General features: G+C 40.5%; 6 protein-coding genes across 7 annotated transcripts in view; 5 read left to right on the plus strand and 1 right to left on the minus strand.

The window, feature by feature from the left end:
* The window catches only part of LOC139638489 (breakpoint cluster region protein-like), a gene marked incomplete at its 5' end in the record, with an annotated part of 20,393 nt that extends 14,223 nt beyond the window's left edge, over positions 1–6,170 (plus strand). The window contains 3 exon segments of the mRNA XM_071512633.1: position 1; positions 660–822; positions 1,418–6,170. The exon segment at position 1 is cut by the window's left edge and continues 105 nt beyond it. Coding sequence (XP_071368734.1) covers position 1; positions 660–822; positions 1,418–1,507 — 254 coding nt within the window.
* Positions 6,171–34,484: 28,314 nt separating this feature from the next.
* adora2ab (adenosine A2a receptor b) lies at positions 34,485–46,654 on the plus strand. Its single transcript, XM_071512635.1, has 5 exons — positions 34,485–34,698; positions 39,586–40,154; positions 40,526–40,657; positions 44,383–44,486; positions 44,757–46,654. Exons 2-5 carry the CDS (start codon positions 39,955–39,957, stop codon positions 45,725–45,727), a joined length of 1,407 nt encoding a protein of 468 aa, XP_071368736.1. The 5' UTR covers positions 34,485–34,698; positions 39,586–39,954; the 3' UTR covers positions 45,728–46,654.
* A 1,572-nt stretch (positions 46,655–48,226) lies between these two features.
* LOC139638490 (calcium/calmodulin-dependent protein kinase kinase 2-like) lies at positions 48,227–83,844 on the plus strand. Its single transcript, XM_071512634.1, has 17 exons — positions 48,227–48,290; positions 61,878–62,177; positions 62,907–63,248; positions 67,313–67,360; positions 68,368–68,421; positions 69,677–69,728; positions 69,908–70,041; positions 71,429–71,465; positions 71,653–71,674; positions 71,794–71,882; positions 73,072–73,271; positions 73,552–73,605; positions 73,725–73,798; positions 74,004–74,091; positions 74,982–75,113; positions 76,727–76,830; positions 77,934–83,844. The coding sequence occupies exons 2-17, from the start codon at positions 61,944–61,946 to the stop codon at positions 78,004–78,006; spliced, it is 1,737 nt and encodes a 578-aa protein (XP_071368735.1). The 5' UTR covers positions 48,227–48,290; positions 61,878–61,943; the 3' UTR covers positions 78,007–83,844.
* On the plus strand, positions 49,019–53,186 carry LOC139638494 (small nuclear ribonucleoprotein Sm D3). 2 transcript variants are annotated; one of them, XM_071512638.1, is made up of 4 exons: positions 49,019–49,153; positions 50,178–50,320; positions 51,246–51,438; positions 52,968–53,186. In XM_071512638.1, the coding sequence occupies exons 2-4, from the start codon at positions 50,195–50,197 to the stop codon at positions 53,030–53,032; spliced, it is 384 nt and encodes a 127-aa protein (XP_071368739.1). In that variant the 5' UTR covers positions 49,019–49,153; positions 50,178–50,194; the 3' UTR covers positions 53,033–53,186. The 2 variants fall into 2 exon arrangements, with proteins under 2 accessions (XP_071368739.1, XP_071368740.1); XM_071512639.1 differs by having other exon boundaries at positions 49,034–49,153; positions 50,181–50,320.
* Positions 83,845–94,367: 10,523 nt separating the features above from the next.
* On the plus strand, positions 94,368–111,345 carry LOC139638492 (dual specificity testis-specific protein kinase 2-like). Its single transcript, XM_071512636.1, has 11 exons — positions 94,368–94,381; positions 94,544–94,551; positions 95,765–95,835; positions 95,971–96,069; positions 97,081–97,202; positions 97,449–97,497; positions 97,865–98,014; positions 105,549–105,725; positions 106,499–106,582; positions 109,626–109,712; positions 111,208–111,345. The coding sequence occupies exons 1-11, from the start codon at positions 94,368–94,370 to the stop codon at positions 111,304–111,306; spliced, it is 960 nt and encodes a 319-aa protein (XP_071368737.1). The 3' UTR covers positions 111,307–111,345.
* Positions 111,346–130,540: 19,195 nt separating this feature from the next.
* LOC139638493 (NMDA receptor synaptonuclear signaling and neuronal migration factor-like) overlaps positions 130,541–144,179 on the minus strand; it is a gene marked incomplete at its 5' end in the record, with an annotated part of 14,346 nt that continues 707 nt past the window's right edge. The window contains 9 exons of the mRNA XM_071512637.1: positions 130,541–130,638; positions 132,981–133,056; positions 136,250–136,352; positions 136,891–136,970; positions 137,534–137,604; positions 139,531–139,564; positions 139,775–139,858; positions 140,484–140,614; positions 143,325–143,414. Of these exons, the coding sequence (XP_071368738.1) occupies positions 130,541–130,638; positions 132,981–133,056; positions 136,250–136,352; positions 136,891–136,970; positions 137,534–137,604; positions 139,531–139,564; positions 139,775–139,858; positions 140,484–140,614; positions 143,325–143,414 (767 nt within the window). The remainder of the gene's footprint in view (positions 130,639–132,980; positions 133,057–136,249; positions 136,353–136,890; positions 136,971–137,533; positions 137,605–139,530; positions 139,565–139,774; positions 139,859–140,483; positions 140,615–143,324; positions 143,415–144,179) is intronic.

Here is a 144,179-nt window from a genome sequence, read left to right on the forward strand (position 1 = left end):
GGTAGGACAAGTAAACACACAAACGCTTGCACATGTACACATGAATGTGCACACATAAACACAGATAAAACACAAGCAAACAGTAGTGCATAGATACACAAACACACATGGAAACGTGTACACAAACACACAATGACACACACAAAAAGCCGAGGGATGTCAGTCAACTGCCATGGCAAACTGTCCTCTGGTTGCCATGGTGATTCTGAATTGCAAGAGGCTCAACCATTAATAAAGTACAAAGCCATCTGTTCAATAGCATTGTGTGACTCTCAGTCCTCGGTCAAATAATTATTTGAAAATAGTCAACCTGAAGTGCCAGGTGGGTGGAGTTTGCCTTTTAGGACAATTCAGGAGCAGGTGGACAAATGTTTGTGCATGCATCCATTTTGCGAGACTTTTCCACATTTGGTTTGTGTTCACCGCCAGCGGAAAGCAAAAGTTGGGAACATTTTTCAGTTTCCCCCCTCTCTCTTCCAAAAATTCCCCAAAATAATCTTAAAAAACACACACACACACACACACACACACACACACACAGATGTTGTACCATCACACTATAACATTGCCTGCATGCCAGATTGCATGCAGGCAATGTTATAGTGCGTCTTGCCCTTTAATTATGTCCCTGATTTGTGTATCCGTGTTCCTCTCACCAGGGTGGCAGAGAAGGAGAGTGTCAACAAGATGTCTCTCCACAACCTGGCGACGGTGTTTGGTCCGACCCTGCTGAGGCCCGCGGAGAAGGACAGCAAGATCCCCACTAACCCCACACAGCCCATCAGCATGGGGGACAGCTGGTCCCTGGAAGTTATGTCACAGGTGAGGCGAACAACACCAGAGGGCCCCGTCCTTCACCCCATACTCTGTGGCATTGTTTTCTCCACTGGTCTTTGAATTGTGTTAATACATTCTGATCAAGATGCGCTGCCAGAAATTGTTGTCATGTCTTGAACTCAGTAGTTTAAAGTTAAAGATCCACTAGGGCAAAAATGATCAACCTTTTTGGCTCATGACCCCTTAAAACGAAGTGGTGTCTACTCGCGTCCCATCACAAGCATGCAGAGTTCAACCAAAGAATGATTTTTTTCAGTTTCTTTCATTTGATTCATTATCGGAGGAGGCTTAGAGGCTGAAAACTATTCAGTATTTCACAAGAAAAATCTGAAAAAACAGACATGATAATTAATTTGTATAGTAGAAATATGCTTTTTTCTATCCCATAAATTATCTCATGACCCCCTGGTTGAGAATCGCTGCACTAGGGATCCTCTTCAGATGTATTTACATATGTTAAGATGTCATCTAGAAATTGATCATGGCGACTAGTAAAGGCAATATCAAAATCACAAATTGAATTTTTTCTGATAAAAAAAACCAAAAACATCCCCTCTCCTCCCTCTGTGTGTCCATGCAGGTCCAGGTGTTGCTGTACTTCCTCCAGCTGGAGACGATCCCCACCCCAGACAGTAAACGACAGAGCATCCTCTTCTCCACTGAAGTATAGAGTAAAAGCGGCTCCCCGTCCCGAGATTTTGACTATGAAGGAGTGAAAAAGAGAGAGACTTTGGCTCAAACTGAGCCTATAATAGTATGTTTTTGAATTGAATGACATGGTTCAGTTTGCCTCATGCAGCCGCAAGGGATTGTCTCTGGCAATGCCCAATGGGCACAACCACCAGAGGGCGCCATTGGGCCTCTGAAGACTAGAGGTGAGCTCCAACTCTCTGCAGCGTTCATGTCTCTCTGGTGAATACTCATTACTGTGCATCACACCCAATATTTAGTGTGATACTCTGTACCTCCAGTGATGCAGTATATCCCATCTACCTTTCTCCACCTCGCTCTGTCTCTTCGTTGCTCTTAACATCCAAACATTACAGCTTGTATAAAGTTGTATTTAATAAATCGAGAAATTGGAATTGCAAACAAAACTGTCAGAATCAGTCCATAAGAGAAAGAAATGTGTCTGTTGATTTTCTTTCTTACTGTTGACATGGAAGGCCATCCACATTTTATTGTTTTCTGTTGACTTCAGATGTTCTCAGTGTGCTTCTTAAAAAAACACAAATGGACATTATATTCCATCTATGTTTATTTTGGACAATCATCAAGTCAAGACTCTCGCAAAGCTTTCTTGTTTATCCATCTCAAACGCCGAGTTGTGTCCTGTTGAGGAGATTCTGCCCGTGTCTTATATCATCTCAGAACATTGTTTCTGAGAAGACAAGAGGAGACGTTTGTTTTGCCTGCAGGATTTAAAGATGAGCATCCGGAGCTGCCGTGACATTGGCTTTTTTTCTGTGTGTCAAGAAAGCCACAGGAATCCATAACACTTACATGTTAAATAAAGTGTTTACAACGTAAACAAACCATGGACATAGACATAGGCTATGACTTAAAGACGGACTGTAAGAAAAAAGAACTGAAAGCGATGATTAGTAGTACACTGCAATCCGACTGCCTGCGGTTTTTCGACCACGAAAGCAAATTTCCTCTTTGTGTTGTTTGTGTCTCAAGGTAGTCTTCAGCTTAAATATCCAGGAAGCAATATATTTTCTAACATAGGAATTGTCTGTGTTCATATCTTTGTTGAGGAAATGTCCTTCTTATTGTAACATAGGACATCTTGCCAAAATAATGTTGTTTGTTTGTTTCTAGGAGAAAACGAAACAATTGTATTTACAGATACAGTATGTACATAATCTTAAAGTTGTATTTTTTTCTTTTTGTTTAACAGTGTAATCATTGTTGTTATTATTGTAATTTATTTTGGGGGCTGGGGGAGAAATCAAAACTAGTATTTGTTTTTGTATGTCTACTTTTTGGTTTGATTAAGAAAGTGGTAGGTCTTAGCCTTGACTTCAAGTCTTGCAGTAAATAAGCAGGATTTAGCCTTGTTCTTATAGAAACAACTCCGCTGTTCTGTCCAGCATATCAATATTCATTTAAATATTATGAAGGTAACACACACATTGTAGTTAAATATGCTGCTGTGGGGAAAAAAAGGCACAAGCTCTTTAACTGCTGGGTCAACTGTGTTTCTCAGCAGTCCGTCTCACATCCAGAGACCGTCGTCTATCTAGTCTTGACATTATGCAACGTCATGATACAGCGCACACACACACACATATGATATTGTTCTTTTTTTACCATTTAATCTGTGGCTACAAAAGTGCACTCATGAAACGTTAGAACTACTGTATTACAAATCAAGTGACCTGAGCACTCATCGAAGACCATATCTATTGATTTTAATGAAGGAATATTTGTTAATTCTGTTCAGTGTCATTCTATCCATTGTTCTCTCTCTCTCATGCATATGGAAAAATGTCCTGATTACTCTGTGTCCGCATGTGCCCTTTAATTGTTCTCCATCCTTTTTATGCCTGAAAGTCACTAACTCAAGGGCCAAGTTAGAGAAAAGCTCTTAGAATATTTTGTTGATACGAAAGTGAGAGATTTCTAGTTTTAATTTCTGTACCTTGATTTAACATGCAGGCATGTTTTATTGAAGATTTCTTTGTTCTCTTTTGACAAATGTGTTGTCATAGACTTGTTATACTTGGCTTTAGGATGTCAGGTTTACACTCTACAGTATGTCCTTTCCTGGCCTATTAAAAGGAGGTGGTGAATATCATGTTCGGCAACGGTGGCTTGTAAGAAACTGGTTGACTAACTCTGCAATTAAATGTAATTCTGTGCTTTTCTTGCCCGGCCTCCCATATATCATGGGCACATAAATATAAACAATGGACCAGTTTAATGGATCTGGTTAAGTGTTTGTGTGTGTGATTGCATCTGCGTTTCAGGTCACAAGGGAGGGCATGCATGAATGAATGATATAAATTAAAAACGAAACGAAATGCTGTATTGCTGTGAGGGGTTTTCAGAGTATCTTAAGCTAGAGGAGTCTTTCCTTTTGAACACATATCAGCCATCTCTATATGTGGGGAAATTTACAGTCAGTCACTTCCCACAGTACTTGTTACAAATAACTCATCTAGGAGGTTACAATTACAAAAGAAGTTGCCTCTCCTTTCTACATCACTTAACATTCAAAATCAAGGTAATGACAGTTTGCTTGATTTTGGACAATTATTCAAAACACACAAAAAGTTTGAACATTCTACCTGATGTCAACTTGGCCTTTTTGATAAAAAGCCACATTGTACCAACCCCAGGTGCAATATTGTCCCGATATTTTTTCTGAAAATTTCCATGCCCATGTAAAATTTCTTTCCCACCCACCTTTTTTTTTTTTTTTCCTTTCTCATTCTGTGTCCCGAACTGTTCACGGGCATTGCATTGTGTAATTCTACTGTATGTAGCACGAACTCATTTATTCACAGACTATATTAGGATGTGAGACAGATAACGCGTTCACCGTTCACTTATCTATCTGTCATCTTTATAACGAGTCCCCATCGGTTACACTGCTCTACCCTATTGTGCCTCAACACTTTTGCTTTTGTTTAGCGCCTGTTCTGTGGGATTCAAAGCATACATTTTCGAATGTCAGTGGAAATGCTGATGCAGTCAGTGGGAGACTTCAGTCCTCTTCTCTCCTACAGCGGTGTTTCAGTCTCCTGTTGCCTTTGGTGAGGACAGTCACACATCTTTCATCCTTTTTAAGACTAATACAGGACCTTAGACTTTGGTATGGTCTTAGCTCATATACTGTATGCCTGTGCTGCTCGCCACCTTCATCTGACTGTGATGCTGTAGATCGAACTGAGTTTAGGTCAATCTTAGGGGGGCAAAGTATCACTTTTTTTGTTTTGTTTTTTTTAACCTAAAAGACAGAAGTTCTTGCCTATGCCCTTGTTTTAGCTCTTAAGATTTTAGCTCATTTTTTTGCTTTTCTTTGTTTTCTTTTGTTTTTTTTGTCCCAGTTCGGTATATCAAGGTCTACTGCATCTATTTATATATGATATGAATAATATCATCTAAAGTGAAATTAATATTAGAAGAGTGGTCTTATATGGTATACTTGCTACAAGAAAATATAACTTCTGCCATTCGTCTTTGATGTGAGTCCTTTGTCGCCGTCTGCTTATGAACTTTTGTTTATTTGCAGTCAGTTGCTGAAAGTCCTGTTACTGTTACAACTGCCAAACGGTCTGTAACTATTTTGTCCCCGAATTACTACCACTGTGTACAGCTGTAACTGCAAACAAAGTGGAACACCGCCTCCCTGTGAGAGGTCTGCATTGTCAGTTAGACTACGTATTTATTTATGTCGTACACCAGACTGGCCACTGTGATTGTTTAGCTGTCCGATTTAGACGACTGAATAGCAGGTGAAGGTTCTCGTCTGTTTGAAAGAAAGATTCTTTGAGTTCGCACAACTCAAATTTCTCTTACTTTTCCGTAGAGTTGTATGATATGTATTATACTAGAGAGTACAGAATTTGGTTTCCATTTTACTTATTGTGGCGTCCATTTGAAGTTTGATCAGTAAGGATTGATCATGCTGGTGCAGCTCTAGTCTCTTTGAATAGCCAAACTGTCAGTATCTGGTAGAGGAGAAAACAGTCTTATTACTCTCAAATCCACGTTGTTTTGGTCTGTTGATTGTCAGTGTAATTGCATGTATCCTCCATACTACAATTCCCACCATAAGCTCAGTCCCTTACTGCTGTACATGAAAAAGTAAACACAGTATGCCAACATATTATGTTTAATTCTGATGTGGAATAGGCTGAAAAGCCTGAAGATATGGAATATATTGATTGCTCTATATGAATCTACCATTTCAGTGTATGAAACTGTATGTGAAAAAATCATTCATTTAATGTAAAAAAAAAAAAATTACATTACCCTGGCAATTGTCACTACTTTTCCATATTATATGTGATATTTTCCAATGACCCACTGCCGCAACTTCTCTGAAATCATGCTGACGTTACTTTAGGCTACTTTACCCTCCTGGAAATATGCCAGTTTTGTTTTATTCGATATACCATGTAAAGCTGAGGATGGGACTTGCTGACCAACCACAAAAACAATAATTTAACACTTTCTCTTTTTCTTGCTCAATTTTTTGATTCCTGTTCGACATTCAATGTTCTGCTTGTAGAACTGTACAAAGGAATACTGTATTCTGAGGGCAAACATGTTTGGAAGGCATTTGCAGCCTATGTTTGTACACAAAAATGTTAAATAAAATCTCCTGTATCTACGTACAAGGATATTTTGCATTTTTTTAAATGAAACAAGCACACACTTACACACACACACACACACACACACACAGTACATCCCACAATTGCAAGCAACAGGAATTCACTGCACTGTCAGAGTCCTTATAGTTTTTTGTGGATCCCTCTGGTTTCTGCACCTTAACCATTAGCAAACATCAGGTGCATAGAGTGTTATGTAGTTTCACCTTTACCCTCCGTAAACAAATGTTAGCCTACAACTGTAAACATATTCCGACTCATTAATGTAATATACCATAAATGTAGCCTAATCAAAATTTGCAGCTAATAGAGTAATAATCCTGTTAATATAATAATTTTCCCATTAATGTGATAAATGTTCCTCTTAATAACTGTTAAGGTAGTAATTGTTGAACAGTAAAAAATGTTCCTGATTTTGCTCCACCTGAGGGAGACTTCTAAAGTGAAAGTCTCTCATGCTTTTTTGTAGATGTGGGTTCAAGTTGGGGTCAATTCACTTTCAAATCACTCAATTATATTCTTTACAGAATAAACTAAATACTCATCGAACAATAATATCTCTGTAATTGTTGAGAGTGGAGACTTTCAGCTTGAATTTGAGGGGCTTGTCCACCCTATATTGAATGAACGATTAACAAAGTATAGACATCTTTGTCATCATCGTCTTGCTCCAGACGACAGTACAGAGCTTTAAAAGTATGGAGGCAAAATGACAAACAAGGTCTCACTGTACAAATATTTAGAAAGATTTAGTTATATATATAGAATTGTTTATGAATGTAGGGCAAATCTGTTTATGGGGGTCAGTGTACCTAACTGATAACTGATAATGTTTCTCTTCTCAAAAGGTAGTTATCTAAGTTACCACCTCTCCTCTTCCGAGTACCAATGCAGCATAGAGAATGAGAATTATGACCCATTTTAACAAAGTGATTAGAGAAGCAGGATCCCCACGTCTAATTACACTCTTATGTTCACTGAGTCTGACTTTTAATGATATGACCATTTTCCCAACATATCCCACGTGATCTAAGGAAATGTCCTAATAAATTTACAGTAAAACCACTTTTGATGTGCTGCAAGATGAAGCGGCTTGTTGAATGAGTAAAAACCATTGCAAAGGCCCAAGGGACGACAGTAGGGGTAGACTGCATGAATGAAGAAGTAGGCCTACAATTCCAACATCTTGTGGTTGTTTCTGGATCTTGCAGGAGCAACATGTCACCAAGCGGACCTGCTCTACTGGAAATGAATAAGAGACCGACTTTGGTATAGCTGCATTTTCTGGTTTAACCATACTACAGTACCCTTATAGGCCTATAGGATTAGCCTCCATAGGCTGTGCACAGCGAACCAATTTGAAAGAGTAACCATAAAAGCAACTGACTCACAACTGTTTGCACTGTATTTCAGGCAGTGTGATGGGCGAGATCAAATAAAGAGAGTGCAGTGACATCTTAGCCTATAATTTAATGAAGTAGCCTATTTTACAATTTAGAAAAAAGTAGATAATTAGGCTTGTTCTTTGCAAAAAATAAGCCTCTCCCGGGTTTGTTAGATGAGGCATAGGACAGCAGTGGGAACAGAAAAGAGGAGAGAGTGACATCTTGTGGTTATTTGTTGATCCTGCAGGCGCAACCTGTCACTAAGACTGCTGTAGCACTGACACTGAACCAGAAACCATCTTTGTGGACACTTATTACAACCCTTAGATAGTGGTACGACAGACCTAATTTAATGTGGAATTGTAACATTTGAAATAAAAAAATCTTTTAGCCTACAGACAAGATGAAACATCATTATTAACTTATTATCAAATCATATAAAAATCCAGGCGAAAGACAACAATAGCATTGCATGAATGAACGATAAGGCAGCCTTACATACAGTACGGTTGCATGAAAGAAGAGAAAGGACTTTACTGGCATCTTGTGGTTGCTTGTGGATCTTGCAGCAGCAGCTTGTCACCAAGCGGATCTGCTGAACGGACAGTGAAGAGGAGAATGACTGACAGTGACAGGATGCTGGCTGGTTTCTGGAGTGTACTGGCATATTGTCTGGTTGGCACTATGAAAAAAGGCTCATTTGGGCATAAAAACTCAGACCAACTCATATAATAGCACCACACCGAACCGATCTGAAGGATCAAACTACTGACTCGCTCCTGTTTGCACTAATAGGCCTAAATGTAGATGGTTTATTAGTTCTTGGCAAATTAAATTTCCTCCTGAGTTTAAAAGCCAATCCATCAGTGGTTAAATATTGGTATTGGAGCCACACTATAGAGCATTAGTCCAAAAATAGAGAACGAAACGTTAACATCGAATAGCATTTTTATTTTTAATAAAACATCATGTATCACTGAACATCATCATCAGTATCCATATGCAAGATGAAGGGCAGCAACAGGATTGCATGAAAGAAGAGGAAGACTTGCGACATCCTGTGGTTGCTTGTGGATCTTGCAGGAGCGACTGCTCACTGAGCAGAGCTGCTGCACGGACAGTGGATCTGAGATGGAGTTTGTGGACAGTGATACCCTGGGTGATTTTCTGGGGGTAGCTATGAACAAATTGTGTAGTTCAAATGTGTTGGCACTAGGGTCTAGTATGAAATAAAGCTCATTTGGGTAAGGGAATCCAAACAAATCTTCTATTTGTAGAGCTGCAGCATGAAGCATAGGATTTTGAGAAAAGTTAAAAGTTAAAAGAAAACAGCATTCTTGTGAGAATGCATGCCATGCAAGATGTATCAGCTTGTCGGAGCGTGTAAAAACTAGATAGATATGAGAGAAGAGGTTTTGCAGGGCCAACATGTCCCTGTGAGGAGGAGCTCCACAATGTATAGGAGACAGACTGTGTGGTGATGACAGCGCCCTGGATGATCTTTCTGGGGCAATTTGAAAAAAAAAAACACACAAAAAACCCCCAGTAATGCTCATTTTTTTCAGACTAACTTTCTCCTTGTTGGCTTTCACCCACTACCACTCACTAGGCCTACATTTTTCTTAAAATGTTTTATAGGGTGTAGGGCTATTAAACATCCTTGTGTAGCTGCTAGAAAAGGAAACCAGAGTGGCACTGAGTCAGTAATCTGTGCATTACAGTAGCTTTGATCTATAGGAAAAGCTGGCAACTGTCACCCAGCCCCACACTTCTCCTCTTGTCTATTACCTCTAACAATCTTTTGTGTCATTATTTTGTTAATATTTCAAATACATGAGTTCCTAAGGAAATCCTTCTCTATAAGGAGGGGAAAAGCTGTTCCTGTCAGAACCAGTGGCCAATCTGTCTGGTTCAGTTTATTTTCAGGCTCCTTATGAATTCATGGGCGTAAACAACATTCGACCATGTAGACCCTAGACTTAATTAATCTGACATGAAGAAGCTTAGAAATTGGCAATATTGTACAGGTTTCACTAGCGTTTGTTTCCTGTTGCCACATAAAATCATGTAAAAATCAAACTAGAAAAAATAAGGCAAAGTCAAACATAGATTAGAAGAGGTAGGCTACGTTTCTGACATCTTGTGGTTGCTTGTGGATCCTGCAGGAGCAGCTTGTCACTAAGGGTCTGTTGCACTGGCAGTGAGTAGACCGACTCAGTAGACTGGGTGATTTTCTAGGTTCTTGTGTATATTTTGGTGTTCAGAAGTGTTGGGACATATGAAATAAGACTCATTGGGTGTAAAATTTCAAACAAATATGATATGGCACCACCATAGCCCTTTCTTTTCGTTATTTTCTCATAATCTGGACTAAATGGGCTTCATCACTTATTCTTTCTACAGCTGCATGAGTAAATGTGTCATTTTGAACACATGTGCGTGTCTTCTTTGAGACAGCACACGTGTTAAAGCCTACTTCTCAACACAAAGTATGTTAATGACAATATAACACAACATGCCACAACAAAGACACACGTGTTCAAAATGCACCTCCTTTTTAAGACTGGATTCCAAACATCCACAGGCCTTTAACTCACAAATAGGCAACTGTTAGTTGTAGCCTAATTTTAAAAATAAGTAGGCCAATCTAAATGCTACATATCACAAAAAGTAATTTCCTTGTTCGTTGTTCATTCCTTGTTCAAAATGATGACACTTTGATATTCATGTTAGCTGAAATAGACTTTTATCCAAACATCATAACACAAACTGTTTTGTCTGTGTTAGCCTATTATTATTGGCCTAATGTATAGCAAATGGCACAATATGATTGATTAGCCTTTAAAAAATTATAATAAAAAAAATGGCTATTGATGCCAGCTGAGATCTTAGCACTACAATGAGATAAGGTTCTTATGGATGTAAAAATTAGACTAAAACAAACACTGCGGCACCTCAAAACGCACACTGAACCGGTCTGTAGGTTATTTCATACAGGCTATTAATATTCATTAGCTCTGGCCATTTTTCTCATTCCCTTTAAAATTAAATCATTTCAGAGTAACCCAGTAAACGTTTGTACTGGAGATGCAGCACTAATAAGCTGCAGCATTAATAAGCTTAATGTAGTAGATAGATAGATAGATAGATAGATAGATAGATAGATAGATAGATAGATAGATAGATAGATAGATAGATAAAGATTAAATATCTATAGAAACTTGTAAAATCATACAGATTACAGCAGCACATGAAAGAAGAGAAAGGACTTTGCCGGCATCTTGTAGTTGCTTGTGGATCTTGCAGCAGCAGCTTGTCACCAAGCGAAGGTGCTGCATGGACAGTGAAGAGGAGAATGGCTGGTTTTCTGGGGGCTACTGGCATATTTTCTGGTTGGTACTATGAAAACCCTAACCATAACCCTAACCCTAACCCTAACTAACCATAAGGCTCATTTGGCTTCAAAAACTCAGACCATCTCATATAACAGCACCACACCGAACTGATCTGAAGGATTAAACCACTGACTCACTCCTGTTTGCACTAATAGGCCTATATGTAGATGGTTGTTGTTTTAGTTCTCAGCAAATTAAATTTCCTCTTCCTCCATCAGTGTAAACCAAGTAGGCTAGACACAAATGAGAGTGAGAGTGCTGAACAGGTGAACACAATCAGGTATAGAATTGGTGGCAGAGACCAAGGTGCTTCTAATTAAAGTACTAAGGAAATATCAAGGGAGAAGAGTGACGTGAGGAGTGAAAGACGTGAGAGAGTCAAATAAAAGAGACTGGTGGTTTCTTCAATACTAGCATTTTTTTCATGGCTGTGATTTTTCTTTTTTGTGAGTTTAAAACACAACACCCTTTGTTTCAGTGCTTCCTTGTGCTGCACTACACATACACATCATCACATCTATTATACAGGATTTGTGTATCACTTTGTTCATTCATTTATCCTGTTTTTAATTTTTTTCTGCCTATTTTCTCAGCAGAATAGAGTATATCTGTTTGTATGGGCATAAGAGCAGCACACCACCCCCTCTCTACTACACCACCTCCTCAACAGTACACCCGTCTCCATCGGTTGAGCGGTATACCAAACACACCATCAATGCAGAATCAGTTTGTTTTTCTTCAGAGATAGTTGGCATGTGGACCCAAACACAGGAGCACACCCTCAGAATATCCCAAATAAAAATATGCTGTGGAGAAAAGCCCATAAAGCCCATAAACCCACAGTTAATAAAACTTTTAATTTAGGCATATGGAACCAGATTATATGTTCAGGTTAACTGTAAGGCTCAGACAACCTGAAACATTTTCCAAGTTGAATCCACTAACCATAGATTTATAAATGAGAGATACTGTATATATGAATGGGTTTGGTTAATCAATATATGGAAAGATAGCAGACTACCAGCAAAATGTATTTTAAACTGATATAACAAAGAAATTAGTTGCATACACTAGTTGCATCAAAATAGCTTAACACATGCCCATTGTGTTTGCACAATTAATTAACAAAATAAGCTACATACATATGTATATGTATATATACTGTACATACATACATACATACAGTATAATATAAAAAGGAAACTGCTTTATTGCATTTTGGCATATATTACTATAACTGCAGTCAAAAATTAGTTCACTGCGCTGCATGTGAACATGATGAAAATCTCCATACGACAATTGTATTTTATTTTTATGGCCTTAATTACATTATATCAAGGTGTTGTTGGAGTAAAAACGGTATCACACTATAAAATGAATAATGAAAATAATGAAATGTAGTTTTTAGTTGTATTTCTGTGTTACTATAATATCCACTGCTTTCATTTCTGTTTATTGTGAGGCTTTGTGATGCAATAAAGAGCCAATCTAGAATCTGACCAAGAGATGCTTGAAGGTTCATGATTCTCACATGCAGACAAACTGGTGAAACCTGTCTGGGAGAAGGACAAAATCTTCCAGGACCTAAAGAATAGAGTAAATGATATTGTATTGATCGATAAAACAAATTGACAGAACAAGACGAAGCATCAAACAGCTCAGTGAAAATGAGCTCAGTGTTTAATAATGAGGAAATTATTGAAATTGGGGAAATTGTGTGAGGCGGTGATCAGAGTCGATGACGCTGAATTCAACGCCCACAAGATCATCCTCTGCAGTTCATACTTCCGGTGAGTTGGTTATCACAGCGAGGAGATGGTGATAAAGTTCTACTCTTTTAATAAGAAGGAAAACAAAAGCATGCCTCCAAAATGATGATAGTGAATCAACTGAATCTGAAAAACAAAACCACATAATGGCCTCACTGCATCATTTCTTACTGCATTACTTCTCTTTAAGTCAGGTCACATTGTTTCCTACAGCAGTTTTAACAAAACAGGTTTGTCACATAGTGCTTTACAAACAACAAAGGACCTAAAGACAGATGACAGAGAGCAAACACTTCATAAATAGTACTCACATTTTTTAAGGACACTTTTTAAGTATAACTGCACACAGTCAGCAAAGTTGTTTTCCTCCCTTCAGAAGAATTCAGTCTTGTCCAGTATGAAAAACAACTTCCACAGAGCGAGAGTCCATCACTGGAAACATGAAGCCTTCATTTGGTTCGGTCAGACTTTCTGTTTTCTCCTTATTTCATTGTGCTGAGTTGAGTGTTTTCATCTCAGTGCTGCATTACATTCCACTCTGCATCCTGTCAATCACCTGACACCCACAGGAAGAAATGGAAGTCTCCTGCAGGAAATAATCCCTCCAAAACATGTCGCCTCTAAAACGTTACTGTCACATCCATGTCTTTTTATTCGAGGTCTTTGTTAGAATAAAATGACCACAAAAAAACAAAACAAAAAACATAACAACAAAATAGTAAAAATAAATGTTAAAAAAAATCTAATTACATACAGCATGAATTGCAAAATGATTGGGGGAAATATAAACTGGACGTAGACAGGTTATGGGTTATGGGAGTAAATGGGCTTTCACTAGCAGGGACCATGCCACAACAATATGTCATTTGAGGGTTTAATGGAAATTCAGAGGTATTGGATGTTGAGGACAGGTGAATGGATGTAAAGGGGAGGGGTGAAGGTGGAAGGAGGATGTCGTCTGTTCGGCTGGTCTGGGAGGACATACTGAAGACTGGGCGGAGGGAGAGTCAGTGTGGGGGTTCCGTCTCAGGCGAGTTTCCGGCCGAGCTGATTACAGGCCCCCAAAGAGTCAGATTTAGATTGAGCTGAGTTGAGTGTGAGCTTGACGGAGATCGTTAAGATTGTTGCGGATATAGGAGCGATATGCCTGAGATGACCAGCGGCCAAGGACCTGGATGGTATGATCCGAGATGCCCAGTCTGGCTGCTGAGGATGCTGCGCCGATTCGGAAGGAATGGCTCGAATAGTGTTCTGAGGATATGCCTGAAATGCGGAGGACTCTGCATAAATGCTTCTGGAACCAGAATCGAGTGGCCATTTTTCCTGTTTCGGTGAGAAAGAGTGGGTGTTGAGGTGATGCCTCGGCGGCATACCTGGAGCTGATATATTTGATCAGTGGCTCGTATGGACTGAGATAGTTGAGTCGAGGTGGAAAATGTAGATAGGGAAATAAATTCCCAGCTGATCTGTTTTACTCCTTCGGAGCGTGAATATGAGGGAGTCGGAAGTGTGAATGGTTATGTCAGACAGACTGGGAGGACGAGAGGGACTATAGGCGGATGAGGTCGGGGCAAATTCAGAGCACCTCAGGAAGCCGAAAAAGGCCAGCAGGAACATGGATTCTAGGGTTAAGTCAACCATAGGGGATATGTAGCCTGAACGTAGAGAATGGATGCAGAGGCTGAGAAGGTCTGAAGTGAGTGGCAAGTGTCTAGCCGGGAGAGCGGGTTCCTGTTTACGCAAGCCTTTAATTAGTAACGTGGGAATGGGAGGTAGAAGGACAATGGAGGCCGGTGACTAGTTTGAAAAAGAAGTTGATTCCTCCTAAGTAGGTCTGGATGGTGGAGGACCAGATTTTTTGGACGGAATGAGCATGGGTGATAAAATTGCAGATGGACATGACGTTCAGAGAGGGAAATGACAACTGGTAGGTGGTGTGGTATGCCTTGAAACAATTCCAAACAGATAGGCTGAGAGAGCGCTTGGGGCGAGGCTGTTAAGGATAGCTTCTTGTGAAGTGTTAGAGAGGATTCCCAGCTGTGGAGCTAGTTGAATGTTATGGCTGAAAACGGTGGGATTGGTATGGGATGAAAATCCGATTCTGGGGTGTCTGAATTTCTGGAGAGAGAAACGAGACAATGAATCAGCGATGCTGTTGCTGTTCTGAAAGAGAGTCGAAGATCTTAGGACTGCTTCTGCAGCCGAAGTCGAAGTCTGGATGAATTGGCAAGAATGCGCTGGTGATGTCTTCTTTAGAAAGCCAAGCTCCGCGTCCTGTTAAGCGGATGAGGGTGATGGCGTGGTTGATGGTTGTGTATTGCATGGAGAAATCTGGACTAGGAATGAAGCTGTTGATGCTTGGAATGTGTGAGCCATGTGGGTAAGACAGGTCTATTATCAGCCTCTTTTTACCAGAATATTTTCGAGTGGCAACACCTATTGGGCTGATGCGGAATACTGGAAAGGGAGGATTGTCGAATGGGCCTATCATGAATCCTTCCTTGACTTCCTTAGCCAATAGGGTGTCAACAGTGTGAGGTTCCGCGAGAGCGGACTGAAGGTTGCCGAGGTGCTGTGCTAGTCAGTCTGCGGGTGTGGTTGGATTGTGGGGGCAGGTACTCTGGCATGAGCACCTCCGCAGAAGGAGCAGACGTGCAGGAGGCGGCAGTTGGAAAGAGTGCAGCCCTGGTGGTTGAAGTTGTTGCACACCATCCTGCCTCCCTGGTAGAGGATTGGCCTTCCCCGTTTGTCGACTCCCTTCGGCATTGTGACGTTAACTGAAGGATGTATGTCCGCGGGCCTAGGGATGATGGGAGGTGGGGGTGCGTCTGGTGAAAATTGGGGCGTTGCGTGAGGAAGAGGGACGTGAGCGAGGTGGTGGAGCACTGACTGTGCATGCTGTGGCGGGGAGGGAAGGGGCTCCGCATAACTCTCAGGAGAGGGACGTGCGGGCTGCGAAGATGCAGCAGTAAAGTTCGTAGTCGAGGGCGCCCCAGTATGTTCCCTGGTTAAATTGCTGTATCCAGCCGGCTGCCTGGTTAGCAAAGTGGACGTGGTAGCTGTAAAAACCGGTCCCTCCGAAACGTAAGGCCATGGCAAGCAAATTGTTGTGTTCCATCATTTATATTTCTACTTTATACAACTAGGCGGCACTGTCGTAAAGCAGGTACTAGTTGAGACACTGTGTATAGACAGATTCAAGTTGGCTACTACTGAATGTACGATTCTATGCCACTACTGAGAATATGTTTTGCTTTGTGGTTAGCCCGTTGAAGTAAACGGCACTTGTTAAGACTCCGGCGTTTTATTCATGAGCCTACATTACAGAAATGAAGGAGGAGGCTGACAATCACCAACTTGATTAGCCTGTGGTGGGGCTCCTTGAATTGCTGTACGGGGCTCACGTGCTGCTGTGTTGGCTATGAGAGAAAAGGGAGGAGCGGAAGCCGTTTTGCTGTTAATACGCCTATACCCGACCACCTACACTAGACTGTTTAATTTCTAACTTGTGTCTTCTCGTCTCTGTCCAGATCCTACACTAGACCTACACTGTCATTCCTCTTTCACACCTCTCAATATCCTCTTTTGAATTCCATGCTGTTTCCATGCAGTTCTCTCACCTGTCCCTGAGGAGGCCTCCACTACTCTTCTATCCTCTCTTTACTCCTCTCTTGACTCTCTCTGCTGTTACAACCCGGCTCAAGGAAGTAACAATGAGGGGAGACATACGTCAAAGTAAAAGCTAAAACAATGATTTATTAACTAAACTAAGGGGTAAACAAACAACACAAACTACATCAAACGAAAAGAACAGAACAAAAGGCATAAGTGCATAAGTGAGGAGGGAGAGAGCAACTGATGGTCAGATGGCTTTTTAAAGCCCAAGGAGTTCACCGGGCCCAGGTGCACTCCAATCAGCCTAAACGACGAACCCACCCACCAGGCTCCTGCAAGACACAGAGCCAGGAGAGTGGGAGGGTCGTCACACTGCCCACTAAATACTAAACCAGCTCGATCCTCTCTGTTTTCCACCTCCTTTCTATGCAACATCCTTGAGCAAGCAGTTTCTAACCAACTCTCTCTCTATCCCTCCCAGAATGACCTCCTGGACCCTCTTCAATCCGGTTTCAAGGCTTCTCACTCTACTGAGACTGCACTCGTTGCTGTCACAGAGGCCCTGCACACTGCCAGGGCTTCATCCCTCTCCTCTGTCCTTGTCCTGCTTGACTTGTCTGCTGCTTTTGATACAGTTGACTACCAAATCCTTCTTTCCATCATATCTGAACTGAGAATCACTGGATCTGCACACTCCTGGTTCACATCCTATCTGTCTAAACGCTCATACCAGGTCTCATGGAGGGGGTCTCTGTCCAGACCGTGCACACTTGCATCGGTGTCCCTCAGGGCTCAGTCCTGGGGCCCATGCTTTTCTCTCTGTATACTAAATCCCTCGGCCATGTGATGTCCTCTCATGGCTTCTCCTATCACTGCTATGCTGACGACAGTCAACTCTACCTCTCCTTCCCCCCTTCAGACACACAAATTGATGGGCGCATCTCCACATGTCTCAAAGACATCAGTGCTTGGATGTCTGTGCACCACTTGAAGCTCAAACTTGAAGCTCAATTTCAAGACGGAGCTACTCTTTCTCCCAGGGAAAGATTGCCCTCTCACAGACCTCTCCATCTCCATTGACAACATCACTGTGTTGCCCTTTCCGACTGCCAAGAACCTAGGGGGGATCCTGGACAACCAGCTGTCCTGCTCTGCCTACATTGCAGCGACAACCCGCTCCTGTAGTTTCTCCCTCTATAATGTCCGCAAAATTGGCCCGTTCCTTACGAGGGAAGCGGCTGGTGTTCTACCTATCAAAATTCTCTCACGTCACTCCCCTCTTCCGGTCGCTTCACTGGCTTCCCATCTCTGCACGCATTAAATTCAAGACACTGGTACTCGCGTACAGAGCAGTACATCAGACTGCCCCTCCCTATCTGCAATGTCTGGTCAGGTTCCAAACCTCGCCTCGCTCCCTCCACTCCTCCACCCTTGCAGGTCGCCTCGCCCCTCCATCGCTACGTGGGCTCAGAAGTCGCTCATCCCGGCCGCGACTCTTCTCATCCCTGGTGCCACAATGATGGAATGAGCTCCCCCCTTCCATCAGAATGGCCGAGTCATTGCCCATCTTTCGGCAGAGACTAAAAACACATTTCAGGTTACACCTGGACCCCTCTTGAACTAACCTATCTTCTTCCCCTTCCTTAAAAAAAACCAAAAACGAATGCTACTTATTCCTATTAAAAGGCTTAGCTGATGAAGACTGATGCACAGTTGGTTTCACTACTGTTGACAAAATGCACTTATTGTAAGTCAGTTTGGACAAAAGCGTCTGCTAAATGACGTAATGTAATGTACAGAAGCATGACAGGAATACTGCCAGTTTGACCAAACTCCCAAACTGGCTGGGAAAGTGAATACAAAACGCCCTCTTCTCTCTTAATAACTATTGTTGAGCTGCACTTACACTCACATAAACATTATGTTGAAACAAGTTAGCTTGTGTCTTTGTTAAGTTGCACCATGAAGACTAAAGGTGCACCTTAACTAGTGGAGTGTAAAGGCGTCACCAACCAAAGCACTGTCATGGTTTTCACCTTCTGTGTTCAATAATGTGTGAGCCAAAGTCAATTTCTCCTAAAGTTAATGTTCTCCAAAGTTAATGTTAACCTAAGTGATAATGAGCGAAAAAGATGATAGCTGATTTAGCATAACCGAACATCAGCAAATTTGTGCATTATCTATCAAGTAGAAACCCCTCACACATTTTTGGTTTTTGGCATTTTGACCTTAATTTGACAGTTAATGTAGAGATAGAAAGAAAGATAGAAAGATTGGGAGAGAAAGGGGGGGGGATAAAATGCCAGCATCGAAACACATTTTATCTATGAAGGTTAAAAAGCCTCATTCTCAAACCAAACAAGCACAGATCCTGTACAGTCCTGTACAAGATGTAGAATTGTACAGGTCCTGTACAGTTCTATGCACTGAAGCACTGCGACATGGTTAAATTACCTAATTCCACTAACGTTACTTAAATACTACTAGATGATGTCACCTACTGTTACAGTTTGTAGGGCAGGGTAAGACGAGTTACTGTCTGCAAATCCCTGTTACTAACTGTGTAATGTTAAGTTTCACTTTTGTTTTCACACCGGGAGACTCTGTGGATCGAGTTCTGCTGGTCTGCTCTCTGTACATCTCCAAATTACAGACATGACATGATGCGCACATCAGGAGAATTCGATTTAGATCCATTTCTAGACACTGACCAGCTTTTGATTTTGTGCCTCTGTATGGGAAACAGTGCATCTCACAGTCAAAGACGGCCTCTAGAGGCCCTATCTGATGAAATGCATCATCTCACTAAGCGTTACCTGACTGACTGACTGACCTGAATTTGCCTCGTGATGCCCTTGGCATGGGGATATATTAGTATTTAGCATGGGGATATATAACGTGGAGTGCTACGACGAGAACGCAGATGAGTGGCATGAGGCCCACAACATGGAGAACGACGCACGGACTGCCCAACGTGACCAGATACACCGCGCCTCGTGAAACCCTGCCGCTCCCCGGTACCGAGGAGCCCAGCCTGCGGGACAGGGGGATCTGTCTAACATCTGGACAGGCCTATTTTTAGCCGAGTCCCACCCCATCCACCTTGGCATAGACTGGCGTTTGTAACATAAATAAATGAAATTCATTTATTTTTGCATCTAACTGGAGTGGTACTATTGTTCTAAGAATTTTTCAGTTTGTGTGACTCTTTGTGTTATAAGACAAGAGTTCAAGCCCCCATAACAGTGAGCATCCACCCTGCTGAAGTGTCCTTGAGCAAGACACTGAATCCGTACCAACTTCAGGGTGTTTTTGATGCAATTCTGTCTGGAATCCTAATACTTCTGAGGGGTTAGGGTTAGGGATAGGTTTGGGGGTTTAGGGTTAGGGTTGATCATTCTTCTCATTTATCTGATACCGCCGTGGGTGGTTTATGCTTTTCAGCAGATCGTCATAACTTCATATCAGTGAATGTCTAGATACCATACAATACTCAAAGGACTCTTAAGAAACAACATTTTATACATTATTTAATGATAGGCAATCGGCATCATCTGCATCACAGCCATCACAGCCATCCTAATTAGCCTGGGACTGCAAAATCACAGACTTGGTGACATAATACACACTATGCATAGCTGAAAAACCACAGAACTGAAAATCTGAGGCCTTCTTCCATTTCACGATTTCAGTTTCATTTACGTTAATAGTCGATAAGATTAGGGACGTGAATAATTGCCAAGTTACTCTTCAGTTTAATCTCAGTGAGAGGCTAGTGAGAGGGTTCCTGACTACAGGAGCTTGCTTCAGCAGATTTAACCTCAAGTTCACACGGAGCTTCACACCATAAGCTTGCTCCTTCAAACACATGCTCCTGTTTTTCCACTTGGCTTAGCACAAAATTGTGAGCTTCTAAGGCGCATATTTGTACAAAGTAAGGCAAATCTCTGTGTTGTAGTGGAAGTTTGTGTTGTATGTATTATTGGTATTAGCCTTGGTCATACACTACCAGGTAACATACTACACCAGATTTTCAAGCAAGTGAAAACTAGCTTGGTGCTGGTTTCAAACTCGCCACCTGTTTTGTCTGTGAAGCTGACCAATATAACAGCTTGATGAAACCATCCATTCTACATTCACAGTTTCCAATAATTCCCAACATCTAGGCTAAGATGATGACATCACACAAATGACAAAAATCAAGATGACCCAAGTCAACCTGCTTAGGCCTCTCCATGATTGTAGTCCCAGTGGAGGGTGAATCTTGGAAGTGCGTGACATCCACACTGCATGCTCTTTTACACACACACAAAAGCCAAGTGCCATATCACAGAGGAAATATGTGCTCTGACAGTTAGATGGCACTAGTGTCAAAAAGACTGACTCCCTTCAGAAGGAAAAAGAGAGAGGGACCCAGGGAATCATCATCTTTCATTCAGACCTATTTCCATATTGAACTTACACTACTCTTAAAGATCTCAGTCAGCTCTGCTCCACTTTTCTATTTTTGAAAAGTGTAAAAGTAAGTAGCTCAGCCAACAAGACTGATACAGTATGTAAGTCAAAGTAATATTTATAGTTGACTGAGGAAATCATCCATTAATGTATATCATGTCTAAAATGTCATGAGACATTTTTTGTATTAAGTTACATCTTAAACTGGAAAAAGCTACATGTCTCAAGATTCCCGTTTAGCTAAGGCTATTAAAAACTACCCATGTATTCAGAAAAGCTTGTGATGTAGCCTATTTTTCACCTAAGGAACTCTTTCCTGGTCAACCAAGACAGATAAATGAAACAAAAACAAAAAACAAATAAAACATGCCTATATCAGAAGCAACAGACTCTACAATAAAATGGAAATTAATCACCCATATAAAAAGTTGTTCTTGCTTACCAGGCAGGTAAGATCCAATGTGGCCAAGGATCAGTGTTTAGTGCTCTGTAGCTTATCTTAGACATTCTTACGCTGCAGAGGAGAAGTTTTTTCTGAGAAGCCACTGATCTCTCGTAATAGCTGCTATTACTGCTAGATTTGGAAAGCGACCTGAAATATGCTAAATGGAATGGAGATGGCATTTTCTACTGGCCAGTAGAGATAACTGGCACAGATTTAAGTGAATGAATAAATGAGCATCCAAAATGAATAGAAGTCTATTCATTACCTCCACTGACAGAGTTGGACAGGGGTTATGTTTTCACACCATTCTGTCTGTCTGTTAGCAGACTTATCTCAAAAAGTTATCAATGGATTTGCCCAAAACTTTGTGGAAAGATTGGTCCTGGGGCAAGGAAGAACTGATTAACTTGTCATACCAATTGGCCAAAGGGGGGCGCGATGGTGGGCGTGGCTTCTCACAAAAAGGCATAGAACGTATGAACAGATTCACATAAAAACCATCAAACTCTGTGTGTCTATCAGCAGACAGACAAATAGACAAACCCTCCATTATTGACCCAATCAAACAACATGGGGGCACTGGATAGCTAATTTCCTGTTTAGACATAACCGCCCTGCTAATTTTTCCAAAACTTGGTACAGTGGAAGATGGGCAGCTCTAATGGAAACTGAACAGATATAGACCTGATTGGCCATGTGGTGTTTTGATAATTGGCTAAAATGCTTAAAAGTGACGAGAATTTGAATAGGCAGATCTCATGTCCCATTTCAGGTCCAGTCATGAAAATGTGTGCATCTCCTAATGTGAAACACGTTGGTAATGTGGTATGGAAGGAATTACTAACTTTTGGTGAAAATCCAACACAGCTGGCATATCTTGACAATCGCATAGTGTTGGCAGAGATATTTCTACTGAGTGCCATTTAGTTTGTCTATTTCTGTCATTCTCCACATGACTCCACTTAAGCTCATGATCACATGTATTTTCTCTTTGATAACACATGCTGGGCCTCATCCGGTACCTCTTTGTGTCACAGGGGCTCAAGTGACATTTCCATAGAATCGTTCAATTTGATTGTGCCATGGAATTTTTGTGTCTCGCTGACACCACAGTACCAAAACAGATGAGAACCACTAGTTTTTTACTTTTTTTGTCTGTCTGTCTGTGTCTATTGGCACCTGTGCATCTGCATTGATCACTCTATATCCCCCCTCTGTCCCCTGAATCTCTACACGATTGCTGTAGTCTCATAGAAGGCCTTGTAATCAGATCAGAGCACTGATGGCTTGATTGTTCAACGGAGGGGGGTGGGGTCAGATTTTTAACTGGCCTAACTTATTACAGTCAGGGGGACTGACAGGAAATGCACTGAAATGAAACATGATAAGGAAGGGCACTGAAGGGTCACATAGGAGGTTATCTGACGGACAATGCAGTCGACAACGCGCACTGGCCCCAATGGCCGAGAAGCTGGGCTGAAAGGACTCCTTTCCTTCTTTTTTATTTCACTCCCTTCATCTCTCTCCTCTCACTCACTCACTCACAGGCTGACTGTCTGTCTCTCTTTCTCCATGTCTCTCTTTAAACCCGGCTTTATCTTTTTGTATTATTCAGTCTCATGGAAGGCTCTTTTGTCGGCCAGTCGATAGGCTTGTCAGTCACTTGAAGCTCAAATTGCAGGTGCGATGTATGGGAGTACAGTTGCACTCACAATGAAGGGCTCTATTTGGCACACAGGGCCAAGATGACGTGTTCGACTAAGGTTTCCAATGTTTTCCATGATGCGAAGTTCAACTCCCCGAAAACCAGTTATGGTTGAAATAGAAAGTCTGAGTGAGGTTACATGCACTGGTCTGAATAAATTCTGCCTTAATGTATCTATACAGAAGGATGTTTGTAAACTTATATGAAGATGCACATGGTATAAATGGCTAATCCTGAATATGACTGTGATCATGGTATGAAATGCAAGCCAGATAATGTAAAGTGTGTGTCCGTGGAAATTTTTGTAGTCTGTACATATTGTAATCACTTCCATTTTTATTGATTGTTATTTTGTGTTTGAAAACGGAAATCAAGCATCTTAACATGAAAGGTTAACCCAGGCGCAACATGGGAAAACATGATGCAACATATTATTTCCAGCATGGTTCTTGATAAGTCTATTGGTCCATCTGTGTAGCTCCTCAGTACCATACTCACTTTCCCTGCATCAGGGCTATTTTTAGTTTCCATTTTTATTTATCGTACTTGTTATTTGTGCATTTTATTGTCGAGTTTAGATGTCATTATTGTGCCTAATTCAATTGTCTTTTGTCATCTGGATTGTTTTTTCCCTCACTTTTTGCACGAGACGGTTTTATATACCTGAGCCACACATTTTATATTTCTTTGTTTTGTCTTTATCATTGTATGTGCAAATAAACTAAACCCAAAATCTGAGTAGGAATGCCCACCTGAGTAGGAATGCCCTACTCAGGTGGTGCTAGATGATACAGATTTTGGCCAGATCATTGTATTGTCGCCATGTTGCTGCTGCTTCTCTAAACTCAAAAAATGTTGACAATATATGCATGTTACAATGATAAGATACTGAGGACTCCGGTACACACATGTACAGTATTTGCATATGCAGGCACATACACATGTATACAAACAGTCAAACATGCAAACTTGAACACATATACTGTGGTCATGAGCTTCAACTCGCTGTCACACCATTCCATCGGCGTCCTTTCAATCCTGTCAGGCTTCTGGACCATTGCCTGTCTAATGTTTTGATGAGACGGGGCTCCACCCTATAGAGCTAGCAGTAACTCAATGCCAAGCATAATTGCCCCAAATATTTGTCCCACCCTGTTTGTTTCCGATCACAGCACTTTCCTTCCTTCTCCTTTTGTGCTTTTAAGATGTTTACCTACTAGGCAGGTCCACCATGTTGCCATGGCGCCAGCTAGGCTTTACCCTATCCGGGAAGTGTGGCAGATTTCACTAAGGCCTAATTCCACCTCTATGCCAACTTGCCACTCTAACACAAGTCTGTGCCATTCTGGTCCCAGAGCAAGTCCCAAGCAATACCCTAATGGATGACACTGTGAAGGTTATGGTAGACAAACAAAATGCCATATGCAAAAAAAAACCTTCCTTTTGGGTGTAAAATAAAAAAATCCTGAAAGATCCCGTGAAACATCCTATAGGGACTATAGGGACTAGGGACTGCAGTTGGGCATTTTAGCTGTGATATCTTGTTTGGAGAAGGCTGCATCATTGACACATTTATTTACAATCCCATACTCTCACTCGGGTCAGCCACAAATAAGGAAATTGAAAATGTGGTGTGCTCACAGGTTTTTGTCAATGCTAGGCAAGCATGTTACCCTATAAGGGATAATACTGATTAAAGTGTACATAAAATCATTTGAATGCATGGTGCAGTGGCCAACTGGCCTCCGCAGTTGAAACATAATGCAGAGAAAATTCTTGCTTTGTTTAATATGTGACAGACAAATTACAGTACATGATCAGGTTCGTGGAAGCTGTAACTCACAACTGGATGGATGACTCAGTTGATGGACACATGCCCACAATCTTAAAGGGGTTGATTTTGCATCCAAACAGGAATGGGCCCAGGATGGTGTGTGCCAGAAAGATTTTGTGTGAACTAATGCATCTGTCATCTTTAAGCTCCTGAGTTTCATTGAGTTGTGAAAATGCATCTGCTCGGTCTTTTAATATGGTCTAAACTGTTTTCAAGCTGCAGTAGGCTACTCTGCACCTGCTCTCTTTAATGCTCTGCCTCTCTGCCTTTATTACAAGGCCTGTCCCTCTTCGCTTGGCCTTGTTTTGCTGCAGCCTTGGGCTAATGCATCCATTATCTCATCTCTGCTTGGCTGCTGCTGGGAGGGTTTAGCGGTAGTTGACTCAGAAACCAACAGACTGTAAACACACTGCTACCTGGCTGGCAGGCAGGCAGGCTTAAGCTCTCTCCGTGTCTTGAGCATGTTTTTCCATCGATTAGCTAAATGCCCTCTGCAGGACTTCTCCTGCACCTGCATCCCACCTCTGATTCATTGACGTTTCTTGGGGGGGGGGGGGTGGAACTGTAGAAGCTGCTGAGAATCCTCGGTGACATGCCAAATTTCCTCAGTCGCTGTACAGCCGCTGTTGTGTGCTTTCTTGACCAGCTGGGTGATGTTACATGTCCAGGTGTGGTCATCACTTATGTGGATGCCCAGGAATTTAAAGCTGCTGGCCCTCTCCACCTCAGACCCACGGATTGTCAGCGGTTGATGAGGTGTCCTCCCCTTCCTCATGTCCAATATCAGATGATGGTGGTGGTTTTAAAGCAGGTTGAGACTGTGGCTTGTACAAGGGACAGGTTAAAGATGGAGGTGAAAACATCAGCCAGTTCTGTAGCACATGTCTTGAGGGCCCGCCCGGGGATGTTATCTGGGCCTGCTGCCTTGCGGGGGTTAATTCTCCTCAGGACTTTGTGTATATCAATTGATGAGACAGTCAGTGGGGGTTCTTGCATATTCTGAGTTTGTGAGAACCTCCTCTGTGTTTCGCTGTTGGAGGTCTTGAAGCGGGAATAGAATTTATTAAACTGTTCAGGTAGGGAGATGGTGGTGTTGGTTATTTCTGTGGTGGTGCCCTTATAGTCCGTGATCTGTTGTAGGCCTTGCCACATGCGCCTGGCATCAGCAGTAGAGTAGTGGCCTTCCAGCTTCTGTTTGTATTGCCGTTTTGCCTCTCTGACTGTTTTCCGCAGTCTGTACTTTGCTGTTTTGTACTCCACCTCATTGTCTGATCCAAACGCAAGAGAGCGAGCACGCAGCATGTGTCGTACTTGACTGTTCATCCAGGGCTTTTGGTTTGGATATTTTCTGACCTGTATGGTGGGTACTATAGTGTCAGTGCAGGTGCTGATGTAACCAGTCACATATTCGCCGTACTCCTCTATGTTTATAGATGAATCCTCTTGTGTGGCTGCAGCTTTAAACACATCCCAGTCTGTGTGTGCAAAACAGTCCTGCATAATGCTCTCACTATCTGGGGACCAAAGTTTGACTTGTTTTCTCACGGGGGTAGTCTGCTTGAGTCTTTGTCTGTAGGCTGGGTACAGGAACAGAGAGATGTGTGTCTGAGAGTCCAAAGTGGGGGTGGGGGGCAGCTTTGTAGGCATCCCGGATGTTACTGTACACATGATCCAGAGTATTCCAGTCTCTTGTGCGGATATTCACATGCTGGTAATATTTTGGTAGCACAGCCCGTAGATTGCAGTGGTTGAAGTCTCCCATGACGATGAAAGCAGCATCAGGGTGTTTCCTGAGCGACGACATCATGGAGTAAACCGAGTGCTGCTGATGAGTTAGCGCGCCGTGGGATGTAAACGGCGACTAAAAACACAGCACTAAATTCTCTTGGTAAGTAGAAGGGTCGATTGTTTTCTATTGGTAGTTGTCACATATTTTTGTCATAGATGTAGTAAAATATTTCTGTGACCCTAGAATGATTATGCAAATGAGAAGTACAGAGGAGAGAGTTTGGAGGTTTATATATTTATATATATATTTTTAACTCCATGATAAAAGCATACCAGAGCAAGCAGAGAAATAAGATATGGGAGAGAGGATATGAATCATGATGTGGGAAACATTCTCTTTTTCTTTACTTTCTTTTCTTTCTTTTTTTTTGTTTCGCATGACTTACTTTGACATTAAGGACACTTTTCCTTTCTGTTTCTGTGTTAGTGGTGGTTCGAGTCACTCTTATCATGGTTAGGCCACCACTGAGAACAGTGAGACATATTAGGATGTGTGGCTACAGTATATCCTGTTTCATAAGCTTTTTACCCCTTCAGCTTTTAGATGTAATGCTCTCTTCACTCTTATTCTATAGCACTACAGTTGCATAAAGTCTAGACTTATATCTGACCTTAAATCTGAACTGAAATCAAACTTGCTGTGGTCACTTATACTTACCTGTTCCTACTACTTCTTGATTGTTGTAGATCTCTAATGTGTTGTTTCTGTCTCTAAAGAGTCTCTCTTCAGGCTTTTTAAAAAAAAAAACAAAGATTTGCCATATTTTATGAAATAGCTACAATATTTAAACTTCCCACTCTGACAGTTAGGGCAACTTGTTGCTATAGAAACAAAGTTCTTAATCCAAACTTAGCCAGGGGGAAGGTGGCTAACTTTCCTACCTCAAAATAAGTCAGTCTTAATATATAAGCAACATACAGTCTAAATTAGACTAATCTAACCTGAGAATCTAAGACTAGTCTAAGGCTTAGACTAGTCTTAAACTAGTTTTATGCAACTGGCCTTGGTGAAAGCTATAACAAGCTGATCTGCTTGGTCCCCTTATTTTACCCAAAACATTATCATTATTATGTGACAGAATCACCCATTGATTTCAGGGAATTTCCATTGTGTAGGACTGCTACCAATCAGTCAAATGGCATTTATAATTATAGTGTAAGTAGGACATTAACCTGAAACTGAGAAGATAAGAGGATGGGACATGAAGAAGGGCACATGGAGGCAGCCATTCAGTTGAACAAATTAAACTAAGAGGACACGAGCTCAGATGAAAAAATTGTCTTCAAACCCAGGCTCATGAAACCTTTTGCTGTTCATGCCATACGAGAACTCACCAAAACATGTTCAGCGGCCTCGGTAAATCCACCCAATAGATGCATCCAACTGTGTCACTTACAGGGTTCCTCTGCATGTCTCGCTTCATGCTGTGAACAGAATCGGGCCTTGTTAAGACCAAGTGGAGCTCTGAAGAGTAAGGTCATCCTCCCTATCCAGATGTCTGCTTGCACTCCACCTCGCTGCTGATCGGCTCACTGCTGTCACCTGTGTGACCCTCAACCCCCCGCCTTCCATGGTTTCCTGTGAAACTGAAAGAAATTGCCTCTTATGTTGGTATAGCTGAATAGCTAGCATAGTTCTGCATGCTGCTCTTTATGGAGTGAGGCTAAGTTTTCATTACATGCTTCCACAGCTGCTTCAAAATATGTATTCGGTTGAATGTTTTGCTCAAGAAACTGACATATGATTAGATATCCGATGCTGATGGCAATACCAACATGCAGTTCCTCCTGAATTGATTTGTTCTGCTTTGCAAAGCGGTACTGTTTCACACGTGAGGAAGTTCATCGAACCATGTCAAAGAAGCGATAAGTCAAGCAGCTATATATACGTGCGCAATATGGTATTGACCTGACCATAACAAGGCAGTAAATGCACAGGTGCAGGCCAGCCAGCCCAGATGATTTCCTGAGTGGATGTGGGTTAGCAAAGGGAGCTGAGTTGTGCTGTATGTTGATGGAGACTTTGATAAACTGGACCACTAAGCAAACACTCTGATAAAGGAGGGTATGATGGGGAGTACAATAGACCCTTTGAGCCACGGTCACTGGATTGCACAATGGTGTATATACAGTAGAAATAATACTTTGTTGGCTTAATAGGCAATTGGAACATTTTGTAATGTGGATCTTATATATTTCTGTTGTTTGACCTATTTAGGCTTCCAGTGTAGGTCAAATAAAAATCACATCACTCTCTATTTCGCTCTCTGTTTCTGTCTGTAGAACATAGATATCAAGAACTTAAGCAGCTGGGACGATGGTCTGGTCCTCCACACCGACCTGCCCGCTCACAACCCCTACATGGAGCTCTCAAACCAAGACAAGCTTTGTATATTTAGGCCAACACCCACAAAATCAGAAGATCTATCAGCGTCTGTGACTATTATTATGATCTTAAAGTCATACTTCTTGTTCTTTCATCAAGCATTCTTTGTATTCTCTCACTTTCTTTTCAGAAAATAAATTTCACAATGGCTTTTCAGGATGTCGAGAGTTTGGGGATCAAGTCTACACTAGGTATTAAAGCAAGACTATTCATAGTTCAGGAATGAGCAACCATGATGTGCCATGGAGGGCAGAGTGTCTGTTTTCATTTCAACCAAACACTACGGATTATTTCACTGATTAGTTACTCATCTCTGGTTGAAGTTGTGCTAATCAGTGAAATCAGCTGGTGTAGTCTTTCGATTGGAATGAAAACCTGCAGCTTGTCGGCCCTCCACGGCACATGGTTACCCACCCTGCTCTAGTTATTAAGTGTTCATTTTTGTCATTCAACCCCTTGGACCAGAAGTGATAATCTGTGAGAAATGAAAATATCTTTACATTTACAACTGCATTTGAGGATATAGTTAGAGAGGTCAGAATGCATCTATCAGTAGGCTATGAGTGCTTATCTAGGATCAATAACCTGATTCCCTTGTTTTAGTAAATTATGATCTGAAACACAATAAATCCTATTCTGGCTCAGCCCACCCTTTCTTCCTCTTCCTCTATTTTTTGTTAACTGTTAGTAGAATGATCTGGTATGACCCAGATCATGTCTGTGTCTTGCAGAAGCCGTGTATGTCATGTTGCCATTTTCATAGTAATGTACAGCTGATAGTCGCCCCCCAAATTTATACCATTGGAGGTTTAACGTTAAAAGTTAAAGATTTACTACAAATTTTTACAAGACCATATACAGCTCCATCCATCTTAATATTTAGCAGTTTAGAGGCTATGAGGTCTTGTCTTAAAAGATGTTGCAGTATCAATGGCAATAGCACCACACGGCTACAAATACAGGCCTGCACACTCAAGATCATTGTTAAAACATTGAGAGAAACCCTCTCTGTTCTTATGTCTTTGTGTTCTTTCATAGCCATGGTTGTTCTTCTGAAGCAAAGCGTTCTATTGTATGTTCTTACTCAAACTACTTCTAATACTCTGGCTCTGAACTTTTATTTTATGCCTGTTCCCACTCGCACACTTGGGCTGACCTTCCTGCACATGAGATTAGTGGTTAGTGCAGAATGATGATGTTGTAGGGTTCAAATTCTGATAATTTGTAATGCAATTGGATCTACCTTCTCTTCCTGCCCATCTCTTTTCCAGGACATTGGAGAGGTGATGAGGCCAGACTGGAACAGTGTGATGAGCTATGTTGCTGCCATCTACATGTACTTTGAGCCTTTGACCCTCCATCTTCCCTCCCTCAACATATAGAAAGTCAAAAAAAGGGTCATCATACCCACATGACATATATCAACACTGTAACCAAAGCACTAAACTGAATGCCCTAATGGCAAGAACAGCTAACAAGAGCTCAGGTTTTCAAGAAGCTTTTATGATTTATCAGAAACTCCAAGTAATTTCCATCAACCCATAAAGATTTGCACAAGTGTTTTAGTTTTAGAGATAGTGGGGCTAAACAATCCTGTCAAAAAAAAAATCTAAGTGGGACTAAAAAATCTGGTCTAAAAAACATTATTGAAATATAAATATTCCTTCTATGTAATTATGTTGTGAAACAGGAAGCGTTTTTTTATTGTTCTTTTCTTTGTTTGCTAACGAAATAAAATACAAAAGAATTTGACAGTCAAACTTTGTAACTGTTTTTTTTCTTTCAAATCATGCTTTTGCTTTGCATTTGAACTCATCTGCATTTTTACTTTCAGCTACAACGCTTGCATGTATGCACTGTTTGCATGCATCGGCCGTGCAACACTGGGCCCTCGGTTTGCTTTTTGTTTGACACCCAACACGTAGGCTATAAGCACTAACAATTTAAAACAACGGCGTTATATTTTGTTCCCATCAGAAAGCGAAACCTTTTGAAAGAACCCAGCTTGCCTGCTGATAACGGACTCAACAAAAACCATTCTTATAGAGCAAGATGCAAGGTGTGACAAATTAGGCTGAGCTCTGACTGCCATACCCACATCCTTTTTATACAGCGCCTCTGTGTGAACAGAGCACCTCTGTTTATCAACACAGTGGTGCTAATATTGTTTTACACTCTGGAGTATTGGGAGACTGACCATGCAAAGTCGTGTGTGTGTATAGAAATGTGAATATGGGTAGTTGGGTTGGGGGGAATTGTTCTCAATTTTGTATTTTTGCATTATGGGTTAAGATGACTGGGTTTTGAATTTTACCTCTAAATATTTGCTATAAAATACCACCCACTTCTAATCACTATATAAATCTGTCAGTTTTCACATTAAATAAATTCTACGACTCACAATGACCACAGACATGATGCTTTAACTATCAAACATGGTTAAATTACTGACAATCTCAGATCTCAGATTATTTCATTACAGCAGAACAATACTAGCAGCATAAAAAAACAATTACAAAATGTACAGGAATAAAAATGAGCATGGTAAATCCTTCAGTAATTCATGAACATCAAGCTATTAGAAACAATAATGCTTTCCCCACCGAGGATGAAAGGTGAGATGGTTCTTCCCACGTCTATGAGAGGAGGGCATGTGAGTCATCACTGTATATCTTCGGTGCTTCTTTCTCTACTATGGTTTTATAGAATTTGAGCACATGGCAAAACTGAAACCTGAGTATTCTTTTCTTTATACCAGCTGTGATTATAGCCTACACTCAGAGCTAATTCCCAACCACACAGTGTCCAGCCGCCTCAGACTCAGTTTAATACTCCTGGTCATTGACTGCATTCTAGGAAATTGAATTTCTTTTACACCAACAGTGTGCTATATGAAGTAATGGCTGGAGAGTATGTCCCATCATGAAACAGAGTACTGCAGCACTCAAACATCATGCTGAACTTTGTACTTGGAAAGCAAGGGCACTGATTACTACAGTAAGGTAAAGTATTTAGGCCTATTGTATTGTATAGTAATGTATGAATTCATCCATTACTATGTAACCACACAATTTCTTTAATTTATTGCTTTAACATTTACATGTAACCACACAATTTCTTTAATTTATTGCTTTAAAATTTACAAACACCTACAAATCTAACATGCCATTTTGCAAAATGAGTCAGTTTTGATGGCTGTGAGAGTATGAACCTTAACCTGAAGAAATGTGTCAAATCAATTGAAAAAAAGGGCACTAGACAGACCAGAGCTTGTACCTGGCTCCGCAGAATAAGTGGTCTGATAGGGCTGATGATTGTCTACAGGCCCTCATTAACACTTTGAGTTAAACAAAGATCCAAGAACAGTTTTCCTACTTGATAAATTCCAGCTGTGCTCTCTCCCCTCTAAACTGTTTTAGATTAAGCATGAAGAGCAAGTCTTATTTAATTGTAATCTCTGTTTCTTTGTGGTAGGGTTTTTTAGGGTTAGGGTTAGGCTTGTCTTGAGAACCAGATGGGCGGGCTTATGCACTTTTGCAACAATCCAATTTGTTTAATTGCATTAGACAAGATCAATCGATCCCAGAAAGATTGAATCCATTTCAAAAAGTAATTTGACCTCTGTGGGAAATTGGATAAAATGTGAGGACAGGATGTGAATCAGACAGAATTGTCATCAAGCCGATCAAGGAACTAAAATGCCTGTAGTCCGTCCACTTTGCCAATTATAAACTCAAAAAAGCGAAGGTTGCCCTGCGGCCACTTGAGTTTTGCAACTGCTTCCTCAATGGCTAACCTAAGTTTCCTTTTAATGAGAGAGAGAGAGAGAGAGAGAGAGAGAGAGAGAGAGAGAGAGAGAGAGAGAACACAATCTCGAGACTAAATAGACTGAAAGATAAATGGTACTGGAAGTTTTGTAAAGCGGGGACCTTTTCTTCCTTTAACTCTCATAATGCATGTCTTTGTCTCTGTTTATCTCATGCTGCTGAAAATCTGGTGTGCTAACAGTTAATCACAGATACCATCAAATGATATCGTACGTCACAAACCCAAAGTTTATCTTGGTGCAAAAACAAAACCTGCCACAGTCTGCAGCCAACTATGACCCAGACAAACAAATATAATAAACACATAATTGAGCGACAGTAAGCCAATGCATTTCCATAAATAAACGATGAATAAACAATGAATACATTAGCTGAATACATAACATTATCAATTTTAGCCTGAACTGGGATTCTGATGGCGCCAAAAGGATTTACATCCAGACGTGCAGCATAAACCTCAGCATATACAGTGTAAATTTATAATCTTCTCATTTGACTGTATATGTGGACTTTTGCACGTAGCGAGGGTTAGGCCTACATGCAGGGAGTGGTGCAGTGTGACCAACTGTTAAGGCTGAAATTATTTTTATTTTTTATGATGAAACTATCTATATGAAAATATACATCAGAGTAAACAAACTTCTGTAAGTTGTATGAGGATATAAGGATTTTCTCCTCAGGGAAAACAACACAAAATATGGCTGCTAGCAGCAATGAATAGGTTATACACTGAATTCCCTGATTGCCCCGCAAGGCATTGTGGGTATAGAGTCTTTGTTATTATCATCATAACAGATGTTCACATCTCAACATGAACATGTGGCTTTGCAGATATCTTTAAAATGATGTTTCTGACCAACCTGTAGAATTGATTGTCATGATTTCACAGTGAGTTGAACTTTTTGTAAAAAAATCTTTTAAATTGAACTTGGCCATTTCTGGACCGATCCCTTAGCTTTTCGCAAACTAAGTGAAGGCACATCTAATTAATATACCTGCCAAATTCTGTGTCGTTCTGACCTGCGATTCATGAGAAGAAGGTTTTTAAAGGTTTCTCAAAATATCCAAAATGACGGCCAAAAATGTATAGTCGACATTATGGGTCCTAGAGGCAAAAATGTTCAGCATGTCCAGATACATGTCTGCACCAACTTTCACATTTCTACATTTCTACAAGGGCCAATCTCCATTCTTTGTGTCCAAGTCACCAGGACCTGCCAAATTAGAAAAAATAAAAAAGTTACCAATCAATGCCTGCATTATTGGACTGAATACAGAATAATACTAATACTAATATCACTACTACTAATAATATGTCTAATAGAAATAATAAATAGTTTTCTGAAAACTTGAAAAAAAACCCAAAATGTACAGTATATTGGTGTTTAGCCAATTTACCGACTGGAGGTCGTACTTTATCCATTACTCATTTACCACTACCCTACATCACTGATGATTACAGGAAGTCAAACCCCCCAAACACCGCCCCCCTCAGACACACACACACACACACACACACACACACACACACACACACACACACACACACACACACACACACCACACACACATACACTCAGGCGCTCTGATAGAAGAGGCGCACATCCTGCAACCGCGCTTTCCTGTAGAAGCGTCAGGGCGCGCGGAGCGAGAGCTGAACCTCTCCTCTCCTCTCATCTCCTCTCCTCTCCGGCCAAACAGAAAAGGCAACTGCACCAACTCAGAGGACGACACCCTTTTGCACAAGTGAACAATCAGTTTTTGGAGCTCGGTGCTTTTCTGAGTGGAAGGTATCAGTCGATTATTTTCTTTTAGCCTACTTTTTATTTTACACTGCCATCAGAGTGATGTGCTGAACACGTTGATGGGGAAACTGCCTCTTTCTTCACTTCTACACCTTCACAATAAGGTAAGCAGTAGTGAAGGTTCTCCATATTTATAGTACAATTTATGTTATTCAATTAGAAAATATTATTAATTGATACTGACTTTGCAAACTCCCGTCACCTGTCAAACAGGTGTTGTTCCACACTGGCTGAACTACTGTGCTGTTATTTTGTGTTGTAAGCTGAACAAACACTAAGCCCACTCAAACTATGTTTAGACTGATCACTCTTTAACTAATGATGGATTGTACCTTTTTTTTTTTTAGCTACAATTTAGTCTTAAGTTTGTCAGCGATTTACAGGATTTGATCGCAAATTGTTGATGAATGAGATGGATGAGAACGATACATTTTGATGATTTTATCATTTTAACAGTGGTAGAAAGTTTGGAATAGTTGTTAGACAAAGGCCTACTGCACAAGTAGCTGGAAATATAGTATGTGCTTCTGTCTTAAGTGGAAATACATTGTATCCATTTGTGGAAAAAAAAAGAAAAAAGAAAAAGCCGTTTAAGAGCTGTTTGAGGGGGTGATGAGAGAGAGGGTGCCATCCTCCCTCTTAGCACAAATTATTACTCATCTCTCTTGTTAACTGTCGATTCTAGAGGAAATAAAGTTATGAGGGGGGAAAGAACCGTTTCCCTTGCCTGTACCAAACCATCCTAAAATCAAACTCATCCACTTGCCATGACACCATTCACATAAGACCTCATGGCCACTTGTTGGGGATCAGAGCTAAAGCCTTTTTCCATCACTGGCCATCTATTGCATCAAACACATAACTTGCCCAGGCATAGTTGGCTTGAATACTTGGTAGCTTGGCTTCGACACTGTTTAGGTCTCCTATTCCTATCTGTGCCTGCTGTTCAGAGTTTAGTTTGTGATGTCAATCCATAATACCTCCTCCAGCAGTTATACACACAGTGCAATGGCCAACAGTAATATAACTGTTGTTGTTTTTCACTGTACTCGGTGGTACTGAGCTGGTCCTTTGATTGACAGGGCTGCGATAGATTCCCTCCAAGGGATATGCATTAGCTTATCACTTCCTCCAAGACTTCTGTTCACACACACACACACACACACACACACACACACACACTATTGTTAGTGTAACCTTGTAACTATCTCCAAAATGTCAACTTTTCAGGAACGTTTCAGAAAAACAGCCTTGCTTTTAGCTTGACCACCATGCATTTTTGAGTTTATCCAACAGTTTTGGAACGGCTTTGATAAACCCAAGGGTCGTGCAATTTTCTCATACTACAGAGGACTATGTAATCCTTCAGTCCAAGTTAAAACATGAAATTGGAATTGGAAGCTACAAGGTTTTCACCCGACAGTGACGTTGTGCTGTGGATCCCTCACACACATGCTAGCATAAAGCCTACAGTAAATTACAGACATCCAAATACATACAGTTAACTGGAATTACCTATTTAAGTGAGCAAGTTCCTGCACCATCATGACACATTAAGGATCCACATGAAAAGCAGCCTAACATGTTTCTCCCAGGCTCTGAAATCCCCTTGGGTTGGGTGGAAAATAGGACCTTGGTCCAATGTATCGCCTATCAGCATCACTGCTAGCAGATCTACAAGGTTATATGAGGCCAACAGAGGCAGTTTAGAGGAGGAAAAGTGTCCCGATGCTTCTAGGGAAATGTGGACAGTCTGGGGTCAGTCTGCATAGGAGGAAGAGAATGTCTTATCACAGCGGTTCTGTTAGATGTTCTTTTATGGTTTTTTAATTGTGTGGCTTTGACTCTTCATAATTTGAACTGTGTGATTGAAGCTGTTGTTTTGGACACTGTATGCAACACACATATTCAAGCAAATGGACACTAACATGCGGTTATATTCAGGCTTTTTTCCTATACGTCGGCTATCAGAAGCACTGCTAGGAGTTCTGTAAGGTTACATGAGGCCAGCCAGAGTTTATTTGTAAAGAGCTTGTATCTGTGTAGCAAAATAGCGACGCCTAATAACTTCTATAAGTCTGCACTCCCATGGACTGTAAGGATTTTCTGGGTGCCACTTGTAGGGGAAATAAAGAGGCGTGGCATCTCCTTGTTTAAAAGGGAATTCCCCTTTTTAAATAAAGATTTTCACAGAATGGTGAAGGGAAATTACAGTTATTACAGTTTGCCCCCCCCCCCTTCTAAATAAAGATTAAATAAAGATTTTCACAGAATGGTGAAGGGAAATTACAGTTTAAAAATAGTGAATGTAGCCGCACACTCCGGCTCCGATGCAATCATTTATTGAGACATTAACAAGCATTAATAAGACATTAAGCTTGTTTTCGCTGGCCGGCACCTCATCACTACAGGTGTGCGTTTCACCCACTTTGACTCAGGAAATTACAGTTTGCCACCCTCTCTCTCTTCATAGCTGGATTGGAGGGTGAGAACCTGATGTGAGAACCTGATGGCTGAAATTATCATTCACATCCACTGGAAACTTCTTATTTGCATATTTCAGTGAGATACATGTACTTTTGGAGCTACAGAGGACTTCTGGCTCCAAAGATAACACATATAGTTCCTGGTTGGTACATATGAAGATGGAAACTGGTCAATGTGCGCTGTCAATCAGCATCAAAAAGTTTATGCCTCAACAGCCTCTATAGATATATAAGTGTCAAATTGATGTAAAGAAATATTTTTAATATTAATATTATATTAATTTTTTTTTATTATTATTTTTTTTTTTTATATAAAATAGTGTGGTTGATTGAACATTGGTCTGGGAATGCCTGTATGTTAAAGCAAACCATTGATTTTTGATATGAAAGCTGTTCAACTGGTCCCAGAAATACAAAAAAAATCTGGCCCCAGCATTGTTCCCACAACAGCCAAATTTCCCCATCGTTGTGCAGGAAACAGTTACTCACTGTGGTGACCTTGGCAGGAACTAGGTCATATTTACAGATCCCTTTCATTCGAATTGATAACTTATCACCTTCAGCGTATGTCTGCGTTGTGGGCTCATGCGCCCCTGATGCGCTCTGTCCCTCCCTGGATTCCAATGCCAGGGTCCACTTTGGGGTAGCTGTATGTGTGTGTGTGTGTGTGTGTGTGTGTGTGTGTGTGTGTGTGTGTGTGCATGTAGGTGTTCATGTGTGTGGAGGATAAAGACAGAAGTTTCCCTGTCTCAGAGATTGAAGATTTCATTCTGCAGATAAAGATATACGGCCCATTCACATGCGATAACTATAAAGATAACTAGAACTATAAAATTAACTATAAAATGATATAAATAGTTCTAAGCAAATAGAGTGTCTGTGTTCCCACTAAAAGAGTAACTATAAAAACATCCAATAACTTTGACTCTATTTTTGATTCAATCTCAGAGCGATTTTTGGATGTAGAGACAACGTTAAAACATTTTCAACCGATCAAATTAAAGTTGTACGAAAGAAGAAGGGGGCAGAGAATTTGTTAGCTCACTGCTGTCATGCTTTGTTTGCAGAGGAACTGATCACAGATATTGTTGTAGTGCAAACACTTGATCAACAATGCATTGTTATAGTTTATAGTTGTAGCTCTAGATGTGAATTGGCATGTAGTCATCGGCCTGCCAAGATGGATTCCTGGGCATCCTTGTAGGAATATACACACATACTGTAGCATACTGTAGCCAATGTACATAGATGGCTTTTGGCACTGTCTGCTTGGAATACATTTATAATCAATGTAATGAATCATTATTATCCCTCTCTAGACCAAATATTTGGTCAGAATTATGAACCACACAGTCTGGTATTTACCAACACTCAGGATGAGATTTGTATTATAACTCTGTCTCTTGTGCCTTAATCCAGGGTGAGCATTCATACAGAAGCCCAGTTCAGAATGATGCACTAACACACAGAAGACAATAGGCTTGATCTACAGGACCATCTGACAGGCAGCACCATTCACAAACCACCTAATCTAAATGTTAAGTTGAGTGTGTTCATTTAGAATTGTTCTTTATTATTAAGGTTTAGTGTTAAAAGCAAACTTGAAAATATAAAAAAACAAGCACAGATCACTCTAAATCTTATTTTTCTGCTGATCTTGTCTGCGCATTAATGGTGGAAATAATGCTGATGCCCAATGTGAGTCAACGATACCTGCTCACCAATATATCAGTAAGGCCCTGGTTATTATTATCTGACATGATCTGGAAACCTGCCTCCTTTTCCCACTCCCTGGGCTGGAGTAACCCAGTAAACTGAATAACTTGGCCTACATTTCAGACTCTCCTTCTTTGTGAAGGTTATCTGAGGTGGCTGCGGCGATTGCAACAATATACTGCTAATCTGCTTACAATATGGAGGAATTTAGCCATTAGAAATGCCGTGGAAAAACATAAATAAGACTGCGCTTAGCAAAAAAAACCACAAACACGCCAAAGTTAACGTAATAATGTGTTCCAGTAAATGCACAATGGCTTTGAAATTTATTGTTGCTTTATTTTGTGTGATTATCAGTGATTTGGGAGGAAAGCAGTGGCAGGGATGATTAGTGTGGAGGAGTTTTGGGAAACTTCTCCTGAAATAAAAGGTGTATTGTTGAACTGTCTGCTTTGGCCCTGTATGGAAAACAAACTGTCCTCCTGTCTTCCAGAGATAGATTGCCTTTCTGACCTGTGTGTGTGTGTGTGTGTGTGGGTGTGTGTGTGTGTGTGTGTGTTGTGAGTGTGTGTGTGTGTGTGTGTGTGTGAGTGAGGGTGTGTGTGTGTGTGTGTGTGTGCGCGCACATATCTGTGTGGTAACCTGCAGCCTGTTTGTACAGGCTATACCAATGAGATTGTGTTCTCTCTCTCTCCCTCTCTCTCTCTCTCTTCTCTCTCTTCCCCGCCCCCTCTCTCCCCTCCCCCTCTCTCGCCCCCCCCACCCCTCTCTCTCTCTCTCTCTCTCCAGGCCACTGCTCTTCATCTGACAGCTGGTGGGCAACACTCCCAGACCCTCCCAATGTTCAGCTCCTGGCTGTGACAGGGTTTACTTGGGTGAACAACAGAGAGAGAGAGGGACAAAGAAAGAGACAAAGATAGATGCAGAGAAAGAGAGGAAGAAGACATACTTCTGAGTAAAGTGCCACTTCCCCTTGCAGTGGCAGTGATGTGTGTGGTGAGAACTTCCTGCTCCCGCTGTCCTCCTGTGACACATTCACTCTGCCTTGCGGTTGTACCGTGCTGTTTGGCAAGCAGGTATTTATCTGAAAACATGTAGAGCGACTTACAGAGTATGGGATGAAAGCACAAGGAAAGGAGGAAAGAGAGAAAAATAACCATGCTGACGGCTGCTCAGCTGGTCTACGTTGGCCTGGAGCTGGTGATCGCCTGCCTGGCCGTGGCTGGGAACGTCCTGGTCTGCTGGGCCGTCTGCCTCAACTCCAACCTGCAGACCATCACCAACTTCTTTGTGGTGTCGCTGGCGGTGGCCGACATCGCTGTGGGGCTGCTGGCCATCCCCTTCGCCATCATCATTAGGTATCGTTTCCATTGTTGATATCGTTATTTTACTTGAGGAGTTGTTAATCCTTTGTTTTTTTTAAATCTCAGCCTCAATTTTGACAAATTTAGCATCATCATGGCACCAAGTACCAACTTGTGTGGACCCACCAGACCAACTGGACCCAAAGTTGGTCAAAATTTTGGGCCCAGTTGGTCTGGTGGGTCCACACAAAAGTGAAATCTAGCAAAGCAGTGTTTCTTAAATTATGGGTCCTGATCCATAGTTTAAGAGACACTGCTTTGCTAGATTTCAGTATAACAATGTAGCATTTTTTGAAATGTCTGAAATGACAACAGCCTTGTGTGAACCTGTGATATCTCCTGCACATCAACAATCTTTACATCAGCACTGGGTTCTGCGCCAACTTCCACGGCTGCCTGTTCATCGCCTGCTTTGTGCTGGTGCTCACCCAGAGCTCCATCTTCAGCCTGCTGGCTATCGCTGTGGACCGCCACATCGCCATCAAGAGCCCGCTCAGGTGAGAGGAACGAAATCGCATCAGCTTTAATGATAATTCAGACAGAGACAGCAGAGGTGGGGACTCGAGTCACATCACTTGGACTCAAGTCACAATTTTACAATAATTGCTTTCAGACTTGACTTGATGCATGAAGAGAATACTTGAGACTTGATTTGACTTGGGTTCTGGAGACTTGTACTTTGATGACTTGAAAAGGTTTCTAAAGTCTTGACAAAAGTCTTGTGTTTGTGTAAATGACTTAGATTGAAAGTTATGAGATTTGTTCCAACTGAATTTAAATTCTGTTTTCTGAATTTGTATGGAATGATTGAACTTATTGAAGATAAAAGTGATTATAGAAATCAAACTCATGACGCATTTACCAAGTTTTTATACTATCACAACAATATTGCATTGAAAAATATATAATAGAATACTAGATATTACGTTGATACTGGACTCTTGATTTATTCTGACTTGACTTGGTGTTCTACGTTTAGGCTTGGGACTTGACTTGAGACCTATGCCTCAAGATGTGAGACTGACTTGGGACTCGAGCAAAGTTGACTTGGTCACACCTCTGAGAGAAAGCTTATCATGATCTCTATTCACCCAGATTCAATTCATCACAACTTAACAGTTAGCGTCTTTATAAAAGAAAGCCGTTTGCCAGTTTGCCCAAATCTTTTGGGGACCGGTTGAATGAGAAATTATTTACAAAACATAACTGACATGGCTCAAAGAATCCTTCCTGTTTTGGTGTAGCTGGTTTTATATAGAAGGCCCACCTGGGTACCGTTCCAGCGTGACGCTTGGTTCACACACACCACCCAAGGCAGAGGAGTGTGAGTAGACCGTTAGATCTAAGAGGCGTCCACAGCCCAATGCACCGGTGTAGCAAAACACATTGAATTATAGCGGGGTCTTATTCAATCAAGGCTAATCTGGCTGACTGCGGGGCAGACAGAGATAGATGTCTCCACAGGTTTTATTGGGTTAGTGTTCGTGTGCTGTTGGCAGGATTAAACCTGCTGAAGGCTTTGATCATTATCATCCCCGTAAATCAACACCAGCGGAGAGACGAGAGGAGCACACACAGTCATGGAGGCAGCAGGCACACGCACACACACATGCATGTGCACATGTAAGCACACATGCATGTACGTATGCACACACACACACACACACACACACAATCAGCAAATGGCTCTCTGTCTCTGTGTTTCCACCCTCCACCACCAAACACACACACACACACACACACACACACACACACACACACACACACACACATATAGTATATTTATAACCATTCATTTCCCTAGGGGACATAACTACAAACCAATTAATTTCCCTCTCATTGAATGGGCAGCAGAATATGATGGGAAAGTAAAGATCGCTGCGATAACACCTGTGTGTCTGTAACAAAAGAATTTGTCAAGCAGATTTAAAATGTATTGTCAGTTGTAAGAAAGAATTATTCATCATTTCCTGCCTTTTATCATAGCGTATTCAATTAAGGTTATTCTGGCTGACTGGGGGGTGGTCATACAAAACTAATTTTTCATTATTTTACATTATCCCTTGGCCCTGTATTGTTAGAGTCGGTGCCTACCTGCCTGATAGAACTGACACTTGAATCAGACAAAATATAGTTCTGTATTTCTACCATTCAACTCTGTTACAGTTTTTAATGCATGAGATTCTCCAGGAGTACTGGTTAGTAATACTAGTACAACTACTCAAGATGCTTGATAAATATTGAGTATCGGGACAATGTGACTGTTTGAAAACTTTATTTATTTACTTTATTTATCCCACATGGCAGTCAAGTACATGTACATAACTGAAATACACATAAATTATACATATTAATCTGGGGGGCGATGGCAAAACACAGTAAATTCACTCCATCACAACCATCTGACATGTCCAATTACAATAAACAGTCTGTTTACGTGAAAGTCACATTACATCATGTACTTTAGATTGCACACTGTACTAAAACAAATTGATTTGCCAATCATATGGAGACGGTCTATTTCCTGGAAATGGTTCACCCTTCTCATCACAACTTTTTAAAGTTCCTTGTTTCTACAACAGGCATTTGGACACATGTACTGTTGGCTCATACAGTCTGTGTGTGGGTAACCAAAGCCACTGTTTAATCACGTAGTCACAACTGCACTCCGTCATGAGAGGATATTTCTTCTAGTAAGCCACAGCAGGTGATGCATTTGCATAAGCAGTTGCATAAGGGGTTGGTTTGACTGTGTGTGTGCGTGTGTGTGCGTGTGCGTGAGCGTGTGCGTGAGCGTGTGCGTGTGCGTGTGCGTGTGTGTGTGCGTGTGTGAATCTCATTGGTGCCACAACCCTGGCACCAAAGACCAAAGGACTAATCATTCATTCAGAGTTCCAAGAGGCTTAATATACTTGCTGCCACCCTGAAAGACCTCAGTCACATGGGATGAAGGCCATGCAACACATGCAACATGTTCAGTTGATATAGATGAGGTAATTTTACCAACAATTACAGTACATTTTCATGATAGTTTTTTTCCCTATATCCAAATTTGCACATTTCCCATCCCTGCCCAGGGCAATGTCGCACATTTATGCTGCCTACAAAAGTTTTCTAGGTGTAATTTCACGATCTTGGAAAACACTTGAATAATTTGAAGATATGTTGATAACGTAGGGAATGAGGGAGACTGTTGATTTTTCGTTGGTAGTGTAAATGTGAATGAACCCGCAGTTATCTGCAAATTTGAAAATTTTAACATAAAGCTATTGCATTTTAACAGTGTGTTAACAGTTTTAACATCATCCTATCAGCGGATGTGTTGTAAGATAAATTTTCATAGCCTGTGTGTACATATTGGCCTATATTGTGAAATAACTAGATGATCGGGTACAAATTTAGAGTAACACTGAAAAGATGTCCTCACTGAGCAAGTCCCAGTCCAAGTCTGAGTCATCAAAATTGGTCTTGAGTCCGAGTTCAGGACTCATATACTACAACACTGCTGGTGTCCTTGTCCTGATCTTCACTTAGTTAATTCACTCCACATCATGTCCTTTAGAGTTTACCTCGTCCTTTACTAAAACTGTGTGTGATGATTTCAGCCCTCATCATTTCACCAATGCTAATACATAATTTGCCACAACACACATGAACATTACACGGCTATTTTAATAACATTGCATTGCTGCATTGCTCAGGTCTTAAACGACTCTCAGTATCCCAGTAGATAAGATATTGTTCAGACTTTAGAGGCAATATCAGAATTTATTAATACTTATACTTATAAATATTAATATAGGTAGGGAGTATCTTTTATAGCAGATTTATGCGCACTCACACACCACTCAAAGTCACACAAAGACACACACATCATGATCTTATACTGTATCTGCTCTTCCACCTGCTAACATGTTTTATTCAGTCTGATATGTCAGATAATGGGGTCATTTCCTTAGAGGAGAGGAGGAGGAACATAGAGATGCTGTACATATTCTGGATCAAGCCGTCTGATGCCTGTGCATTCCACTTTTCTTGTGAATTGGCAGCATGAATTTATTTGTCAAGACCTTTTGTTCGTTTGTTAACAGAACTATTTTTTCTTTAAATATTCCAAGCACATTATGTGTGTTTTGCACCACCTCAGACAGTGTAACGTCACAGTGGGATTAGACAAATCAAGCGCCCCTAATGTCTTTTTGTGTTCTGCTCAACCCTCCAGGTACAACAGCCTGGTGACAGGGCAGAGGGCAAAGGGCATCATTGCTTTGTGCTGGGTCCTCTCAGTGGGCATCGGCCTGACACCGATGCTGGGCTGGAACACAGGTGGGAGGTTTATTTTAGACTGTTTAAAAGAAGATGGGAGAAATGTCTGTCTATCTATCAATCTATCGATATATAGGCCCGTTTAAGATAAACATTGCAGCACTAACAATTTCTTTCTTCCCTCGCATCCAATATGCTCTTACTGCTAAGATGTTTTTTTGAGGGGGAAACTGCGCCTAACTTTAGATTTGCAATATATAATAATACCTGCCTTTTTGACATTTTGAATAGATGGACTGAAAATTAATTACCCCTGGCTCTGTTCTACAGGTGTGAAAACCAAGGTCAACAGCAGCTGTCCTGAAGGCATGACAGAATGCCTGTTTGAAGGGGTGGTTACCCTCGACTACATGGTCTATTTCAATTTCTTTGGCTTTGTGCTGGTGCCCCTGCTGGTCATGCTGGCCATCTACGCCCACATCTTCATGGCCGCACGGCGCCAGCTCCGACTGATGGAGCTCAAACTTGCACATGTGCATGCCCACATGCCTGCTCACGGAGCGGGCACGTCGTCCTCCAGCTCATCTCGTTCGACGCTGCAGAAGGAGGTGCATGCTGCCAAATCATTGGCTATCATTGTGGGTCTGTTTGCCATCTGCTGGCTCCCCCTGCATGTCATCAACTGTTTCAACCTGCTGTGTCCCGACTGCGGGCGGCCGCATATCTGGGTAATGAATATTGCCATCATCCTCTCCCATGCCAACTCTGTTGTTAATCCCTTCATCTATGCCTACCGCATTCGGGAGTTCAGACTCACCTTCCGCAGGATCCTGCATCAGTACATCCTGTGGCAGAGGGACGGACACGGGATTGGAGTCGGGAGTGGGAGCAGCAGGCGTGTTCGGAGTAGCAGCATTATGCGGACCTCCTCCCGAAGCAGTATGGTGGAGGCTTCATCATGCGGCACAATGGTGAACAGCTATGCTCTGGACGCCGACCGCAGTCCACCCAAAGTTACTCATGAAGCCTCCAGCCATTGGACAGCAAGGATAGACGCTGCGCCAATTAGCTATATAACCAATGGACACCACAGAGGGGACAGTGCCATGCAGCAGCAGCCGTGCATCATGGGATTTGCTGCACAGGATGGATTGGAGTCAGTCACATATCTGGGGGGTACAACTGGAGTTTTGGAGGTAAAAGACTGTGGAAGCAGCAGTATTTCTTTTGTGAACGTTAGGCCTCTCTCCCCAAGACACACCAGTCCTAACCGCTCCATAGAGCTTACAGAAGTCTCATGACAAAGGATTGCATTTACATAATTGTATTTTTTGTGATTGTTGGATGGACTGATATTAAACCACTCCTATATCAGGACTAATGTTGATACTCCCATGTGCATCATGGGTTAATTTCGGACCAAAAAAACATGTTTATCAACATATTCCTTCACAGCTTTGTCTTTAGACAGTCACCTACAATTTTGTAGGTGTTTTATAACTGAATAATAAATGTTTATAGGCAGTTTTTAATGAACTGGAGAATTCTCTGTGCACTTGAGCTGTGTCCCTTTTTTGGGTATTTAACATGTATTTGGTGTTACTGTATAAAAACATTGTGCAAGCATTTCACAGACTTGTTATAATGACCTATGGTCAGGCAAGAATATGGAAGATTTTGGTTGGCACAATATGTATGGACTCCAAATCACCACTTTTCAGAGCTGCGTGTCAAACCATGACCAAACATAAAATAATAACCATGTAATATTTGTTGTCCACTTAATTTTTTTTATTTTTTTTTTTAACTTTTTGTTCTCAACAGACATCTCTGAGTTGGATCAGAACTACAAGCACACACCAAAATCTGTCAAAAGCATCTGGATGTTTACAATCTATCACAGAGAGACTATGAGGGCCAATTGTAGCATTTGTTGACATACGGTAACATCTGTGGAGATGTTTATACTCTATTTCACTACAACGCAAAGATCATGTCGTATATGTTGCATGTCTATAAAAAAACTGCATTTTCTTATCAGTACAACACACTTTGACAGTACGTACTGTAAAACCCCTCACAGACAGAATATGTATCTATTAAACTGTATCAACAATTTTTCACCATGGCATCAGTTTTAACAGGTTGCCAACGTTTTAACTTTTGAACTTCACTATTTGTTACATTGCTTTGCCATGTCACCATTTCTAATCGTCATCTGTCGTGTCTCAGAGAATTAAAAGTCTTAAATACTTATTAGGTTAAAGTTTTTTCATGGACTGAAGTCAATGTGTTTGCATTCTCTGCAACAAAATGAAATGTTTTTATGGGCCTCAATAATGATTCTGTGCTCTTGTTTCGATGTAAACACACCTACACATACTGCTAAGGTTGAAGCACCTCTAGATGGAAATCTATCCTGCTGAAAGCTGTAACCAGGGGACTGACTGAACCATAAAACAGTCCTGTGTCTGTGTGACTGCTTGAGGGAAACCAATTACATCATTTTGAAGGGAGGCATGTACCATACTCTGCAACATCTCTTGTTTAAAGTACTGTTAGAAAGTAATTTCTCTGATTACTGGATAGCTACAGAACAAGCGAGGTTGCTAGTTTGATCAGAGATTTGATAACTGCCAGGCAACACTTAACCCGTTGCTGTTTCAATAACAAGGGGACGAGACCCTCATTTATATCGACTGGTTGCCAGCCAGCCATAACAAAGAGCCATATCATTTTATCTATTCAAATATCACTTTGTACGCCTGTAACGTGGCTTCCATACGAGTCACAGTTACACACAGACATCATGTAAAACACACACACACACACACACATCATCACACACTACTCTCCAAGAGGTGTTTACAGAGTAGCCTGACTGCTGACGCCAGTCAATGAGCCTAATGCAATGGAAATCAAATGAAGGTTCATTTGATGATGTCTTTTATTATGCCATTATGCTTTCCCTCTCCTCATTAAAAAGCCCCTCCACTGTGGGAAAGACCTGCATTAAGCAACATTTACTTGAGTGATCGCAGAGAGATGCTCCATACTCTTAAGTGCTCACAACCTATATTGTGTGGGTATGTATCAGGCCTGTGTTTATTAAAAAAGGATGCAAAACAGCCATCGATTCCCTCTGTGATCTTGTGGGATAAAAATAGAGGAAGTATGGAGGCAATTTTGTTTTACTGCTTTGTTTTTTATGTTATCGTGATAAGCATGAGATCAGGGTTATAAAAACAGGTGATTCAAAAACAAAACAAAAAACAAAACCCCTGAATAAATAAGGGACTGTGGGAGATATATGACACCTGAATAATCATAACTCTCATGTGTTGTGTAATGAAAGAAAAAAGCCTCCAGCGGGGCTCATGGTGGCACGATGTCACCGAGGAAAACAATGGCAGGGAACAGCCCTAAGGTAAACTTGGCAGTAGCATGCAAATTTTGTGGATGCCCTTTTAGACAGAACAAGCAAATTCACAATGACACAACTGCCTGGCAGCAGCAGCAACTGTGCTATTTTGTAAACAGAAGAGCCCTCAAGTAAATCTTCACTACATTATATTTCTTCTATCCCAAGTTGACATTACAAACATCGACAGGCGATATAGAAGACACAGCAGAGGTGAATTTTGAATTTTGTGTGAGAGAATCATCATTTGTTTTCTAAATATGGAATACTCTTTGGCACATTATGACCCTCTGTTATTGGCATGAGAGAGAGCACATTAAAAGTAACAGGCATGTGCTCAAAATAATGTGTGTGTGTGTGTGTGTGTGTGTGTGAGAGAGAGAGAGAGAGAGAGAGAGAGAGAGAGAGAGACTGTTTACTACCCAGACGCCACACAATCTCAGGTAAGACTCAATTACTTACAAGTTGAACTTTCTTACTCTTATGCTAAATATGCCAAAGCATAGCACAGGATAAAATAAGGTAAAGTACAGATGAATATGATACAATAAAGAATAGGCAAATTCAGTAATTGTAGGAATTATAGGAACTTTTTTCCATATGATATGATTCCATACAAATGATCATATGCAATATATGGACAATACATAGATTCTTATGCAATACGTCATAGACAATTTAGTATCTAATTATCATCCCATAGATTATAACACAATGAAATGTATCTGACAAGAAGTAACATTGCTTTCTCCTCAAGAAACACAGGGAATTTTAATGGATTTGGGAGGGAATAGCAGTTTTTTTTTTTTCTTTAGTACGTTTTGAATGTTCAGATAATATGCCAATTCATTTTTTCAATGAAGTATCGTTGCAAAAACAAATGAAAAACACAAGACCAACTATGTAGCCTACATATCTTATAAATAAATAAAGTATAAGCTATAGGCTACACTAAATCCAGAAAAAAAGGATTGTTATTTCTAATCATTAGCCTATAGAATTTTTCCGTTTCTATTTTCCACTGACATCCAAATTACGTCTATGACCGTGAAGGTTTAACACTTTTCTGACTGAATACAGCTGTAAGAAAACATGGGCTAGCTGACGCCTCAAGGAGGTTTTAAACAATCCTACAAGTCCCACAGTGCACCACGCTAATCCACCGGAAGCACTTCGTTGAGCCAGTGGCATTGTGGGTAGGCGGAAAAAGGCTCAAAAAGAGACGCGAAAGCGACGGGCGCACGTTGCAGTTGTTCAGGAGTCCACAGAAAACAACAAAGAAATTACCTTTGAAGACAGAATTAAGGTAAGAGTTACAACAGATTTGTTGGGGAAATCATTATCATTTAGCTTATCTAACAGTGGCGACTGTCTATGTTGTTCTTCAAGCCTCATTCATTCAGTCGCCACCTGGCTCCGTCTATTTGCTGAACGCAGATTCCTGACTTGAATACTGAACACAACGTTAAATATTCATATAACATACATTAACGCTGTGAATTTGGTTTTTGTACCGCACCATTTTAATTATGAAAATGTGCCGAAAGTGTGCGTTGAGCTCTCCACTCAAATTTCAAATCCATAGAAGGTCAGTTAGCTAATTTAGCTAACATTAGCAAGCGAGTTGCCCTTACCTTTCAATGAAATTGTCTTATTTGTAAATTTGAAATTCCTTATTTGCAACCCTGCATCCTACTAAGTAGTCGGAGTTGGATTACTGTGTTTGATATTGTAGACTTATTGTAGATGGCCTATTATTTAGTAATTTACACCAGAAAATGTGTTTGTATGTGAGCTGTGGGCGGTGTGCAGTGGTGGAAGTAGTACTGCAACTATGTCCTACTCAACTAGAAGTATTGTTGCTTTACTGATATTTTGCTCAAGCAGAAGTAAAAGAACTGGTGTTAAAATCTATTTAAGTAAAAAGTAACATTTAACATTTAATTTTTACCTTTTAGGAAAGAGAGCGTTGTTGCATTTGATCTTTTCCATGCACTTCTAAAATGACGAGAGGACAAAGTTCAAACCACATTCTTTTGATTGGGGAAAAATTGGAAATTACAAACTGAAGTGCACAAACAAGGAAAAGCCACATTACTCTGTCCTCTTTGCTGACTAACCTTCACTGTGAATGGCATCTCTGCTCTGTAATGGATGTGATTTAAAATGTAGTTGCGTACAATACTCCAGCAAAACTGCACAAGTTACAAAAGCTACCCAATTACAGTAACGTGAGTAAACGTGATTAGTGGTGGGTCAGATCAGACTCATGCGGCAGACTGTGTTAACAAAAGCAATGCGGTAATGGTCAACGTGTCTTGTGTTTTCAGCAGGACTAACTGGAAAAATGTCCATCGGCGTCCCCATCAAGGTCCTGCATGAGGCAGAAGGACACATCGTGACCTGTGAGACCAACACTGGAGAGGTGTACAGGGGCAAACTCATTGAGGCCGAGGACAACATGAACTGCCAAGTGCGTTGTTTGCATTGAGTTCAGTGTTAAATGTAGTGTTTCCTTTGTGTTCAGTTAGCAGTGATGCACCACCACTGCTAGGGAAAATGTGGAATTAAAATTAGTGTAGTCATTTAGTCTTACTGTTGTCTAAAACTAAGATAAGTCTAGTGCAAATGTGTTAGAAGTTATGATTTTATGATTAATTTTCTTTTTTTTAACACTACAACCTCAACCTGAAACATAACTTGGACCCAAACAGCGTCAGATATGGAACAAAACTAGAATTATCCCCCCCAAGCATCACAGTGCATGCAATTACAGAAGAAACACTGAAATTGGTTTGTTTGCGGTAGATTGCCACCAGGCTCGACTACCTGTGTAGATTTTAATGAGCCCAGGTCCCGGGATGAAATATTTTTTACGCAGTTTGTGTCTTGGGCTGTTGAGTTTTGAAGAACCTGGTGCGTTCATGTGGTGGTGAAGAAAAGACAGGAAAATTAGGATTTTGTGTGGCAACCCAAACTGAAAAAACACCAATATGGACAAAAGGTTTCAGGAATAGTATCAATATCTTTTCCCTGAATATATATTATCATGTAACTGTTCTGAGGCTGATACTGTTGTATTTACAGTGGTGTTTCCTCCATATCTATATTAGAATGGTTTGCAATGTCTTAAAGAGTTTGGCAGACTCAAATACACAAATAGGTGTAAACTCGTTTTTGGGTGGTTTTACCCTCAGCTATATTCAAGATTATATGTTAGAAATTTTAGGCTGCTAAGAATAGTCTGCAGTTATCCCAGTGATTAGTTTACATGCAAATACACTCGGGTCCAACTGAAATTGAGTGCCATCCATCTACTATGACACTAAAAAGATTGCTTTCCAACTTGTGGTAAAATGTTTCCCAGCCATAATGAGGAGTTTTTTTCCTCCCCACAGATGTCCAACATCACAGTGACTTATCGCGATGGCCGGGTGGCACAGCTGGAGCAGGTCTACATCCGCGGCAGCAAGATCCGCTTCCTGATCCTACCGGACATGTTAAAGAATGCTCCTATGTTAAAGAGCATGAAGAACAAGAACCAGGGATCCGGAGCGGGAAGGGGCAAGGCCGCCATTCTCAAAGCGCAGGGTGAGTGTAGAGCTCAAGAGAGATATCTGTATGAGTCCTTTTTCACACATGCAGCTTCAGATAGAAAACTCTTTGAAAGTTTCTCAGTCGGGGTTTGTGTGTGAACGGGTGCCGAGTCGATATTCCGGGGACGTTGATCTGGTAATTTCACCCCTCAAGATCGAGTGAAATTCATGTGAATCTTCCTTTGTGACGCTAGTGTGAACAAAAGCCGACTTGCTCACAGCAGCATTTGTTGGAGTGGGAGAGGTGAAATCTGGTGACATGGGTAAAGGTTTGCTTTTGAAGAGTCTGGAAATTGGACAGACTCCGAGACAAGGAAGCTACTAGCCATCTGAGCGGAGGGTGAGATGGATATGCACAGTAATAATAGTAGGAGAAACACAGGAGCTCATCATCCGCCATTTTTCTAATATTATAACAAGTGATGTCTTCAGTCATGTACCTTAAACACCATCTGGCCTCAGCTCGCCAATCAAGGACTGTCATGTCATGTGTGAACATGTTCTACATACAAATTTCACAGTTAGTAGCCAATAGTGTGAACAGGGGAAACCACTGATGCTGCAGGAAAAGTTAACACGGAAAGTGTGAAAGTGACTTATCAGTGTTCAAGCTTTTGGAGAGGCGACTCCCCAGTCGTTTCAAAGGACATTTAGTTTTGTTTTAACCTCATCACACCCCTGGCAGTTAGACTTAAATTTTACAAATTTACACATTTCCTGACTTGCATAGTCAGGTTTTTTTATTGCCATACTAAGGCTGCAAAAAGTGCTTATCAATGATGTCACTTTAACCCCAGAGGCACCCTGATTATTAAAATGACAAATGCCCATCGCAGGTTACCAGAGCCCAAAGTGATTCTTGAAATTGTTTAGTCTGACCAGCAGCCAAAAAACACCAAAATGTTCATTTTATAATTATATAAAACGGAGAAAATCAGCAAATCTTGGCATCTGTGAACCTGTAACCAGCAAATGTTTGCTATTTTCACTTGATAAATGACTAAAAGGATTAGTCTATTATCAAAATTATAATTGATTAATTTTCTGTTGATCAACTAATCGATTAATTAACTAATCGTTTCAGCACTACTTTGGATTTGCACCCAGTAACTCTGAGCATGGGTGGGCTTTGAAATCTCTATACAGAAGGTTTCACATTTCAAGGGTGAATTTTGTCCCTGTGAATTTTAGTTATGTTGTGATGTGGGGTTGCAGAATAGAAATGGATATCTAGGCCTGTGGATGGCAGATGGATTTTAAATGGACGTTTCCACTTAAGGACCCCCAAAACGGTATTCATAAGCTCAACATGAAAAACATGGTGACAAAAGTGACAAATACCTAATTTGGGTTATGCATATTTTCACTTAAAATTTAGCTGATGCTCTTTTCCTGAGTGAGCAGGGACAGAGACCTGTGACCTCTCCGTTATGGGGTGGCCACCCTGCCCACTACCTGTTAGAAAACGTGTCAAACTGATCTTTCTAAAATGTATTGTTTTTTCTGTCTTGTTTTTCTGTACAGTGGCTGCAAGGGGCCGGGGCCGTGGAGGAATGGGAAGAGGCAACATTTTCCAGAAGAGACGATAATTGCTGCAATTGTCTTAAGATTGTTGCATTGTACAGTCTTTTTTATTTTTATTTTTTCTTCCTTGGATTGGATATGGTTGGTTTTTGTTTGTCGTTGCAGGTTACTGCTTTGATTTAATTTTTTTATGAAAATAAACATGTTTATTTCACTTTTAATGTTCCCTCTTGCCTTTTTTTTTTTTTTTTTTTTTTTTTTTTTTTTTTAAACCAACTTTTATATTACTGACTGTCCAAACTTTAACATGCATTTTACCTCTCAAAGTCCTGATTTACTCCAATTCCAAATGCACAATCCTCATTTCATCACCACAGTCCTGCTACAGTATCCTAATCCTAAACCCATCCACGTCTGATTGAAATATCAGACTAATTTTCTTGCATGTATGAACAGTAAATCCAATTTACTATTGTAAGGCTATACAGTGAGCTTAGATGGATAGACCAGTTGCAGCTTGTATGTAAAAGGTGAATGGCTTTCTTTGTTTTATTAGTTTACAGGGAAGCATGAATGTTCAAATTTAGCCAGTGTTTTGTCAAAACTGTCCCAAATCCTTTCTTGCCTTACAATCTTAGCACAAGCATGCTAGAGGTTTCAAGGGAACACAAATTTTCCAGTCAAGGTAACACTCAACATAAGGGAAACACTGTTAATTCACCAATGCATCTAGAATTAAAAAAAACCATACTATTCCTATAGGGGCTTATAGTTTATTGAATACCATAGGCGTTCCATTAGCATGAAATCAATACCATTGGCATGTTTTTGTTCTTTTATTTCCTATAGTCTGTATATTATTCCTAAATGTAAAAGTTTTAGTCTATTTTCAAAGCATACAATTTGATATGGTGTATATAGTAATGTGCTGTAGTGTTTCGTTAGAGACAAAATAATAGCACTCCACATGTCTTTGACAAAGCTTGAGTTTCATCTGATAAACCTGTTTTATGCTGAATGCAACTCTCTGTTGCCCCACAGGGGGGAGACGGAGCTTAAAAATGTTTGTACCACTGAAACTCCCGATTAAGAACCAACTATTTATTTGTGGTCGTACGATAAATACAAAAGGATGAAAACAGATAGCCTCCGCGGATAGATAGTTTTAAGAGGCCTGTCACTGAAGTCGTGTTGAGTTACTTACAGTGGTAATTTCCCAGCACTTCCTCCATGTGAGGCACGGGGTCTGTCTGCCCAGCTGGATTGGTCCATCACTACATCTATCTATCTGCTAGATGCTCTCAGACAGCCAGACAGCTAGCTAGCTACCGTGCAAACGTTACACCGCAGCTAAGAAGGAGCGGAGACTTCACAATTCTGACTTGTAGGCCTATATGATAAGGTAAGATTTTTTTTTAAACGATAGATAGTAGCTTTAGTCTTCTCTAGGTTTGTCAACGGGCGACTTTTTTGACATTTCTCAGCCGCACTGGCATCCTTGTCTCCCGTCCAACAACATCTGTCTCCTGACAGATGAGGCGCCTGCTAGCCGAGTTGGCTCGCTTTGAGCTAGCGGTTATGCTAGCTTGTTTCGAGTGAAACGACGGTCACGCTCATTTCCCCCTGATCAATTTGTGATGATATCAGAGACGCTGAATTATTTTTGAAGTGTTCAGCTAATGCAACGATGCACACATGTGGATGTATCGCTCGCAAAGCTAAACATTTTATCGTGCCATGTCAGCTGCAGATACTAGGAAAGTATTAACTAGGTTAACGCGTAGATATACTTTTGTATTACTGAAGTTGTGTTAACGTGAGCTAACGTTAGATAATATCGGGTCCCCTCGATCTAATGGTTCAATTGTGTGTGAATGTCTGCTTTTACATTAACTTATTAGCATATGTGCAAACTCATGCTGCTGTGGCTTGTCATATATTTGTTTTCAACGTTAATGTATCATTTAAGGAGCCAAAGTTGCATTACTGTTATTTGCAAAAGATAGCATGCAGTATTGGCCTAGCTATTACTCTCAGAAACGGTAAATCATATAATCTGTCTTGTTCTCCTCTCAACGCCCCGAAGCCTCTTAAAGTGTATTTACACCACTGTTGAGATTGAGAGATAAATGTATTACAGTTGGTGAAAAACCACGGACTTGCATGCCAGATTCAGATGTATCCCTCAATGTAAGGATGTATGTTAAACGGTATGATATAAAATCAGAGACAAGTAATATTAGAAGTGCACCACCATCTTTTTCTGTTGTTGGTGACCAAGTAGCCTGCAAGTACGTAATATTGAGTAAGCCTATTTGTTAGCAATGAATACCTTTCCAAATAGACTGTTGACAACTTTGGCTTAAAATGCTTATTCTGTAGATGGACATTTTTCTGTAGAAAATTGCTGGGGAAAAGACAGAACATACTATCATAGCATACTAGAGCAGTTACATGTTAGATGCTTGGAAAATGTCAATCTTATGATTTAACATCTTTCAAATTAATTTTGCAATGCAATTATTTCAGTTTTAGCAAGGTGCTTGTGTGGTGGATGGTACAGTATTTGTTGATGCTGGTGAACCACTCAAAGACTCAGACTGGCTGACCATGAGTATATCTTGTGATAAATTATTGAAGCTGCCACCTAAATCTTTCTGAGCTCCGATCATATTTAGCTCTGCTTGTGTCCCGTCAGTACAGTGAAGTTGGAGGAGGACGCTCATCTTTCCATTCACAGGAGCTTATCTCCTGCAGGCTCATGCAGATCACTGACAGCGTTGTGTTGATCTTTTAATGAGGCTGAGGATGCTGCTCTGCTCCAGATGGCCCTGCGTTGTACTTGTAGGTCTGTAGGCCTGTGTTGATGTTGTTATTATTGCTGTCCTTGGCTTGGACCCCCCACATGTCCTGATAAGTCCCCTCCCCCTTCCCTCTTGCCCAGATAGTGGAGGTCGGGTCATGTGACTTCTGTTATGATAAGAGGCGCTGTACAGCATCTGGAGCCAGGCAGCATCTGTTTGTGTTCCAGGGGGCTCAAATCCAACTGCTTGTTCTTCAGCAAGCCGCTGTGATCACCAGGGATCAGGGAAGTTTAGGGCTTTAGCTTACAGTTATCCATGATATATCTTTGTCTAGGAGCTGGGATGTTGATGGCTTGCCTCGCCTGCTAACGCTGTTTCAGCCCACCGAGGTCGGAAGCTTTTTGTCTGCTTGTCACAGTGGTTTCGCCCAGCAGGCGAGGAGGTCTTGCAAGGAGGGACTTGATCTCCCATTTCACCCAACTGTATTAGAGCTCAAAGCTTTCAGACAGTGTCAGATAGTGTCAGCTTGTGTCCCGTCCCCTCTCATTAGGGGAGTGACACAGCTAAAAGAGATCAATAAACATGACCTGTGATTACTCTGTGGAAAAGAGTTAGTAGCTCAGTTATGCCAAAGTATTTTCCTCAGCTTTTCCAAGGTAAAGGACTCTGATGAGAACTAGGCTAACAGTGGCTAAAATCTTGCAGATTCAGAAATTTGGTCACTGAAAAATGATTGTTGACATCATAACACAGCTGAAAAAACAAAATTAACCACGTTTTCGGTGGGGTTTGGTGCTAATTTCCAAATTCTGCTGCTTATCCTGCTGGATGGAGACTTACATCAGCAGCATTATTGTGCTCCAGGTTTGAGTAGTAAATGCATTGTGATGTAGGCTACGTCTTTTGACCCTCACCGACATAGTGTCTCTCATGTGAATGAAAACAGGTCTTGATATGTGCCTCAATATCTACTGTATCTAAGATCAAAGTAGGTCATGCTTGGTAAGTTGGCTCCCTTCTCTGGTTATAAAAAGCTCACTGTGGCTGGTGCATTGCGAGTTTCATCCAGGGTCACGTCTCTCCATTTCTCTGTACTCCACTGAGGCTGCATCCAGTTATCAGGGCAAGCCGTGATACTTTGTTGGGTTTGGATACCGTGTGTTACAACACAAATTGAATTTAGAGTTTTGTTTCTTTTTTTAAAGTCAACTATCAGTCAACTATCAAATTAATCGCCAACTATTTTGATAATCGATTAATCGGTTTGAATAATTTTTTAAGAAAAATAAGTCAAAATTCTCTGATTCCAGCTTCTTAAATGTGAATATTTTCTGGTTTCTTTACTCCTGTATGACAGTAAACTGAATATCTTTGGGTTGTGGACAAAACAAGACATTTGAGGACGTCATCTTGGGCTTTGGGAAACACTGATCGACATTTCTCACCATTTTCTGACATTTTATAGACCAAACAACTAATCGATTAATCGAGAAAATAATCGACAGATTAATCGACAATGAAAATAATCGTTAGTTGCAGCCCTATAATGGTCTAATTAAAAGTGATGTTGCACCTTGGTAGTAGTACCTTGGGTTTTGTAGCTTCCTGGACATAATATAACCCCAAAATCAGTGATTCTCTGTTATCTGTTGATCAGGTAGAGGCGCCTGGAGAATTGCATTTTTTTCTCTCTCCATTCACTGCCATTGTGTGGCGAAACAGGTCTCAAAATCACACTTCTAGCACATAAACGACAAACGAACAAAGCAGATTCTGACAATATATAAAAAACTAATCATGCTGCTGTATTGTGTTTAAGTGAATCACTAGGTTATTAAACCTTTCAGTTTGAACAAGTGTGAATCTGGTCGGAGGAAACGTATGCCGATGGAACGAAGAAAATAGAAGGCTACGTCTAGCAATAATTGTAAATAGGCGAAAAAAAGTGAGAGACTCGTTTTTATTTGGTAGCCTGGTTCCAGGCTCCTGAATCGCGTCCCGCCCACTCTTCAGATTTGGTCAAGTGATTCAGAGAGTCTGTTGCTCTATTCACGGGTGATTTCTTGATCGGAAAAACGATCGGGCCTTTGTGGCGGGACTAAAGTTTGAACGGTTCGTGCAGCGGTTTTTCATTGCCGTTTTGGCAGAATAATATTTGTTGAAATAATTCCTTAACTAACATATTGTCTTTGCAAAGACGATATTTTTGTCAAAAACAACCAACATTTTTAGTAAAGTTAGTAAATATGCCCGGCATCAGTGTAACTGAAAATAACGTCAGAGCGGTTGGATACATCAGTCACTAGTGATTGGTTCAGGGAAAATCAACCCCCCTCCACACAAAACGACTAACATGAAGGTAATCTCAGACTGAGTAATGGAGTGGTAACGAAATGGCCATTCAGTCTGAATATCAGGCTAATATATTGGCAGAATCTGCTTTGTCAGAGTTATGTCTCCCACATTTTTTCGCCTATTTCACTTGGACAGTAGTGGTCAGGAGAGTTGGTGTACTTTTAAGATTTGTTTGGGAAGCTGAGAGGTCACCAAGGCCAAGTACATCAGACAGGCTTTGAAGAGGAGAATATTTGGTCTCTGCTCGAGATAAGCAACACACTCTTAACTGCGTGGGCCTATATCTGAGTGGGTGCGAAGACAGGAATTTTAGAAAGGCTTTCTTAGATGAGGACATTCAGGTATGGCAAAATAAAAGTGGGAGTGATGGGGTCAAAAAGACTGAGGAAGCGCAGTCCCTATCTAGAGAATACAAACGAGTCTCATTGCAAATGTGTGGTGATTTTTTTTTTGTAAGTTTACCTCACTATGTATAGGCTGCTGAGTGAGGCAGAGAGGCCACCTGGAGTGGGTGTCTCTTCCCACACATGGTCGTCTCCTCATTCTGAACTTGGCTAGACCCACCGCTGTCTTGTTTTTCTTACGGCCTCCTTTGTTTCCTTATCTGCGAGGTTCACTCAGCTCCCACACACTGACAGAGCTCCAATCCTGTCAAAACCATGACAAGAATCAACTCTCTCTCTCTCTCTCTCTCTCTCTCTCTCTCTCTCTCTCTCTCTCTCTCTCTCTCCCTCCCTCTTCTCTCCATTTCTCTCACAGATAATAAGCAGATAATAAGCTGAGTGGACTTGGAGATGGAAATGGCCCTCTTGAAATTATGTAAAAGGGGCTTTGGTTAGACACTGTAGAAATAGTAATTAACCATGTTGTATAACTGACATCAAAAGCAGGCAGAACCCTTGCTTTTACAGACTTCTCATCAAACCCCAGCCTCTTAGAGATGATGTTTGTGATTCCAGACGTGTTTGCATGCATTAATTAGCACATGACAGAATGTGTGGAAAAAGGCCAAAGATGGTCTGATTCAACGGATGTTACATATGGGAAAAAGCAATTTCTATTTATGCCCAGAGCTGCTGGACAACAGCTTGTTGATACATAAGAATGCCGATGACGCGGCAAAAAGGCTACGCCTACAAAGTGCAGTACAAGTGCAAAACCCTATTCAATTTCTGTGAGCAAGTCAATAAATTGCCATTTTCTGTGGTTGCTTTTTCTAAGTTCTAATAGGCCTAATTCATGTGAAATGTATATGGTGTAAATAATTTGATGTGACCTTTTCAAGGTTGTCAAACAACACAAGGATCATTACAATGTTTTTTCTTGAAGTCTCAAAATGCGAACATGACTCCTCTCTTGAATGGAATTTGGCTAGCTTGTTAGCATTTTGTGACTTCCTGAAAAAAACATTTGAATGCAATTTTTTGATAACTGTGAAAAGGTATCGATAAATTATTTACATTTCACATAAATTATCAGAAGACAGAAAAAGCAACCACAGAAAATGTTGATTTCTTTGTTTTGCCCATAGAAATAGAGCGGGGCATATCACTTGTACCGCACTTAGTGGGCGTGGCCAATTTGAAATGTCATGGCATTACTATCTATTGTTTTTTTTCCCCATCCTTTCACAGTCACAACTTGGTACTTTCATGTTGGCCAATCACTCTCTGTGTTCTAACTGTGTGCAAAGATAATAATGTCACAGCAAAATTGTTGTTTCAGCTTGTGTTCTTTTTTTCAGTAAATAATATTTATAGTATTTTTTCAGTATTTATTCAGAATGCTCTGCCCCCCCCCCAAGTTGGTGGATGTTCTTGCAATCTGATTGGTCAACTAGACATTTAGAACGTGATCAAATCAGCATGACAGCACACCTAGCCGTGCTCATCACTAAATATTACTCCGCCATATATTATCATGCAATATATTTAAATATAACTCTGTTCAGCCTTGATGTTACTAGACGCTCTGGCATCCTCCATCAGCTGTACCGGAGAGTCGGTGACATGGCGCTACTAGCTTAAAAATACATGTGAAGTTCGTGGACGTAGTAGCTAAATCTGTCCATGAAAAAAATATTTTTTTCAGCAGATATCTTAGTTACAACAAGATTGAGCTAGCAGTTTTGTGTTTATATGTGTGGTATTTATTCAGTTTGGGAAATCCCACGATCTCTAGAAAGCATTAGCTCAAGTTGGACTAGAAATCGTCTCTGTTGCTAGGTCGTTACTAAGGGTCAGCCTACTTGCTGGAGTAGTAAACTAGGTTCCATTACATAGGAATCTACTGACGTGACTGATTGTTTTCGAGTTATTAGTCAGACCCCATGTATTTCCAGGGAAATGGAGATAACACTAGCAAAAAGTTTTTTATTTTGAGAGCGACCCACAATATGAATACATTTTGATTATATCTTTTATTTTGATGGTAACTGTTGTATAATCGCAATATCCGTAAGCATCACTGTCGTGCCAATAATGACGGTAAAGCACACCCTTGAGTGTAATATTGCTTAATTACATAATGATCAAATTAGTTCGAACGTCTTATTTTGTTTTTGTTCAATCTAGATTTTAGCAACAGCATTAATGAGCACACACTGTATTTCCCTTACACAGGGCTCTGGGGCTGTGTGCTGCCTAACCAGACATTCCCTTAACCATTGCACATGGCAAAAAGTGTTATAGACAAACACACAGAGCCCGGCTCTTGTAGAGGTGCTGCTCCCGAGCACCTAATAAAGGAAGCACATCCAGGAAGGACATGTGAATCACACAGGTGGCAGTCAGCTCGCTAAGTAACATACCTGTCAAACATGGACTGTCAGGATATTGGAGTGGGAACAAGCAGGGCAAAGTGTTAACTCAGTTACTGACAGTTTTAAAGGCTCATTTGTGTATATGATGTGTGTATAATGTATGTAATGTATAATATCTCATGTATATAATGTAACCTGTTAGACCAACAACTCATATTTATTCCAGCATCTTTGCACTCTGCACCATTGCACTATTGCCCTAGTGTTGTTTACGTTGTAGTTAAATGTTTAGGTTCACCTCTGTTCATCTTGTCGTCCTTGTTTTTAGCTGTATATTTATTCTGTGTAAGTACATTGAGAGCAATGAAAAACCGGAGTCAAATTCCTTGTATGTGTACATACTTGGCCAATAAAGCTGATTCTGATTCTGATTCTTATTAAAGGAAGTGTAGCAATCAAGTGTTTTTGGTGAGGGAAAGAGAAATCTGATTACAGTTTACACTGGAGATGCATTTTAATGTAATTCAGCTAAAACACATAGATGTATTCCAGATACAAGACATATCTTATTGCCAGAGGTAAAGTGGGCCATTATGTTGCATATAATATAATAATATACATATGTTTTTTCCCAACCTTTGAATTTGAGTATAAAAGCACTTTGTGAGAGGATGTCAGTTGAGATTTCAGATATTTTCCCTGTTATTGTGCACTCTTGTCCATTATCCCTAATGTTGTGAAGAGAGTCAAGAATCTGGGCCCTTGGGATGTTTGAGAGAGTTCAGAGAGTAGTCGTCAAATTTTTATGGTTGCAAGATGCACCATTAAGTGCTCTTTCTATCCATTTTTTTTTTATTCTCTCTGTCCCGGTACTTTTCACCCCTTGGGGTTCCACCTACTAACAAAGAAGTAGTTGTCTTTGTTTGTGTGAAGAGTCAAGAAGCATCCTCTACATGCATTTCTAATTCTGTCATTTCCTCTTTGTTTCAGTAAGCACACCCTCTGAGGTTCTCATTCTGATGGAGCAGTGGTTGTCAGTCTTTGTGAAGAGGCGCCATGTTTCCTTGTCATGTAACCCCCTGGCCCTCTGCTGAGCCACCGGCCCCCCGCAGCAGTCATGCACCCCCAACGCAGCCGCCACAGCCCCTCCCTGATCTGCTGTGCAGCTGCCCCGCGCCACCCTTGAACGCCCACTCTGAGTCGCCCTCCCTGGACCCCATGGAGTCCCTCATCGTGGTCACGGAGTACGAACCCAGCCGGCCGCCTGGAGAGGATGGAGAGGAGGAGGAGGTAAGATAAGACAAACCCAGCTTCAGACTTAGTCTATGAAACGTCAAAAATAATGACAAATGCTCATCACAAGTAGCCATCAGCTGTTAACTAATTGCTATGGAAATGTGATACATGACTCTCATTGCATAAAATGTTTCAGGTTCATGTTGTCATCAGTTACAAATCATGAGCTTGGAATTTTAAGATTCTGACTTTTTTTAATCACAAAGTTATCCACATATTCATGATCTTTTTTAACAGGGGTGCTCCCTAATTCGAATACCATTTGAATACCATATTCGGCAAAGCACAAATAATGCATTTTATTTGTTACTTTTTTTCAGAATTATTCTAATGTTTTACTAGTATGCCTTTTGTCATGGAGAAAAACACATTAATCTGAAAATAACTTCAGTTGAAGCACTTGAAACGGAAATAAATAAAAGCCATCAAGATGAACTATTAATTTGCTAGACATAAGTTAAAAAGAATGAAAACAACCAGAAAGAACACAGAAATACAACAAAAGTAAAAGAGGTAAAAAATATATTAAATCATGTGACAGCCTTTCTGTAAAAATGTGTTTTAAAATTTCCCAAAGGAATTTTTTGTCTTTGATACATTTATATCTCACATACGTATAAACATGATACAACTACACAAATATTGCATGTTGATCCATCATGCAGCACCCTCAAACAACAATGATAACCAATCAAAAAATCTATGAAATGTGTCACATCTCAGGTGGAGGACATGGACAGCTCTGAGACGCCCGAACCTGCTTCCTCTGTGGCCCCGCCGTTCCGGACTCCATCATGCGACCTGCTGTCCCACACCGTCGGCCGACCAGAGGCCCTCCTACCTGACAGCCAAGAGCAGAGGGGACGACTGAACCTGTCGGACAGGAAACTGTCTCTCCAGGAGCGCTCACAAACGGCCACGTCGCCCTGCAGCTCCCCGGGACTCAACGGGCGCTACATTTACCCCTCGCTGCCCTACTCCCCCATCACCTCACCCCATTCCTCCCCCCGCCTGCCCCGCAGGCCCACTGTGGAGTCCCACCGGGTTTCCATCACCGACCTCCAGGTAAGGTCAAGCCAAGAGGCTAACAAGGTTTCAACGTTTAGGGGTCCGGAATTTTTTTAAGATGATTTTACTTTATGGAGCTGAATTATATTGCTAAGCATTATTTTCCAAAACCTGTCTTGAATTGTATCTGTTGCCCAGCAAAATTAAATCATTCATTATTTTGATATTTAAGATTAAGGCTTAGATTAAGGCTCTAAATAAAATGTCCTTCTCTTTGCCACATATATCATGATTTTTGTGTGGCAAGTGATGTATGCATACTTTAAGTCCCGATGCATCGTTTATCAAACCCAGGTCGGCCCAGTTCCTGCCAAGACGTTTGTCAGGAGAACATCCTCACATTTCTCTGAACAGTTAATATCAGGTGCATTAACATCAACTATAGGTACAGGCTGTTCCATTGTCTCTTTTATGTGATGCACCTAAAAGTGTGCTTCACTTTCAATGTAAATCACTTCCCTTTTTATTAAGTTTGCTTAGCTAGATGAGTTTGAAAGATTTTTTCAGAAAAGTCTTCGAGGCACACTTTATTTGTAAATGCTGGGAAAGATGTTATCATATTTTGTATGTATGATGGTTGGCTTTGTCAAGAAGTAGTTTTAGGTTGTCCCCAACTGCAACTTGACATATGGAGTCTCTTTAAGCCCATGAAGACTGGGCATCTAGAGCGCGTGAATAAAAACAAGTGCACTTGCGTTTTTTAGGTGCTCGGGTAGAGGACCTAATGCAACCTTAAAAACTCCATCTAATTCCATCTCACTCTAATCTAATCTAATCTTATTTATTTTAGTGATAATTCAGTAGCAGACCAGATGTTCATTTGACGTGATATTTCAAAAGCAGACATGGCGTTCATCATCACAGTTTTAAAATGAACATCACTGCAAATGTATTAATCAACAAAAACAACAGCAAAGACATAAGTAGATTGATCATCAAATATACAGTATATGTTCTTCTGTGAGGACATGATGTAAATATGACCACGAACGAACAAACAAACAAATGCACAAACAAATACACAGACACACAGAGAGCCGGCTCTTACAGAGTTGTTCCTCTCAAGCACCTAATAAATATCAAAATATCAATATCACACTTGTATGAAAGTAAGCAGAACTGCATGTGCATTTGTCTCCAGTCTTAAAAGCCGCAGCACTGGTAAAGATTGATCTCTCTGGATGTGAAGGTAAGGTCTTAACTGTCTCAGTAGAAGTAGACAATAGCTGCTCTCCCTCTTGCATAGTTGTAAATGTTAAATGGACTGCATTTATATAGCGCTTTTCTAGTCTACCGACCACTCAAAGCACTTTACAACAATGCCTACATTCACCCATTCACACACACATTCATACACCGATGGCGGCAAGCCTACCGCGCAGGGTGATAGTGCAACCATCGGGAGCAATTTGGGGTTCAGTATCTTGCCCAAGGATACTTCGACATGCGGACTGGAGGAGCCGGGGATCGAACCACCGACCTTCTAATTAGTGGACTACCCGCTCTACCTCCTGAGCCCCAGTTGTAGTAGTTGTACATAGATGCAGACACCCGTAGATGTCCTGTAAGTAGAAACTGTCTTAGAGCGTCAGTTTATAGGGCAGTTGACTCCAGTGGTGCTCCCATCTGGATTTTGGAGCCGAATATTGATTTTTTCACATAAACAGAATTAGCCAATACTGATCTATGCAGCAACGTGGATTCCAGAGACTCCACATACCCACTGACTTTAAAGGAGAATACTGGTTTCAGATATTTTTCAGAATACAAGTTATAGCCCATTTTCTTCTATGTCTAGTTTATATTTCCCCCAATCTTTTTGCAATGCATACAGTATGTAATTTGATTTTTTTAACAAGAACTCATTTTTTGTTTTGTTTTTTAAACAGAAACTTTACAGTGTCAAACCTAACTTGAAATGCTTGAAACTGCTGTCCCAGCTAACAAAGACACCCCAAAAAGGAGGACATGGATGTGAGAAAGTTTGCAAGACGCCAAATTTTGAGGGATTATTTCCTGGCGGAGACTTTGGGTTTTTTTTCTGTGGGTGTCAGTTGATTGACAGTAAGCAGAGCGTAACGTAATCCGTGCACTGATATCCAAACACTCAACTTGGGCACAATGAAACAACCAAACAGAAACTTTGACAAAACCAAATTAAGGCTTCATGCTTACTGTGATGGATTATCTAGCTCAGGCCATTTTGAAGTCTGTGAAATTGTTTCATACTGCACAAAAATGAATGGCAGCAAATGGCTTCTTCTGAAGGTAGGAAAATGAGCCTTGATGTATGCATACTAGGGATAATGTAAAAGAGAAGGGAAACCTAGACGATTGGTACAAACTTTAGAAAAAACACCGGTATTATCCTTTAAGTTAGGTATATTAGATGAGTGAAATAAGAATCATCTAAAACTTACAACCAGGCTTTCTTAATAAAATAACTTAAATTACATGTAATGTAACCTTTATATAATGACATAAAAACATTGAACTGCACTGATTTGACTGTTAAAACCTTTCTATCAGCCTATTTGGCCTTGTATTTATTCATAGTTAAAAAAAATTTGAAATCCTAGCTGTTACAAAAGTCTGCGTTACGCTGGGTTCAAAATACATTGCAAACTTAAGATGACAACAGTATTGTCCAAGCCTGTAAAAATTCTCGCACACTGCAGTCCCACATTTTTCACAGGCCTTGGCTACTACCAAACATCAACATAAGCAAACAAGCAAGAGAAAACTTCAAAAATAGGCTTTAGCAAGCATTTCACTTAGCTCTATTCTTAAATGATTGAAGAGGCAACGCTAAAACCTGTCATTAAACACTTGTCACTTCATGATACTTTCCCAAAATTTAAATCCACCACCATGCTGAGAACTCCCGCTTGAAGAGTCAGCTTGCCAAGTTTGAACCCTGAAGCTGTCCACTGTGCCGTTGGGCTCAGCATGGCCATCGGACACATACTGGAACTCCAAATGTCACTTGTGAAACTGACAGAGGTGACGCTTTCTTTCACTAGGCTCTAAATTTACGGTTTGGTAGGTTATATTTTACGTAGGCTATGTCTACACTGGTGAAATATTTACAAGTTAATTGCAGAAATATTTAGCAGGTAAGTGCAGCTAGTCAGTAGATCATTATAATTCCTCAATTATTTTGATTTTATTATCTTTTTCTGAAACTCATTACATACTTGTTACAAGTTTGTAGTGAAACTTGTAGCTTGAAAAATTAGTTTTTACTTATGTAATATAATTTCACCTCTTTTGATTGTCCAATGTAGAGGTGAACAATCAAATCATTTACAGTTAAAATCAGGCGATTTTGAAGAGGGGCTGATCAGTCAGTGCATCCCTAGTTGGCTCTTAATCCCTTGTATGAATCATTCTATGTAGGCTGGGTTTGAATTGGTTTTTAGTGTCTGTATCACCAACAATATACTTTGAATCTGCTCTGCTTTTCCCTTGTCCAAAGAATTGACATTTAGTCTGGACTGCCTGCTCCATTTTAAAGACAACAAAATGTATCCTAATGCAGCGACACATCCTGCATCTAGAATCCCAGAGATGCTGTCTAGTCTAACAGGAGTGAGATTAGCAGGTAGGATTACCTCCAAAATTTAGGTAAACTGACAGATTCCTTGTTTTGGCTTTATCCATGCCTGCCTTTGATGAGTTGAACTCTGATTCACCGTAAACCCAGATTTGTCAAGGTAGAGGTGTTACTTATAACGTAGCTTAGAAAATGACTAAACTTGGGCAAAAAAAACAAAAAAATGAAGTCATACGATGCTGACAAGCACAGCAAATGTATCCATGTGTTGGGAGACATCCAGCACTTCTGGGAGCACTCAATCCCAAAACAGTACATATACAAGTTTTTGTTGAGGAAATGCAATTGATGGGATTTCATGTGATGCTTCGAAATAGAAGATCTCGCAAGAAACCCACATTGGGTATCTAGGGTATCTGAATGCTAAAATAGCTGATGTGATTACTGCATCATTCATCTTAGGAAAAAAATCCTCCTCTCTTTTCTTCCCCTCCCTTTCTCCAAGGACTGTGTGCAGCTCAACCAGTACAAGCTGAAGGATGAGATTGGAAAGGTACCATCACAGACATCTCACTGATTACTCCCTTTTCATTGACTCCATTTTCTTCTCTCCTCTGCCTGCCGCATGTCTGTTAAGTAGCGCATCATCAAGGACGTGCGGTAACAGTCTCTGACATCTTCTCTCCCGGCTGTCCTCATTTCCCAAACTCTCTGTTTGTCTGTCCTCATTTCCCAAACTACCAGGCCATGGGAGAGTTGTAGGATGGATGGGAGGCTGGTATAAATAGTGCTCTCTAAGGGTTGTGTGAGGCTGAGTGGACCTGAGTGTGGGTGTGTGTATTTGTATGCATATGTGAGAATCCGGTGTGTGTATAAGGCAGAATATGCTTGAGTGTGTGTGTGTGTGTGTGTGTGTGTGTGTGTGTTTTCATGTATGTGTAAGTACCCATGTTAATGTGTGTGTTTTTGTGTTTAGTGGAGACAATGAGAGCCTTTCAGGATTGTTGGAGAGGCTCCTATTATCAGCTCATCTCTGGGACTGCAGGATGAGCTCTGTGCTGCATCCTCAATCTGCTCTCCCAGCGGGGACCGATCCTACCTCTCCCTCTCTCTCTCTCTCGCTCTCTCTCTCACCCTATTTGTGTGTGTGTGCATGGATTTGTGCATGTAAGCAGAGAGGGAAGGCTTTCCTACTAATTGGGCCCAGTTTTTATTCTGAATTTCCTGTGTGTGGGCAGGGGAGCTTGATAGCATAAACTAGGTTCGGTTTCCCTAATTAGCCTGAAATCAAAAATGAAACGGAGAGGGAGAGATGATTTGAATTTCTCTGTTGTCGCTTTGAAGCAGCTGGTCCTCTTTGAGTGTACTTTGTCAGCCCACTCAATTCCCTCAGCTTTGGAGTAGAGCTTGTGTGTGTTTGTGTTTGTTCCCATGTGTATTTCTTTAGTTCGTTTTGCTCTGCACAGAGTGTTGTAGTTTGTTTTTTTTGTGTGAAGAATTGACAGCTGCTGAATCTCGCACTATTGTCTCATACTTCTGTTTAACTTATTCTCTGACAAGGGCTCCTACGGTGTTGTGAAGCTGGCTTACAATGAAGATGACAACACATACTATGTGAGTCCTACACACACACACACACACACACACACACACACAATTTCTTCCTACCAATTAACCCAGTCCTCTGTCTGATTTCTTTCTCATTCCCCATTTTTTCTCACTTTCATATTCACACACACACACGAACACAGTAACTTCATCTAATCAGAACCCATCACATTAACTATGGGGTGTGACTTTATGTGAAACCTCCACATATGAAAATGCATTCAGTTAATTGTGCCTTGCTGAGTAATGTAATAACACATCAGCTCATCAGCTTTTCTATTTGCTGTTCATGGTTACTTCTGCAGTTCTCATAGGGCTGCAGGATATTGACAAACAGTGACATTAGGATTGTTTTAATAATCCTTGCAAGCGACAAAGCCCAAAGCTCTCGCTGAGTGATGGCGGTGAATATATCATTGCGTTATAATAAATGAGACCCTTTAGGCTATTTAAAAAGGATCATTTCCCAGAAGTGGTGGAAGCATGGAAGATCTCCACTGAACAATACAGCTGTCAAGTTTTCCACTTGACTTCCTCTCACTGCATCTCACGACCACACATGGTGCTCTCTGTTCAGCGCTGCCTCTGGTGATTGCCATCTGATTGCTCAATTACTGGTCAGGGAGATTTCTGGTTGGTTAACAACTCAACATCTGCAGCACATGTACAGATAAGCATGAGCTGTCCAGGTACTTGCAGGGAACCATTAACTTGTGAGTATTCTTACAATTTTACAGTCGATGTGTAAAGCCAATTGTGTAAAAGTAGTTGTGGCAAACATCATGACAAGCTAATAAAATAGATCATTAGATCTGATTCTCCAGCAATCAAAAAAATAAGTGGTTTGGATTGGAAAATAAGTGTACCCCACTTGTTATTTCCAGTTTTTCTCACTTCCCCAGATGTATCTATTGTGGATACTCGGAAATGTGACTCTCCAACAGACGCATATTGAAGAAGTTTGTTTAATTAATAGCAATGTAAAAGGGAAAAAAATATCCAGATTCTGTCTGAACATAGGGTTAGAGTGGACATAACTAAGGAATTTGTGTGTCTTGTGTCTGTGTGTGTAGGTGTACTGCCAGATTTTCAGCACCTCACTTTACTGTATCTCACCGTCCTTTTATGTCTACCTTTCTGTTTCTCTCTTCACCGCATCTCCTGCCCACCTGTCTCTCACACTCCCTCTTTCCGCTCTCTCTCTCTCTCTAATCCTCTCACTCTCCCAATCCCACACCTTTTCGCTTTGCCTCCCCTGTAGGCGATGAAGGTGTTGTCCAAGAAGAAGCTGATGAGGCAGGCAGGTTTCCCAAGTAAGTCTAGAGCCAGGGGCAGATGGTTAATGCAGCAGAGAGCACAGTCTCTGATATCGCTACAGTGGTACATGGACACTTCGTACCAAAACTAAACCCCATCCTGTTTTCGGTCCTCTCCACTCCTTTCCTCACCTGTCACCCACCCCCACCCCCGTTTGTCATCTCTCCTCCATCAGGGAGACCTCCTCCCCGTGGAGCCAAAGCAGCACCTGAGGGTCCCCCTCAACCCAAAGGACCCCTGGAGCGGGTCTACCAAGAGATTGCCATCCTGAAAAAGCTGGACCATCCTAATGTAGTGAAACTAGTGGAGGTGAGTACAGTTAAAACTTAACCTTTCCACTGCTGAGGCTATTTGAATATGTATAGACATTTAACGTGAGCTATACAACATGAGAAAATACTTATTTGAATAAATTTTAAACAGAATTGTGTGCATTAGGTGTCTAGAAGTGTGTCACGATAAAAAATGTTATCATCTAAATTTCATGTTTTAATTCTGTTTGTTCTTTATCATAATCCAATATTGAAACTCTTTCTCTCTTAAATGAAAAACACTGTAAAATGTTCTTTTTTTTTTTTACAGTGGTTTAGTAGGCCTCAGTGATCACTATTAACAATTAACAAGTGGGTGAAAATTTGATTGAAATTGGATTGAAAATTTGAAAATGTAGGAGGTGTAACATTGGGTTTAAGAACCAGATCTATGGCCACTCTTCACTGATACAGCCAAACTGGGCCAAAGGTTATAACCAGGCAGGCTATGACTGTTAAACAAAAACCGGACAAAAATGATCAGCACAAAACTGCTAAAACTGTTGTTGTTTGTTTAAACTTTTTTATAGACATCACAATTATGCCTACTCAAGGCATCAAAACATTCCATAATTGAACACAGTCAAAGTATTCAAACCAAAGAAGTGCGTCCTCCTGTACTTCAAACCAGCCACTTAATGAGGCACAGGTGCTCTATAGTCCTGGACAATTGTAATAGAAAAAGGTATCCATAGGCCACTTTGAACAGGACTAACCCAGAGATGGGGACTGGAGCACTCAAAAATTACAGCTCTAATATTTTATTATGAAGGGACAATAATAAAAGGACTAGGAAGGCACTTGTTATGCCGAAACTATAGTCATTTCCTTCAGAGTGGAAGACACTTCTGAAATGTTAGTCGTTTTATTCTTGTTCCTTTATAATAAAACATTAGTGCTGTAATTATGGAGTGCTCCAGTCCCTGGCCTAAAGTATTCAGACTATTTAGGCTAAGCCGATAAGATAAGATGGAAATTTGTCCTGGGCACACTCTGTCTGCTGTGTCAAACATATAACATTTAGCAACAACCATTTTAAGCTGGAGCTCTCTATTCATTCACACTATCGATTGCTCCACTTGTCCCCAAAGAGCGGCAGAGGTATGTTGCCAACTCGCTGATGGCGCAGTTTGCAAAGGAGCATCAGCGGGGTGTGGCAGGAAGAACGATCAGGATCAAAACAACAATATCCATTAAAGATTATTTCAAATTACACTGGAGCATTCAGCTCATACTAATATTTGCCTGCACAAAGTAGAAAACAAACAATTAAATGAAAAAGTTTTTGTTGTAGCCACTGTGTGTGTCTATCTGTGTACATGTACGTGTGTCTGTGTGGGCGTGTGTTTTCCACTCATCCCCCTTTCTCTCTGATTTGGTGCCAGGTTTTGGATGACCCCAGTGAGGACCATCTGTACATGGGTAAGTTGTGGCCAGATATTCAACCTGACTATACACACACACACACACACACACACACACACACACTGTTACTGTTATGCATAAAACCATGCATGAAAGGTAATTTAAAACTGTCTTTTTTCATTTGCTCTAAATTTTGGTAGCAGAAAATCTTTCAGTTCTAACCTTACCTATGTTTCTCTCACAGTGTTTGAACTGGTCAAGCAAGGGTGAGTGAAGCCTTTCTAATGGCAATGGTTGTGACAACAGAATGAGCTCAATCTCATTAGTAATGACTGCTAACTGTGTGTATGTGTGTATGTGTTTATGTGCTGTGGTGTGTATTCAGGGCTGTGATGGAGGTGCCGACAGATAAACCATTCAGTGAAGACCAGGCTCGCTTTTACTTCCAGGACCTGCTCAGGGGAATCGAGTTCTGTGAGTCTGACCAACCTCTTCTTCTTTTATTAATATTCTATGACCGTCTACAGTACTATTGTATTATGCTAAATTTTACACTATTGTAGAAACTTCTAAGTACTGGATGAATGTGCATTCAGAATATTAATAGTTACTCAACCTAGATGATGGAGTCATGAATTTATGCGTGTTTCATTTCATATGCCATATGCCTCTTTGGAAAAAAAATATCACTTGACATTGATTGATTTTATAAATACAGATGATTACATCCTCAAAAAATGGCAATTTGTATGCAAAACCCACCTTCAATGGGTCTTACTTTCCTGCCAAGAGCCATTTTGTAAAATCTTCCATATCTCATACAGGAATGAAAGTCCCAAGTTGCAGTTATAGAATTGCGGTATCAATATGGAGTGCTGTGTGTCTAGACTTGGGAAACCTTTGCCCATCGTCGTATAATTCTTGCCTGCCACTTACACACTTACACTTCGTCTATTTTGTCCTCGGCTCCAGCCACCCACGAGGCTCATTTCACTTCATCTCTTAGAGCATTACAGCGCTGGAGAAGATGTTTTTCACAAAGTCTAAGAGAAGTCAAAGAGAATAGCTTTGCACCAGGGACTCTGAAAGACTCATGGGGCTTTTCCTTGAACCCATTTTATTCCCTTTTGAGTATCAAAATTGAGGAAGTACTTACGTATATGAAGTCATGGTGCAGGTGGTTCACAAATAGAGAAAGACCACACGCAATGTTTTTGCTTGTTTTTCACATCGTTAGCAAGAACAGTGGGTCATTCGGGTAAATCCTTTCTGATTGATCACAGCAGTAATGTGGTATCATGCTGACTGGTCTGTCCAACTCCTTGCGTTTAAGTGCCTTGCTAGAGAATCCTCCACATGGGCATCAATTTGTCCAAAGCTAAAGGTGACAATGTTCAGGAGGTAAAAGAATCAAATGTTCATAAGGTTGATTCATTACTTATTTTGGATTAAAAAAGAGGATGCCAGAGGATGTCAAGCCACATCTTCCATGCACTTTAATCACAATCCACCATCATCGTGGTATTTAGATCAGACTGCGTTGTACTTCACTGCCTCCAAAAAGCGAAAAGCAAATTCTGTTGCCATCATCTCATGCAGGAAGTAGAATTCCACGAATGGCACATTGGCTCTGTAATTATGCGTCCTCTTGCTGTTTAAACAGTGCATTACCAGAAGATCATCCACAGAGACATCAAGCCCTCCAACCTGCTGGTGGGAGAAGACGGCCACATCAAGATAGCTGACTTTGGAGTCAGTAACCAGTTTGAGGGGGCTGATGCCCTCCTGACCAGCACAGTGGGGACGCCTGCCTTCCTTGCCCCCGAAACGCTCTCTGAGACCAGGAAGAACTTCTCTGGCAAGGTGAAAGAACAGATGGTTAGCCAGCACCCTCTGGGGGTGACTTTGAGAAATGGAAGGCCCTCTTCTGAAATAGAGAAACCTCTAATACTGTGGTTTTCAAAATGATTCTCATGGGAACCCTATTTTCAATATATTTTTCTTGGGAACACAAAATGCACCACACTTTTTGTGGGCTGTCGTGTACATGGTATTTGGGCTACCTTGCATTGCAGGAACTCTGGAACAATTTCACAGCATAACGTATCTCTACGTTTACCTCCCTGATTAATTTATCATGTAGGCTTTGGATGTTTGGGCCATGGGAGTGACACTTTATTGCTTCGCCTTTGGAGTGGTGAGTCTGCGTCTTGGCGAACAATGGATACAGTAAATACAGTGATTTTGCAAATTTTGTCCTGAATGATAATCTTTACTGATCTTCCATTGAAACCAAGTTACTTCTTTCATTCACAGTGTCCATTTATGGATGAGCGCATCCTCAGTCTCCATCAGAAAATCAAGACGCAGCCTGTGGAATTGCCTGAACAGTCAGTGCAGCTCTTCCAATCATCCTATGTCGAAATGATACCACTGCCCAGTAAACTCTGGCTGTTGTGTATATGCTGTTCAGTTATTAAACCATGTAATGCATGGTTTACTAGCAGCTTTTACTTTGAGGATTTTCCAAAATCCTAAATTAACTTTAACTAGCTAAGTTAACTTAGCTAATTATGATTCTTCCTGTCTCAACAGTGCTGATATATCAGAGGATCTCAAAGATTTGTTGCTGAAGATGCTGGACAAGAATCCAGAGACCAGGATATCGGTCCCACAGATTAGAGTAAGCAGATGATTTTAATGAAGCAGCTAGCCTTCATTATTTTGCATTTAAGTATGTTTAGCAATGCATAGAATAGTGTGAACCACCTAATATAATGTTTCACAAAAAAATATGTGTGAATGGCAAAGGAACTAAATCATCTGAATGAAAACTTGCAGAAGTGCTACGGATAGTATCTGTCATTGTCGTATTGGTCCAGCACACAAGCACTCATACTCAGATCTGCACATGAAGCTGTCCCGATGACGGTACTTTAATGACATGCACTGTGGCGCAATGTAAAACTTTTTTCAGTGAGAGAAAAAATGTCTCCTGATGTGAAAGTGCTGAAGTCATGAAGTTCATAAGCATGGCACCGGTTGTTTAGAAAAAGAGCCTTGGCAATGGCGGCTTAATACCATTCTGTTTTATTAGGCGTCACCGACTGCACTGTTCTTTATCTGTTTTGTTCCAAATAAGCTGTTTTTGTGAGTCCATCAGTAAGCTGTTTGGCCAGTTAAACAAAGTAAGAATCTATATCCTATTGCATATTTTATGTCGCCTACTGTCTATTTTATTATTATCATTTATCATTATATATTTTTTTTTTATTTGATTAAGGATTGTTATACAATGGTCAGTGCATGATCAGATAAACACAATTGATGCACTTGGTCCTGTAGTTGTTTTACAATAGGCCGATACTAGGCAGCATGAATAGCTTTAAGTTAAGTAGCACTTGGGTCAGTACTCATCTACTAAATAAAGTACTTTTTACTCACATCAGTTCTGACAAATTGGTATTGATGCACCTCTAAAGACAGTGTGTTTGTGTCTGAGTGTGTGTGTGAGAAAGAGAACGACAGACAGAAGGAGCTCCTTTGTTCTCCTCATGCTCCTCATGTGTCCAGGTGCACCCATGGGTGACAAGGCACGGTACCGAGCCCCTCCCTCCGGAGGACGACAACTGTTGTATGCTGATTGAGGTGACCGAGGAGGAGGTGGAGAATTCTGTTAAACACATCCCCAGCCTGGCGACCGTGGTGAGTTGATTAATTTGTTTTTCACAGAAACCGTTCACATTAATCAACATCACTATATGAGCAACAGTTAATTTCTATTTGCTTCTGTTGGGATTAAGCGAAATATCAATATCGTTTTCAGTTCAATAAGATCAGGAGGTAGAATTTCCTCAGAATTCAAACATTGGGAATCATGGACATGAAAAGATTCAGTCATATATAACCTATTGTGAAATACTTGAGGGTGAATATTATCACTAGTAAATTAATTTCCATTTGCATTAGTATAAAGGATGATATTTTCCAAATTTGCATATTTTCCTTCTTTCTATGTATCTGTCCTATTATGCACATCGCACCGCCCAACACACCCTCACTGCACCCCTACCATCTCCTCCACCTACATTATGGCCCTGTGGGCACTTTGTACTAGAGCACATTCTGTTTATGTTTACTCAATTATTCATAGTATTCTGTTACATCACCACACGATCATCTTGATAGGAAAATAACAGGTGATTGTAAGAAATTAACCGGTGATTATAACCAAATGACAGCCACAGCCAGTGAGCTGTGTATATGGTAAAGCACCGTTTATGGTTCATTTGCTCTTTTGAGTGTATTTTCATTAGTCAAACTAGTTAATGGTAAATGTTATGAAAGACATGCAAATATGAAATGAATTTGAAGCCTTTTGGTGCTTCCGTTGATGTGTGGGCTGCTCTAACCAGCACCTGAGTACTGCAGAGCAAAGGGCTTTTGCAGCCTGTGAAATATTATGAATACACTTTCCCATTGCCTGCACAGATGAAACTTCTGAATCTATTTTTAGCAGTCTGAGAATCCATGTGATCACCTAACTCATTAGATATTCATCACAAGAACACAATAACCTGTGGTCAGATGACTTGTTATAGGTTAATACATGTAGTATTATTTCTAGATTGTATATTTTGAGTGCTAGCTGTAGCTTTGTAGGATAATAGACTGTGGTGTCTGTTAAAGGGCCGTGCACAGCAGACCTGATTATTTATCCAAAGGGCACAGGATTATTTCCAGCCTCTCTCTCCAGTCACACCATGAAGCAATTACTTCCTCTTATCTAATGTGCGTACTAACCCCCCACCCTCCCCCTCCCATCGCCCGATGAAAAATAACGTTAAGAATGCCATTTTGGATTGAGAAGCAGCTCTGAATAATAACCTGTAAAAGCAATTTCAAGTGCAGGTTTACATTTATTTAATTTGTCTAATTTTAACTGCATTCAATGATTACTTTTAACTAAAACATAGGCCATATTTTTTAACATGACATGTCACTAAAGTGGTTCCATTGTGTGATCTCCACTTTCACTTACAATATGCCTATTGCAGATTCAATAGGGCTGAAAGGGCCAGAGCACCATATAATACAAACAGACTGTGAAATGAAAAGTATTTTTGCGACCCAACTCCAGAATCAGTTTGTAGGAACAGTTGTAGGAACATAGTTTAATTTAGATGGAAAATAATTTCTGCCTCTCCTATATGTATTCCTATTCCCCTTCTGTTTTGGCTGAACGGTTTTATTTTTATCTTCAAGTCCTTTAGCACCATTTTTGGATGTGTGTACTACTCTTCGCTGTTCATTTGCAGATCCTGGTGAGAACCATGCTGAGGAAGCGCTCCTTCGGGAACCCCTTCGACTGGGGCCGCAGAGAGGACCGCAGCAGCCTGTCTGCTCCGGGGCAAATGCTCACGTAAGGCTTCTTCTCTGACTCGCTACAGACTCTCAGCTCTATCCCTAGCAGAGGTTGTATAGTTAAATTAGTAGAGTGCTTGTAGTATACTATCACCACCACATTCTCACTTAAAGCTGCCAGGTTGCTTCATGTTCTGATGTCCTCAGTATGCCCAACTAAAGTTTGTCAAGTAGTTTGTCAAGTAGACTCTTACTATTTCTCTCCTCCTTCTCCTGCCCACCAGCAAAGGCAGAGCGGGCAATGTGAGATACTGCTACATTCATAGTAACCAAAGAAGGTAAAGACCTTTAGGAGTGTGCCAACGCTTGCCTGCTGACCTCGGTACTGTTAAAGCAGTACAGAAAAAACTTAGACCATAGGCATGACATGAGAAGCTGTAGTTCCCACTATGGCTTTGGTGGTCAAGTAGTCCTGTGCGTCAAGTTTGGTAAACTAGCCAATGCTAGTTTAGGGGTGCTTGGACAAGCCATTTTTGGGAACATGCTATGCTCCAGAGGCTATAGTGTCTGTGAAGTGGGGATTTGTTTTTCATGTTGAGCGCAATTTTGGGGGTGCTCTTGGCCAAGGATGTGCTGTGTAGTGCAGAATTAGACATGTTGACAGAAATCACATTTCAATAATGATTGAGGGTATTAAAGTAGTCAAAGCCATGTTTTCCTCACATAAGCTACTTTGTGTAAGCAAGGTTATTGAATGTGATCTGTGGTTAAGCACTTAGAGAATTGTATTCTGAGCAGCACTTGATCTGTGGAAAAACACTGAATTACATCATTAGCCCAGAGCATCCGTTTCTCTGTTGACAGGTTGCTACTCATTCCTCTGCATGCAGCGCCCTGTATACTCTCCCCACACATCCCAAGGACATGCCAGTTAATTATTTTTGTGTCTTCCTGTCTGTTCTTGACCAAAGTAATTAACTAAGCGCTTGCCAGGTTCCCTCACTGCACCCTGCCTTGCATTATATAACAATTAAATGGTTCCCATCAGTTTCTTGGCTAAACTGAGCTTTACTGTAGCTTTTCTCTCTACATGGATATAGAATAGAGAGCAGGCCCTTAGCAGTACTATAATGGATCCTGTTTCTCTTGTTTGTTACCTAGGAAACAGGAGAGCGGGGATGGCATGAGGAGTATGGACCTGCCCTACGTGGGTGAGGATGAGGCTCTTTCCTGATGCAGAGGGTTTCTGATGCGCGCTGGTATGGGTCTGCCTGCCTGCCTGCAGCAACACAGCCCAACACCCCTTTATTCACAGTTTTATACAGTCAACCTTTCCCCACAACGATTTCCCCGGGAGGTGGACAACACTGGCTGACATGAAAAACATGGAAAAAGGGGAAATTACGGATCTAAGGCACTCTAACATCAGTTTTAAGAGCTTTTATCCCATTCTCTCCTATATTTAAAAGTTACAGTTCGTTTGAGGACTTGGCTTGAGGTTTCAGGACTTGAGACTGGAACATGGGCACCTTCCAAGGGGAAAAAATCCTCCTGAACCGCGAATCCGTCCTCACCCCCTTACCACAGCCCACTCTCTCCTCCTCTATCCTGCATGCGTTTATAGTCCTAGCATGCTCTGTCTCAGGCTTCAACTGTACAGTTTTGTGTTTTACTGTAGTTCTAGCCACTTGTGTTTTTCTCTCTCCTCTTCTTTACTTGACAATGCTGTCGCGTTTACGGCAGGGGTGTAACGGGGCATGATGGGAGCAGGAGACGGCGATGGTTTTATGGTGAGGGATGGTTGCATATGTCCATAGCTGCAGTTACATGAGCCATATTTTTTCATTCTGAATGAAATCATTCCAGTTGAAGATTCCCACGCAAGTGTTTACATGAGCGCTAAAATAAAATGATCGCATAAGGTGTGCGTTTACATGCTCCACAGTAATTAGGATAAAAGTTTCTGACATGAACAAAATACTGAATCCATCTCTCTAACATGGGCTTACGTTTTTTGGCACCATTATTGCTTTACTGCTGTTCTTTCTGATGAAGCAACAGATTTATCAGAACATTCAACTCCAAAAATGTCAGAAACAGACGTTTAGTTTTGCACCTGCAATGGTTCAAAATCTCCTGGAAAAAAAAGTAAACGTCATTGATGTCACTCACATGAAATGGGTAAGTGTGCCCAAAAAGAGTAGAGATATTCCAACCAAAGAAAGAGATCGGAATGAGTGTTTACATGACAAACTTTTATCCATCAAACGGATTATGAAAGGTTTATATCACCTCTCTCAAAAGGAATGAAATTTCATTCAGAACAGGCCGATTGAGGTGCTTACATGAGGCATTCTTATTCCGATTGAGCTTCTATTCTGATTATTAGTGGAACAAAAGGCTCCATGTAAACACAGCTAATGGGAGACCCTCGGCCCCCGCTGCCACCCCAGTCTTCTCCTCAGTAGAGCAGGTTTCTTGACAATGATTGTCTGGTCCACTTCTGCGTCGGCGTAGCAGTGCCCAGTTTTGTAACAATATTTGAGAGGGAAGAATATGTACAGTTTACTGAAATGGAAAAAGGGAAGTGAAAATGTTTACTTCATAGGATGCATGTGTTCACTTTCCCAATGCAAACATTGTATAAGCTATATTATAAACATTAACACGTTCATAGACGTACCTTTTTTTGAAGCAGCTCTTGTTTTTGTAGTCCTACCACTGGCTCATTGTAAAGTCTCCCAGTTACTGCAACTAATAGAAAGCTTTAAAAACAGTTTATATAGTGGTGTGTGAACAGTCATACACATAATTCTTCGCAGGATAGCATAGACGAATTAGGATTTTCTTCTTTTGCTAAATTTGTGTTAAGCTTTAGGTGAGTCCTTTCTAAGGCACTGGACAACAGCGATATGATTTTAAAGTGTTTGTTGTAATAACCTGATAGATCTGCGACCAGAAAAAGAAATTGTGTTGGTCCAAAACTATTCTGTAGTCATCGTCTACAATCACTAGAATTACATTTAGAATAATTTCAACTGCAAATCAGTCCTCCCCAACGGTTTGAACACACAAGGTTGTTGTGTGTTGGTTGAGGAAACTTGTGATACTACAGCTGGGAGAAGAAACAGAGTGCTATGAAGGAATTGGTTTGAATACTTTTTGTTTTGTATTTGTTTCACCGCTCAAAGTGGATGTTTGTGTGTATACTGAAAACAGAAAATGGTGACTATTGAACCTCAAGTTAAAATTGTGAATGTTCTTATTTGTTTTAGTTTTGTATTTTAAGAATTACTGATGTTATTTTTAAAACGGCACATTTTCAGAACACCAAAAACTTAAATCAGTTATGTATCATTTTGTAAAGACTAGTAACTTAAGAAAAAAAACCAAGACCTTTAATAAACTATTCGTTCTTTAATTGTCGATGTTAAAACTATAGAGCTGGCTACTCAAATAAGTTTTGAGATGGAAGCATAGTGCAGCTGCAGACCTTTTGTACAAATCTATGCATGACATATCTTTAGCAATGTTAAACCTAAAACAGTTGTCATCAAAGTTTGGTCAGAAGCGTAGGCCACTGCAAATATTTCTAATGAATTATAAAGTACTTTTAATTTTTAATTTATTAATGTGTTTCATTTTTAGATGATCCCAAAGCAGTAAAGTCATTAGCAGTTTTGCCATTCTTTTATTCCTTTTGTCTTTTTTTATTTATTTTACCCATTTATTTTTTTTCATTTCCTCAAAGATGTTAGTGTAAGGATATCTGAAGTCACTGGAGATGTTTGTAGGTAACTTAGGATAATGACACAACATTAATTATAACAAATATAGCTGCAAGCGGCGATTGTGGGGTCCAAGCACAATATGATAAGACAGACAGATAGACAAAACATTACAGAAGGTAGAAAGACACACACAAAAACTGACATGTTGTGAAAATCGGACATGCAGTCTAACACCGGCTTTTGTGTTGGCCCGTGAATTCTGTCAAGTTAATCTTTTCATTGCAACCACATTGCTGCAGTTGTTCACAACGACCAAACTTTCTATTATTTGTCCTTGATGACTATTGACTTTGGAAAGCCTGGAATTGAACTCACAACCCTCCACATGAAAGGCTGATGTTTTACCTACTGAGGCAAACACCTGTTATAGGTTTAGTGAGGAGAAACTAACTAAAGGGAGAAGTAGTGTGATACTACAGCCTATGATTGACAGACTGACAGTGCTAATCACTTTATATAACATTGTAGTGCTCTCCATTAACAAATAAAACAATAGTAAGTCACATGGCCCAGAAAACTGCTGCTGGGTTGAAAGGTCTGGCCACACCCCCGTCAGTGATGACATTCAGGTATTTTGCCATTGACACATGATGTCAAACACCTGCTTTGAGTTTTCTGCACTGTGTGATTTAGTGTTGATGTACTTTTTATGAAACTTCAAAATGGTCACAGTTCATCAGGGGCTTGAACTCACAACCTTGTGGTCCAAAGACCTGAGCATAACCACTCTGCCAACTTCCACTTTGGTGTGTGTCACAATTTGGAAACAAAACAAAGCGAAGAGTGATAGGTCACAGGTGCTAGTCCAACCCATATTGAAAGCCTCAGAAAGAATATTACAACTGTACTAGCGCGCCACATTAATCAATTTACACATGGCTTTACAGACATCATCTTGACAGTCCAGACATCATTTGTATTTGGTTTGATGAAGACTGATCAAAGTAGCTATCTTGAACATAAAACATTGTCAATTTATCAAACTATTTGCAGCTGCACATTTCCATCTACTGTGCGCTCAGTTTTCAAGATATCATTATAATTTTTGGGCTGTTTACTAATTAAGGTATGGTGATTTCAAAAATCATGTTGTTATGCCTCCGCGCTGGCAACAGTCGTGGCCGGAGGCAATATGTTTTCGGGTTTTCCGTCCATACGTATGTATGTCCGTCCGTCCCATTCTCATGAACGCGATATCTCAGGAACGCCTTGAGGGAATTTCTTCAAATTTGGCACAAACGTCCACTTGGACTCAAGGACGAACTGATTAGAATTTGGTGGTCAAAGGTCAAGGTCACTGTGACCTCACAAAAGACGTTTTTGGCCATAACTCAAGAATTCATATGCTAATTATGACAAAATTTCACACAAATGTCTAATAGGATAAAATGATGAAGTGATGATATTTTATATCCAAAAGTTCAAAGGTCAACTTCACTGTGACAGCATAATTTTTGCTTACCACTGTAGCTGAGAAAACAATCTTGGGTCATTCTACAAAAACGGTGGAAGTGCTGTCACTTACTTTTGCAGACACCAAAATCCTTTAAGTTGACCTAATAATCACTCTAATTATATAAGTGGTACAGCTCAAAATGCTTTTGTGGGTGTGTTCACGCAACACTTCTCAACATGTGTTTCAAATTTTGGCTTGATTAGATGAATGGTTAATAAGTTATGGCCAATTTAGTGTTATGGCGTGTTTCGTTAAAAGTTTATTGGTCGATAAAAGCTAAACCATTTGACCTATCAATAACCTTTATACAAATTTGAAAGAGGGTGGTCCCAAGATTCTCCACACCAAGTTTCATGTGAATTGGATAAACAGCCTGGGAGGAGTTGCGAAAAAAGTGTTTTTTAAATAATTCAAAATGGCAGACAATACAATATGGTGCACATTGAAAGTGATATATGGGTTGGACTCGGCACATTCCAACAAATCTAGGAACACAAGAATTTTCAGTCTATGACACACGGTTCAGAAGTTATTGGCCAAAACGTAAAGTTGCTTGTTATAGCGCCACCATCTGGCCAACTTACGGTTTCTGAGCTGCAGATACTTTTAGCAGAGAAAAAGAAAGAAAGACAAAGAAAAAGAAAGAAAGAAAGAAAGAAGCAGAATAATTCCAGCAAATACAATAGGGGTTCCAGCACTACGTGCTTGGACCCCTAATTAATGCTTCCACACACACACACACACACAGTAATTATTTCAGCACTAAAGTGTTGAATGTATGACAAAGGGACATTGGGATTTTTTTTACCTAACTTCTTGCATGTCACTCTGAATTGTGTGTTTTTTAAGACTAGTACTATGCATAAGAAATGTCTCTCTCTCTGTATGGTGCAATAGTTTTCCCTGTGGGACTGTCCCGTTCAGTGAGCACTCAGTGGCTGGTGAGGAGGGCTGTACTGTGGTAGACTAACTCTAATTTGTTTTTGCTCAGCCAACATTTTTTTTCAGAATGATGAATGCAGTGTGTACTCTACAGTAGAGTGCGGCACACATACAGACAGGCATCCTGGCCATCTTACAAACACAAAGTGTGAAAGTTATTGTTTACATTACTGTTACTGGGTGAGATTTGCATCTTGTGCATCTTCTGAGGGGCCCTTGGAAAATTATAGACTTGTACATGTGAAGGATATTGGATATTTGTTGGAAAACCCAGTGACCATAGCCCATGATCTTTCAATGCCCATGTTTTAGCCAGTAAATATATTGCAGAACTGCCCTGGTTTGTGATATACTGTGAAAGGCTACCTGTGTTTACCATAAATTTATGAAAGCAAAGAGTTTGCATTCTGACACAAGTTGTTCATTGGATAAAGTAACCATTTTTGCTTTGAGCGAAACAAGACACGCACCTCCCCGTTGTGAAAACCATCCCCTCCATGGCCAACATGGTGGAATTGACAGGTTCGGTCTGAATGCAGGGTGACAAAGCAAGCCACAATGGAAGCTGTATGATAACTGTATTTTATACGTATAATATTTAAACTTTTAGCTTGTTTCAATACAGTCTTGGCCCGTTCTCACCAGAAGGGCCAGGCTAAGTGATTACCTTTATTGTTCACATGACTTTGCATTCTGTAGAGTTAGTGTAATTTATTTTAGTAAGAGCTTTGGGGTCTCTTTTCCCCAAATGCATGCCAACATATTGAACACATACCATTGTATTATCATAGCATGAGAGGTCCCTAACAAAGAAAAAAATGGGACCTCAAAATTAATTATTCTATACATACTGTATCTGGTTCATTATTTGAATAAAATATAATTGCCTTTCTGAAAGGTTTTTGTTTTTTTCTCTGAATTTTATTATCATGAAACATTGGTGTCTTTCCTTATTGCTATTATTACAATTACAGAAAATCACCACTAGAGTGCATCGTATACCATAAACATAACATCACTGAACCTGTTGCCTGTACAGTGTCCTGGTGATCTTTTTATTACTTTTGTAGATAATGTAGACAGTACAGATTTGCAGATGCTACAAATTATGCTTTATTCTTCTAACTACTTCACACTTTATGCAACACCCTTGACTGTTGCAGCATAGTGTTACAGCCTGATATCAAAATTGATTAAATTCAGATTTTTCTCTCTGTTCACCACAAAATAATCCATAATGTCAATGTTTTAATTTAGCATTTTCTTTACAAATTAAGAAAGCTGAAATGCTTTGAGTCAGTAAGTAGCTTTTCATCCCCTTTGCATTGACACGTCGAATTTAATCAAGATTCATCCAAATTCCTTTGACTGTTCTTGGGATGTCTCTATAACCTGATTGGAGTCAATTTGTAGCCAATTGAATTGATTGGATTTAGAATGACCACTAGAGTGAAAATTAAATCATTAAACGAACAAATCAATCAGTCAATAAATATGCATATGTGCATGTCAAAGGAGAAACTACGATGAAGCCCAAGGAACTGTCAATACCTTAAATGAGACATTTTTGTCAATTTCCAATAAATAAAAAAACCCAACATATTTTCCACTGAGTCATTATGGGATATTTTGTATAGATTACTGATTAGGCTGTAACACCGCAACATCCAGAAAAAGTCAAGGGGGTTAAATCCTTGCTGAAGGCACAATAAACACTCCAAGTCCCTATGGGAATATTATAGGCTATTACAGTGATTTTTCGTAATGGTTACAACTTGAGTGTTTATGATGTGGCATAAAGACTACAGAAGATAGCATTATGTTTTACACAGGGGAAATAATGATGGTACAAGCTTGCAAGAATGTATGTAAGGTAAGATATACTTCCAAGGGTAAATTATCTAAACTCAGCATCAGCGTTATTATAAGCAATGTAATTAGTAGCCTATGCCTTTTATGTTTTTTTCGGTGTATGCAGCATATTCAACCGTGCAGGTTTTCATTCAAACCCAAGACTGCCCCAGGTTGGATCCCTGGTCTGGTCTCCGCCCTCCAGATCAGAGCGTGGCATCAAGCACTAGCAGCCTAATTGTAAGGAGTTTCCAAAACAATCAGCTGGGTCATTTCACCCAGCTCCGTTACTTCTGCGCAGCAAAACCTGAACCAACAGAGAAGACTGGGGAAGAGGACTTGGCTGTGTTGATTTGGTCAGACTGTCTCGCCACCGCATTTTCATTCAACAGGACCTGAAGAAACTCTCCGAAACTATAACCGAAGACTTACTTTGACTAATGGTGATAACATCATAAGTAGGTACGTCTCAATCCATTCAAATTATTAGTTTTTCTCTCCATTGCAGCTGATGCCCTAGCTTTATGTTTGAAGTTATCATCAGTGGTGGAAAGAGTAGGACTACAGCATCCTACGGAGCCCCTAAAGTCCCGAAAATCACCTACAGTAGCATCCTACTCATCTAGTTACCTTGATTTTACTGAAGTAGACGTAGAAGTAGACGTAAAAGTAGACTACTGGTATAAAAATCTACTTTAGTAAAAGTAAAAAGTAACTCAACATTTTAATTTAAGTAAAATGTACTTATAGTAAAAGTTACAGAGTTACTTACAAGTACACAAAAATGCTACTTATAGTAACTGGAGTAAATGTGATTAGTTACTCCCACCCTTGGTTATCATATTGTCATATATCATATTGTCAGTGTTGCTCAGCGTTAACATTGCCTTAAAGGAATAATGTAACTGTGCCTATCAATTATGTAATTCTGTACATGTATATGTAATTTATGTGTCAATCATTTAGATTAAGTAGATTTTGAATTTAAAATGTGTCACAAATAAATGTGCAGGAATTTGCCTTGACATGAGGCGCGCAAACTGACACGTGGTACAAACACAACAGGATCTCAACGCTAAGGGACAGTCTGCATGCATCACCTTAACATGCTTGAACTTATTGCACTTGAAAACAAAACTAGCACTTTTTGTAATGAAATAATAAACAGTGGAGAAATCTCAAATGAAGGTAGGTACTTAGCCAGTGCTAACCTGTGTCAAACAATAGTAATGTCACTCACAAATTGGCAGAGGTGGAACGTAACTAAGTACATTTACTCAATTACTGAAGCCTACTTAAGTTCAGTTTTGAGGTACTGGCACTTTACTTGAGTATTTCCATTTTGCAAGGTTTTAGAGTTTTACTCCACTACATCAGAGGGAACTATTGTACTGTTTACTGCATTACATTTATCTGACGGCTGTAGTTACTTTGCAGAATAAGGTTTTACATGCAAAAAATGCAGTAAGCTCATCAAATGTGATGAATTGTTAGAGTTTAAACTCCCCAACAGTATACGGAGCAGGTGGACCTACAACATTAAAATACTTATTACAGGTTAATGCATCAATAATTTAACACTCTGAAAGGGACCGTTCTTCAGAATGAATAGCCTAGTAGTCACTGTGGTCATTTTGTTAAAGGTTCCAACATTGGACAAACTTCTATTGTAAAACATTTTGTTGGCAGTGGGGTGGCTAAATTTTGTGAGGTGACCATGGCTGTCCAGGCGTGCAGACATTACTAGATCATTATGAAAGCTGCACTATCCTCTAGTCTAAAGCATAGATGCATGAACACATGTCAAGTACAGCACAGATGTCCCAGGTGAGCATTGCGGGCGCTGGTTGTCTAGGATTTTGGCAGAATGTGAATGTCTTAGGGTGAAGGGAGTGACTGTTAAGAAGGCTGGTTGAGTATAGATTGACAGCTGAAGCTTTCGAAATGGCGGGACGCCTTAATGATCGGTACTGTCCCCTAGAGGAACGTTTTTGGAACAGGTGGACGGGGTCTGTGGCAGTGCTTCTTGGGAGTCAAATGGGACTGTTAGCTATAGGTTATTTTATGAAACCCTATGCAACAGATGGCAATTATCAAAGAAAGAAGAGAGTAGTGTATCATGCAGTGTTGTAGAATTCAAATGTATCTTCTCAAAGATGGAGTATCTTTGTGTTACAGTGCAGGACACAAAGCCATCTTCCAATAAATGAGAAGAATAATGTGCACTACTGAAACAGATTGTTTTTATTTCATGTGTCTCTACTGTGTAATATGGCTTGATGCTTGTTAGAATGTCTACTCAAGATTCAAGATTGTGGTTAGAGTGTTTGAACCCTTTCTGTCTAAGCTTGGTGTTGATTAAATGTTTGTCTCTTAGCTGCAGATCCTGTTAATTGGATTGATTGCGGGCCTGTGCAGACTCATCCACCTCAAGATGGACATCAATAGTTTGAGTCAATTGAGTAAGTACTGTAATGTGCTCTTTCTAATCGGCTCCTATAAAAACAAAACATTCCTCTTATTCCTGTACTTTCTCACACTTCCTTAACAGCTGATGCTACCCCTTCATGTGATAAAAATCTTTGCTTTGTAAGAATTGATTTCGTCAGCTCTGCACTGCACATGTGGCATTGCGGGACACAGATATAAAGACTCTATGAGCCTGACTGCTGCCCTGTGTTTTTTAGTGTGGTTGGTAAAGCATAGGTTTGCCACATCAGAAATCCCAGGCTCAAGGCTTCCTATTTTATTCAGTGTTGCGGTGTCCACCAGACGCTGTGGAGGAGCCGCCATTCTGCTCTGTTTTCTGTTTTGTCTAGTTGTTGCCACTTGCGTCTGTGAAGCGTGGAATTGCACTATTTTGACTTGTGGGTGTATCTATTCACAATAAAGAAACAGAAAATCAATATCTACATAATATGATCTATTTATTTATTGTGCCAAAATTTCAGTTCTCCAATAAACTCACTATAGAGTACCATAGACGTCCTAAATCCCTATAGGAATATTATAGGCTAGTAATTCTTCACTCTGTGGTTTTAGGCGGTATTTTAGCCAACAAGTGGCCTGTGAAGCCACTGTGGGGTGTGTTGTCACACATGGAGGGGTAAGTTGTCAGTTGTATTTTTAGCCATTGGAACGATATAGCACAACAAATGTATTTATTTATGAACTCACCTGAAACAAATAAATGCAGGAAAAGGAAAATAGGCTTCATCATCATCAAACAGTGGCTGCAGCATGCATGTTAATATACATATCATCTCCATAAGGAAGTTTGTTGGTGGCAGCTGGTGATTGCATTGAAAGTATAGCTCGGAAAACCTGTGTAGGTCATCAGTGTGGTTTACTCCGTGACCAAAACAAAGGAGAACAAGGGATCCAATTCATTAGCTGCTGAGCCACTCCAGGCAAGCCTTGCTGCACGCGAGGCCAGACCTGTTTCAAGCCAGCTTGGCAAGTCCATGCTGGAATTACTAGGTGCTTAGACGCCTTATCAAGTCACTGGATTTTGTGGGTAATAATAGTGATCTATAAATTCAGTGGATTTCGGTCTTATTTCAGCAACAAATTAGTGGAAGCCAGAAACTCCTAGTCCAAGGTGTTACACATATGATTCACTTGTAAATATAGTGCAATCAGATTTGGAAAAAAGCATTGGTGTGTGTGTGTGTGTGTGTGTGTGTGTGTGTGTGTGTGTGTGTGTGTATGATGCATGGTAGTCAATGTCCAACGCCTATTGCATGTGAACCTATTGCATGTGTTACAGTGACAACAGCAACAATGTTATAATATAACGCTGGAGGGTTGTTGGCGTCGCGCCTGAATGTCAAGCACATTTGAAGAGATTATGGATTTCCTTTAAATGTCTTTTTCTCACACACACACCCACACTTAAAAGCTTTCCCTGAGTGCAAATACTTGGACAGATTTAAATTAAGATGCGATATGAATTGTTTTATGCCTGTAGACACTCGGACCATAAGACAAAGACAAAGTGGCAGTAAAAATATTGACAGATTGTGCTGCAGATCCAGATTGGATTTGTGCACCAATATTAACAGCAGAGCTAGTATCTGTTCTGAGCAGATCAGGCAGGAGTGTGTGTGTGTGTGTGTGTGTGCATACATACTCAGAATGTGTTTAGGATTGTGGAGGGATTAGCAGAGGGTTTGAAATGTTAGGTTGTTCTGTATTCTGCTGCTGCTGGTACTCACCGGTCTGACTGTACACTTGCTCATCCCCACCTCTATGATTGGATTTACACAGGAAGAGAAAACATTTAGTTTTAACCCTGTGTGTCCCAGATCCTGATATTTTCATTTCAGGACGTGGAAAAGACATCCACTTTGATTAAAAACCAGATTGCATGTTCCTGTGTGAACCCACTTTTTAAATAACATACATACAGCTCTATCCTGAGGTTTGAACTCCATAAATTCAGAATGTTCTTTCACTCATTTTATGAACTGCATTTGTTTTCTACAACTTTAAAATATATAACCAACTTTTTAATTTTAATCTTCTTTTTTGTATTTAAACTTTTGTGTGCTTGTCTGGAAGCTGAACCAGTAATTACTATCCTCAGTCACTGACTTCTTGATACCTTCCTCACATGTCTGACTAACAATTGACACTGTAAGACAATGAGGCCCGGGCAAAGGCAACATCTGAACATTTAAATACAGCCAATTAGCCAATGAACAAATGCACAGATTTTTGCATCTTGATTACAAATTAATCACAGTTAGCAAACTCTTTCATCAAAACACAGTGAATTCAGTGTTTTTCTTTTCTTTTTTTTACTCATTGATCATTGTGAATTCTGCCAGAGTGGCTGTTAAGAGCGGATACTACTGCTACTGTTAACAATGGTGAACAAATACAGTTAAACTGGACCTGCTGCACTTGGTAAACTCTCCTTTGCTGTTTTCCTGCTAATGAGGTGTCACTGTCTGTCAGTATATTTCTGTTTCTTTGTCTTTCAGTATTACTGTCTAATAAAAAGTGAGAGAGAAGACGTCATAGCTCATGTGAATTTTAATGCAGACTCAACTTATCATGACTGGATTGAGAAAGGACAGTTGTGACTGGCCAAATAGATACTGTAGATGATGAGGTTCAATAATGTTGAATGCATGTGGCTTTGGTTCTAGGTGGATGGAGACATTTACACAACAGGTACTGTATATACTGTATCTGTGTCTCTTTACAGTGTTGTTTTAGGAGCAGTTGGTGATATGAAGGAGGATGACATTCATTTTTTTAAGCACAAATAATTAAATGCAACCTATATAGGTTTAGATTAAGAAAAATGGAGAGAGAGAAAATGACAGTTTATGTGCCAGTCATCCCTGTGTTAATTTTAACAAATAAGCAAAAAGTAATAGCTACTTTTTTGTTATAAGGTCATTTGTAGGGTTTAGATTTCATATCAACAAAAACAATATCATTAAATGCTATTAAATGATAGACAAAAAACTCATGTACCTATTATACTTTTGTCAGAACAGGTGATAAACTTTGAAGTTTGCTGTTAGGCTTTGTAGCTCAATATTGATACACAATCATTAGTGAAGGCAACCTGGTCTCTGTTGTTTATCAAGAGGCCAAAATAATTACAGATTATTTGTAAAATCTAAGTCTGTTTATCAAACTGTATATGGCATCTTATTGGCATAGGTTTAGGCTTAGTCTATTTTTAAATCAGCTGTCCTGTTTCCCACTAAAGGAACTCAAGTAGTGAGGATCCTGTTCAGTCTTGATTCTAATCTGTCTAAACTGTGGTGCTTGATATACACTCACCGAGCACTTTATTAGGAACACCTGTACACCTTCATATTCATGCAATTATCCAATCAGCCAATCATGTGGCAGCAGTGCAATGCATAAGATCATGTAGATACAGGTCAGCAGCTTTAGTTAACGTTCACATCAAACATCAGAATGGGGAAAACATTTGATCTCAGTGACTTTGACCGTGGCATGGTTGTTGGTGCCAGACGGGCTGGCGAGTATTTCTGAAACTGCTGATCTCCTGGGATTTTCACGCACAACAGTCTCTAGAGTTTATACAGAATGGTGCAAAAAACAAAAAAACATCCAGTGAGCGGTGGTTCTGCGGACGGAAACACCTTGTTGATGAGAGAGGTCAGAGGAGAATGGCCAGACTGGTTGGAGCTGACAGAAAGGCTTCAGTAACTCAGATAACCTCTCTACAACTGTGGTGAGCAGAAAAGCATCTCAGAAAGCAACACGTCCAACCTTGAGGAGGATGTCACTTTGGTAGCCGGTTGACACTGAGCTGAAAGCTAATACCTACACAGTATTAGTATGGTGTTCCTAATAAAGTGTGCAGTGAGTGTATTCTTAGACCTGACACCAGGCCTCTCACAATCAAATCTCTTTTTAAGTCAATCTGCCAATCTTCTTTTGAAATCTAAGCTGACTTTTAGGCACAAAAGCAAAGATCATATCAGTAAATTAGATTTCTAGTGCCTCTATTCTCACCTTGCATGGGCACAATCAAGATTTAATTGCTCATTGTCCTAACTCGCACAGACACATGCACAGTAGACATATGCACAGTCCCACATCCTTTACAGAGCCAAAGAGGCTAGTGTAACAGGATGTAACCTGAGCAGGCCAGGTCACAGGGGCCACAGGACACACAAACACACACACACAGACATAAGGAGGACATTGAGGAGAGATTTTCTCTCTAATAATTCAGAGTTCCTCTCTGAATTATTAACACAGCAAAGCACAACACAGCATAGATCCTCTTACCGACATCAGTACAAGGCAACAGCACCCACATGGACCGCACACATGCGTACAACACACACACACACACTCTCTCTCTCATGCCCCGGTGTCAACGGGAGCATTAATGAGTCATGATGGCCGACACGTGCGGGCTGCTTGGAAACGCATACACTCTGCACTGCCTCGCTTTCATCAACATCCAACCTCATTGTTGGCAGCCTTGTAGGATGCAGATACCTTCTAGTTGACACTCAGGGAACAAAAAGCAAAAATCACTCAATTTCAAGCGGTTGTATTCAATTTCAAATTTGTCCTTACACATTCAATTTTGTAATTAATTTATTCAACGAATCCTTTTTTTTTACATTAAAATGTATGCAATTCATACACTACTGGCACTAATCTCATTCTGTATGGCTATTGTGTTTAGGTGTTGACTTGGTTATTTGTATTGTGTATTTCACTATCCGTCAATTCTTATGTTATGGAATCATCTGCTGACCATTTGCCTCTTCATTGGTGGGTGGGCCTCTGCATGACCTACAAAGCTTAACCCAGCTTGCGCGCTAGTTGTCAAATGTTGTCAAAAATTGATAGACGGTGCATGCTGTAGCCCCACTAGCATCACCACATTTCACTTACGTACTTCAGTATGTCATACAAATGCTAATAAGTGGCACCACTTAAATAATCGGTGCACCATGCATTGATTTTGAGGCTTTGCATTGTCAAGGGACACGAGTTGCATGAGATACTTCCCTCTGAAATGTCCATGATCCAAAATGCTTTCATGCTGCAGATAGACTTGTTTTCACAGTACGATATGGTGTCCAAGAGGAGAGTCCAGGCAGTGTGTGCAAGTGTGTTTGTATGTGCTGTTTGTTTTTTGCACAAGCACAGCTCTGCCAAACCGCTGTCCCATGCCAGCAATACATAACCATAACAACCACACTTTCACAATATCTGCTAAAAGAAAAATTGAAAAAAACATGGTTACAAACCAGACGAGCTGGTTTTCAGAGGTGTGTATGTATGGTATTTGTGTGCATGTGAGATGACAATAATGATCTCATCCTCATTCCTCACAAAATATGACGCAGCCAAGAGTGAGGGTATCTGTTTCTGTCACCAACAATAGAAGATAAAAGTGTCAGATGTCTTGCCCGTGTACAAACATGATCTCCTGAGAGATCATGTTTGTCTCCTGAGAAATCATGGGAGACACTTTCACTTGGAACGGTTGGGGCATTTGCTTTGTCTGGAAACACGTGATCCATTCTTGTAAACCTTGCTTTGATTTCTCATAAACTTGTGGTTGTAGAAAAAATTACAAAATGACATTTATCACTGCCTGCCTCTACCAGAAAGTACTTTAAACAGTTTTACCTTTTGTCACTGACATTATTTCAGTTGTCAGTTCCGCTTGGCGGGTGTTAGATTATATCATGGCACCATGAGAGGCAATTGCACATGATTAGCTGATAACTGTTTTTATTTAGTTTCTATCTAGCAGCATGGCTGGATGAATTTATTCCATGCATCTTATCTATCCAGCATAACTTCCTAATGGCTCACTGGACCAACGCACTCTGGGCTAACTACACCTTACAGTTGCCAACGTGCTGCATGCCACTCTGCTGGAATGGACATAGCTTTAGATTATTAGTGAATCCAATTTTTAATAGTATGTCTTTCACTGTGCCTTTGCACTGTATGTGAAGTCCTGTCACTCAGTACTGAAGATTTCAATACTTTTCAACAGATGTCATAAATGTCTCTGAGTCTCTTAATTTGTCTCTAAATGTGTAAATAATGGCTAATGAGCCCAAGTAGAAGGGATAAACTATATTTACTATGAGACAGTTGTCCTCACAAATTTTTGGATGGGAACCATAAGACATTGCCAGAGCCACACATACATGGTCCCAGTTCCATGTTTTTATATTTCTCATTTCTGCCCTCTCATGCCTCCCCACCACATTCTCAATTGTAAAATAAACAAAAAGCTACCTGTATTATTACCCTATGGGGGCGTTGTACTAGGGCAAGTGTAAAGTTAATTTCAGGATGCACTTTTAATTTAATTTTTTGTTCATTTAGCCAGGCATTAGCCCCAAATTATCATACTAATCCCACTGTGTGCCCATATTCCACCTCGATGTTTACATCAGTTTGTAATCAGTTTGTGTAATCAGTGCCTCATTGTTGATAGATGGAAAAGTTAAATATTGTGGTTGTTACATGGGCAACCCCCCTGGCTCTGGCGGCCACTTTGACTGCCTCTAATAGGATTGCCACTTATTCCCACCATGTGTATTGCAGTAATGTGCTTTGTTCCACCAGCTATGTGGCAGAGATTTTGTAATGAAATTGTGTGAGGGGATTGGACGTGAACCGGGGAGTGGAATGATTGAAGGACTTGTGTGCAGATTGGAGTTTGATGAGGGGCTGGAGAAGCGCAGATTGAAAGAATCTGGTAAGAGATTTTATGTTGCTGTGACACAATATATTGTCTGGCATGGTCGTGTTATCTGTGCTTGATGAGGGATGTCTTGTATGAGAGTAATCATGGGCACAATGAACACAGGCAAGATTATTTTCAGCACATCCAATAGGGCTGCACAATTACTTAAGGGGAAAGAAAAGTTGTACATTAGAGCAACAAAGTGGACCGTAAATAAAGAATGAGTAACAGTAGTAGCTGCCTCCAGCAAGCACACTAATAATACTAATAGATGATAGTAAAGTGAATGAAAAATACCTTTTTGTCAGTATTGTAAAGCCACAATGTCTAAAGTGTGGTAGGTGATCCAGGTAGTTTGAAAGGCTCCAAAAAGGGGAAAAACGTGTGTGTGTGCGTGCTTGTGTGCAAAGTGCCATTCAACACTTCAAATAAACCCAGAAATTGGACGATGAGCTCATGCGCCCTTCATGATCTCACCTTGTGTGTATCTCTGTCACAGCCTGGCAGGTAAAAACTTTGTTGCACGCGAATGTAACCCAATCAACGACCCAAATAGAATAGGCTCATGTTGTTGAAAGCTACTGTGACTGCTGTCGTTCCCCTGACATCAGACCCAGGTGTATCTGGCCAGAGGGAAAGGGACACAGGAGAAATAAATAATACTGTTAAGAGAGTAAAAACCAGAGAGCATGACAAGATGAAGATACAGAAATTTGACACTGCCCCCTACATGAGAAAGAGATTCTGGATTCTGGGACCAATCCTAATTATTTAAAAACTCAAAGATTTGTAAAAACTCAAAGATGCATCAGTTAAAATGCCATGCTTGTCTATTTACATTGTTGCAGAGTGAGTGCTCCATAATACACCCCATGTTGTAGCAAACTGTACAGTAAAGCCATTGCATAAATTTCCCCGACCTAAATCTAGGCTGTATGATTTTCTATGCAATCCCTCTTGGATGTGGAGCAGCAGTGCACAAAGCATATGAAAAGAGAAACCTCGACGATGACTGCATCTGTCTGTACAATATTGTATGTTTAGCAAAAGGGCCTATTTGGCCCTTAGGCACTAAATATGGATCTTGTACTTTGAGTCCTTAGTGCATGATGTCAGGTTAACCAGGTTAACCATAAATCAGATTTTAAGGAGAATTCTGTTATTCCTGTCTGTGTCACTCCCCTTCAGATTTGTTGTGCGGCAAGAATTGATATTTTGCAACAGTGGTTTTTCCTGTACTTGCCAGTTTTTTTTTAACTCATTATTTATAGCAGTCAGGAGTTCATACACATCAAAAAGATTCAGGTACAGTAAGATTCAGGAAAGTAAGACTTCCTGAGGGTCAACAACTGAATCTACTGTTTACTGGCTGGCAAATGGTTGTTCAAGAGGCAGTAGAAGTGCAGGGAAAGGAATGTTTAAATCAGAATGACTTTGATGACGGTGCCCTTTTTTGAGAGGGATATTTATAAAAAAATAGGATTCTTACCTCCTTGTTTCCTTGATGTCAAATGAATGAACTGGTAAAATACACCTTGCTACATGTAAATACCACTGAAGTTGCATCATAATTAACTTTAGCAGTGGCTACAAATTTAATTTACTTTTATATGAAAACTGAGATTTTTCTTTCTTGTGGAAACTGTAAAAATCTCAAATCCAGATGCCACCAAATTCCCATGTTAACTGCCTTAACCCTCTGTGACTTGACTCTCCCCAGACAAACTGTTCAGCGTGAGCCCCGACCCCACGATCACCCTGACATCCAGACCTTCAGACCCCTCCTGCCAGGTCAGATTACATGGATAATGGATTACATGAAAAAAAAAAAAAACGATGACCAAAAAAAAAATGTGTAATCTATAATGGCTTACATTTGAAAGTCCTCCTAACCCTAACCTGAAAGTCCTCCCAACCCTGTGTTAGGTGGAATGTCGGCTCCGCACCGCCATCCGCAAGCTGGAGTCCTGGGAGAACTTCAGTACCGAACTGATTGGAAGTGGATTTTTCTCAGAGGTTTTCAAGGTACTTAAACTACTCAGTGAGTGACATTCTAAAAATCTTCTGTGTTCTCACGATTGTCACTTTTTTGTTTTCATGACTAAGATTTTTGTTTTGTAAAGTCTATGAAACATAAATTACAAAAGGTATGACGGCACATGGTGCTGATCAACAGACGTTGGGTGTGAATAGCTTAGAGGCTGTGGTGTGTGGGTAATTACGTAAATGAGAAAGCATGAAGGAAATTAGTTTTCCTCCACCTTCTTAATAGACTCAGTATTTCCCACAGCCTGAGCCAAAAAGATGCTTTACTGAGGGAACATGGTGTATGACTGAGCTAGTATCGCCCTGAGAGTCAAAATGACACAGTAAAGCTTGAACACCAGTTATTAGCTCTCTGCTCTGACCCAGTCCAAGCACACTTTTGTCTGCTGTTGATATTTCTGAAACTATGGATTGTGTTATTTATATACAATACTATGCTTCCTTTCAAAAAGTTTTCAATTCTCAAAAGCGTTGACGTACATTATAACTTTAGATGGGATTTTGTGACAAATTTGTAGTCTTACACATGCACCTAAATGTGCACAACAGGAATGTGATATGGATGTAGAAGCTGTGGATACCTGAGGGTGAAACAGCCCAGCTGTTTCTTTTGCACAAAATGGACTGCGTGCTCTTCAATAGCGAGTCCATGCAAATATCACAAGTGTGTACGTTCCCAATGAAGGCACAATGTATTAAGAGAGGAAAGGAACCAGCATGCAACAAACACAGAGGCTCACTATTAAATAAATAATACGTAAGGGTGCTAGAGTGACAAAGACACAACAAAAATGCAATAACAAAGATAAATTTTGGTTTACAACATCAGTTTGTTCTTAAACTAATATTTGCATTATACACCGCTGTGTGGGCATTTCTTTTTCCAAACGTGTGTGGGTTCATCTCCTCATTTAATATATTTTACTTGATGATAAGATAACAACAGTGATATAAAGTGGCCAAGTCAATATAACGTCCCATGTCTTCCAGGTCATGCACAGCAAAACTCACAAAATAATGGTGGTGAAGATGTACCACAACGAGGTCGACCAAGACAGCATCGCACAGGAAATCAGGCTGCTGCAGAAACTCTCACACCCAAACATTGTCAGGTGAGTTTCTGTGACCCTCAACACTGACCACCCTGTCCGCTAAGCATTCATAAGTACATGTATTCCATTGTAAATGTGTGTAAATCAATAGCATCAGCGGTCTTTGAAATAGTGCAACATTCAATTCATTTTGATAAAAAAAAAATAAAAACACACCTTTTTGTCTTGAGATTCAATTGAAATGGCATGAATAAAATATTTCAAGATATACACATGTAACACTGATGTGCTTATGGACTGTTACAGATATCTTGGAATCTGTGTGAGAGAAGATAAGCTATATCCAATATTGGAGGTGAGTGTCACACTGTTTGCGTTCATGTATAATCAGACAGTCCAATTCCCACTGGCATTGTACATTTGAGAATGTTTGAATATTAGCAAATAATTATTAGTAATCATTTTGAGGGTCCAAGCATCAAGTGCTGGAACCTTATTGTTTCATAAATATCAGACTTTGCGTTCCTAATGTGGCCCACCTCATCAACAGGTGACTATGCTGTGGCTTGCAAAATCTCTGGAAATTTGGCCCATAGGAGGCGCCACAGCAGAAAAATGTCAATAACTCTTGAACCATTTGCCCAATAATGTTGCCCATGTGGGCAAATGGTATGCTGTATGCTGCTGTGATTGATTCATTATTGTTTTGTGTGTTGTGTAAGTATGTGAATGGAGGCTGCCTGGAAGAGCTGCTGGCCATGAAGGATGTGTCTCTGTCTTGGAGAGAGAAGGCGGAGCTGGCCTGTGATATCTGCAGAGGAATGACCTATCTGCACCACAACAATGTCTACCACAGAGACCTCAACACCAGGGTACAGTATAGCACCTGACAGTGTTTTACATCAGCCCCAAGGCCTCAGCTTTAGACCACAGCTTTTACAGCAGTGTCCACTGAATGAGCTCAGTTGAGATGTTTTCTCTACTGCAAAACAAATCAGTGTCTGACAAAATTACTTAATTAAGCTGTGGCATGGGGAGATGTGGGTTGGGGCAGCACTACCAGGGGATACGGCAGATTAGTGGAAAACAATCTCCCTCTCTGTGGTTCTTTATTGGGAACTGAGAGAGTAAGAAGTGAGCGGGGGAAACGGTGGTGGAGTTGTCTGGTCCGTGGGGTTTGCCAGTGCAGCTCTGTGGCAGGTCCATCGTCTCCGTCTGAGGTAGGAAAAAGAGAGAGGGAGACGTGAGACGTGAGGCGTGAGGCTTGCTCACAACTGACCTGCCTAGCGCTGTGGGCTGCCTCTTGTTAACAGGCCACTAATGATCCCTGATGAGTGGCAGGTGTGTCTCATTGACTCCGTTTGTGGGAATGGGGCTCTGGTGCTGTGGAGCTGACCCAGACGAGGGCTGTCTGTGGTGCTGTTTGGCTGATGGTGGCGGCGTCTCCCCATCACAGAGCCTAAAGTTAAGTCTACTTTTTCGTGTGAAGTTGAAGAGTCCAATGGTTTACTGTGACAGTGAGCTTATTGTAAGATCATACAAGGCTTTGAGTGAACCTTTTTGAGAATTTGGTGCACCTTGGCATTTTGCTGTTTAGATGAAGTGTGCCACTTCAGGCTGAGAGCCACACCGGTAGTATACAGTATATGATCACTGTCAGCACAGGCACCTTGTTTTAGTGTATAGTGCATAATCCACTTTATAGTTCGGTCAGGTATTAAACTTTTTCCCCTTATATTACTCAACTTAAGCACCCAGATGGACACCACTGACTAGATAGAAAACTCAAACAACACTTAACTAATTACAGGTTTTGATGCTCAGTATAAGTATTAATAAAAGTGGACTACTGTGCTATACTGAGTGCAGCTCTGACAGTTATTTATTAAAAGTATATCAACAAATTTACATTTGTTTTACAGCAGTCATAAACTACTTCTTAGATGTAAGATGTTTAGAATGAATACTTCCTGAGGCATGTGGCAGTAAAGCTGCTTTGGGTGTTGAATTATGTGCCTGCATTACCACCAAGACTAAGGAAAAGCAGCCTGTGCAATACTCCTACACACGCACACACTTTTACAAATCTCTCACTCACATGCATTGAACTACTGAACTAAACCTTTCAGAAGATGCTGAGCTATGGGGTTTGCATTTTTCATTACCTCGCGTTTGTTTCTCTCGACATCTTGATGAAAGTACAACCCTCTTTGAAACATAATTGCCTCTTTATTCACGCTGTTTTAGTTTTGTGTCAAGAGAGGCAGATTCCAGAGAGCATGCCGCAGATACAAATGACTGACTGTAGGGGAGCTTTTCTTGTGAATGTGAAGGTCTGTCTCACTTAAGCCACTTAACTGCCTACCTTGTTTCCTCCTCATGAAGAATGATAAAATGTGACATTTTTTGATTTGTTAGAAAGGGATCAAGTAGGAAGCAGATCAAGTTTGGAGCAGATTAAGAGCGTGCGGCTTTCCATTTTCTTTTTATGGATTATTGACAAGTTTCAATTAATAACTCATACAGTTCTTCAGACAGAAGGTATACATGAATTAAAAGAAAAGTGTCAGGGTAGCACAAAGCTCAAGATTATATTATAGGCTCATATCAATACAAACAATAGCTCAAAATCAATAAATCTGTGCTAGATTTTTATTAGACAGTGTTTTTTTTAGTAGAAAGAGACAGGAAAGACTGTGAGAAAGAGGGGGATGACATGTGACAAAGGTCCTGGATTGGATTTGAATCCAGGACTTTGCGTTTATATGGTGCTTACCTTAGTCCACTGAGCCACCAGGATGCCCAAGCCATTTTTAAAGCTTAAATTTAAAACCACCCCAGCTGCTGATAATCTTCAGTCTACCTGAAAAGCAATTTCACAGTTTGGTTGCTGTGAACTGAAAAGTGTCCTTCCCTAAATCAGTCTTAAATCTAAAAGGAATAAAATCAGTGGTGCTGACCTTAGTGTAGAAACTCTGAACTTTCTCTGAACTGAAAACTCTGAACTGAAATAATTTATTACGTATTTGAGGACAGCACCGTGGGGACTAACATCAACCTTGAACCGTCCGAGACTTGGACAGCGGTCAAGATGGGTCCTCATAGGGACACCCAGAATCTTCTTTCCTAACCTATTCTGACAGGTCTGCAGCCTGTTTTTAAGGTGGTTTCTCAGACTGTTGTACCATGAACAGCAGGCCAAAATGACGCTGAACCAAAGCTCCAGCTCGAGTCGCCATGAAGAGGTGCCGCTCTTAACAGATAGCTTGTGACACGTCACAGTGTAAACAAGCAGATTCAGGTGTGGTACAGTGTACATGCATATAATTTAGTTCTATAAACATGTCTTTACTTGTGGCTGAAGTTAGATTTTGAAAATGTTTATGCTAGGGTTAGTGTTAGGGTTCAAATTGGCTAATTTCATTTTTCCTATGTGGAGTGTCTTGCAACTACTGCTGAATGCTTATCGTAATAATTCCAAGCTATGTTTGTTATGTTTGTTAGTTTAGACAGCAATATTCAGGTGTAGGATTTCTTGTCGCACAGAATAATACTGGCCCATGCAGTTTACTGTACCTCCTGTGAGTGTGAGTTGTATGGAGATCATAAAATGGTAAAAATCTATTAATTGTCTAACATCCAGGTGTGGGATTCAGGTGTGTGCCTGTTGGTGAAAGAAGATGGGCAACACAAATACAATAGTTGTTTACAAAATGTCCAGTAGACACGTAAAACATTTGTACAAGCACACATCATCCACCGCCCCTACACACACACACACACACTCACACTCTCCATCCTCTGTCCACCCCTCCATCATTACAGTCCTAAACAATCTCCCCTGTTTCAGACCACATCAGTGTTGGGGGCACTCAGAAGTGGAGGGTGGCCGTGTGGTCATTTTGATCCTCCCATAACTGTTATTAGAGGCCACTAAAAACAAACAAACAAAAAAAAACCAACGCCCAGCTATAACTACAACCAGCATACAGAGACCTGCCAGAGGAATAGAAAGATAGAATAATCCCTAGAATGTTCAATCTGAAGTACAACTATCTTGATCCCATACATAGGAAATTCATTCATCACTGTACATAAAAAGCAGCAAAATCTTAACTAACTTTTGACAGGGGCGGTGCTTCTGTATACAAGAAGTTAACTGGTTATCCATTCACTGCTCTTACTGGAAGTGTGCAGTGTGAAGTAGCGTGGGTCCAGATCAGCCCTTTTGTGCATGATACATCACTGGCCAGTCACCCCAACAGATATATGCTTGTAACCTCAGGCCAAATCTAGAATTCCTTTCAGTCAACACCACTAGGCCTACGCAAACAAAATAACTCCCACACCACCCGGTCACTTCTCAATTATTTAAATGACCACTGGTAGTGCTGAGGGAAGATCTCAGACTGGATAATGTGGCAGAGAGAAAGCAGAACCTGATGCCTCTTCCATGAGTTTTGCAGAGGCCCATCTTTTACAGTAATAACAAAATATTGTTCTGATTTTTTTTTTCCTTATAGCCTCTGTGTATGACAGTAGCCTGGCTTTTACCCTCAGTTAGTGGCATTTAAAGTCTACCAACATAAAGGATAGTGTTGTTTCCTTGAGCATCAGACACTACCCACATTTCAATGAAGGTTTTACATGTCTTGGGAGAATGAAGTGTCACACTGACCTCTTGTGTTGATATCATGGCATGGCAGTACATTTGGCAATCTAATACAACACAACCACATATTGGCGTTGAAAAGCCTTTACCTCCCATTTGATGACATTTATTTTCACTTCAATTGAAGGATTACATGCCTCTCTAATAGTTGAGAATATTCCACGCCCTCTGGGGTTTATAAAACCCTTTAAAAAAAACCCCTCAAAAATGCAAAGTCAACAAGCTAAAAACAAGGCAACTCCTGAAAAGTTGACATTTTGGAGATACAAGGTTTTTAACCCGACAGCGATGATATGCAGCATTTTTATGCACCTTTTTGTTCTCTCAACAACATTTCTGTTGCAACTCAAAATGAATTGTATACAGTATATGATTATTATTTATTTATTTATTATTATCATTGAGACTAAAGGACAGCTGACCACCTTGGCTATCCTGCACAGTGAGCTCACCACAAACCGCAGTTGTTAGTTTTGTATTTTTACAAAATGACTTGCACAAAGCACAGCGTGTCATGAATGTAGCCGTGTTTACAGCAGGCAGCACATGGTTTCTGGGGCACAAGTACTCCAGTTTTACGTCAGCGCCAACTGGCTCCCCCACAACCATCTTCACAGTTTCATGGATTACCTCTGCAGCTAGACCATTGTCCTCAACCTGCTGAATGGCCGACTGACTTGTGGTGTTCAGGATAACACTTCCATTAAACATGTGCTGTTACGGCTGTATGTGTTCCCTGTGCTGTTTGTCCCTTTTCCTCTCCTGTCTCTATAGCTCCGCCCAGGTCTTCTACACCTGATCAGTCCTCAATGATGTGCACCTGGCCCAGGAAAGGAAGTGGTTAAATGCTCCAAGCTCCTGTTCCAGGGAAAGACTTCTGGTTTGTGGACTGCTGGTCTTGCTGCCTCTCAGCCTGGGATTCTATTTAGTGTTGTTGTCGTCTTTTGACAGTTGTTTGTAGTCTTGATTTAGTGTCTTGGTTGTTTTGTATGTCAATAAATCCCATGGCTTGGGTAATTTTAAAAGGTGTCAGTAGAGTTTTATTTTGGGTCAATGGTGGAGTGTTGTTCACTCCATAGGGCCGACCAAGGGTGGGGCGCAACAACTGGGGGCTCGTCCGGGTTTTTGGGTGCATCTAGTGGCCTTTGTTTTGAGTGTAGCGGTCATCTCTTTTGTTAGATCATTTGTGGTTGTTGCTGCTTGTTTATCTGTGCTTTTGACTGGGTAACTGCTTCAGTAGCTTGGAGTTTCGGTTTGGAGCACCCTGACTAGGTAGACACCGGGCAGGTTTAAAGAGCTTGCCACTTTGTTGTTTTGCCTTTTTTATTTTTGGTGGTAATCCTAAGTGGGGGCACGCTTCAGTGTATTGCAGTGGGCTACAGCTCTGGTTTTCGGTGATATACTGAGTTCAGTGTTTTAAAGGGCCGACCAAGGCTGGGGCGTAACATGCACACAGATACATTTGTCAAATTATACCACTTTCCAACAAGCACTGTAACATTACCCCAAACTGTCAATAAAACGCTCCCAGTTTTATCTGCCACAGCGTAGAGAGTTCTCTTCATCTTCTTGTTACTTCGTGTCACTGCATCTCCTTGCTTGTGCTGCTCCTGAATCCTCACTGTCATGTGTACCTGCACAGAGAATAGAGCAACGTTAGGACAGAACTTAGGTTTTCTTATCAGCCGCTTACAGCTAGCCCAAACATTTTCTCTAGGGAAATTTTCTCGTTATTCATATCATTATAATTACTACTTTTAAAAAATTATATATTTCCACTTACACACATCATTTCACTGGTTTACAAAACATATTGATCATCATGCCATATACACTCACCCTCTGATATTCTCGAGGATCAGCCAACACTTCTCCAACTGTTTTGTCAACAACCACATTGAGCAGACTTTCATCACAGCTGAAGGACAACTTTTTACACAGGTCAATCTGCACTTCTCATTCACAAGGATGTCACTCTTTCCAGGACTCTGATGCGATGGTGTCAAAATAACACCATCCAATTTTATAGTGCTCCTATAAAAACACATAAACAAAAATCTCTTAAGAAGGACAAAACACAAAATTACAGGCATTCTTAAAGCCTTTACTAAAAACAAAAACTTAAGTGTAACAAAGGATCAATGCAAGGCAAAGTAAAACAAGTCTTCATCTGTCCTTTTCTACACTTTTGAACACCCTGTGACAACGCGTGTCAAACACCACCACTCTGGAGTTTTGGTCAGTCTCCTGCAACATTGCTGTGAAGTACTTTCTCCCAGAACCGCCCTGTACTTCAACCAGCTCAGACACGAGGTGAAGACAGCCTTCGACCTCTGTGCTCTGCTGCTTTGTCACACATACTGAACAAAAATATAAAGTTAATATAATATAAATATATAATATAAATATATAAATCATATAATATAAAATTTGTTTTTGCTCCCATTTTTCATGAGTTGAAATAAAAGATCTAAGACTTTTTCTATGCACACTCTCTATGCAAAGGCTTATTTCTCTCAAATTTTGTTCACAAATTTTTTTTAAAATCCGTGTTAGTGAGCACTTCTCCTTTGCCAAAATAATCCATCCACCGGACAGGTGTGGCATATCAAGATGCTGATTAAACGGCATGATTATTGCACAGGTGTGCCTTGGGCTGGTCACAATAAAAGGCCACTCTAAAATGTGCAGTTTTATCTTGAAAAAAGACATTTATTAGGCACTGAACTATGGATCTCACATGACTAGGGCTACAGATATGCATTTTTTGAAAACCAGTCAGTAGCCTTACTGCCAAGTCTCGAGACACTTAGTCACATGATGCCACTATTCTCTGCAAGCTTGCAATAATACCATTAATAGTATAGTCAACTGATCATAATCATAATCGTAAGTTCAACTCGTCAAGTGATAATGTGAGAAACACAGCATGGTGTTCCTCCCTCACTAGGTCAGTGAGTGTGTCAACTGCTTTTGGAGGCAAGGGTCGTGAGTCCAAATCCCATGGTAAATTCAAAAAGACTCGCAACACTGTGGCAGCTCCCAATATTTTGCTTACTTTATCCTACATTAAAACAGAGCCAGTTTTGAGCCCTCACAGGCTCTTCGTCAGGTAGGTTTTGCAATGAATCAGACAGGTTCAGGTGGTCCTCATTTACAGAATGGATATAGGTCCCACTCATAGGTGTGATCATGGAAAAACCAATGAAATCTCTACAAAGAAAGAAAAAATAGGAAAAAAAAATATAACCCGGAAATCCTGATTAACCATCGCTAGAAAAACCCCCAATTAATTTATATTTGAGTATAATTCACCTAAGTTGGTAGCATACTATACATATCAAAAAGCATTCACAGTATAAAGATGGGCCTATTTATTTATATACATGTGGCCTGTTAGTTCCATATTGGAAAGTTCCAAATCCCATGGTCCAACAAAATCACTTCCATTCTACCTTAGGTTCTTCAATGACATGGACATTGGCTTTTGGAACTGTGACTGTGTTAGTGAGTGTGAAAAGGTGCTTATATTCCCATAAAATGAACGTCACTGTGTCCAAGGATAGGAGACTTGCCAAGTCTTGAGACACTTGGTCACATGAAGGCACTATTCTCTGCAAGCTCACATGAATAGTAAGGTTTCTCATCTTTGGACAATTTAGCACACTGTGCTTGGACCTCGTTCATTGCCGCATGCGGCTATATTTATATATTATTCCTGTGTATTTTTTCAGAACTGTCTGGTCAAAGTGACACCGTGGGGCAGGCAGGCGGTGGTGGCAGACTTCGGCCTCTCTAAGGAGGTGGAGGTGGAGGTGGAGCGCTCACGGAATAAGAGAAAGATGTCTACAGTGGGATCAGCCTACTGGATGGCTCCTGAGATGATGCGAGGAGAACCTTATGACCACAAGGTACAACTATGGGTCACCATCATGAGTGCCATTTTGCATCTCCAGTTAAACTTAAACAAATTCTACTCATTAAAAGGTGCTTCCCATCCCTACATGGCATTACCAATATTCCGTTTTAGCAGTGGTTAATGGGACAGTAGTGAAAAGTAACTTGTTACAGCTACTCTAACACTTTTCTCAGGATTTTTACTCCTACTCCAACTTACTCCTACATTTACCTATTTTATTTTTAGACATGATAGTAGTGAGTGCAATGCTAGTGAATATGTCTAGCTTTTACTGTGAAACAATCATTCTAAACTTTGCATCCAATAACTAACAATGTAGGTTTGTTAATATGAGATTGGACTGATAATGTTCCTGTAACATTACTTGCCAGGACCATGACAAAAATGGGTAATCGTTACAGTTTTTGGGAAGGAAGATAACACAATCTTGATTTTCACTTAAAAATTAGTATGTATTTGTATCTTTGACCAGACTACTTTTTGAGTATTGTTTTTCCTCATACTCTGTTCAAGTTCTCATATTCTGACTGGAGTAAAATTTAACCTAATTAGTAGTACTTCTGCTTGAGCAAAACATTTTAGTTGCCTACTCGTTCTGGTATGATGCATGTATTTCACACCTACAGTTTAGAAAGGTTTAGCTATATTGCATTGAATTGATTTAAATCAACTGATCATCTGGTAACTGCTGTAAAATGTATAAATTATATAATAATGGATCTAATAGTGGACATCAGCATCTAACTTGAATGGTTTATCCTCCAGGTGGACGTCTTTTCCTTTGGGATTGTTATGTGTGAGATTCTGGGCCGCATCTCAGCAGATCCTGACATTCTACCCAGAACTATGGTAAAGACAACCATTAATCTCTAATGACAGACACTGGCATTATAGTAATCTCAGTCAGCAGGCCAACATTAAACTCGCTGACATAGAAAAATAACTGCAAGGGAAGGAAATCTAGAGTAACAAGTTATTTTTTTTCTGAAATCTATCCAAAGTACACTTTTCTATGAATGTAGAGTGGAAATTCAAGAAATGTATGTGAAAGTGTAAATTTACAACAGAAAAACTATTGTTTATTGAAGAAAATGCAGAAAACTAGATTTTGCTGTCATTCGAAATTTAGACTTTAACATTTTCAGAAAAGTTGTTTTTGTGATTATTGTGACCAAAACTTCTTTAAATTGCAGAAGGTTTTGCAATTTGCAGAGTTTTAGGTGTTTTATGCAGTATAACTGCATGAATTTGTAAAAATTGCAAGTCAGTAAAAGTCATTATCCCTTCCTGTAATAATAACCACAGGCCAATCGCAGAAATGACTGGAAATACTCTTCTATTTTCTGAACAGAAAAAACTTGGCCTCAAAGTTACAACAAAGGAAAATAACATGCTAGGATTCCAGTCTTTACAAATGTACCTTCAATTCAACATCTGCACCGAATAAAATCAGTCCATTTGAGTGTTAAATGATTATAAACCTGTATAATTTCATTTAAAGTGCCCATTCATGTTTTAGATAGACTTTGTGATTGTCTAACGATCTACAATCCAAGGCTCAGGATAAATGGAGACTATAATACTGCAGGTTAAATGAAAAAGTGCACTCAACTACTTTCACATGAAGAGGTGAAAAAACTCTCATAAGAAACTACAAGTCATTGTCCTCTCAATCCTCCATCTCCTCTCTCTCTAAAGCTCCACTGCCTGTCATTGATTGTAGAATAAGAAAACCAAGATAATTTGTACATATGGTTTGATTGGACCCTTTTAGGTGTAAAGGTGCAATGACTTGCCAAAATTACAAGCCCTCTGTAGATTTGACCATTTCTTGCAGAAAAAAACACTGTAATTTTGCAAAATAGTTCTCACAAATAATGGGGGGGATTGGTTGAATGTGCATTGATTATTGCAATCGCAAATTCCTGGAGGGACTGTCTTTAATTTCCACTCCACTTCGATAGAAAAGAGTACTTTGCGGATATTTTAGATTAAAAATCACAAATAAATGTATCATGAGCTAATTTTGTGGCACAAGGGAAGTGAATATATTTAATAGGCACCGTATATGATTTTATTCTGTGTTTCCAACAAGAGGCTTATAGTGTGCACATTCTTCAAAGACAAAGCCTTAAAAACAAGACTCAGAAGGACATAATATTGTCACAAGCAGTTTAAATTGGGGGCAAGTGCAGCAGAGGTAATGATGTTTCAGCCACAAGAGGTAAGAGGAGGGAGACCAGGGAGATCGCCCTTCAACTGGAGGGTCTGGTTTCAAGCCCCTATTGTATGTCGGTAAACATCCACCCAGCTCAGGTGCCCATGAGAAAAGAAATTGATTCCTTACCGGTTCCAAGAGGGATACAATAAAATATCAATATCTTGCTGATGATTATGCCAGCCTCCCTAACTGTTGAATCAGTTTAGCTGCTAGGTAGCGCTGTCTTCAAATTTACTTGGACAATCATGATAATATTTGTGAAACTGCAACAGAAAAATAACATCCACCATTAATTTTACATAGTGTACACGTGATTTACTATTGGGTATAAAACCTAAATATTCTATCCTTATAAAAATTGTCTAAAATCTATATTAAACAACAAACCAAAATGACTTGCAGACATGGCCTTCTGTAAGCTTACAACGAGGATGAAAGCAGATTACATTCACAAGCAAGGTAAGCAGTAGCAGTTAGCTTGCTTCTTTCACCAAAATGGCCAACAGGCATGACCTCCAGGAAATGGCATGTATTACAATTGAAGCACTATACTATTTCAAAACAGTATGTGGCAGCGTATATACATCAAAATACTATAAAATAATATAACAATAATACTCACCATTACGATATTGGCTCTTTCTGTTAGGATTTGGGAAGTACACATTTCTCACTGACAAAAGTCAGTGACATGTAATACTGGCCTCCATGTTAGGCAGTATTCAAAGTTTTAAAATCAAAATAAATCAAATCAAATACATTGGCACATATACTGTATATCTTCAACCCATATGTGTTGTGACATTTTGTCAATCCTGTGGAGTCTCTGGCTCTATACAAGGCCTCTAGATTATGAATTAGTCACCTGCCCTATGAATCACTACTCTCTTTTGACTGAGGAATTCACGCAACAACCTTGATAATTAATACATTTCCACAGTTTCCTAATTGGAAGACATCTACAGCAGAATGTGGTCATGCACAATGTGATGGTTGAGCAGGCCAGTGAGTTAATAGGAATGTGGTTATTAGTTCCTTTGTCTCTACATTTCTGCACAGACCATGGGTAATGAAGTCTTTTATTCTACCCCAACCTCCAACACACACACACTTGAATAGGGGTCACCAGAGCAATATTGGGGACAATGGAAGCTTGAGGGTTTAATTTGCCCACTGAGGTTTCAGTTAAACTTGTGTCTGAAATTGTCATTAGAACAGCAGAGAACACAGTTGAAGTACGTCCTGTCTGTGATTTGCAGTGATGGTGTTACCCAAAGTTTGGTCATTGGACCCAACATGGGTCCCCAAATTGTTAAGGCGAAATTGGTGTCCAACAGCTGAGGATTTTTGACTCAACGATTTTAACTTTATATCAAGCTGTTGGCAGTATCATGCTGCCATAAATGTTCCTATAATGTAAGGTAAATGTAAAAAAAAAATTCTGTAAGATACAGGTTTTTTTAGATCAGTCTACACACTGCCCGACAATTACGGTTTTTGTACTAAGGTCCAGCAAAAAAAGTCTAAAAAACACTGCTGTACCTAGTTGCATGCTAGCTTCTCACTGACTGTTTAAACAGTCTAAAAATATGTAGTTTGTTTTGAATTTTTATATTGTATTAAGTAGATATTGTTAGGATTTGATGATGTGTGTTTGTCTGTCTGTTGCAGGACTATGGACTGGATGTGAAGGCCTTCAGTGAGATGGTTCTAGGTTGTCCGCGGCACCTAATTGAGCTCCCTGCTAAATGTTGTCTGGTGAGTAGGAGAAGGAATGGGGAGTGAGACGGGAGGGAGCTGCGATTTTATGACATTAGATTAAGTAGTTTTATGTTGCTGTTTTTTTTAGATTTAGATTTTTATAAATGCAGCAATCTAAAAGAATGAGACAATTAAGGCTGTATGTAAACTGTGACCTAGATTAACTGATCTTGTCTTGTGTCTTCACTATTTGTGTGTGCATTGTATTTTCATCACAGCAAAATTTTTGCCATATGACGACTTCCGCTGAATATGTGCAAACGTGTTAAATGTAATTTTTCAAGCTATTTTCGTGGCAGTAAAAATCCGAACACTACAAACTCGTCCAGCTGCATCCGATCTTGGTGATTAGTTTATATTCTGGTTTTCATGGTGGTCAAGTGCCAAATAACCCCCGTGTTAAAACTAAGTGGAATATTGCTTTAAACGGTTACCGTTAAATAAAATTTATAGAATTGCCTTTTTTTGGCGTATAGCCTAAAAATATTGTTGTACAGTATTATATGTCAGATACTACTACTACTTATGAATATCAGGCTGAAATAATCACGCAAAACAATCAACTACTTTACTGAAAAAAATTTGATTTATTATTGGTAACATAGCGGTAGAATACCAGAACGTACCGGTTATCAGTCTTCCAAACAAAGCGTTAAGGCATCAGACATTAAACAAAAACTGCCAAAGCCACAAAAGTGAATCAACAAAGGCTCTGTCACACATTCACTCACCAACAGGAGGAATGCTGTATAGCGATCAAAGCAGTAGAGTTATGTTCGTGTACTAACTTTGAAGGCTGTTGCGTGTCTCTTTTTGGTAATATATTTTGTGATGTTTTAAGAATTGTAATGATATTTTTGGCCAGAGGTGGGCAACCAGGTGCCATGGAGGGCTGAAGGTCTGCAGGTTTTCATTCCAACCAAAGACTACAGCAGGTGATTTCACTGATTAATACGCTGTCAACTGGAGAGGAGGAACTAATCGGTGAAATGACCTGGTGTAGACTTTAAATGAAAACCTCCATACTCTGGGCCCTCCACATGGTTGCCTAGACCCCTGTTTTAGGCTATAAATATTGTATAAATATTGTATAAATTTAGACTACTTTCTGGTTATTCTGACATATTTTACCCAGCTTTTGTTGAAGACAGGGCTTTATTTATGCATTCACACAACACTCCCCGGCTATTGTTAAATACTATTAAATACAGCTCACTATGTCACCATTTCTTTACTGGAAGTTTCATTGCATTTTAATACCACATGTAGCAGAGTAAGCTAATAAACTCCTGAAAAAAGGCATAACTCTTTGAAACAATTGGAACCAACTTCAAAATACATAGTATATAAACATAACCCTAAAATCAGTTTAACAGTTACAATACAATATACCGCACCTCTGTCACTCTTGGAGAACTGCATAATACCCCAGCTAATCTACCTGTCACTGATCAGTGATGATTAACGGTCTTGCCTGTGCTTCTCGTTTCAGATCGATTCATTCTGGAGACCGTCGTTTGCTAATCTGCTGGATGAGTTGGAAAACATTGTCCAAATCCTACCTGACTCTGACCTGACTGCTGAAAGATGAAAACTAGGTTGTAAGGAACATTGTACACTGAAATATAAATAAAAACTCTTGTCTTGTCTATTTATAAAACAACATAAAATAAAAAATATATGTTAAGTATTTTTTAGTTTGTTTTTTGTGCAGGGTAAAAAAGCTCAATTTTGGGTGGAGAATTTTTGGCAGGCTTCACCACGAGTTGAGCGCCTCTTGCTCTCATAGGAGGGTGCCGGTGTTGCCAGCGCCATAGCCATTTGCACAACATATGACAAAAATACTAGGGAGAAAATGAGTCCCACATGGGATTATTTTGAGTTTAATGGTTTGATATCAGATTGCTGTAGTCTGCCAGAGCAGTTAATTTGTGCAGCATGAAACCACGTGGTCCCAAGATTAGGTTAGTTGAGGATGTATTGAAAAATGTATGGAAAATATTTTCAAAATAATGTGCCATTTATTGTTTGTATTACACAATACATTTTGCACATGCTGTTCCACAAAGCAAGATCCTCTTATTTCAGTAAATCATTCGAAACCACCATGGAAATTCAGTTCCACAAAACAGGTTTAATTGAGCTAAATTACCATGGAAAGTAATGCGTCCAGACTAGTCTGGTCTCATAAAGCAAGATTAGACTTTGTGAATATGAAATCTCTTCACACCCTCAATGCAATGAGACAATATTATCTCAATGAAAAGTGTTTGCCTTAATGACGGGGAAGTGATAAGCCTATTTACTTATGCATTAAACTAAATGCAGTTTTCCTCCAGCAGTCCTTTCTAGCCTTGCTGGCAGCAAAACTCTTAGTTTTGTATGTTTTTTTTGTATATTCATTGATTATAAAAGTTTGTTCCTTCTTGAGAGAAGAACACATATTAATCCATTTCTTTCCCATGCCCACAATCTACTTAACATGTTGAAATTGTTGGCAGCATATTTTAAGTTAAGAAGTAGTACCCGCACACCGAAGTAATCTTTAACTCTTTATTTCATAACAATGTTTCAATCCATGATGGATCTTCGTCAGGTCAAATTACAATTAATTTGACCTGACGAAGATCCATCACTACTTTGGCGTGCGGGTTCTACTTTTCAACTGATGATCGGCACTTAACCCAGCACCCACTGTCGATGTGCGTATAGTTAGTTGTTGGCTGAAGCATATATTAAAGCCACATACATAATCCTACAATTATATGGTTGATCATTATAAGAAAAACTACAAGCAAGTAAAACAACTTGGTTAGGGTTAGGCTTTGGTCATGGTTAAATTAAAAAAAAACTTGAGCTAAAAATGAAAGTTTAAGTTATGGTAGAAATTTCCTTTGTAGACACTGGGAATTGAACTTCTACTTGACATGTAAATTTTGTTTCTGCTTGGAGCTTCAGCTTATTCCAGGCTTGTCAGGCCTCTTGCATCTCACCAGGGAAGGTGTACTGTCCCACTTGCTCCAACTCAAACATTTAATCTTCGCTTCATCTTCTCTGAGCTGTCTGATGTCAATTGAATTGCCAGGTTGAAATGGTTTATATTTACATATTTCTATCCACTTGATACATCATAATATTATACACTGCTGATCTAAATGACCTCGACAGTGTTGAGCTGCAGTATATTGTCCTGAGGAATTGCTCTACATTTCCTACAAACATAATATAATTCATTGCCGGTGAAAATGGAAATGGCATTTTGAGGCAGTAAACTACTCAGACTGTGGTAAACAACAGTTGTCTCACACTGAGGTAATTGCATCCACAGGTGTGGCAAAGTGGCAGTCGAGGGTCACTCCCCTCTTTAGTATTCTTGGGAGGACTCCCTACTTCTCCCCACAAGGGTTGACACAGCATTAGCATTTGGCACATAGCCCCTTGAGCCCTTGCCAAGTGCTTGCCTACTTTTCTCTTTAATTGAGGGAGCCTGGAGGAAGAGGATTTACAGCTCTGTCAATGCCGCACCAAAGACTGATAGCACTCGACAGATGCTGTCACAGAATGGGCCATGTACAGTCTGGGTAATGTGGCGGTGTTGGCTATGGAGAGAATACTGGGACTTAACGTTCACAAACAAGCAATGGACATATACACTCACAGAGCACAATTTACAAATATGGACCACAATCAACATTAAAACACTATATTAACTTTATTTATAAAGCACTTTTCCACACCATCATTACAAAGTGCATTACGAAACAAATAACATCAGTATATACAGTACAGTAAGGGTGCATAAAAAAAGGAGACAAAGACAATGAGAAAATTAATAATGGAAAGAAAACAGACAAGGATTAAACGGGACATAAAAAGCTAATTATAAAATCACTTTCCTGTACAAGTGCATTGAGAAGTGATTTAAAAGATGATACTGATCTGGCTAGCCTGAGCTCCTCTGGCAGGACAAAGTGAAGCTTGGAGCTCTGACAGCAAAGGCTCAGTCCTTTTGTTACCAGCAGAGTCCCTGAACAACCAGCAGGCCTCTGCCACAGGAGCTCAGGCTCATAAGGGGTTAAAAGGTCTGATATGTAGCTGGGGGCCAAACCCCATTGTGCCTCAAAACGTATCAGTGAAACTTTAAAATTGCCAATGCAACACTAAAGAGAGAACAAGTGAGATTTTTCTGGCACATGATGATGATTGGTGTCCAAAACAGGTGTGTTGACACATTCACATTCAAGACTGCTTGGGATGCAAGGTGGGGTACTGACAAGGGTATTACGCCTGAGAGAAGTTTCAACTTCTTGATACGCTCGTTAAAGCGTACAACATGGAATTGTGCCCGTGCCAAACTTTTTGTAAGAAGCTCCTCTTCAGCAGGCAATCATTTCCTCTCATTCGAAAATGGAGGCCCACTTGATGACCAAGAAGTAAGTCTTGAACAGTGAATCCCCTATCCACAAGGAGGAGATCACCAGGATGGATATGGTCCAGAATTCCACACTGTTCAAAAATGTCATTATACAAAAACACCTATTAAATGTCAAGATACAAAAACACCAACCCCATTTGGAGCCACAGCAATTAAACACTTGAATGTATGATGGTGTTTATAACGAGCTGGGCAAGGAAACATTCGATCACGTAACTCATTAAAGTGACGGTACATAAATTGCAACCATGTTGTGAATATCCTACGATTACTTGTCTCTGAAATTTTAGAAAAAGTAACTGATAGAGAGCATGCAGTATCCGTGCTTCAAACGCACAAGACACAAAAAAGACAGTCAACGGGTTTAGTGCCACAAGGGACACAGCTGTGACTGATTATTCGTTTTTACCCTGCCAATACTTGAGTTTGTCAACAGCAGGACCAAGAAAAGAGCCATGAAGTGCAGATATGTCAGACCTGTAAAATGTTTCATCATTATTGTCATTACTGATGTCATTATTTCTGATGGCACTCGGACTCAACAGAGGAAAATGTTCCTTGGGTCCATTGCTAGATGCATCCACAGCAGTAGTGGCCTTCTTCAGTCTATTCTTCTCAACTATCAAGTCAATTTCAGCATTTAGTTCAGTGTTACTGTATGTTCTTTGTGTGCTGTTGTCCCATGGTTCTTGAACTAGGGAACACAGAATTGCAGTTTGTGTACCCTGGTCAATGAAACGAGCCAGCACCATTCACCACAAGTTGTTTTGGCTGCAAGGGAGGATTTTCGCGCCATGTGTGTGACTTTCTTGTCCTTGTAAATTGCTAATGGAATAATCTATCATTGTTCATTCAATTTATCATTACTCATCACTGCACAGTTCAGACTAAGGGCATGTAAAATATTTGTTAACTCCTCTGTGAGAGTTGAGGCATCTTCAATGTTGTCTTTAATTGATTAGCTGATACCTGAAGAGAGAGAAAGACATAGTGATGTGGAAAATGAGGACGTGTCAGAATATGAATAATATAGAAATCAATTCTATGGATGAAAGTCAATTTGAAGAAGATGAGCGTGACCCAGAACGTGCACCAGGAACAGTTCCACAACCAGCTGCTAGAGGAATCCCACAGCCAGGAACCCTACAGCTAGCCACAGGAGGAACATACATGTCCAAGAATAGCCAGATTGGATGGTCTTCATCCCCAATGAGTGATCCACCCCGCTCAGCTGCTAACATAATGAGAATTGTACCAGGGCCCAGATGAATGGCAGTATTCATGGCAACATTCATGGCTTTGACTTTGACTTTGGGATCCTCATCCTTGCAGGTGTCTATAGGTCAAGAGGGGAGTCAGCTGAAAGTTTGTGGGACGCTGAGACAGGGAGAGACATTTTTCGAGTCACAGTGTCTTTGGAGAACTTCCATATATTCTCAAGGGTCATCAGGTTTGATGACCGTGAATCAAGACCTGCTAGAAGGCAGAAGTTGCCAGCAATCTGCACTGCGTGGGGCAAGTGGGTGGAGCGGCTTCCACCTCAACTTTTGAAAACACAACGCTCTGCCAAAAAAGGCACTTTTCGAGAGTGCCTTTTATGTGCCTTGTGACTGCTCCCCCTATCTTTTAGTGTAACAAAGGCAGTGGCAGTTTTTTTACAATAATGCCACCTGTGAACACAACTTCACTTCCGTTCTGACTAAATGCTGGCTGCCTGCTAGCAACCGTTAGCAAGGATATTATTCTGCCTTTAGCTTTACTAGTTGAAAAAACATTGTTGTTGCTTGCTAGCTAAGGAGCGATGACTGAAACATGGGACCATACAACAACTCTACTGCGGCGATCAGATGGTTTAGCGCATCCATCAACCATTGGTCACCGAGTGGATGAGGCGGCGGGCCGAAATTAGTTATGGTGACAAATGAAGTGAAGCCTGCAAAGCTAGTTACTAACCAATTGCTTTGTATTTAATCGTCAAATTCAATAAGTGAGCATATTAATGTTTGATGTCTTACTAATAATGAACTAAACTTAACTAAACGCTGCATGTATTACACTGCAGAATATATATAGAACAGAGACTAAAGTGGACATCAAACATTAATATAGGTGCTGACTTAATGAATTTGACGATTAAATACAAAGTTATAATTTAAAACAGTATTTCTACCTATTTTCAAATCTCACGCTTTTATTTTGAAGGCTAAACAGCCAAACCGGAAGTCTTTTTTTCGGCTAATTCGAGCTAGTCTTACCTATCGAGGCCAGGGTGTGTGCAAACGTGACATATTTTGAAGTAACATATCGACAACAAGAGTGTCGATTTCAGCTAAATAATGGTGTAAATGTCAGTCTTTTCAAGTCACTTTGGGATCTGTTGGTTTCAAGAGCCTGGAGAGCTGCATGGAGCCATTTTATGGTTATTTTCCCTCATTTTTTGAAGACTGAAGACAGGCCTCCGGTAACTTCAGTTGGTTTGGAGAAAGCTGCAATGTACTTCTTCCAGGGATCTCCAGGACTGTTGTATGGACTAACAAACTTTACCCAATTTTCTACTGGCATGGGGGTGAGTAGATAATGACTGAATTTTTGGGTGAACTATTTCTTTAAATTCCAATAAACTTCTGAAAATGTGCACCAACGAGAGAGTTTGACATCACGTCAACAAAATGCGGATACCTTCTAGCCATGACTGTGTTTCAGTGGGATATGTGAACAAATTCTTAAATAACAATCATACCCTTTGGTTTGAGTGCATCTGCTCTGGCAATAACCTCAGTCAGAGATGCATGTAGTGGGCCGTTGGTATGCTGAATTATTTTTGCTGCACTGTTGTGCAGAAATCCACAGAGATTTTCATCCAGGTTCATTCCATATACTGCATATCTAAGCTGCATTTCATACAGCAGCCTGGGAAAAGAAAAACATCTGCTTAAAATTACACTTTTTCCATGTAAATGTGAGGTATGCGATAGGTACCGCACTGGAAAAGTTTATGAAAAACCTTTTTTTTTTGCATCAGAGACTTGTAGAAAAGGACACTTCTCCAGAACTTCACTGTTTGCACAACGGTACAGCTCTGCCCTCGAGTTGACTGTTCTTCTCATTCTGGCTTTGATGCCATCGTAATTTGGCTTATACTTCTGTAGCACTGCCTTCATGGCCTTGTGGTGTTCTTCAATGCTCAGAGCATCCTCTTCAATGTTTTGTAGAGGGAGCTGTGAGTAGAGAAAAAATAAAACACAGAATACCAGAGGATAAACAATTTGCAGTTCCAAGGATGTTTTGCATCACACTGCATTTGTTGTTACAGAAAACTAACTAGATCACTCTCCCTCCTGTGGTCTCCCACTCTCCATTTGTACCCAATTTTCTTTTGATGCCATACTTACGTTTCATTTGTTGAGCTGATGTCATGTGGACTAGTGGCCTCCTCTCCTAAAACGTGTTCTTCAGACATTCCAGCAAGGTTGCCTTTGCAGTGAAAGAAAAATAATAAAAAGGGAAGTCAATTACCAAGATCAGTGCAGAAAAATGTATACAGACTGCATAGTTGTATTTAACAAATCTGGAGTGGCTGCCATCCATCAGAAAGGGGTGTTGTGTTGAAAGAGTCTCAAGTACGTCTTATGAGTGGAATACCTAAAGTGAGACCCAGCAGACACAAGGCTCAGAACAGTTCAATAGGAAAGTACTGTGACATACCATATGTATTTTGTGATGTTATCAAAGGGAAGCTGAATGAGAGCAGCACGCACAGGTGACTTTTCTTTTTTGTGGAATGTCATTTTTTTTCTGCAATGCCTCATTCACTTGAGGCTGAGGCAGAGCTTCAGGTAGAATTCAAGTAGAATTGAGTGAGCTTTAACTTATTCTGTATTTGGAGAATCATTTCTAAGCTTTTTTTAACACTCAAATATTTCACTCACTGTTTCATCTGAGGAATCAGTCTCTCCACCGTCCTTTATGTGGGTCCAAGAAGAGCTTCACCATCAACTGCTTCATCTTCATTCAAAAATGGAGCATACAATTGCAAGGACACATTTGTTTTTGTATACGAACAAGTGAATTTATACTGAAACCACTAATATCCACTATGAAAGAAAATATCCTGAAATAACTTGATAACTTATGTGTTGATTTTCATCTTTATAGGCTACCTTTTGTGAACAGCATGGTGGAGCCATATGGCAGACTTGTCATCAAGACTGTGTATCAAGAGGATGTAATCCTTTATTCCTTTTCCTCACCAGGTTTAGTGACAATCCATTTTACCTCAAATGCATGTAGATGAGGATTGAACGCAGTAGGTGTGAAAAGTTTTGAAAACAATACCCAGTCCCCTTTGAAGCAGAGAATTTTAAAACTTCATAAAGAACAGAATGTTACGACAATCATCCAAAATTCTATGGTTCAATCCAAAGATATTTATTGCATTATTAATACATGGCATTCAGAGAAAACTCCACAAAGATGGGGTGTGTCTCTCTCCTGGTGTGTCTCTCTCTCCTGGTGTGTGTGTCTCTCTCTCCTTATGTGTGTGTGTCTCTCTCTCCTGGTGTGTGTGTCTCTCTCTCTCCTGGTGTGTGTGTGTGTCTCTCTCTCCTGGTGTGTGTGTGTCTCTCTCCTGCTGTGTGTGTGTGTCTCTCGCTCTCCTGGTGTGTGTCTCTCTGCTGATGAATGCTCCAAATTTAGAATTAAATTTTGTACCATCCAAGAGGCGTAGTCATGACTACGTGATGACAGCAATTTGGCGAGACCAGGACCATCTTGATTAACTGATGAAGGTTACTCTCTTGAACTTCATGACCCCTTAAAGCACTCCCTTGTCGAGCCAAGAACTGCACTGATTCAACAATTTTCACAAGACATCTTATTGCCTCTTTCATTTGCCCTTTCTTGACAGAGGGCAGCTGGGTAGCAATTGGTCTGCTTTTCTGAGAGTGGCTTAGGACAGCAATTGTATGTGTGTGGCCACCTTCATGAGCTGAGAATTTTTCATTTGCTTTTTTGGATCCTACTGTGATGAATGCCTGTTCTGCGCTTTTAGCAAGGGTTGATTTTTTGGTTTTAAATGCATCCACACAGTAAAAGCACAAGACACCACTGACAGTAGTGGAGCCAAGGAAAGTCACGGTACCATTACTCTTGGAAACAGAGAGTTTTATTTGCAAGCCTCTGTTCAACGTTACATTTTTGAGGGGGCTGCTGTGGTTTGACATGAACAAGCTCAATATCAGTGTGGCCTTCCACACCTCCTCTCGTCGTGTCTGTCTTTCTCTTTCTGCTGGTTTCTCTCTCTCTGGGTGCCTCTCTGCTGGTGTCTGTCTCTCCCTCTCTCTGCATATCTGCATGTCTCTCTCCATGTGTGTCTCATTTCTAGTTTGCAAGTCTGGGGCAAAAATGTACACAAAGTTACATAAGAAAAATAAATAAAATCTCTGTATTTGAGATTTTGGGAGAAACCTGATTTTCTTTTTGAATGCTGATTCTGAAATTTGATGGAAATGCCATTTAAAAAGAGACTACTGTGCAATATGTGTCAGATCGCCTCCAAGTCCTCACTGTCCAAACCAAGCTATCCAGAGATCTCATTATTAGATAAAAAAAACAACAACAATATAACAAGCTAGATCATAGATGGAGCTAGAAAGAAACAGCAACAGCCATTACACATAAAGCCTTTAACATCAAAACATCAATAGAAAGAAGAAAAAAAGAAGCCAGCTTTGAAATTCAGTGACCTTATTGGTTAAGTCTCAGGGGCTGAAGCCAATCAAAATGTATCTCAAAACAATGTGGCATTTTCCATATAAGACAGACTTCAAATGCAGTTCAAAGGCTATTTCAGGTCTTGAACTGTGGTGTTATACCCCCTGCTGGGGCTCATAAGGGAGCCTAAAACCCCCACATCAGCAGACGGTTAGTGCTGATGGTGGAGAATTTGAGCCTTCACTCCTCATGCACAGTTAATTGTTTACCTACCGGAGGCTGTCAGAATCAAGAAGAGAGCGAAAATGCCAACAAACAATACAAAAAAGTGCTCGCTCAGCATTATTATAACTGCATACTCGGACCTTCTTCTGCAGGTGTGATTTTTTTTATCCATGTGGGTCAATTTTCTCCTCTTACCCCCCTTTTCCCCCTCTCCATGTGTTGTCTTTGCCCTTTCTGTAGTCTGCTCATTTGCAGCAATGGCTGCAAGGTCCGGCTTTCAAAGAGAAAGATGGACATAACATAGCAAGGCAAGGAGAAAAAAAATGGAATGAAGACTAAAAGAACTTTTCAATTAGCAGAGGAGTGACTGGAAAGAATAATTTGCTCCCTGTGCTACACTTGTGAAAGATTCAAAGCGTTTCTGAATTATTCAAAAAAGGGTCTTTAAAGTACGAAGAACTCACTGACATGGCTGTCATATAAATGACAGGTTTTTGCAGAAGGAATCTGACCAAGCACGCAAGCAGCTACTGTACTGAAGAGGGGGACTGCCCATTGTTCCGACGGCCCATTATTCCGAAACCCCAATAGTCCAAAAAATGTCCACCCATTGGACCGAAAGCCCATTTGTCCGACAGCCCGTTATCCCGGAGGTGGTTGAGTTGAGGCATGGGGTACGGTCAAGGCAGTCAAAAGCCACAGTTGTGGATGGAGCCAGGCATGGAGTTTTTGGACTATTGGGGTTTCAGAATAATGGGCCGTTGGAACAACGGCATGGCACCCTGAAGAGAAGCTACAGTGAAATTGGGTAGTAGGTATTTTATATCACATATCCTCAGTGCAATCCCTCTGTCAGACCTTGTTTGAAGTCTGAAACTGTTAGTGATCAGCAGAAGCAGAGAGAAAAAGAAGCAAAGAGAAATTTACACCGACACAAAGCAGAGTCACAAGAAGTACACACAGACATTTTTCAACATCCCACTCTACTGAACATCACGTGTTAAGAGATCAGATTTTCTAAAGCCACAGTTTGCCACCAATTAAAAAGTATGTTTGCCTAAATCTGAAGCTGATTGGAGATACAAATCCAAATTTAGCAGGAAATTGTCACCATTTTTGCAAGTCCAGTACAAGGAAATCAGACCAGAGAGAGATTTTCTGAGGCAAACTGAGTTAAACAGAGTTAATCAGTTCCCCAAGACAAATCCATGTGTCTGTAAGTGAAGCACATGGACAAATGAGCAAAGTGTATTCTATTCACTAGCCAGCCATGCATGCTGTAACTGAATTATTCATATTATTGTTATTCTTCGAGAAACAGAATTCTAACTGATTTCCTGTGGTTTGAATATCACAAGTGAAAAGCAAAAAAAAAAAAAAACATTAAAATTTTTATATCTGAGAGATGATAGATCAATTTAAAGAGAAAAAAGGTTAGTCAAATATGTGTGAGAATTTCAAGTCTTTCATTTCCTTTTTGGTCATTCACCTACCACAGTCCTGTTTCCCCAAAATGTTCAGGTAATATCAATATCTTTGTTCATTGGCTAGACCGAGACCGACCAAGTATATGAACATACACTTGGATTTCATTTTTTTCGCCTTTTGTGTATTACACTTGATAAAAAATTACAAATAAAATAAAATAACTAAAACTCAAGCTATAACTAAAACTAAAGCCGTGCATGTAAAGTTACTAGTGCCTCAGGAGTACACAAAAAAAGCAGATAAATAAACTTCAATATCCTTCATTATAAACATCCTGAATTAATTGTGGTTTGTTAAGGCTTTTCTCCTTTTTGCAATGCATTTTACTTTGCATTAGACACTGTAGGTGTTGAAGAATTTTGAATAAACTGATTAATAAAACAATCAGTAATTCAAGGAGAAGTCTGTGTCTTTCCAAAAGGTTTATTAAAAGTGCACGGAGAGAAGAAAAATACAAGCTGGTGGCAAGTGCTTTTGTTCTCAAAGTCAGATAAGAATATGTTGTTTTTTTTGTAATGAAAAACACACACAGGGAGGTGGAAACAAAAAAGTAACATTCACCTATCCTTGAATTGGTAAGGACCAGGAACAAAGTCTTGGTAAATACATAAAATGTTACACAGCAGCAAATAACGTGGGAGTGCATAGTGTGGAATGCAGAGTGAAACCAAGTTCAAACAAACTGCTAATTGAAACAGAGACATGGAAATTTCTCTCACAGTAGGCTTTTTAAAGTATATCTGCTGGTGCACAGATGATGTAGAGCTGGGAATTTATTTTATGTCAAATTCATGGTTTTTAAGTAATGATGTTGCCATTTCTATCAGTACTTATGTCCAAGATAGTAAATTTGATCATAAGGCCCCCAGCTGCACTTCTCAATGCACAGGCCTTTGTCTGTATGCTCAGGGCAAAGGTCTGCTCAGTACCTTTACTGGGACATTTCACTGCTCCAACAAGTGAAGGGAAAAGAATGTTATTTGGCTTGGATTAAAGCCAAGGCTTTTACCATGCATTGATTTCTTGAATGGCAAATTTCAGCTCTGCATTTAAAGTCCCCCACTGAGGGGAAAAAAGGTTGCATCCTGAATAGCTGAGAGATGAATATCTCTAAGCCTGTAGTCCAACAGGCTATGCTTACACAACCAGAGTCAGTCGAAATTTAGATTTTATCTTTTCATGGGCTGAACAGATCTGCTCCAGGTATTGCTTTTTTGTGGTTGCTAATGTGACTCAACTACTGGGAATATGAGTGCAAACCTGGTGCTTTTGATTAACATCACTGTGTCTTTTAACATGCCTCCCTCTCGCATCCTTTTTAGGTATGCCAGTAGTGTGGTCCTTTTTCATGTGTAGGGCATTACACTGGTTTTTGACTAATTGTAAGTTTACCTAAATAAAATGATTTGCATACTCTTACCTTTTCTCACTCCACATTTAGGAAGTATTGGAATTAATGTAAACGCAGTTTGTGCTAGCATGCTAGCGTGTGCGAAGTTGTTGGATAGCTCACTGTGGCTATTTATAACACACTATTTCTCATTGTCTAGCTTGTAAAGCATGACACAAACGTGTGGAAATAATTCTAACAAAACCTACCCGATGTCCACCCAAAAAGTGTAACTACAGCTGTGTTAGCTAAAACATTAACTACTGTACTGCATGGCCTGCTAAAATTAGCTTTTTGATGCTAGCACGCCAGAAAGGTAACACTGGTAAAACAGAATACACTGAACTAAGGCTAAAATAGTGGTTTACACACCTCCATTAAAAAGTGAGACTGTGTTTCTTGTATGCCATAATAAACCGCACAAGAACAGCTTTGCTCTTCTGTCAGTGTGCAGCTACAAGGTGGATTTTAGTTTGGGGCAGGACTCCATCCTGGCCGTCCCTGTCCTGAGAAGTCCATCTGGATTATCAGTCTCACTTTGCCAGACCTTTCTGCTGCTGAAGGGTACATGTCCCACAATGACAAATGAGGTAGGTAGCAAGTTTACTAGTTTACTAAGTTTACCTCCTTGCTTCATTGAGTCCGCCATTATGGCAAAGATTTCAGGAATCTTTGCTTTTAACAGCTTTTAAACAGCGAGGGAGGAGCAGGTGGTTTTTAAAAATTAATTAAGCTACTGAATGGACCTGGAGGGGAATTTGACAACAAACTTTAGAAAAGAGGTGAAAACAGCAACACAGCTGGCCCACGTGTGTGGATATTGGTTTATATCATCATGTCTCAATGAAATCTCCACATAGCACACATTAGTTTCAGGATTGGTTATAAGGTCTGGTATCGCTTATTGCAGGTTATTACAGGTACTCATAGTTTCTGAAAAATCACATAAGCTCCTTTAAAAACCTTGACAGTTTCTTTAAAAGTCAAAATAAAGGTGAAATTTCAGTATGCTTTTTATAAAATAAATGCTTGGACTGGATTTCCCAAAAGCACATCGGTGTAAAGAACATCTCTCTATTTCAAGGGTACGTCTGTATTGTGGAGGAGATGGGATAGTGAAGTGCCGGCCATGGCATTGTCGAATAAGAAGAATTAGAAGGACTCATAGAGCACTTGTACTCTCCATCCAATAGTACTTTATTAAATGCGCTTGAAAAAAAAAAAGCGTTCTGAGTTATAATGTCTTTATCAGGGTAACTTCCATGCATAAAAAGCTACAAATAATGTGTTCATTCCCTCTAATTTAAAATGCTTGGTTGGGACAAGACAATGAATAATGACAAAAGGTGAGAGAGAGAGAGTGGTGATCATATGTAGCAGAGATTGTAACCTGGTGTTTAACCACAATATCAATTCAGGAGTTACACCTTTGATCTTTGTTCTGTTGTACCACTGCAGTAATCCAGCTATTAACTGCTCCTGCATGACCTAAGTGTCCTTGTTGGTCCATTCCTCTGCATTATGTAACATCAAGGAACAGTTTGAGGTGGGGTAAAATGGGATGACATCACTTTTGTTAGCACATAATTTAACAGATTCCCTTGGTTAACTACACATTTTAAGCTAAATGGAAAATCACTAAATGATTTATTCGTCATTATACATGCCAAATGACACCTATGAACAGCTGTCCATTACAATTACACCACTAGAAAACAATTTTACACAATCCAATGTAACTTTTTAAATCCTTTTTTGGGCAGTTAATTAAGGAGCACCTGGTTATTTCAGACAGGCATACTTAACGGCAGGCTTTACATCGGAATAGAATATCCTGAAATTGGCATTTTTCAGGATTTATCCAGAAGTGACCTGTGTTACAGAGATAAAAATACCAATTCTGTGTCTATGTAAATACAGACTTTGGCACAACTGTACATGCTCCTGGACAAAATGTATCCACAGTACCATACTCATCAACATAAAACCAGACACAGCTTCTTCATGTGCTCTGCAGTTCATAAGGAGGTGCACTGCAGAGAGGCTTTTCTGACCTTGAAAGACTCAGGAGGACAGCTTAGTGAAAATGACGGCTTCTAAGAGCGAATCTCCTGCTGCTGTCTGTCCTCCCAGGATGGGCTGGCTGGCTGGCTGACTGCGATTGCCTGAGCTGGGTGGGAGAGATTTATGATGTGATGCTGAAACGCTCGCTTTCATGAACTGCTGACGAAGACGGCCAGCTCTGAAGAGAAGAGGCAGGCTCAAAGTATGGGGCGGGTGTCATCTGCCATGAGCTGTCAGTCTGATTATATCAATGTGTAATGTAGTATTGTAACATCTAAGTGATGCCGTCATGAAGCGACTTTCTTACACTCCCTTTTTCTCACCCCATCCTTCTCTCACTTTCTGTCATAATGACTCTGTCTCCCTTCTTTTTCTTTGTCTTTCTCTCTCCCTCTTTCACACACACACATGCACACACACACGTTCAAGCATTCTCGCTCATGGATTCTTGTTCACGCTCTCTGTTCTTCTCATTCGTGTTTTCACACGCAACAGAAGGGAGAAAGAGAAACAAACGAAGAGTGCACAAAAGGCAAGAGAGGTGCGTGGAGATTAGGGATAGAGGCGTTTCTGGGACAGAGAGATAAGACATTAAGTTGCAGGAAAAAAATAACATTTTCAGAATAGAACTTGTTTTGGTCTGCCTGCCTCTTTACCTCTGTCCTTCCAATCCTTCTCCGGCACTGAATTTGAACAGAGTGTATGCGTCACACAAAGGGACACATATATGTCACATGGATGAAACGATAACTCAATGCTTTCATCTTGGACATAATGAAGTCTGTACTTCAAAGCCCCTGTTGAGTTCATGCTAGACCTATACATTTCATACTAGTCTCTGCTAACCCCCTGTTTCCATTGTCCCCTGTCAGTGCTATACACGACTCATTGTGCAGTATATGAGATCGCTTGGTGCAGTGTGCACAGAGTGAATATTCGCTGTCCAAGCATTCAGTCACTTGTATTAATTTGACCTGTGTGCTGACCCTCAGCTGACCCCATGGTCAGTGGAATCCATCATCTCTCATGCTACATGAGCAGTGTGACGGCCGGCAGCAGTGGGTAGAGAGGTGAAAAACCCAAGCTGCCTCCCACATCATCTTAATATGGCTGCTCTAGCTCAGGTCATGCATCTCCGATTTCCTCTGGTCAAAGACATAAATAAAAATGAGGCATACTTTGGTTCTCTACATGGAACATTTTTACTGGAAAATATGTTTTTATTAGAAACTCAGTTTACATACGGTACAGTGTTTTGCACTGTTTCCCCTGCTTTAACACAGTTTATGCCCTTAGCCAACATTTACCACCAACAGAGATTTACTCAAGAGACTCAGTTTTATTGTTTGTAACTACAGTTACCTACTTCATAAAAAAACACTGACAATTGGTGGAGTGCTTGAAAAAAAAGAAAACAATTATCACATTGCACACACTCCCCCATCCGCATGTCTTTGATGGCTTATAGTTTATCAACAGCGTTTGGATATTTTCCTGCAGTCAAAGAAAAACAAGCCTAAAGGCAATGCAAAGAAAATTATGTACATGTCGTAAAGCCCTCCTGTAAAACCACACAGTTCCAACAGTAAATGGACTATTGAATGCACAGATCATGAGCTTTCCTCATATAGCCCTCCTGTAGCAATAAAATCCACTCGCAAATTAACATTTAATTAATCTTTTTAAACTGGAGTTGTGTATCAGTTGCAAGTGAAATTTTGTTTTTCCAACATATGCTAACCCCATGCCTGATTGTTTGTTTATTTTCCAAAACCTCATGCATCATAAGACACATCCCCCTCCCGATGGAAACATTCCCTTGGGTGAGCAGTTGTTGGGTTTTTATCAAGTCGTTACACTCAAATTGATTTCACAACACTGTTAGAAATGAGGCAGGGTCGTGGGTGCAGAACCTTGAACAGTCTTGGCTCCAGTTATGTAGTACAGAGAGTTGTGGTATGTCTCTATATTCTTCTGGATAACTGGGAGAGAAAGTCATTATAGAGAGTGAGATGAGCAGTTAATGGCCCCATAATGGTTCACGAGTTTCAAATAAGTGACATCATTAAGTCTATTCATATAGCCCCATGTCTTTCTCCTGAAATTCTTTTACACAAATCATTTTCATCAAAAAGGTCAGATTCAGAGCTACAGTTCTTGCTGTAGGTGCTCAGAGCTGAGCTCTTTTCCAATGGATTAAATTAATAGAGGACAATCATCATCTTCAACAGAAAAATACACATTGCCCTTCAAAATGTTTTTTTCTTTTTTTTGTTTAAGATTTTTCAACTATGTCAAACAAGACCAAAAAAGTGAATAATCCAACACAGATTGATAGAGACAAAAATACTTTTGCATCTTTAATTAGATTTCCGATGAAATGCTTTTTTGGGGAAGAAGAAGAAGAAGAAGAAATCTCCAACTCCTGAGTCAGAGTGCTCTTCACATCAGGATTTGGGTCAATTCACTTTCAGCCCAATAAATTCAAATATAAATTGAAACTACACTTCACTTACTACTGATAGAGCATTTATTGCCAGTCATTTCTTTATAGACTGGATATGAGAATCTTTTCTATAGCAAAAAAATTTACACTTTTCTAGGATATTTAAAAGAAAAAAAAACACTTCCTGAATTGAGTGAATTGATCCCATCCCTGCTTTGCATAACATTAATCAATGTCCATGTTTGTGATCTTAAAATGATGGTAGGGTAAGATTAATAAAAATCCAGCGTGATTGGAGTTTATGCTCATTTCCCGCAGTCCCTTACTAATTTACATCACTGTAGATTGTTTTCCAGTGATTTTATCACATTATGAGATATTTGTTATTTTCCCCAAATCTTAGTTGTTTTTAAAAGTAAATATTTTGAAATAAAGGCTATCAAAATATTACAAGGTACTCCCAGTAAAAAAGAGGGCAGCAATTTTAGGCTGTAATTGTGTAAAATTAAGCTTTATTTTCAGTTAAAATTTATGGATATAGCTTATACCCTTACAGCTAGCAGAAGCGCCTTGCTTTGGTTTGTCTGTTGGCTTGAATGGGTCATGATTAGCTATTGGTTGAAACTTTTCTTTTGGAGAGAAAAACATGGAAGTCAGGGAAGCAGAAATAGAAAGCGGAAGTAAGATGCCCCCTCCTGTCTTGTCTCGGCTCTCACGGTGTTCCCGCATTGCACATTAATATGAATATAGCCTGATATTAGCATTCTGATGCAACCTTTCAAAATGGGACTGGCGGCCTCTCATCCATTTGGAATTGTCTGGGAGTGAATGAGCCCGAGTGCTATGGCAAAACTGATTATAAACTATCTGTAATAGTTTCTACATGCATGTGGCACTATCACAATTAACATTAAAGAGATGGAAAATGTAAAAACTGAGCAAAAACTCAAGTCATGCTGGAATTATCCTTTGAAATGGGTTAATAATACGACAGGCTCCACTACTATTGAATTTAAAGCAGGTACTGTGTGACTCAGGCTCAGCTGTCTGTGTCAGACAAACTGTAGGCCAGCATTGCGGTGTCAGAGAGAGGGCAAGGATATACAAAGAACTGAAGTTCAATCACTCAGTTACTACAAGATGCGAGACGGAGGGCACTCGAGTGAGAGTGGTTGACTTCAACCCCAAAAAAACCTCACACAATGCTCCAAATGTCAACACATCCACGCAGAAGATGAAAAAGGAAATGGGAACGGAAAAGCATTTACCGTACACAGATATAGAGTATCTTGGCTTGAAGAGCATTATGTTCTGTGAGTGTGTGTGTGTGTTTGTGTGTATATGCGTCTGTATGTGTGTGTGGTGGTGATTGTGTGTGTGTGTGTGTGTGTATGCACATACGCATGTTGTTTCTGATCGCTGTCTAGCAGTAAGCTCAGCAGCTGCTCTCTCAGTCTCCAGATTTGACCATCGTTGAGCTGTTTGAGACACTTCACACGCACTCAGGTAGTGTGATGGTCTCAGACACACATGCACACATACACACACACACATAAACACACACACACACCCTCTCTGTGCATATTTCTGGCCCATAACTAGCTGACACCTGGCAGGGACAGCAGATGTCTGCGTAATAGCTTGCTTAAAATCAGTTTAATTCACAGAGCTCCGATTTTCTGACTGGATCCCAGCCCAGCGGAGTGAGAGGTGGCGGAGCTCGTTTGGCTGCCATGTGGGAAACCAAGTGTGTCGAGAGAGTGAGACCAGCCAACGCTTCTGACAGGGGCCAGTTAGGTGGCCTCACCTCTGATGCAGAGAGCAGGAGGGATCAACAGGGCAACTCCTACAGAACGGGGGCTGGGACAGTTGGCTGGCTGTTACATCTGTCTTGACATCACGAGTCACACTAGAGTATCTTTGTGTGTGTGACAGGCAGAGAGAGAAGAGGGACAGAGTGAGAGAAAGACAATTTTTAGAGGTGATAAACACAATTGTTGAGCTTAACAGAGGAGCAGAAACAGAAAATACACAAATAACACACCTGCATCTACTGTATGCAAGCATGACAGACGCGCACACACACACACACACACACACACAATATCAGCACACTGTACATTTTTCTTTCTTTTTTTTTGTTCTTTTTTTTTTTTTTTTTTTACAAAAACATGAAGCTCAACTCCTCAAATCGAAGATAAGTTTCTGGAGAAATAATACATTCATCCCAAGCGATGGCGATGAAGATTACAATATCTGATAGAATAGACCCGACAGACAGATTAATTACTTCATGGCTAAAACCTGAGTTATTCAAAAGTATTTCCATATGAAACTGCACAACAACACACATCAAAAATAAATGATGTATCATTATTCTCATATAGAGTATTATTTGCATGACTAAAGCTATGCTATATATTCATGTGATATATACACACATCTAGATATGGAATTATATCTATGCATATCTCCTGGGTCTGTGGTTATCTGAGAGGTCCAGTCCAAACAATATCATGACAGCATGAGTTTCAGTGTTTTCTGAAGCATATCAGCCTCAAAAATGTCCTTCCAACAGAGATGTAATAGTTGTTTTTTTTGGGGGTTTTTTTACATTATTTCAATTTTTGATTCTCCCTTTTCTTTCAAACTCAAGAGGCAGACAGATTTAGAGACTTTATCGTGTTTATAATCCATTTGTCCGTGCTTTTTCCTTCATTCTTCCCATTCATCCCCATTTGATTCCATTGTTTCTTCCTTTAGCTTTTGACCTTTTCACTGGAAATGAGGAAGAGTAGAAATGAATAATATGTGAGGCACAGCATAATATAATTTGCTATCGGCCTCCTTGTTGTCCTCCTACTTCTCCTCCTCTACTCTAGTCCTCTATCCACCCTACCCTCCTTCTTGTCCTCCTCTCCCCGTCTTCTCCAGGATGAAAGCAGGTGTGATTGGTCTTTACATTGGGGGATTGGTTGAGCAGTACAGTCGAGCAACGATCAGTCATTCAATCAGTTTTAAGAGGATCCTCGTGGCTCCGCTGTACCGTTAGCCAGGTTCCCCCGTCACAACAGATCCTCATAGTCCAAGAGTTTGGAGTGCTGGCGTGTCTTCCAAAGTCGGTAGAGGCGGAAGTCAAAGTACATCTCGATCATTTCTTTGCCTGAATTGATAAATGAGAGAGGAAATGTTTGAATCATGCATTTAAGAATCAGACCCAAGAATAATACATGTATGGGAATTTGTCTTGGTGCCGTTGGTACACATATGAAAACAACAGGATCAGGAGATAGAGAAAGGCATAATATAGTAGACTATACATAATAACACGAAAAATATTTCAACATTCAGGAGTTCAGGAATCATAAAATGCAGTGTGGTTGCAGCTGTAGAAAAGCATTACCATGCATGTAGTATGAAGTATACTGAAAAGCATAATAGGCATGAAATAACCTTTAAGTATTATGGAACATGGACATAATCCCTGAGTCTGAAAAGTAGTGTGGTGTGCCCAGACATTGCGAGTAGTGAAAAATGGTTCAAATAATGCTTGATTAATAATAAATGGCATGTTAAACAGTAACAGTAGCAGGTTTACAGACAGTTTCTTTGGGGTGGTGAAGAGGACTCCATATATTATGTGGGTGTGGTGGCAGGGGTCTTAGTCGGGCTGGTTGAGTAGGGTGACCACTCTTGAGAAGAAAGTTTTCTGTGCAGATGGTTGCCTGAGTGTGCAGGAGTGATGGAAATGCTCCCTGCCCCTTTCTTTGTCCAGATAAACACAATTCCTTCATGAAGGGGAGCTGACAGCCAGTCACTGATTCAGCTCGTCCTCCGACCAGGGAGAGGTGGAGCTGAACCAGAATGTGATTGAGCTTCTTTGGCAGAAACTAGATAAACATCCTCTGTTTTGATTAAGTACTGTTATAGTGTAATTTGAGTGTGTTAGCAATGGTGGACTCCAGCAATTTCAGTAACTGATCTGAGTTCACAGTTTGGGCATTGATTTCCACGGGGTGATGAGCAGGTGGATTCCTTTGGAAATTAATCCTCATATCTACAGAGTGTATTCAGCTCCAGATTATAGACTTTACAGCCAGACATGACTTGGTCTACCTCTTTCCTATGAATGGATTCATTATTGTTGGAGATAAGTCCCATCAGAGCTGCAGGGATTGGTGTCGCTAACCTTCAATGGACAGGTGGCAGGAGGTGTAACTATTGGCGTACCAGGTGTAGAGGAGGGGAGAGAACACATTTCTCTGCACAGCTTTTGATCAAAGTGACGGGGTAAAACACGTGGTGGGTGCATCCCAAGTCTCTTAAATTGCATCCATGTTTCCCTCACTTGCATCTTTTCTCTCCTCGCAAGGAAACCATGCGAGGAGAGAGGAAACGAGGAAATATGTTTTTAGAGAAATGAGACGTCCTTTCCTCTGAAGCATCATGTGAAGTGACGTCATGGCGTTCAGATGAAAGTCTTCCGGGAAGGCTGCTCTTGTGTCTCCTCGCTCATAACTCCTCAGAGATCCCTCCTCGATCCTCGATCCTCGCTCCTCGCTCCTCGGAGCAGAAATAAGAGCTTTGGGACGACCTTCAAAATGGCGGAGCAGAATGACTTCCAGTTCAAGCGAGGATGGCGGAGCGAGGAAATATCAAATAAGAGACTTGGGATGCACCCAGAGTCTCAATCTATCAGGAAGTCTGTTAATAACTCACAGACTGATGGCAATGTGATGGTGAGCTGAAGTCCATAAACAGGATCCTGGTATAGCAGACACAGGGGTCCAGTTGCTCCTGGATTAAGTGTAGGCTGTGGAAGTGGTGACTTCAATGTATTGCAAAGACTGCACTGACCACCCCCAATTTATACACATGAACAATAGCGGATAAGTTGAAGCAGTAGTTAAAGTTGCTGGTGAACTCCAGAGCCAGCCAGCAGGCAGGCAGAATGTCTGAGGGTTCTAGATGAGAATCCAAACCCTGCAGCTTTTGTGATGTTTTGCTGTGAAAAAGGTTTTTGTGCTTTCTCCTGTGTGGTGGGTAAGAAAAGATTGGCAGAAACTGGAAACTGTCTGAGGTCTGAACAGTATTGGGAGTCATTATCTGGCATTTTAACACCCAGAACTTTTGCATCAAAGAACCAAATTCACACCAAAATTCACAGAGAGAGAGAGAGCGAGAGAGCGAGAGAAAGAGAGAGAGAAGCAGAAGGGGATGAACATAAATAAAGGGAGAGGGAGACAAGGGATATGAGACAGAGACAGTTGAGATAATAATGACATTTTTAATTAAGGGAGCGCAGATGCTTCAATAATTTCTCCCTCTAGAAGTTGAGGCTTGACATATGGATTTTTCTGCATCGCTTGGTATTTATGTCTCCGTCACAGTATGTGTGCGATTCACTATGTATACGGCTGTGTGTCTGCATCACTGTGTACTGTCTGTTTGAGTGTGTACACTGTGTGCGTGTGTGTGTGTGTGTGTATGTTTGTTGAGACCCACCCTGCGCAGACAGCTCCAGCGGTGACTCGAACTCGACAGAATAAGGCCTCATCAGATTCTTCAGTTTCTGGAACAGCTGTTGGACCGAGATAAGAAAACGCACACCAATTAATCCTGCTGCACTCGGACACACTCTCAGCAGGGGAGCCTGGGTCTTCCGACATGCACACGTGCTCACACACACACACACACCCATACACATGGATGGCAATGAATCCAGCTTATTCCTGCCACAGAGATGCACATTCATCCTGGCCAGGTAACAAGGAGGACAGAAATTAGATGAAAGGACAAGTTGCAAAGGCATTCAGTTTGCCTGCTCCTCTCCATCCCTGCTCTCTCTTTTCACAATATGGTGCAACATTAGCTTCTTTGCAAAATAACCTGATGAAGGTCTGTGTACCGTAGAAAAAAAAATTCTAATTGCAAGTGAAGTAGACAGTGTGCGGGAGTCCTTTGTTTAACTTTAGCAACATTAGCTTCTCACAGGCTCACAGCAGGAGCCCGGTCCTCCCATATCCGACTGCGAGAATGAGCAAAGAATGAGCCGAGCTGTAAATTGGAAGGATCTGGGATGCTCGCTGACAGCTCACATTTGTAGAACTGTGAGTGTTTTGGCGTCAGTCAGTCGATCGGTCAGTCATAAATTGAATGTTGAGCGCAAACTGCATGACTGTGAAAAAGCTAAGATCGCTGTACCACTCACATTAAACACCTCCTTTACTGTAGTTTCTTGTCTCGCTCACATAGTGGTGCGCACAGTAAATGATGTGGCACAGACAGGGGGTCACACATTACAAGATTCCTTACTTGGATTTAGTCACGAGGGACCTCGATACCATGCTCCGTCTCTTGACAACAAATGCAAAACGTGACTGTTTTTCACCTGATGATGCTAAAATGGAGCTCGAGAAGGAAGAGCAGCTTTCAGCACTTACTGTGTTTGCACTCATTTGAAAAAGAAGAAAAAAGGGCTACATGCCCCGTTTGGAGGAGAGAATGGGGAGGCGGCATAGGCTGTCTGACAGCAGAGAGCTGATACAGATAGATAAATAGATAGATAAATTCTAGAGAGATAAAATTTAAAGCTCAAATAATGTGTTATCTTGTAGTTTCCGCCTCTCGCGCATTGTTCCTTGCAAGCTCTGATTGGTTATTGCTGGTCACCGTTCTCAAAACTTGTATTTACATATCTCACACTACAAGAGTGGTGCAGATTTTGTGCTGACAAAATCAAACATGTTTGAAAACCTTCAGATATTTGAGACGGCTCAAAGACTGGGTCAGACAGCCTCTGTGACCTGCTCAAACTTAACAAGCTTTGGTGATGTGATGCTTCGGTGATGAGGATTCTCGGAGGAAACCCACACGAACAAGGAGAGAATATGCAAAATCCACACAGACAGGGCATGCACACGTCTGTAGGTGTATATTAAGATATAAGGCTCAAAAGGTTGGTGGCATATTTGGATTGCTTTCTGCAGTCAGAAACCTTGGCCCTGTGCTATTTAAAATTATTTCCTGGCTGTAATGAACTCAAGTCATGTCTGTTATTTTAATGAGGCAGTGTTTAAACGTTTTGTATAGGAAGGGGTCCAACAGGGATTTGGGGTCCTAGCCTGCCAAATCAAGCTGACTGCCATTGCTGTCAGACTCCATTCAAATTCTGGCTTGGGAGAACAAATTTGCTCTGGCCCAGAGTGAAAAGTACTATAGCAACAGGCTGGCAGCCTGCTAAATTTATATCCCTTCAATGTGGGGTTGCATTAACCCAGATAAGTTAAATCAGTCATTAAAAAAGTAATTTAGTCCTCCAATATCTACAAATTAGTAGCCTTTGCTAACATCCCACAAAAAATGCATGTACGCAAGAACAAACAAAACGTGATTATTTCTCATTAGTTCCTTTTCTGACAGTACTGTAATTGACAGTTGACAATGACCCGCTCATGTAGAAAATGGAACCTTGGGATTTTGGCACCAAGCCAAACCACTGAAAAAATGCATTTTAAATTTGAAGAAAATGAATAGTCTCATGAGACCAACCAAGATGACGTTTTGGATTTAAAGTCTCTGAAGGACACCAATTGTGTATTGTGTATATCTGACTTTAGGGGGGTGGAGATATCTTTTATGTGCAGTTTGCTCTGCAGACTGCCAGGCTGTCAGTCAACCTCAGAGAGCTCCGCTTTATGTAACCAGGCACTTTGGCAGACATGACTGGAACAGACACAGCTAGGTCAGACAAGCCCCCCTGGGTGCAGTGTGTGTCTGTCTGTATGTGTGTATGTGTGTGCCTGCGTGCGTGCGTGCCTGCGTGCGTGCGCGTGTGTGTGTGTGTGTGTGTGTGTGCCTGTCTTAAGTGGAAAAAGGTGTAGCATCATATCCCCTGTTACAGCCACTTGGCCTCTGTGCTCCTCTGCTATATTCAGAGACATTACTCAGAATGAGATAATAGTCACGCAGGTAGGAAAAGAGATGGGAAGGGAGGACAGGAGAGAGAGAGAGAGAGAGAGAGAGAGAGAGAGAGAGAGAGAGAGAGAGAGAGGCCTTGTGTGAAAGCATGTCTCTGCATCTACATTTGTGTACATGTATTGAAGGCACAGAGAGGCTGATGTTAATAATCATCATGTTAATAATCACCTACCAAGGTTTGTGACAAAAAATATTTGCGGCGATTATAATAAACAACTTATTATAGAAGAAGATCCTGTGCTCAGTTGTGGGTTTCAGTAGGCGTACATCTCACACTCATGAACATGCAAATCAATAGTGCAGGAACAAAGTCAGCCAATAACAAATAAAGACAATTAAGTGTTTTTTGTGATAATTAGTATGATCCAAGATTGCTGACACACAAATTAATCCCTAATTAAACACATCTGTTTATGAAATTTATCTGACATTAAATCTGTCCCTGCAAATATCTAATGTGAGTGGATCAGCAGCAGCAGCAGTGAACTGTGTTACATTAAAAACAAATGTTTTTCATTAGTGAGCAAAACCTGCAATGTGCATCACACAGCTGAAAAGCAAAGTTACCAAGCTGAGCAAAATTATTATCTTAAAGCTTCTATCTGTCTGACATGACTTTTCTGTGCTAATTTAATATGTAATATGGTTTGAAATTGTAGCGTGTTCAAAATGAGCTTTCCTGCTTTCAGTCCTGTTTGTTTCCCTTCAGAGGGTAAGGGAAACAATGAGCTAATGTTTGTGTGTGTGTGTGTGTGTGTGCGTGTGTGTATGTGTGTGTATTTCTGTGTGTATACCTTCTCTCCATTGGGGTTTCCCAGGACATAGCATCCCATTATGTGGATGAGGTTGGGTTCTGGGTTGACTTTACTCATGAAGCGACTGAGCCTCCTCCAGAACCTGGACAAAGACATTAGTGAAGGTGTTTTGATAATAAAATTCTTCATTGATCCCCATAGGGAAATTACAGAACAGTGTCTCTATAGTCAGGATTCAGTCTCTTTCTCCAGGACACTTCGGCAGATCAGATGCTGTTTCTCTAACCACTAAACAAACCTAGTTCCCAATTAAAGGATATAACATTCCACATCCACTATCCCTCAATATTTGTGAAGGGGAAGAACTTCATCCCAAGACTAATGTGTGACATCATACAGCTGTACAACCTGCTGCTGCTCCTTTGTCAGGATTGCGGTGAAAACCAGTTTGAACCACGAATGTGCCGATAGCCAAAGAAAATGTTCCTGGTTGTTCTTTGTCGCCTTTTCCACCATTTCTAATGCATCCTCAGTCAAGATGTGCATTGCCATGATATCACATACCTCTTCTCTCTTTTTTGTAGTTGTGGGAAACAGTAGCGAATATTCACTAAACTGAAATGATTCCAGAGCATAGGAAAACATTTAAGTACTGAAATCGCTGTGGCACAGTAACTCACTGGCTCATGTCTTCCTCCTTCTCCACCTTAGCGAAGGTTGCCACTTTATTCTTCAGTAAGTATAGATGACCTGGGCCTCCCTAAGACACACGCACACACACACACACAGAGAGACAAGAATGGCACAGATGAATACTCTCGTAACCACTAATTTGCCTCTTCTTAATTAAGAGCTTGGCATTCCGAAGGGAGTTACATCATTCAGTCTGAATACTAGCAGGGTACTTGGGGAATACTCTACTGCAGTGTACCGTTGGATACATAACACTGTCCTATCCTTGTGTTACATCAACACACTCAAACCAAAACACAGATTTATGTTATGCTCCCTCTCATTCTCTCTGCATCCACTTGTTTCTACTTCATTTCCACTGCTTAGCATAGACGCTTTCCTGCAGAAACTCAATATATCAGAAGTACCCATATGGCAGAGTTGCTACTGTATAAGCCTCTTCATGAATATAATGCATATACTGTGTGGGATAGAGGTTAACCAGTAAAACCCACAAACCTACACAGAAAGCAGTATCTTCAAGACCTGACTCAAATGTTTAAACTGCTGTTTGACTCACTCATTCCTCGCATAATTATATTTTTTCTTTTTTTCCTTCTTCTCTGTCTTTCTCTCCCTCTCGTTCCTCACCTGACAGAAGATGAGCATCCTCCAAAACTTGCTGCCTCTCCTGTAAGCTGTAAGCTTCTTCTCTATTTCTTCTGTGAAAGAGACAAAGAATAGGATTGATGAGAACAACAGAGAATGCGAGAGAGAGAGAATACAAGAGACAGACAGACGGGAATGAGAACAGAGACAAATGAAAAGGAGAGTGTGAAGGCAGAAGGAGAAATAGACAGTGAACAAAAGGGAATCTCTGGAGGGTACAAGTACATGTAAGTACGTGTAACGGCATCCAGAGCAGAGACACCAAGTAAAAGGAACAGTGAGTTCTAGTTTAAATCTAATTCAGAAGTGTGTACTTGAGTGTCTCACGGCAAACTAAGGAATATCTACAGGTTAATGTAAGACAATAAAATGGAAACATAAAATCCAGATACGAGTAAATTATTCATTGAAATCCTTTCAATTACTTTGAGTGTGAGCTTTATCCCATGCGGAATTCAATATTTGTGGTATCTGGCCCTAAGAGTTCCCCAGATACCACAAATGATGAATTCTGCATGTGATAAAGCAGAATTCATCTGGGGAACTCTTGGGACCATTTAAGTGTTTCCATTATGTTGAGCGGTAGTAGATCCATTTCAGAACTGAACCAATTTCAAATACAGTAGTAAAGTAACTTTTTATCTCCCGCCAATTCAGAGAAAGTAATTCACGGTTTTATTTCATCTCGTTTAGACGACTCCAACTCTCTCTTTACCTGCCTCAGTCAAAAATCACTCTCACATCCCCAGCTTGTTCAATATGCTGCTGTTAGGATTTTAAGGATTTTAACTGGTGGCAAACGAAGAGACAATATTACCCAGATTGGTTACCAGTTAGATTTGAGTTCATTTTAAAGGCATACTGAGTAGGATTTTGCTGGTTGTGGCTTGTAAACATAAACCCCTCCTCCCTGCGGCTGCCAGAACGGTAAAAACCTGTAAAAAAAAAAAAGTACAGCGAGGCAAAACGCCAAGCAGACAAGGCTCGGTCCAAAACGAGAGTGAATCTGGGGTTGGCTTTCACCTGTTGGTGAGTATTGAAGGAGAGGATGGGGCTGAAGAGCGGAGTTGGCCTGTTTTCTGTTGGACAGGTAGGTGCTGGTTAGCTTAGCTATCAGCTTTTCTACTACAAAGAAGCTATGCTAACAACTGTAGCTAGCTGCCAGCTCACAACACTCACTAACTCTGATCAGAACTCCAGTTACTCTGTATTAGAGTTCAAAACCGCTACAGTAGCCAGTGTGGCTTTTAGATATAAAACGATTTAGCAGTGGTTTTGGTTTTAGGCAGACACACCCACTACCAAAAGGTTGACACCCACAAACGTCCCGAACATTCAGAAATAAGAAACTCCTGGCAGAAGGCAGGCTGTCTGCAGACACAGACACTGTCACAGACTACCAGTGGGCCATAAGTCATGATTGAGTAGGATAGTGATATAGCCCCTAGCTATATTGCTGACCTTTTAACTCCCTGTGAGGCAGCGCAGAACCTGAGACCCTCAGGCCCTTCAGTCTGTTCCACAGTCCAGGTTCAAAACTAAAGGTGACTGCGCTTTTGCTATCAGGCTCAACTTTGGAGCGACCTGCCTGAGGAGGTAAGGCTGGCAGAATCAGTTTCACCTTTTAAATCACTTCTAAAAACACACTGTTACAGACAGGCTGTTATGTAAACTGCTCTTTTTGTATTAGTATCTCTATTGTTAAGGGTCAACGTGTATTGGCTTTGATTCAGTGTATCTCTTTTATTACTTGTTATTTCTATTTATTTTGTATTACTTTGCCTATGAGATGACTTGCATTGGCTGGACATTAGTGGTGCATTCGCTTCTTGTCTCATTACCATTTGTTTTCTTTTTTCTTCTTTTTTCTTATTTAAATCATATTTTATTCAATTTATTATTAGAACCAAATTCAACACTGGTCTCATTAAAACAGGTAAAAAAGACACAAACTAACATACACAGCCTAGTTTACTTACCCAGAATATCATCAAAAGTGGCATGTTCATGGTCCTGAGGACAGATAGATACCCAGTTAAAATGTAATAATTTAACATTATCAAATGGAATAATCTACACTGCAATATAGCAAATATGAAACATGTAAAAAACATCAGTCTTTATCAGTGCAGAGAACGCTGTGTAATTGTATACGTGGCATGTGCATATGCAATCGTGTGTGCACGCAGCACGTTTGTGTGTGTTAGTGTGTGTTCGACTCACATAGAGAATGGGGATGATGGATGGGTCGTCCCTGCGGATTATAGTGGGAACGTACTCCGCCTTAGGGACTTTAGAAGAGATCAGCTAAAGGTGAGGGATAGATGGGAAGGAGGAAGAGAGGAGGGAGAGGAAAGATTGGGTGATGAAATGAGAGGAAAGAGAGGAGAAGAAAAAGGGAGGAAAGGAGAGAGAAAACAGGACAAAAAGAGAAGAGAGGAAAGCAGAGGTTAATAGAAATTTAAGGAGAGGAGAGGAGACATTTAAATGCATCTAAAGCATGCTCCATCGCAAACCAATGCCTGCAGGGCAATGTTCAACTGCACATGTATTATGTATAGTGCTGTGATAGTGAACACCTGCATGCGATCTTACAGTGCTGAGATTAAATACATGTTAGATCAGTCCAGTCATCAATACATAATCTTAAAATAACCATTTTCTGATTCATACTATTTTAAATATGAAAAACGAATATAAAACAGCAATTTTTCATGAATTTCTGATTCATATATATGGATAAAACTAAGGGTAATATGGGTAAAATCCATTCAGGTAGAGCACACACACAAAATAAATGTGATCATTACGAATTAGAGTTACTGTATAATCATTTGCACTCATGCACTCTAACTCATGAGCAAATTATATTAGTTTATACATGAACAACCAATTAAATAATCTGCAGAACATTACACTGCTGATCTCTTACCATGATTTTGGGAGGTATAAAGTCATCTCCCTCACAGGCCAGCCTCTCCATCTCTCTCTCCTCCTCCCAGTCCAGGGTGTCATCAAGCCCTCCTTCGTCCAGGGTGCCACAGGAGGCCTGCAGGTCCCCGCCTGGAAGAGGGTAAAACACTGGTGAGGAGAACGACTTGAGAAAATTGGGGGTTCAGCGAAGGTGGGCGTAAGGAAGGTGAGATAGAACGAAAGTCTGGGAGTGAGAGAAGGAGGCAAAGGGAAGGAGGTGGCAGGGAGTGGAGATAGAAGGAGATGGGGAGAGTGGAGGAGAGAAAGAAATGATGGGGTTGTGAATGGGGCTGTGACCAAAGAAATGACAGATGGAACAGAGAAAGGAAGAGACAGCAGGCATAAGGAGAAAGAAAGAATGACTGATAGGGAACATCAGCTAACAAGAGCTATGAAAACCCAACTGAAGACTTTCTTTGACCGTTGAACTGCTTTTGGTGCTATAGATAATCTTTTTAAGGCATTATACAAAACTATCATCACATAGTAACATATAGCACCATTTAGAACTAAATAGCAGTTTATTCTTCATCACTGGAAACAATTCAACTATGATAAAGACAGTTGTTTGGTCCTCAATATTGGGAGTTATAAGACAGACAGATGCTTCGACCAAAATATCAAAGTTATAACTTTCTTTTGAAGTTAAGGACTATCAAAGAACGATTAAAGGATTATAGCAGATGCATATAGAACCAATAATGGTTCTAAGTGGAACTATTAGTTTATCACAAAGACCATTAATGGCTCTTTATGGTACCATTACAGGACCATGAATGACTAGAGAACCACTGAAGAACCATTTGGTTTAATATTGAACCACCAGTGGCTCTACAAATAGTAGTGAAGAACAATTCAGGGGTTCAAACTGTTTGTCAAAATGTTCTAAAAAGCAGCTAGTAAAAAAAACAAAAAAAACTCTAAAGAACCATCTTTTGTAGTACAGAAAGACTAATAGTCAGTTAGAATGACTAATAGTCTAATAGAGAAAGGAAAAGGGAAAAGAGTACAGTTTGAAAAAGGAAGGAAGAGACATTTGAGAGAAGAGGGAAGATGACAAGCAAGATCAACAATTAACGTCACTCTTTAAGAGACTAAAACATTTATCTTTCCCTCAGGAAAGAGGGAAAATAAAGCACAAACCATACAATTTGATTGTCATCAACAGTTAATCAACATTAATCTCTCACCACACTCTCTGAAACACAAAGACACTGAAGATGGGGGTGGAGGAAAACATAAAAACACAGATATTCAAAATCTAGAATCTAGAGACGACACAGACAAACAGCACATGCAAACAGTCAAACAGTGTGCGTTGATTCCCGTATTCAAACCTGGCCTTTAGACAGTCACCCTTACACACATACACACTCATATGAGCTAACACACTCAGACTGAGACACACACTCCATTTTGAAAGACATATACTCACAGAAAGAGAGAGCATCACAAAGTTGAAGAAAGACCCACGGTCATAGGGAGACAGACAGACAGGGTCAGAGTCAACAGCAGAGACAGTCAGTTTGCGCGTGTGTGTTTGCGTGCGTCTGTGTGTGTGTGTGTGTTTTACTTACAGAGGTGTGTATATAGGTATTGTTTTGTGCTTCTGTGTGTTGTGTATATTGGAGTGCTAGGGGTGCCCGTGATCTGCCAAAACCTGCATTGATCGCCTCATGCATTGATCGCCTCTTACTGCATTTCAGTTCAGCCATAACAAGTCACAGACCCTGATGACAAAATGTCAGCTGAAGTGTATTACTGCAGCTGAATATATCGTTACACAGCTAAAAAAAGCCACAGCAGAGCCGGGATAGAATTAATCATGTTCAATTTTCACAAGTGCTCTTTATCCATCTTTTTTCCCGGTATGATCATCTTTACAATGTAGGAGGGGGGGATCAGCAGGAACCACTGTGTCATGCAACTTTATTAGATAGTGGAAATTGGAGATAGATAGGAAAGATTGGGAGAGAGAGTGGGGTGAGGAGGAAATACAAAGCAGGCCAGTCCCAGTTTTCGCGGTCTTGCGTTGCCTTACGCGTAGTTACATTTTTGGAGAGGTGCATCTAAACATATATAAGCATAGGCATAAATTCAATGCAAAAACATAAATTACCCTTTGGACCACTGAGCCACCAGACGCCCCTATGTGGACGATTATTGTGTGATATCGTTTCAAAACTAGGCCTTTTATACATCCGGTAGATTCAAGTTGTTTCCGTTAATATCTGTAGTTTTGCCTGCTTGAACTGAGACAAAGTCTCCATTAACCGAACTTTGATTTTTTGCGGTTCTTCCTCATCTCAAGTAGACGGCAGTTGCTTGATTGCCACAGTTTCTCGCCCATCTTCCACGCGCACCTTAAACACAGGTGATGGAACGCTGGTGGCATGGCGTGCGATGGTTACCATTGTTACCATGGTATGTGTTCCTGCTATTCTCCAGCCTTCATTTTTACGCAGAACACATAACGGGTTAGGTTGGGCTTTTCTCCGGCTTTTCTCCTTGGTGGTAGATTGGATCACAACCGGGATATTTTAACCTTTTCTCCGGCTTGATATTTACACACAAACTGACACCAGGTCAGCTCCCCCTTTTCTCCGGGTTAGATGCTCTGTGGAAACACGACTTGAGACTTACATCATATTACTATATCCTTCCTACATGGCATGAGTGTTTGCATTTGTAGGGAACTGTGTGTGTCTGTGTCTTTGTTGTTGTGTATGGGTGTGTGCGTGCGTGTGTTTGTGTGTGTGTGTGTGTGTCTGTGCACATGTGTGACTCTGTGTTAACTCACTGTCTCTGGGGTCATGAGGACAATCAGTCTTGACAGGGGTGGGGTCGCTCCAGGAACGGCTGAAACTCTTCGATCTACGCTCAGCGAATGCTAGTGCAGGCGGGGAGAGATAGTCACACACACACACTCCATACACACTGACAAGCACACACATTGGCTGCGTCCTATGTAGCTACACACACCACCCATAACACACTAGTGCAAAGGCAGATGCACAGATATACATACACAGCACCCCCGACCCCTCCCAGCACACACACACACTCACAAACAAATGCACGCACATCCAAACCCACAAATAAACATGCACACAGACACTCAGACACGTGTACACAACACACACACACACACACACACACACACACACACACACTAGAACGCTGGAAAGTATGAGCCCTATTTCTGTCCTCCTATGCTTTTCAAAGGTTACATTTTTGTGTACAACAGTATTCTGAAGCATCTGAACGATTCTGTATGAACATCAGTATGAACACCACTCTGCTTTGTAATCAGTAATCAGTATGCTCATGTAATATTTTTAGACTTATCAAAGATGTTTGACACCATTAATCATAACATTATACTTGCTTTCATGGACTACCCCACATTCTTGACAGGCAACAATTTGTAGGACAGACATCAGATACGGCAATGATAACATTACGGTAATAACACCACAGTGTCCCAAAAAAAACTAATTCTCTCCACTTATAGCTGAAGCAAGCACTGGTCTAGAAAGAAATGGTTCCAACAAAAACAAACAAATGTCGATACTTTCATTATTAATAACAAAATTATTCAAGTTTTATGGATTCCTAGGAGTCACGGTTGATGAAATCTGAATAAAACCACATA

The sequence above is a fragment of the Centroberyx affinis genome, unplaced genomic scaffold, assembly GCF_046629955.1.
Source record: "Centroberyx affinis isolate AG114_WGS23_722 - 3 ecotype Tasmania unplaced genomic scaffold, CSIRO-AGI_Caff_v1 ptg006405l_1, whole genome shotgun sequence".
NCBI lineage: Eukaryota > Metazoa > Chordata > Actinopteri > Beryciformes > Berycidae > Centroberyx > Centroberyx affinis.

Excerpts from the sequence above, each read along its gene's own strand:
- adora2ab (XM_071512635.1), top strand. The coding sequence starts at position 39,955 with ATGCTGACGGCTGCTCAGCTGGTCTACGTTGGCCTGGAGCTGGTGATC. Across the intron at positions 40,155-40,525 it reads CCCTTCGCCATCATCATTAG|CACTGGGTTCTGCGCCAACT; the intron begins GTATCGTTTCCA and ends TCTTTACATCAG. Across the intron at positions 40,658-44,382 it reads GCCATCAAGAGCCCGCTCAG|GTACAACAGCCTGGTGACAG; the intron begins GTGAGAGGAACG and ends TCAACCCTCCAG.
- LOC139638494 (XM_071512638.1), top strand. The coding sequence starts at position 50,195 with ATGTCCATCGGCGTCCCCATCAAGGTCCTGCATGAGGCAGAAGGACAC. Across the intron at positions 50,321-51,245 it reads AGGACAACATGAACTGCCAA|ATGTCCAACATCACAGTGAC; the intron begins GTGCGTTGTTTG and ends TCCTCCCCACAG. Across the intron at positions 51,439-52,967 it reads CGCCATTCTCAAAGCGCAGG|TGGCTGCAAGGGGCCGGGGC; the intron begins GTGAGTGTAGAG and ends TTTTCTGTACAG.
- LOC139638490 (XM_071512634.1), top strand. The coding sequence starts at position 61,944 with ATGTTTCCTTGTCATGTAACCCCCTGGCCCTCTGCTGAGCCACCGGCC. Across the intron at positions 68,422-69,676 it reads AAGATGACAACACATACTAT|GCGATGAAGGTGTTGTCCAA; the intron begins GTGAGTCCTACA and ends CCTCCCCTGTAG. Across the intron at positions 70,042-71,428 it reads ATGTAGTGAAACTAGTGGAG|GTTTTGGATGACCCCAGTGA; the intron begins GTGAGTACAGTT and ends ATTTGGTGCCAG.
- LOC139638492 (XM_071512636.1), top strand. Across the intron at positions 98,015-105,548 it reads ACAGAGACCTCAACACCAGG|AACTGTCTGGTCAAAGTGAC; the intron begins GTACAGTATAGC and ends GTATTTTTTCAG. Across the intron at positions 109,713-111,207 it reads TCCCTGCTAAATGTTGTCTG|ATCGATTCATTCTGGAGACC; the intron begins GTGAGTAGGAGA and ends TTCTCGTTTCAG.